Below are 144,179 nucleotides of genomic sequence, written 5' to 3'. Positions count from 1 at the left end.
CATGTTAAGTGTATATATTATTACACTTACTCTGTGTTTGTAGTCACAGACATGTTAAGTGTGTATATTATTACACTTACTCTGTGTTTGTAGTCATAGCCATGTTAAGTGTGTATATTATTACACTTACTCTGTGTTTGTAGTCACAGCCATGTTAAGTGTATATATTATTACACTTACTCTGTGTTTGTAGTCACAGCCATGTTAAGTGTGTATATTATTACACTTACTCTGTGTTTGTAGTCATAGCCATGTTAAGTGTGTATATTATAACACTTACTCTGTGTTTCTAGTCACAGCCATGTTAAGTGTGTATATTATTAAACTAACTCTCTGTTTATAGCGTTAATCATGTTAAGTGTGTATATTATTATACTTAAGCTGTGTTTGTATCGACAGTTGCGTTAAGTGTGTATATTATTGTACTTACTCTGGGTTTGTAGTGACAGTTACGCTAAAAGTGTACATTATTAAACTTAAGCTTTGTTTGTACTGACATTTACGTTAAGTGCGTATATTATTATACTTACTCTGTGTTTGTAGTGACAGTCACGTTAAGTGTGTATATTATTAAACTTACCCGGAATATTTAGTGACAATCACATTAAGTGTGTGTATTATTATGCCTAATCTGTGTTTGCAGTGACAGTCACGTTAAATGTGTATATTATGAAACTTACTCTGTGTTTGTATTAACAGTCACATTACGTATGTCTATTATTAACTTTACTCTGTATTTATAGTGACTCTCACATTAAGTGTGTGTATCATTAAACTTGCTCTGGGTTTGTAGTGAAAATCACGCTAAACGTGTATATTATTAAACTTACTTTGGGTTTGTAGTTAAAATCATGCTAAACGTGTGTATTATTAAACTCACTCTGGGTTTGTTGTGACAGTCACGCTAAAAGTATATATTATTAAGCTTAATATTGGTTTGTAGTGACTGTCACGTTAAGTGTGTGTATGATTAAACTAACTCAGTGTTTGTATTGTTAGTCACGTTAAGTGTGTATATTATTATACTTACTCTGGGTTTTTAGTGACAGTCACGCTAACCGTGTATATTATTAAACTTAAGCTTTGTTTGTACTGACAGTTACGTTAAGTGCGTATATTATTATGCCTACTCTGTGTTTGTAGTGACAGTCACATTAAGTGTATATACTATGAAACTAACTCTGTGTTTGTTGTGACAGTCACATTAAGTGTATATACTATGAAACTAACTCTGTGTTTGTAGTGACAGTCACGTTAAGTGTGTATATTATTATAGTTACTCTGTGTTTGTAGTCACAGTCACGTTGTGTATATTATTATAGTTCGAGTAGTGACAGTCACGTTATGTGGGTATATTATTGTTGAGTAATAGAGCTTTTAGTCTAGTTACCTTGAGTAAGTTCATAAAAATGTTAGAAACCAAAGGTTTGACACCCTCTGTAGTAAGATATCTATTATAAACAATCTACTTCAGCCTGCTATGCTTGGACGTGGTTGTAGGAAGGCTTATAAAGTGGTATTTATTCTCTACACGAGCACCGTTCCGTTTACAAAGTGTAATGAAAACAGTTTATTGAAATTTATTTAAGTTCGTGAATTTTTGTTTTTGTCTACTTTAGCCAAGCAGTCTACCGTTTGTGCTCATTTCGGGAAAACCGGGTACCAACACTGTATGGCATTTCTTTTGAAAAACTGGACGTAAGCTCTTGTCCTTCGCTTAGGCATTCAATAGAATAAGTAATTCTCTTGGTAACAACGCCCCACCTTTCCTTTTGATAACAGATTCTGTCGTCCGTAACTGCTTGTTTAAAGATAAATCGGTTTACCTTTCTAAATATGTCATTAGGGTTATGCATATATGGTATAAAATTATACGTTACAACACTGAGCTAGAAGTATTCGCCGCGCGTGTTTATATTTGTCTATTTTTCCGCCACACTTACGTTTTTCTGTATCTATAGATACACAACACGTTCACGTGAGCCGACTTGCGTGCCCGTGGGCGGGTTCAAATGCTATTGTAGAAACTGGTTTTGATCGGCTACGTTATTCTGGCGATCATCGGGTGTATTTATTTCAATAGAAGCCAACTGATGTGATTAATATTTTAGTGGTGTTCATCAGACCCGAGGCAGAGAGAGAAGAGCGCGTGCTCACGCGCGTGCATTTGTCCGCAACACAGTATTTTAAAAGAACCAATAGATTGATAATGTAGTGGCCACATGCAATGCTGTATGAGCAGTATTATCGTCTCACGTGCTTACTTACAGTTCTAATGCACGAGACAAGAAAAGAGAGAGTGAATAAATTTCAGTCTTCCGTGTTTGCTAAGTTCAACCTGCCGGAATTGTAGGTACATTCAATACAGATATCTGTATACCCGAACCTGGATCAAATACATGATAGACAGACAGATGCACAGACAAATAAATAAACAGTGAAATAAACAAACGACCAGATAGATAAATATGGACGGACAAGCAAACGGACGAGTATGTAACAAACAGACAGACGGATAAACAGACAAGCAGATAGAAAGACAAATAAGCAGACAAACAACTAGTTAGACGGAAAGATATATATAAACCGACGAACAGATAGATTATAACACAGATGGACAAACCGTGTTGGGGGTCTGTCCCCCACAGGGTTGAAGAAGACCAGTTCTCTGAGTGATATTAATCACGACCCACATTTATAAAATGTCTGAATTAGTCTGATGATGAATATAGCTTACTTAACTCTAGTTTACGCTGTAGCTGTTGTTCTTCATCCAACATCACTGCTGTACTTGTCGTATCCCATCCGGCCTGATGAGCTGTGGTATTGTGCGAAAGGTCATGTCGGCAATGAATATTGAAGGTAATAAATAAACTTAGTGTTCCGTAGCCTAAGTTCAAGGGAAGCCCATTTCTATCTACACTTAGATCAACATGTGTTATTAGTTAAGGAAAATGTCATCAGGAACTCTAAAGACGAGTTAATTAACAAGAGATAAGCTTGACGTATATCATAGAGAAACGTATCACACGCACCGCTGGTGCGAAAGTGCTTTACAGTAAGGAAAGGACAGTGAAGAACTGACAAATGGCCAGTGACATATTTTACTTTACCTGTTCAGTGCATAGGTTTTTTTTTTATAGTGACCAGCACGATCTCACCAACTGTATGTTTGAATGTAGAAGGTATGGTGTTATTGATATATTATTGAATATTTACCATCATATAACACACTCCTTAGCTGGCCAGGTGGTTAGAGCACTCGACTCGTGATCTGAGGGTCCCGAGTTTGAATCCCTGTCATATCAAACATGCTCGTCCTTTCAGCCGTGGGGGCGTTATATGTGACGATCAGTCCCACTATTCGTTGGTAAAAGAGTAGCCCAAGAGTCGGCGGTGGGTGCGATGACTAGCTGCCTTCCCTCTAGTCTTACACTGCTAAATTAGGGACGGCTAGCGCAGACAGCCGTCGTGTAACTTTGCGCGAAATTCAAACCACTCCCTACCAAACTTATAACAACGATTACAATGTAAGTGATGAATTCTTTTAAATAGCACATCTTACCCTCTCACAGTTGACCTCAAAGTGTCTTATTCCCCTGTCCGAGGCATGTTTTCATATAAAATTTTATTCATTTCGAATGTTTGTTCGAATCTATGACATCATTATTTCAACTCACGAGTTTAAGAATTTTTTTACTTCATTTTAATTACATCCATTTTGACTAAAAATACACGAATCTAGCGCTAAGAGTCTTGGTTTTGATATCCGTGGAGGGTACAACACAAATAGCCTGTTGTGTTGCTTTGTTCTTAACAACAAATAAATATTTTTCATCTTTGATGTTAGACATTCTTTACAAAATATTATACGTCTCGAGAATAAGCCACAATCAGCTTACTAAACTTTCTGATAAGAGACACATGCGATCAGACCGAAGGGATGGCACTGGCTTACAGCACGTTTTCTTATTTTTTAGTTTTGTTTTTTTATAGTTAAGAATGCGTTATAAATCCTTGAGACTAGCTCCGAAGAACGCCGCTCCGCCCCTGCTGTTGTTTCTTCGACTGTGAATTGTGGTAGAGAGGGAGGAGATGAAGAGGGGGTTAAAAATCACCAAAGGTCAACCTAAAACATCCGACAGCTGATGTAAGTAATGTCACAGAGAACAAACAAACGAAACAAGAAATTCTGTTAGAATTTCCAGTTTTTTGAGATTCAAAACACGATGATGAACTTATAACAATATAATTTATCGTAAAAACTTACTATACTTACAACAATTATTATAATATACTTAGGTGAACTCCTTATTAGACTTATAACAATGATTACAATGTACCTAGACGAACTCTAACCAGACTTAAAACAATGTACAATGGTGAATTATTATTAGATTTTTAACATGATGAACTCTTTAAGAGCTTATAACAATCATTTCAGTGTATCTAGATTAATTCTTTTATTTGAACTATAACAATGATTACAAAGTACAGAGATAAGCCCATTATTAGAATTATAACGATAATTAAAGTGTAGAGCAACGAGCTCTAAACTACACTTATAACAATGTTTAAAGTGTACCATATTGAACTGCTATTAGACTTACAACAATGTACAGCGAAGAAATCCTATTTAGACATACAACAATGTACAGTGAAAGAAATCCTATTTAGACTTACAACAATGTACAGCGAAGAAATCCTATTTAGACTTACAACAATGTACAGCGAAGAAATCCTATTTAGACTTACAACAATGTAGTGAAAAAATCCTATTTAGACTTACAACAATGTACAGTGAAGAAATCCTATTTAGACTTACAACAATGTACAACGAATAAATCCTATTTAGACTTACAACAATGTAAGTGAAGAAATCCTATTTAGACTTACAACAATGTACAGTGAAAAAATCCTTTTTAGACTTACAACAATGTACAGCGAAGAAATCCTATTTAGACTTACAACAATGTACAGTGAAGAAATCCTATTTAGACTTATAACAATGTACAGCGAAGAAATCCTATTTAGACTTACAACAATGTAAGTGAAGAAATCCTATTTAGACTTACAACAATGTACAGTGAAAAAATCCTATTTAGACTTACAACAATGTACAGCGAAGAAATCCTATTTAGACTTACAACAATGTAAGTGAAGAAATCCTATTTAGACTTACAACAATGTACAGTGAAAAAATCCTATTTAGACTTACAACAATGTACAGCGAAGAAATCCTATTTAGACTTACAACAATGTACAGTAAAGAAATCCTATTTAGACTTACAACAATGTACAGCGAAGAAATCCTATTTAGACTTACAACAATGTACAGTGAAGAAATCCTATTTAGACTTACAACAATGTACAGCGAAGAAATCCTATTTAGACTTACAACAATGTACAGTGAAGAAATCCTATTTAAGACTTACAACAATGTACAGCGAAGAAATCCTATTTAGACTTACAACAATGTACAGTGAAGAAATCCTATTTAGACTTATAACAACGATTACAATGTATGTCGATTAACTCTTATTAAGCTTGTAACAATTATTACAACGTATCTAGATAAACTCTATTTAGACTTGTAACAATTATTACAATGCACCCATATAAACCCCTTTTTAGATTTATAACAATGATTACAACGGACAACGATGATATTATTATTAGAATTATAACAATGTTTAGAATATACCATGATGAACTGCTTATTTGATTTATAACAATCACTGCAATGTACAACGATTAACCCTTTGTAGATTTATAACAATACTTGCAATGAACCGTGATGACTTCTTTATGTATTTATAACAATGTTTAAAATGAACCATGATAAATTCATTGTTTGATGTTTGAAAACAAAACACTGTAATGAAGTCGTTACTAGATTTACAGCAACGATTACTTTATAACGTGATGGGCTCGTTTTTAGATTTGTAACAATGATTACGATGTACCTAACTGAACTCTGCATAACAATGATTCGAGCGAGTAACTTAGGTGTCGAATTGACAAATACTGCGTTAGAGGAAGCATAGTTACATAACAACTTGGGTGGTGCGTCAGACAACTGAGGAAAACAAGTAAGTAAACCTCCCGAAATCATTACTGAACAGTGAATATTTAGAAAGATAAAGAAAATGGAACGTGTTTATACACTGAAAGATTTAGAATAAGACATATTTCAAGACTCTGTTCTCTTTACTTGATATCGAATATACGGGATTCAGAGCTAAGACTGAAATGAAAAACTTTGTTCTCAAAGTTTTCTTTAGTTGTTATGATGTCAGTTTTAGAGTGAAAAAAGAGGCTTAAGGCTGTGATAATGAACGAATAATCAACTTTAATTTGAAACACGAATTTAGGATGAAGTAAAAACTGAACTTGTTGTTTTTGTAATTATTGAAAGCCTTCCTATCAGACTGTCTCTATGTGTAGCCGAATGTAATATACATGTACATGTAATAAGGTTCCAGAGGAATTTCTAAAGGAATATATTTATTTATTTATTTACAATTTCGAAAAACATCAATATCGTAAACACGTGCTAATCGGATTATGACATTTTTTTAGGTACTCAATAGTAGCACGTGTTTTATAAGCTTTGTTTGTATATATAAAATAGTGACATTTAAGTCAAGCACGCGTTTATCATGCAAGAACAAAGTATGTAGCGTCATCTGGTGGACATCAAATCAGTTTCGGAGAAGGACAAGGAAGATAAATGTTTTATATAATTTAAATAACGAAAACTAATAGACGTTATTCAAACTTATGCTGTCTGAGTCATTACGTGTTGAGTGTGTTTATAAGGTTTGGATCACCAGAAGGAATTCTCAACGTTGTGTCTAACACTCAAGGTTACATGAACGTGTGATCATGTGAAGAATCTCAAGACGTTGTCCGCATCTAGTTTCAAAAACATACAAAGAATGCTCCATTTTTCTCAAGACTGTATTGTAACAACATGTTCTAAATGTTGCCTATAACTCCATATTTCTTAAGACTGTATTTTACTAAGATATTCTAAACGTTGCTTATTACTCCATGTCTCTCAGTACTCTATTGTTCCAAGATGTTCTAAACGTTGCTTATTACTCCATGTCTCTCAATACTGTGCTGTACCAAGATGTTCTAAACGTTGCTTATTACTCCATGTCTCTCAATACTCTATTGTACCAAGATGTTCTAAAGTTCTAAACGTTGCTTATTACTCTATGTCTCTCAATACTCTATTGTACCAAGATGTTCTAAAGTTCTAAACGTTGCTTATTACTCTATGTCTCTCAATACTCTATTGTACCAAGATGTTCAAACGTTGCTTATTACTCCATGTCTCTCAATACTGTGCTGTACCAAGATGTTCAAACGTTGCTTATTACTCCATGTCTCTCAATACTGTGCTGTACCAAAATGTTCTAAACGTTGCTTATTACTCCATGTCTCTCAATACTGTGCTGTACCAAGATGTTCTAAACGTTGCTTATTACTCCATGTCTCTCAATACTCTATTGTACCAAGATGTTCTAAACGTTGCTTATTACTCCATGTCTCTCAATACTGTGCTGTACCAAGTTGTTCTAAACTTTGCTTATTACTCTATGTCTCTCAATACTCTATTGTACCAAGATGTTCTAAACGTTGCTTATTACTCCATGTCTCTCAATACTCTATTGTACCAAGATGTTCTAAACGTTGCTTATTACTCTATGTCTCTCAATACTCTATTGTACCAAGATGTTCTAAACGTTGCTTATTACTCTATGTCTCTCAATACTCTATTGTACCAAGATGTTCTAAACGTTGCTTATTACTCTATGTCTCTCAATACTCTATTGTACCAAGATGTTCTAAACGTTACTTATTACTCCATGTCTCTCAATACTCTAGTGTACCAAGATGTTCTAAACGCTGCTTATTACTCTATATCTCTCAATACTCTATTGTACCAAGATGTTCTAAACGTTACTTGTTACTCTATGTCTCTCAATACTGTGTTGTACCAAGATGTTCTAAACGTTACTTATTACTCTATGTCTCTCAATACTCTATTGTACCAAGATGTTCTAAACGTTACTTGTTACTCTATGTCTCTCAATACTGTGCTGTACCAAGATGTTTTAAACGTTGCTTATTACTCTATGTCTCTCAATACTCTATTGTACCAAGATGTTCTAAACGTTACTTATTACTCTATGTCTCTCAATACTCTATTGTACCAAGATGTTCTAAACGTTACTTATTACTCTATGTCTCTCAATACTCTATTGTACCAAGATGTTCTAAACGTTGCTTATTACTCCATGTCTCTCAATACTCTATTGTACCAAGATGTTCTAAACGTTGCTTATTACTCCATGTTTCTCAATACTCTATTGTACCAAGATGTTCTAAACGTTACTTATTACTCTATGTTTCTCAATACTCTATTGTACCAAGATGTTCTAAACGTTACTTATTACTCTATGTCTCTCAATACTCTATTGTACCAAGATGTTCTAAACGTTGCTTATTACTCTATGTCTCTCAATACTCTATTGTACCAAGATGTTCTAAACGTTGCTTATTACTCTATGTCTCTCAATACTCTATTGTACCAAGATGTTCTAAACGTTGCTTATTACTCTATGTCTCTCAATACTCTATTGTACCAAGATGTTCTAAACGCTACTCATCGCTTCATATTTTACTACCCCACACACAATCACCGTCGTTACGCGTAATATTTTGTAAAATAGTATACTAGCCGATACTTTGAATGAAAGCTTTATTTACACCTCTGGAATCGTTATTTCTCAGTAAACTAGTATACACATACACACACATATATATATTCAACTTTAAACATACCTTTTGCACTTAAACTGACCATCAAATGTCACAGATGTCGTTTTGGCATATTCGTTCCTGCTGACGATTTCAGCAATATGCTTGAATGAATTACTGAAATTGTCCATGACGTCAGACACAAATAACTATGTTATTCTAGCACAGACTATAAAATGTCAGTGACAAAGGAAAGTGTAAACATTACTTTAATATCAAAGGATATTAAGCAGAATAAACCAAGAATTAGAACACAATGAAGGCATGTTTCTGGTATCAAGCTGCTCATGAATTAAGACAACTTAAAAACATGTTTCGGTTATCAAGATGCTAATGAATTGAGGAAACATGAAGTATATGTTTCCGATACCTATATCCTCATGAATTAAACCAACATAAAAGCATATTCAAAGCATCAAGAAGCTCATGAATTAGAACAACATAAAGAACATGTTTCAGGTGCCGAGATGACTTTCTATTTTATTTTATTATTATCAATAATAACAATAAAAAGGGCATTTCTTGTTTAGGCTGCACTGATTGAGGTATACAGTTAGATATAGTTCACTACTACGTCACTTCTTCTACTGAAACCTTAAAGTACGTCTAAGAACCTAGACAAAATATTATTCTAGTTTAATTTGTGGACCTCTGCCAACAGCTACAGTCAGCTCTTTCAAAAAAACAGGTAAGTTAAGTGTACCGTATCTTTCGTTTTCTTCCACCCCATACCTCTAGCAGCTGGTCACCGTGTACGGCTTCACCTTGATCCTGGAAGCCTAGCAAAAGCACAGAAGGAACATGGCTTCTACTGTTAGTAAACATTTAGAAAGATAGGTTCTTATCTAGTAGCAGCTGAAGTATCGATACTGTCTTTAGAAACCTTTCATCTAATAAATCTGAATTACGTGGTACCAGTTACAATTCATTAAGAAATCCAAAACACCAAATAAAACTGTCCAACTCGCTATTCATAAAGGAACACAAAACTGGTTTATACAAGTCACTCAGAGAACCAAAATACCAAATAAAGCTGTCTAACTCGCTATACTTAAAGAAACACAAAACTGGTTTATACAAGTCACTCAGAGAACTAAAATACCAAATAAAGTTGTCCAACTCGCTATACTTAAAGAAACACAAAATTGGTTTATACAAGTCACTCAGAGAACCAAAATACCAAATAAAGCTGTCCAACTCGCTATACTTAAAAAAACACAAAAGTGGTTTATACAAGTCACTTGGAGAACAAAAATAGCCGATTCAAAAAGTTTGTGAAAATCCACAGTAAAGAAAATAAACTTGAAATTATTGATGTTAATTTCGACACGTTAGTGCGCCCTCTTCAGACCTACGTTTTTTGCCACCCACGGTTGGTGTTATTGAACTGTTTCGATGAAGAGAAGGTATTTATATGAACTTACGTTATGCGTTATTTATTATGTCATAAGATTTCTTGATTTATGTGTTTGTTTTCTAGAGTGTTTTACAGTTTGACAAAAGACAGTGTGACGGTGATAGCAAAGGTAAATTAGGTACGAAAAAAACAAACAACGTACAACCGAAGAAAACATGTGTCGCATAAAACAAACTCATATTTACAAAGAAAGCATTTTAGTCCAGCACGTGCGCGAGCTAACCAACGTCATCAGCTTGAAAGGACCAACTGCGTGTGGTTGTTTATGTAGGGACGATTTTCGAACATGTTCAAGTTGTTATTTCAAGACTAAAAACCCTAAACAGTTTATCTTTTTCTTTATTCGGCCTTGTAGACTTCGAGACCACCCCTCTTGAAATGTTATTGTTAAGAGTTGTTTTTTTTTGTTGTTGTTTGCTTTTTCCTTTTTCTCGTTCTGAAAGATCAATATTGGGGCACATTTTGAGGCATTACGTATCTGTGTATATTCTCAACTCTGAAGATCAATATTGGGGCACATTTTGAGGCATTACGTATCTGTGTATATTCTCAACTCTAAAAGATCAATATTAGGGCACATTTTGAGGCATTACGTATCTGTGTATATTCTCAACTCTGAAAGATCAATATTGGGGCAAATTTTGAGGCATCACGTGTCTGTATATATTCTCAACTCTGAAAGATCCTGACTTTATTTCCAGTATCCATCGACAGGTGGCGCTATTTCAAACATTAAAACGGTTAACTGTCCGCAACGTGGAAGTATTTATTGAGGTTTCAAATGCAGTCCTGGACTAAGGAAAGAACAGTGTATTTTTTGGAGTCCACTGTTTTGTGTTCGCCTCATGTGAGGTCAATGAACGCCCGAACCGAACTTGGCCAATTGACGTCACTGGAAAATGCCGACATCCTTCTGAATGTGTGCTTCTCTGTGAAGTAAACGTCATTGAAATTTGAGATATACGCTCGGACTTTTTTTTTTAAATATGTATGTAAAATAAATAGACTTAAAATGAGTCAGTTTTGAAAGGAATATAAACAGCCTGGAACATTTCTGCAGAAAGTGGAACTAGTCAGTGCAAAATTTTAATGTGGTAAATGTGTATAACAGTTACAAGTAAAAAAATCTTCTGCAAGACACTCCAACTCCAGAATTAGTTGACATGTTATTATAATCTCTTTATTTACTTTCAGTCAGAAGCTTGTAGTTTTAATTCATGTATGATATAATCTCTATGACTACAAAGTAGAACACTATATACGCAAAAACGGCTCGTTTTGGTTGAGAAAATATTTTACGTGGAAGGTCGAAACGTTGTTCGCTCTTCTATGTAAAATATTTTCTCAACAAACGAGCCATTTTACATATATATTTCTCTACAAGTGGGTTTTCTCGACATCACTAAAGTAGAACACTAGTTATTAACTACCAGTAGTAATTACTTTATGACTTTAAAATAGAACACTAGTTATTAACTACCAGAACTAAATACTTCATGACTTTAAAATAGAACACTAGTTATTAACTACCAGAACTAAATACTTCATGACTTTAAAATAGAGCACTACTTATTAACTACCGATGGTAATTAGTTCATGACTTTAAAATAGAACACCAGTTATTAAGAGCTAGTGATAATTACTTCGTGATTTTAAAACAGTACTTAAAACAACGCTGAGCATGATTCTTTAATACTTAGAACACACATTAATATGAATTATTAAGTCTAAAACACACATTAATATCAATTATTAAGACTAAAAACACAACTAAACATGAACCCTCAAGACTAATATCAGGAATTAAAAGTATATTTCACGTACATGCCTAATACTGAAAGCCAAACTGAAGGGTTTAATAAGTTATATTATGCTTTCCATATTGTATCTAATATAGGTGGACGTCAGTTTCAGCAGTCTGATAGCCCATAAATCTATAGGCGATTTCACGGGTGTATCAGTCTTTCTACATCGGCTTGAAGTACATGACTGTTGAACGGATATATCGCGAAAGAAGTTTCTTGTGTCACTTTTCAAGACTAGACCTTTCTTCAGTATGCTGCGTATATATGGTTAGGTCTCGAGAACGGCTTTTGCCTCCTGCGTTCATAGACTTTCGCCTGTCATAAAATAACATTGAACTTTGGTAACTGCATCTGAGTTGTGACTTTTTGCAAGTCTCTTTTTTGATAGTTCTGAGCACTCCAAGTTGATCCATATTCTTAATTTTTCTAATGCAATTGAGTAAGAGAAGTCGCGTATTGTGAAATCTAAATACTCTGTCTAAACGCATCTTTATGATATAAGAGTAGAATATTTTGGGTCACAAAGGGCTGTTACATAACCTTAAAAAAACCGATATGTAACATCACGCTGCCTACGTGACGCCAATATCAAATGTAATTCCAATACATTCCTCTCCAATACTATTTGATGTCGGATATGGTTGTCATTTGCCTTCTTTATTTAAATAATCAATATCGTTTTAATATAAAGTACTTATCATTACACAAATTGACACCGATTATGTCCTATGCCAGCACTGAATATGTGCGTTACCATCTGACACATCCACTCTGACTATGCACATTACCAGCTTGACACATGTATTAATACGTGCCATATTCACGTTTCTGTGATTTTTAATCCCATCTTTTTCTAACGGTTTATTCATCAACCATAAGTTCTTCCATACATGAACAAACACCTAGATCGGTTTCCTTTAGATTTGCACGTGGTCGCGCTTCTCTTGGACGATATGTGTCCATTTTCTTTCCTCGCGGCTCTCACTGATGCTCCCTACAGTTCACACGGGAGTCTCTTCAGAACTATAGAAGTTAACTCCGCCCCCCTCGTTGGGTTTGGAATTAATGGATTTAGTTAGACCACCAAGGATCACTGTAGGGTAGTAAATGGACATAATCTCTTCAGCACTCCCAGTTTAAAACGTTTTAGTGCCCTCTGGTGTGTCTGAAAGCATTACAGACATACAGTGGGATAACCACTATGCTTATACGAAGCTCTAATAAACAGTGTATTTAGTAATCTCATGTCTTGAGAAGCCTAATACAATAATAAAGTAGTTGTGACCCTACGATTTTGAAAGCTTAATAGATAAGAGAATATTTACCAATATTAAATTCTCACGAAGTATTAGGAGATAAACAAGGTCTTCGTTTAATAAAGTCTAATTGATTTCTACAAAGTATATTAGATACACGTCTATTAACTCTACTTTAGGCGTAGTAAATTTGGTAAGCGGTGTATTTACTAACCCTAATTTATGTGAAGCATATTACATATTATTTTATAAGAAGTTTATGAGATAAATGGTGTATTTATTAATCCTGTTTTATAAGAAGTATATTAGATAAATAGTGTATTTATTAGCCCTACTTTTATGTATAGTAATATTTGAAACATTGTGTATTTATTAACCCTACTTTACATGAAGAATATTAGATAAATGGCGTATCTATCAATCCCATTGATGCGAAGTCTATTATATGAATGATGAATTTAGTAACCATATTTTATGCAAAGTATATTTAATAAATGTTGTGTTTGTTAACCTTACTTTGTATGAAGTACATGACATAAACGGTGTATTTACGAACCTTAGTTTATACGAAATGTATTAAATAAATGGTGTATTTATTAACTTTGTGTAAAGAATACTAGAAAAATGACGTACTTAGTAACTTTACTGTATTTGTAGTATATTAACTTTATTAGAAATCTATTACATAAATAATCCATTTAGAAGCGTTTTTGTATGAATAAGTGATGCCACCTTTGTGCTTTTAAAAGAACAAAAGAAGAAAAACAACAAAAAAGCTAGCGCAGAGAGAATCGCTTTTGTTTTATATATATTATAAAAAAAAATTAATTATGTACTTACAAGGTTTTAGCAACTAATATTCTATTACAACGATCACAGACTTACTAAGACAGCACGAACAAGTATTCTCATAAAGTACCATTACAACCATCATAGACTTATTAAGACACCACGAACAAGTATCCTCATAAAGTATCACTACAACCATCATAGATTTACTAATACAGCATGGACAAGTATCCTAATAAAGTACTATTACAACCATTGTGACCTCACTAGTATTTTAAAGACAAATACTCTAATAAAGTACCATTAAAACCATCTTGAACTCACTGGTATTTTATGAATAAATACTCCAGTAAACCACCGTCACAGTCATCAAAGGTCCAATAGTAGATATTGAAATCAACAAAAATTAACATTGGATACTGACATACTGCACGCAAACAAAATTATGCAACTGTAATTTAAATTTATATTATTTTAAATCTTGTTTTTTTTTAATTTCGCGCAAAACTACACGAAGGCTATCTACGCTAGCCGTTCCTAATTTAGCACTGTAAGACAGCTAGTCATCACCACCCACCGCCCACTCTTGGGCTACCCTTTTACCAACAAATTAATATCAACTGTCACATTATAACGTCCCCACAGCTAAGAGGATGAGCATATTTGGTGTGACGGGGATTCGAACACACGACCCGCCGCTTACGAGTCGAGTGCCTTAGCCACCTGACCATATTGTACTCCATATTCAGCGTAAGTACTAATATAGATCGTTTCCATTTAACATTCTTATAATTCTAGAGCAAGTGTTTAAATTAATTATTTATATTTTATACCATATCAGTTCTAGATGAAAAAATTAATTTTGGATTGTTTAAAAATATTTTAGTTTAAAATAAATTTTCATATTCATCATATTATATTATTTTAATTATAAATTATTATTTTTTTCTTTGTAGAAGAGCCTGGCATGGCCAAGCGCGTAAGGCGTGCGACTCGTATTCCGACGGTCGCGGGTTCGCGCCCGCGTCGCGCTAAACATGCTCGCCCTCCCAGCCGTGGGGGTGTATAATGTGACGGCCAATCCCACTATTCGTTGGTAAAAGAGTAGCCCAAGAGTTGGCGGTGGGTGGTGATGACTAGCTGCCTTCCCTCTAGTCTTACAGTGCTAAATTAGGGACGGCTAGCACAGATAGCCCTCGAGGAGCTTTGTGCGAAATTCCAAAAACAAACAACTCTGTAGAAGGTCTTCACAAATGATATTATTTTTGTTTTAATCCAACTATAAGTATTTATGTTTACTGAGATATTTAAAATAATTAATCAAAGCAATTAAACAGAAAAATTAAAATAATACTGTTAATATTTATATAGCTTGCTCAAAAAATATAATCTATGAGGCAGTGTAATTATAGCTCTCAAATCAGTGGAATGATCACTGTATATGGATAATAAGATATATTTTAAAAGAAATATTTACGAAATATTTTGATAACAGTATATGCTTTAAAGTTCCCATACTTGAATCCAATGATTATATTTAATTAATGAAAATAGACTGGATACATATAGTCAGTTGTCATATATAAACAGATGAGTGTCTTATGTTAAAGTGATTTTTAAACCTTGCTGCAACGTTGTCATATATGTCGCTACGTTCGGTCATACTCTACGTGACAACTGTCTATCTTGACAATAGCACTATGGCGTACTTTTTGTTGTAGAAGGCCTAATCCTTAGAATGTCACGTCGAAAGCACACCACTCTTCTCTACATGTTTTTCATAATCCATTTAATATACAAGGAAAAAGGTTCCCGGGCGTGTTTCAATAGTTTGATCGCATAAACATTGTGAACGGCGACTGCACCAGTATGTATGTAAAAGCAGGAAAACTTGTTTCATTTCCAAAAGGACCCGGCATGGCCAAGCGTGTTAAGGCGTTCGACTCGTAATCCGAGGGTCGTGGGTTCAAATCCAGGTCGCACCAAACTTGCTCGCCCTTTCAGCCGTGGGGGCGTTATAATGTTACAGTCAATCCCACTATTCCTTGGTAAAAGAGTAGCCCAAGAGTTGGCGGTGGGTGGTAATGACTAGCTGCCTTCCCTCTAGTCTTACACTGCTAAATTAGGGACGGCTAGCGCAGATAGCCCTCGAGTAGCTTTACGCGAAATTCAAAAACAAACAAACAAACATTTCCAAAATGCCTGAAGTTTGGCATTGCTCAAGAGGAAGACGAAGTAATGAAACGTGTTATATGTTTAAAATACGTACTGATAGACGTTTCATTTAACTTATTTATTTGATTTGAATACCATAAATAATAGTAAGGGAGTTCCTAAAGTATCCACGTGACATCCTTTGTCCAATTAATATAGTAAGGGCTACTTAAGTGTTCAAGTGACTTTCTTGGTGTATTCAATAGTAAGTAGCTATTTAAGTGTTCAAGTAATTTCCATAGGGCACTTATTAGTAAGGAATTAGCTAAATGACCAATCGACTTTGTTCTTGTAGTTAATTGTATGAGGTTAGTTAAATGTCCAAGATATTTTCTTGGTGTACTTACCAGTAAGGGGTAACTTAATATCCAAATGAATTCCTTGATGTATTGATTAGTAAAGGGTAACTTAACTGTCCACGTGATTTGTTAGGGCTAAGTTAAGTGTAAAAGTTACTTAAGTGTCCCATTAGTCTTCTTAGTATGTTTAATAACGAGGATAGTTTAAACTTAGTAACTAGTAATGTACTAATTAAAGGTTTAAATGCCTTCTTTAGTGTAGCTCATACTAAGGGGATATGCAAGTGTCCAAGTTACTTTCTTAGTGTAGTAACTAGTAATGCACTAATTAAAGGTTTAAATGCCTTCTTTAGTGTAGCTCATACTAAGGGGTTATCCAAGTGTCCAAGTTACTTTCTTAGTGTAGTAACTAGTAATGTACTAATTAAAGGTTTAAATGCCTTCTTTAGTGTAGCTCATACTAAGGGGTTATGCAAGTGTCCAAGTTACTTTCTTAGTGTAGTAACTAGTAATGTACTAATTAAAGGTTTAAATGCCTTCTTTAGTGTAGCTCATACTAAGGGGTTATCAAGTGTCCAAGTTACTTTCTTAGTGTAGTAACTAGTAATGTACTAATTAAAGGTTTAAATGCCTTCTTTTGTGTAGCTCATACTAAGGGGTTATGCAAGTGTCCAAGTTACTTTCTTAGTGTAGTAACTAGTAATGTACTAATTAAAGGTTTAAATGGCTTCTTTAGTGTAGCTCATACTAAGGGGTTATGCAAGTGTCCAAGTTACTTTCTTAGTGTAGTAACTAGTAATGTACTAATTAAAGGTTAAAATGCCTTCTTTAGTGTAGCTCATACTAAGGGGTTATGCAAGTGTCCAAGTTACTTTCTTAGTGTAGTAACTAGTAATGTACTAATTAAAGGTTTAAATGCCTTCTTTAGTGTAGCTCATACTAAGGGGTTATGCAAGTGTCCAAGTTACTTTCTTAGTATAGTAACTAGTAATGTACTAATTAAAGGTTAAAATGCCTTCTTTAGTGTAGCTCATACTAAGGGGTTATGCAAGTGTCCAAGTTACTTTCTTAGTATAGTAACTAGTAATATACTAATTAAAGGTTTAAATGCCTTCTTTAGTGTAGCTCATACTAAGGGGTTATGCAAGTGTCCAAGTTACTTTCTTAGTGTAGTAACTAGTAATGTACTAATTAAAGGTTTAAATGGCTTCTTTAGTGTAGCTCATACTAAGGGGTTATGCAAGTGTCCAAGTTACTTTCTTAGTGTAGTAACTAGTAATGTACTAATTAAAGGTTAAAATGCCTTCTTTAGTGTAGCTCATACTAAGGGGTTATGCAAGTGTCCAAGTTACTTTCTTAGTGTAGTAACTAGTAATGTACTAATTAAAGGTTTAAATGCCTTCTTTAGTGTAGCTCATACTAAGGGGTTATGCAAGTGTCCAAGTTACTTTCTTAGTGTAGTAACTAGTAATGTACTAATTAAAGGTTTAAATGCCTTCTTTAGTGTAGCTCACACTAAGGGGTTATGCAAGTGTCCAAGTTACTTTCTTAGTGTAGTAACTAGTAATCTACTAATTAAAGGTTTAAATGCCTTCTTTAGTGCAGCTCATACTAAGGGGTTATGAAAGTGTCCAAGTTACTTTCTTAGTATAGTAACTAGTAATGTACTAATTAAAGGTTTAAATGCCTTCTTTAGTGTAGCTCATACTAAGGGGTTATGCAAGTGTCCAAGTTACTTTCTTAGTGTAGTAACTAGTAATGTACTAATTAAAGGTTTAAATGCCTTCTTTAGTGTAGCTCATACTAAGGGGTTATGCAAGTGTCCAAGTTACTTTCTTAGTATAGTAACTAGTAATGTACTAATTAAAGGTTTAAATGCCTTCTTTAGTGTAGCTCATACTAAGGGGTTATGAAAGTGTCCAAGTTACTTTCTTAGTGTAGTAACTAGTAATGTACTAATTAAAGGTTTAAATGCCTTCTTTAGTGTAGATCATACTAAGGGGTTATGCAAGTGTCCAAGTTACTTTCTTAGTGTAGTAACTAGTAATGTACTAATTAAAGGTTTAAATGGCTTCTTTAGTGTAGCTCATACTAAGGGGTTATGAAAGTGTCCAAGTTACTTTCTTAGTGTAGTAACTAGTAATGTACTAATTAAAGGTTTAAATGCCTTCTTTAGTGTAGATCATACTAAGGGGTTATGCAAGTGTCCAAGTTACTTTCTTAGTGTAGTAACTAGTAATGTACTAATTAAAGGTTTAAATGCCTTCTTTAGTGTAGCTCATACTAAGGGGTTATGCAAGTGTCCAAGTTACTTTCTTAGTGTAGTAACTAGTAATGTACTAATTAAAGGTTTAAATGCCTTCTTTAGTGTAGCTCATACTAAGGGGTTATGCAAGTGTCCAAGTTACTTTCTTAGTGTAGTAACTAGTAATGTACTAATTAAAGGTTTAAATGCCTTCTTTAGTGTAGCTCATACTAAGGGGTTATGCAAGTGTCCAAGTTACTTTCTTAGTATAGTAACTAGTAATGTACTAATTAAAGGTTTAAATGCCTTCTTTAGTGTAGCTCATACTAAGGGGTTATGAAAGTGTCCAAGTTACTTTCTTAGTGTAGTAACTAGTAATGTACTAATTAAAGGTTTAAATGCCTTCTTTAGTGTAGATCATACTAAGGGTTATGCAAGTGTCCAAGTTACTTTCTTAGTGTAGTAACTAGTAATGTACTAATTAAAGGTTTAAATGGCTTCTTTAGTGTAGCTCATACTAAGGGGTTATGAAAGTGTCCAAGTTACTTTCTTAGTGTAGTAACTAGTAATGTACTAATTAAAGGTTTAAATGCCTTCTTTAGTGTAGATCATACTAAGGGGTTATGCAAGTGTCCAAGTTACTTTCTTAGTGTAGTAACTAGTAATGTACTAATTAAAGGTTTAAATGCCTTCTTTAGTGTAGCTCATACTAAGGGGTTATGCAAGTGTCCAAGTTACTTTCTTAGTGTAGTAACTAGTAATGTACTAATTAAAGGTTTAAATGGCTTCTTTAGTGTAGTTAATTGTAAGGGACTATTTAAGTGCCCACATGACTTCCGTTACTTAGGTGTACCAGTTTCTTGTTTAATGAAGTTACTAGTAAGTAGTAAGTTAAGTGTCCACATGACTTTCTTGGAGTGTTTAACAGCAAGGAGTTACTCAGGTGTATCAGTTTCTTGTTTAATGAAGTTACTAGTAAATAGTAACGTAAGTGTCCACATGACTTCTTGGTGTTTTTAACAGCATGGGGTTAATTAGATGTACCAGTTGTTTGGTTTAATGTAGTTACTCGTAAGTAGTAACTTAAATTTCCACGTGATTCGATAGGGCTAAGTTAAGTGTAAAAGTAATTTCCTTAGTGTGTTTATTAGTGAGGGGTTATTTAAATTTTCATGTAACTTTCTTAAGGTAGTCACTAGTAAGGAGGTCACGTACTGTCGAACTGACTTCCTCAGACACGGTATCTTCCTTAAATGTCTTCTTCCCAGGTGACTTTCTTCAGTCCCTTGAGATATGTGTTTTAATGGGATACTTTCTCTCCTGACCACGTTAGTCTGTTCAGTATACTGAGTTGGATGTAGTCTTGAAAGCCTGACATCTTCGTCGGATTTTGTATTTTATTTAAAGATTTCTATGTTTTGTAGAAGTGACGATGCTCAACATATATAGATAAATGTTTTCTTTGAAGATCCACCTACGTATCACGGACACATTGGCGTCGTAGTTGTACTATATATAATGACGCTCACCGCCAATGTGAGCTAGATAGAATTGCGTCAGGTAACGTACTTGCAAACAGCAAGACTCTTTGAGAATGTTTAAATAAGCAGCAATAAACGTTTGAGAAATAAGCAAATGGAATCACTTTAAATAAACACGAAAATAATAGAAGAACTTTCTCAGTTCTCCTGCTCAGCTCACACAAGAGTATTTTGTGTATAAAATCTGAACTTCTTTCGAACCCAAACTACACTTAAGATAAATAAAAAGATGTTTTACATGCACCATATGGGCCAGTTTCTTGAAGCTCATTTCTTGTTTGTTTTTCTTTAAATTATAAATAGTCTATTGTGCCTAGTTTGAAATGTAAGACAAGGCTAAAACACACGTCAACGACTTGGTACCATACTTCCCGGTTTAAAACTGGTTCTGTTTTGGTTAAGTCATTTTTGGTTTTTATATTGTAGAGATATCGCAATAAGAAATACATATTTCTAATTATATCAATGATAATACATGATAAGGTAGGTGAAGCTATTATTTTCTCAAGTTCTTACTATTTTAGGGATAAGCGATTATTATGACGTTATGGGTTCCATCAGTGAGACTTTCTGGCTGACCTTGATATTACGAAGTAGTTACAACTTTACAATTAAACGATTATTATGACGTTATGGGTTCCATCAGTGAGACTTTCTGGCTGACTTTGACATTACGAAGTAGTTACAACTTTACAATTAAACGATTATTATGACGTTATGGGTTCCATCAGTGAGACTTTCTGGCTGACCTTGATATTACGAAGTAGTTACAACTTTAAAATTAAACGATTATTATGACGTTATGGGTTCCATCAACGAGACTTCCTAGCTGACCTTGATATTACGAAGTAGTTACAACTTTACAATTAAACGATTATTATGACGTTATGGGTTCCATCAGTGAGACTTTCTGGCTGACCTTGATATTACAGAAGTAGATATCAGTGTTGAACAGAATTATTAATAAAAAGATACAATGTTTGTCAAAGTGAGTTTTTGGCTGTTTTTGTTGGTATTCTCACCTGTTCATATCATGGACTGTGTAGAAAATTAACTTATACCCCCTTATAAAGTAGAATTTCACGGTTTTTTTCTAACAGTCCTATCTGCCTTTATTAAAAATATACTTTTTTAAGTTCTTGAACGAAGTCTCTCTTCTCGTCGACATTTGCTTACAGAAAAGAAACATCTAAAAAGAATAACAAAACATTTTTCTTAATTGTATAATTAAAACCTATAATTCACAATAAAAATGAGATGGTTTCTTATATTTGTTTGCAAAAATAAAAATAAATTTGAAACCTGGAATTTTTTATCATTTCCGATAAAAGATAACACACATTGGAAAGGGTTAAGTAAAGGGTTATCACATTTAAAAGCAATTATTCCATTTGCAAATAAACTTCCCATTAAAAAGAAAAGATAGAAACAAATACAACACTATCATTTCCTCGCTACTGAGTAAAAACATTACAAGGTTTGCTTAGCTTTTTCTGCAGTTTATCACAGAAAAAGAATGAAGAATTAATTCATGATGTACAAGTTTTAACAGATTGGATTTGGTATGATAACGACATTATTTGTTATGGTGGTAAATCACTTTTCGAAAAGTTCTTAGTCTTTAAGACCTGTAAAATTTCATAAAAAGTATAGTTTAGAGCATGACGTATCATCATATAAGGATGATATAAATACAGTTCATACCTGAATATTAGCCCAGAACAACGTATTTACTTGTCATCCCTTACGATATCTGCTATAAATTAGGATGAAATTTCACTACGATTTCACCCGAAATTACTTGAATATTAATTATACAATGTATGGAATACTTATTATACAACAATCTGCACCTTTATCGTACAATGACTTGGATATTTATTGCACCATGACCTGGACTTGCATTCAAACTGATCCACAGAAGGAGTTCAATATACTACACTTCATATATTCAACTACAGCTCCAGAATAAGCTAAACATACAACAAATCACGCATTCAACTTGAGCTGCAAAAGAAGCTTAACATGCCACACTTCATGTATTAAACTATAACTGCAGAAAAAAACTGAACCTCACGTATTCAACTGTAGCTTCTGAAGAAATAGAACATGCCACACTTCACGTATTCCACTACACCTGCAGAAGAAGCTCGAAATACTTCTATTCATGTATTGAACTATAGCTCCGAATGTAGATGTACATGGCACACTTCACATCTTCAACATTATCCACGGAAAAAGCTAAACATGCCAAGTTTTACTTATTCAACTATAACTTCAGAAGAAACTCGACATGCCACACATCTTATTTTCAACTATACCTTCAGAAGAAATTTCGCCTGCTACACTTTATGCGTTCAACTTGAGCAACAGAAGCTCAACATGCTACACTTAACGTACTCAACATGATCTACAGGAGACACTTAACGTACCACACATCACATATTCAACTATACCTCCAGAACAAACTGAACGAGCCACATTTCACGCATTTAGCTTGAGAAGCAGAAACTGAACATGCTAGACTTTTGTATTCAACTGTAGTTCCAGAAGCAGAAACTGAACGTGCTAGACTTCTTGTATTCAACTGTAGTTCCAGAGAAAAAAAACCAATTCATTCTGTTTCAATTCATCTATTAAAACTTGAGCTACAACAGAAACTGAACATACTACACCTTACGTGTTAATCTATAGTTCAGACAAATTCTCGACAGGCCACACATCACGAATTCAACTACACCCGGAGATGAAATTCAACATATTACAATTCGTGCAACTATAGTCTCGAAAGAAACTCAACATGTCAAACTTCATGTATGCATCTGCAACTCAAGAAGTTTAACATGCCACATTTAAAATATTTATTTGTAGATCAAAGATATTTTAATCATGCCACATACCAGATATATAACTGTAACTTTAGAAGAAACTCAACATACCATGTTTCATTTATTCTATATTTCCAGGTGAAACTCAAAATGCCACATCTCACGTATTCGACTACACTCAGTGGCCACTATATTAGCTACATCTACTTTTTAACGCAAATAGTCACACAGCAAATCATGTGGCTACAACTCAATATATAAAGCATGCAGACATGGTCAAGAGGTTCAGTTGTTCTTCAACCAAACATTAAAATTGGGAATATGCTTGACCTAAGTGCCTTTGACCATGGAATGATTGTTGGTGCCAGACATGGTGGTTCCAACATCTCGGAAACTGACGACCTACTGGGATTTTCACATCCTACAGTCTCTAGAGTTCAGAGAGAACGGAACTAAAAATAACAAAAACAAACACATTCCGTGAGTGGCAGTTCTGTGAACAAAAACACCACTATACCTCCAGAAAAAGTTCAACCTGCCACACTACATTTCAACAACTATACCTCAGAAGAAGATGAACATGCTGTATTTTATGTACTCAACAATAGCTCCAGAACAAGATACGCATGTTACAATAAATCTATTCAACTATAGCCCCAGAAGAAGTTGAACATGTTACATTATATCTATTCAACTACAGCTCCATAAGAAAATGAGCATGCTACACTTTATGTATTCAACTACAGCTCCATAAGAAAATGAGCATGCTACACTTTACGTATTCAGCTACAGCTCCATAAGAAGATGAGCATGTTACACATTATGTATTCAACTACAGCTCTATAAGAAGATGAACATGCTACACTTTATGTATTCATCTACAGCTCTATAAGAAGAACATGCTACACTTTATGTATTCAAGTACAGCTCCATAAGCTGATGAGCATGCTACACTTTATGTATTCAACTACAGCTCCATAAGGAGATGAACATGCTACACTTTACGTATTCAGCTACAGCTCCATAAGAAGATGAGCATGCTACACTTTACGTATTTACAGCTCCATAAGAAGATGAGCATGTTACACTTTATGTATTCAAGTACAGCTCCATAAGAAGATGAGCATGCTACACTTTACGTATTCAGCTACAGCTCCATAAGAAGATGAGCATGCTACACCTTATGTATTCAACTACAGCTCCATAAGAAGATGAACATGCTACACATTATGTATTCAACTACAGCTCTATAAGAAGATGAACATGCTACACTTTATGTATTCAAGTACAGCTCCATAAGAAGATGAGCATGCTACACTTTACGTATTCAGCTACAGCTCCATAAGAAGATGAGCATGCTACACTTTACGTATTCAGCTACAGCTCCATAAGAAGATGAGCATGCTACACCTTATGTATTCAAGTACAGCTCCATAAGAAGATGAGCATGCTACACCTTATGTATTCAAGTACAGCTCCATAAGAAGATGAACATGCTACACTTTATGTATTCAACTACAGCTCTATAAGAAGATGAGCATGTTACACATTATGTATTCAACTACAGCTCTATAAGAAGATGAACATGCTACACTTTATGTATTCAACTACAGCTCCATAAGGAGATGAACATGCTACACTTTACGTATTCAGCTACAGCTCCATAAGAAGATAAACATGCTACACTTTATGTATTCAAATACAGCTCCATAAGAAGATGAACATGCTACACTTTATGTATTCAACTACAGCTCCATAAGGAGATGAACATGCTACACTTTACGTATTCAGCTACAGCTCCATAAGAAGATAAACATGCTACACTTTATGTATTCAAATACAGCTCCATAAGGAGATGAACATGCTACACTTTACGTATTCAGCTACAGCTCCATAAGAAGATGAACATGCTACACTTTACGTATTCAGCTACAGCTCCATAAGAAGACGAGCATGCTACACTTTATGTATTCAAGTACAGCTCCATAAGAAGATGAACATGCTACACTTTACGTATTCAGCTACAGCTCTATAAGAAGATGAGCATGCTACACTTTATGTATTCAATTACAGCTTCATAAGCAAATGAGCATGCTACACTTTACGTATTTACAGCTCCATAAGAAGATGAGCATGTTACACATTATGTATTCAACTACAGCTCTATAAGAAGATGAACATGCTACACTTTATGTATTCAACTACAGCTCCATAAGAAGATGAACATGCTACACATTATGTATTCAACTACAGCTCTATAAGATGATGAACATGCTACACTTTACGTATTCAGCTACAGCTCCATAAGAAGATGAGCATGCTACACTTTATGTATTCAACTACAGCTCCATAAGGAGATGAACATGCTACACTTTACGTATTCAGCTACACCTCCATAAGAAGATAAACATGCTACACTTTACGTATTCAGCTACAGCTCCATAAGAAGATGAGCATGTAACACTTTATGTATTCAACTACAGCTTCATAAGAAGATGAACATGCTACACTTTACGTATTCAGCTACAGCTCCATATAAAGATAAACATGCTACACTTTATGTATTCAGCTACAGCTCCATATAAAGATGAACATGCTACACTTTACGTATTCAGCTACAGGTTCGAAAAAGAATTAAATCATTTTGTTTGTGTTGGGAAAGCAATTTACTTTTGATTTTCTTTCAAGAATTCATTTAAACGTTTCGCTATTTTGAATGTTTTGTTGCCTAGAAGAAAATGTGAATCCTCTTAGCATTCCCTTCTTCACCTTAATATCATGGTTCTCGTATGCATATACCCATTGGAAACTTTTGTGGGTTGAGAGAATTCGTTGATCTCTCCTTTTACCGCCGGTCTCCGTGGAACAAGCACGTGAGACGCGTGCGCTCGACCTGATTCCTTTTCGCTTCGCGAGTCGTACTCTGCACTTTGGCGCGTGCTGCTAATGAGACTAGCGGGTAGGAATTTTCAATAATGGAAAGCTGAACGCGCGAGGCGCTCGGCGAGCAGCTAATAATGGGAAGGAATGCAACAACCGTTGATTTTAGACAATATGCTTGCAGCAATATTTTGGCAGCCATGGCGTCAAATATCCTAACAATCAATAAAATCCTTCTCTAAATCGGTCCTTCCTTTCACGCTGAGGCTTTGAACCTGTCATAAAGCTCATCACGAAACAGGAATGTACACTGGATGTGTGTTAGTAATTTGGGTTCCTAGGAAAACATATAAACCTTAGAGCTCCGTCATATTACCAGCATATACATACATACACGTATCTCTGTAATATAGCTTTTGATTATATCTCACCCAACGTAAAATTTATAATAATCTTTGTGAAAAGCAGTCAAAATCTAGATTTATGATGTCAGAAAATAGGAGATGACATCCGTCATATTACATTGACATGTTGAATGTATAAACATATATGAAACCAAGCTGGGCGGTATATAGGCCGGTAGCATATCTAGCTTAAAAGTATTTGTGACGTGGTTGATATAACCTAGAAGAAAATAAATAAAATATCGAGTCATGATCCTTATAAAGGACACAGAATCAACAAATAAACAGGTCATTATACTCAGTTATGCATGGCATAGAATATACACACGTGGGCTAAAAAATAACTACACGTGATTTGGTATTTAATATTTCTAACTAGAAAGTGACCCAAGCTTAAATGGACATGTCACAGAGCCCTAGTTTATATCACTAACATTCACTGTTTGTTCCGTTACTCTTAAGACAATACTTCTATAATAAGTCAATAAGTGAAATTGTGGACCATGTTCAACGAACTCTAACCTTGGAATTTCCCAATCCTTATCTCAGTACGCTAGCCACTAACTTGTAGTTACTCTAATATAGATAAAAAAGATGAAAAATGAATATGTTACAAATAAACAAGAAACGTATCCAAGGGTATAAAATGACTGACATCTTGATAAAAGTACAAAGTTTCCGTGAAAAAGTCTAGAAGGCATCTCAAGATGTCTGGTATGGGCATTAAAACGTATATTTAAAATAAAGTAGAGAGCAACGTTTCGACCTTCTTAGGTCATCTTCAGGTTAACTCAACGATGTAAATGGAATAAAGTCTACACCGATAGCTTCACACGTCTCTTGTTACCACTCAAACTAAGCCTGTCTGCATGCTACACCTTTGGCTTCACACGCCTCTTGTTACCACTCAAACTAATCCTGTCTGCATGCTACACCTTTGGCTTCACACGCCTCTTGTTACCACTCAAACTAAGCCTGTCTGCATGCTACACCTTTGGCTTCACACGCCTCTTGTTACCACTCAAACTAAGCCTGTCTGCATGCTACACCTTTGGCTTCACACGTCTCTTGTTACCACTCAAACTAAGCCTGTCTGCATGCTGCACCTTTATTTCACACGCCTCTTGTTACCACTCAAATAATCCTGTCTGCATGCTACACCTTTGACTTCACACGCCTCTTGTTACCACGAAAATCTGCCTGTCGGCATGCTACACCTTTGGTTTCACACGCCTCTTGTTACCACTCAACTAAGCGTCGGCATGCTGCACCTTTATTTCACACTATCTTGTTGCCACTCAGATGATCCTGTCTGCATGCTGCACCTTTGGTTTCACACGCCTCTTGTTACCACTCAAATGATCCTGTCTGCGTGCTACACCTTTATTTCACACGCCTCTTGTTACCACGAAAACTAAGCCTGTCGGCATGCTACACCTTTGACTTCACACGCTTCTTGTTACCACGAAAACTAAGCCTGTCGGCATGCTACACCTTTGGCTTCACACGCCTCTTGTTACCACGAAAACTAAGCCTGTCGGCATGCTACACCTTTGGCTCCACACGCCTCTTGTTACCACTCAAACTAAGCCTGTCTGCATGCTACAACTTTGGCTTCACACGCCTCTTGTTACCACTGAAACTAAGCCTGTCGGCATGCTACACCTTTGGCTTCACACGCCTCTTGTTACCACGAAAACTAAGCTACACCTTTAGCTTCATACGTCTCTTGTTACCACGCAAAGTACAGTCATGTGAAAAGTTAGGACACTCTATGAAAGCCTATGTATTTATGTAACATTTTTGGATATATAAATATTTAATCTCAATTTTAACAAAATTGAGAGATTATAGGAATATAACTAAACAATTAAAACTGAAGAAATGACTTTTCAAGTTCTTCTGTAAATGTAATTCTACAAAAATGCATATTCTAACTGAGGAAAAAGTTAGGACACCCCCACATTTATTCCCACTTAAAATGGCTCAACTCACACACAGGTGTATCACACCAGGTGCACATGATTATAGGATCATTACTCAGCATATTGAATGAGGTTTGCCATATTTAAACCTCAGACATTTAGTTTGGTGTGCTCCTGACTGTTGAAGTGAGATTTAGCACCATGGTGAAAGCAAAAGAGCTGTCTCAGGCCTTCAGAAAGAAAATTATAGCAGCTTATGAGTCTGGTAAGGGATTTAAAAAGATCCCAAAAGAGTTTGAAATCAGCCATTCCACTGTCCAGAAAATAGTCAACAAGTGGACGGCTTTCAAAACAACTGCCAACATGCCCAGGTCTGATCGTCCAAGCAAATTCACTCCGAGAGCAGACCGCAAGATGGTAAAAGAAGTCTCCAAACACCCTAATATGTCATCACGGGACCTATAGCAGGCTCTGGTTACTGTTGTTGTGAAAATGCATGCCTCTACAATCAGAAAGAGACTGTACAAGTGTAACTTGCATGGGAGGTGTGCAAGGAAGAAACCTTTGGTCTCTAAGGGAAACATCAAGGCCAGACTGAAGTTTGTCAGAGAGAATGTAGACAAAGACCAGGACTTCTGGAATAATGTTCTTTGGACAGATGAGCCCAAAATTGAATTATTTGGACACCATAACAGGGGACATGTTTGGCGTAAACCAAATACAGCATTCCAGGAAAAGAACCTCATAGCAACTGTGAAGCATGGAGGTGGAAGTGTCATGGTTTGGGGCTGCTTTGCTGCAGTAGGACGTGGACAGCTTACAATCATAGAATCCACCATGAATTCTACTGTGTATCAGAGGATGCTTGAGGATCATGTGAGACCATCTGTACAAAAATTAAAGCTGAAGTGGAACTGGACCCTGTAACATGACAATGACCCAAAACATACCAGTAAATCCACCAAGGACTGGCTGAAAACTAAGAAATGGAGAGTCCTGGAATGGCTGAGGCAAAGCTTAGATCTTAATCCCATTGAGATGCTGTGGGGTGACTTGAAACGGGCTGTACATGCAAGAAACACCTCAAACATCTCACAGCTGACAGAATTATGCATTGAGGAGTGGATCACACTTTCTTCAGACCGATGTCAGAGACTGGTAGATGGCTACAAGAAGCGTCTCACTGCAGTTATTTCAGCCAAAGAGGGTAACACTAGCTATTAGGGGGTAGGGTGCCCTAACTTTTTTCTCAGTTAGAATATGCATTTTTGTAGAATTACATTTACAGAAAATCTTGAAAAGTCTTTTCTTCAGTTTTAATTGTTTAGTTATATTCCTATAATCTCTCAGTATTGCTGAAATTGAGATTAAATTGAGATTAAATATCTATATATCCAAAAATGTTTCAAAAATACACAGGCTTTCATAGGGTGCCCTAACTTTTTCACATGACTGTAAGCCTGTCTGTAACCTAAGTTACCACCATGTCTGCATGCTACATGTTGCCACTTAAACTAGTGATCACTCAGACCGTAATGAGTTAGTATTGTTCTCTTTTGTAGGGTTTTTAAGTTGGTGTTCCAACACTACGTCAGTAGCTACTTGTAACACAGACGATGACTCTAGGATTGAAACACATTACCCTTTCAGCATATAATGACCGATTTCTGTACTGCTGTATGGTTACAGATTCTGATGTACATTTAATCTCTTGTATAGCTTCATGCATCAGAAGAACATGAAAATCAAATCGAGACAATTGTCGTACAGATGGGAATAAATAGGAATAAAAACTGGCCAGACTGACTGATACCAGACACACATTAAAATCAGGAACTGGGCCTTTGACTGACGGATAAAACACGTAGAGCAAGACGGAGAAACAGTGATGTTCTAAGTGAATTACATGTAAGAAAGGAAAATGTAAAAGTGGTTGTCGTTTCACTAAATCTTTATCACGTGAAATAACCATGCCATCTTAACGACAGGCCAATATAAAATAACAGTATGTATAACCACAAGTGAGTACAGAATGACAGTATGTATAACCCCAAGTGAGTACAGAATATTTGTTCGTTTGTTTTTGAAATTCACACAAAGCTACTCGAGGGCTATCTGTGCCAGCCGTCCCTAATTTAGAAGTGTAAGACTAGAGGGAAGGCAGCTAGTCATCACCACCCACCGCCAACTCTTGGGCTACTCTTTTATCAACGAATAGTTGGATTGACCGCCACATTATAACGCCCCCACGGCTGGGAAAGCGAGCATGTTTGGCGCGACTCGGGCGTGAACCCGCGACCCTCAGATTACAAAGCGCACGCCTTAACGCGCTAGGCCATACCAGGCCAAGTACAGAATAACAGTATGTATAACTGACTACAAGTGAGTACAAAATAACAGTATGTATAACTGACTACAAGTGAGTACAAAATAACAGTATGTATAACTGACTACAAGTGAGTACAAAATAACAGTATGTATAACTGACTACAAGTGAGTACAAAATAACAGTATGTATAACTACAAGTGAGTACAGAATAACAGTATGAATAACCACAAGTGAGTACAGAATATAACAGTATGTATAACCACAAGTGAGTACAGAATGACAGTATAACTGACTACAAGTGAGTACAGAATAACAGTATGAATAACCACAAGTGAGTACAGAATATAACAGTACGTATAACCACAAGTGAGTACAGAATAACAGTATAACTGACTACAAGTGAGTACGGAATAACAGTATGAATAACCACAAGTGAGTACAGAATATAACAGTATGTATAACCACAAGTGAGTACAGAATGACAGTATAACTGACTACAAGTGAGTACAGAATAACAGTATGAATAACCACAAGTGAGTACAGAATATAACAGTATGTATAACCACAAGTGAGTACAGAATGACAGTATAACTGACTACAAGTGAGTACAGAATAACAGTATGAATAACCACAAGTGAGTACAGAGTAACACTATGTATAACCAGAAGTGAGTACAGAATAACACTATGTATAACCAGAAGTGAGTACAGAGTAACACTATGTATAACCAGAAGTGAGTACAGAATAACACTATGTATAACCAGAAGTGAGTACAGAGTAACAGTCTATATAACTAGAGACGAGTATAGAACCAAAGTATTTATAAACAAAGGTGAGTTCAGAACAACAAGTTGTTTAACTACATGAGAGTATAGAATAAGACTTTCTATAACCACAGGGATTATAGAATAACAGCATGTATAACCAGATGCGAGTACATCATAGAATTCACGTGGTATACATTTACCAAAATTTCCGTTCAATGATATCTATAGCTATTATGCAATGTAGAATTAATGTGTCACCAATGTTTCTGTTTAGTGATTTCTTATTATAAAATATAATGCATCACGGAAAGATAGAAAACGATGTTACTTCACAAAAAGCTAAAAACTGGTAATGGAAATAAAACTTAAAAGATCTGTAACATTCAGAGTCATTCACCATCTAGGTTTCTTGCTACAAAGGAAGCTAATTCCGCTTAAGAGCATAATTGCCAGTACGTGAACTTATTAAGAAACCGCCAGGGGGCCAATTGAAAAATTAATATGAAGTTTAAAACTAATGATACGTAATTAAAAGTTGAAACTTATACCATACAACAACATAATATATATATCCACTTATATTTCAACAAGACTGGTAAACTAGTTATTTCATGTTTATGTGGTGTTTGAAGCGACATCTAGTGGTGTTTTGTTAGTTTACATGTGATGGTAATATTGTAGAAAACAACTAACATGTGAATAAAAATAGCTGAATAATCAACAATGTGGTAAATACGTCAAAAACGTATTTTATTAACCAGTAAAACAGTCTGGTGTGACAGATATAACATCAGTACTCTGATATGGTAGATATCACATCAGCAATCAGATGTGATAGATATAAAACCAGTAGTCTGGTGTATTAGATACCACACCAACTCTCTGATGTGGTAAATATTACAAAAGTAACCCGATAAGGTACATATTACACTAGTATTATAATGTGATAGATATCACACCAGCAGCCTGATGTGGTAGATATCACACTAGTAGTTTTAGGTGGTAGATATCACACTAGTAGTCTGATGTGGTAGATATCACACTAGTAGTTTGAGGTGGTAGATATCACACCAGTAGCCTGACGTGGTAGATATCACACTAGTAGTTTTAGGTGGTAGATATCACACTAGTAGTTTTAGGTGGTAGATATCACACCAGTAGCCTGACGTGGTAGATATCACACTAGTAGTTTGAGGTGGTAGATATCACACTAGTAGTTTTAGGTGGTAGATATCACACTAGTAGTCTGATGTGGTAGATATCACACTAGTAGTTTGAGGTGGTAGATATCACACCAGTAGTCTGATGTGGTAGATATCACACTAGTAGTTTGAGGTGGTAGATATCACACCAGTAGCCTGACGTGGTAGATATCACACTAGTAGTTTTAGGTGGTAGATATCACACTAGTAGTTTTAGGTGGTAGATATCACACTAGTAGTTTTAGGTGGTAGATATCACACCAGTAGCCTGACGTGGTAGATATCACACTAGTAGTTTGAGGTGGTAGATATCACACTAGTAGTTTTAGGTGGTAGATATCACACTAGTAGTCTGATGTGGTAGATATCACACTAGTAGTTTGAGGTGGTAGATATCACACCAGTAGTCTGATGTGGTAGATATCACACTAGTAGTTTGAGGTGGTAGATATCACACCAGTAGCCTGACGTGGTAGATATCACACTAGTAGTTTTAGGTGGTAGATATCACACTAGTAGTTTGAGGTGGTAGATATCACACTAGTAGTCTGATGTGGTAGATATCACACTAGTAATCTGATGTGGTAGATATCACACCAGTAGTCTGGTATGGTAGATGTCACACTAGTAGTCTGATATGTTAGATATCACACTAGTAGTTTAAGGTGGTAGATATCACACCAGTAGTCTGTTGTGGTAGATATCACACCAGCATTCTGATGAGGTGTACATCACATTAGTTGTCTGATATGGTAGATATCTCACCAACAGTCTGATGTGGCAAATTTCACAACAGTAGTTTGAGGTGGTAGATATCACACCAGTAGTCTGTTGTGGTAGATATCACACCAGCATTCTGATGAGGTGTACATCACATTAGTTGTCTGATATGGTAGATATCCCACCAACAGTCTGATGTGGCAAATTTCACAACAGTAGTCTGATGTGATAGATATCACACCAGTAGTCTGGTATGGTAGATGTCACACTAGTAGTCTGATATGTTAGATATCACACCAGTAGTCTTTTGTGGTAGATATCACACCAGCAGTCTGATATGGTAGATATCACACCAGCAGTCTAATATGGTAGATATCACACTAGTAGTCTGATGTGGTAGATATCACACCAGCAGTCTAATATGGTAGATATCACACTAGTAGTCTGTTGTGGTAGATATCACACCAGCAGTCTGATATGGTAGATATCACACCAGCAGTCTAATATGGTAGATATCACACTAGTAGTCTGATGTGGTAGATATCACACCAGTAGTCTGTTGTGGTAGATATCACACCAGTAGTCTGTTGTGGTAGATATCACACCAGCAGTCTGATATGGTAGATATCACACCAGCAGTCTAATATGGTAGATATCACACTAGTAGTCTGATGTGGTAGATATCACACCAGTAGTCTGTTGTGGTAGATATCACACCAGCAGTCTAATATGGTAGATATCACACTAGTAGTCTGATGTGGTAGATATCACACCAGCAGTCTAATATGGTAGATATCACACTAGTAGTCTGATGTGGTAGATATCACACCAGCAGTCTAATATGGTAGATATCACACTAGTAGTCTGATGTGGTAGATATCACACCAGCAGTCTGATATGGTAGATATCACACTAGTAGTCTGATGTGGTAGATATCACACCAGTAGTCTGTTGTGGTAGATATCACACCAGCAGTCTGTTGTGGTAGATATCACACCAGTAGTCTGTTGTGGTAGATATCACACCAGCAGTCTAATATGGTAGATATCACACTAGTAGTCTGTTGTGGTAGATATCACACCAGCAGTCTGATATGGTAGATATCACACCAGCAGTCTGATATGGTAGATATCACACCAGCAGTCTAATATGGTAGATATCACACTAGTAGTCTGATGTGGTAGATATCACACCAGTAGTCTGTTGTGGTAGATATCACACCAGTAGTCTGTTGTGGTAGATATCACACCAGCAGTCTGATATGGTAGATATCACACCAGCAGTCTAATATGGTAGATATCACACTAGTAGTCTGATGTGGTAGATATCACACCAGTAGTCTGTTGTGGTAGATATCACACCAGCAGTCTAATATGGTAGATATCACACTAGTAGTCTGATGTGGTAGATATCACACCAGCAGTCTAATATGGTAGATATCACACTAGTAGTCTGATGTGGTAGATATCACACCAGCAGTCTGATATGGTAGATATCACACCAGCAGTCTAATATGGTAGATATCACACTAGTAGTCTGATGTGGTAGATATCACACCAGCAGTCTGATATGGTAGATATCACACTAGTAGTCTGATGTGGTAGATATCACACCAGTAGTCTGTTGTGGTAGATATCACACCAGCAGTCTGTTGTGGTAGATATCACACCAGTAGTCTGTTGTGGTAGATATCACACCAGCAGTCTAATATGGTAGATATCACACTAGTAGTCTGTTGTGGTAGATATCACACCAGCAGTCTAATATGGTAGATATCACACTAGTAGTCTGTTGTGGTAGATATCACACCAGCAGTCTAATATGGTAGATATCACACTAGTAGTCTGATGTGGTAGATATCACACCAGCAGTCTGATATGGTAGATATCACACCAGCAGTCTAATATGGTAGATATCACACTAGTAGTCTGATGTGGTAGATATCACACCAGCAGTCTAATATGGTAGATATCACACTAGTAGTCTGATGTGGTAGATATCACACCAGCAGTCTGATATGGTAGATATCACACCAGCAGTCTAATATGGTAGATATCACACTAGTAGTCTGATGTGGTAGATATCACACCAGCAGTCTGATATGGTAGATATCACACTAGTAGTCTGATGTGGTAGATATCACACCAGTAGTCTGTTGTGGTAGATATCACACCAGCAGTCTGTTGTGGTAGATATCACACCAGTAGTCTGTTGTGGTAGATATCACACCAGCAGTCTAATATGGTAGATATCACACTAGTAGTCTGTTGTGGTAGATATCACACCAGCAGTCTGATATGGTAGATATCACACCAGCAGTCTGATATGGTAGATATCACACCAGCAGTCTAATATGGTAGATATCACACTAGTAGTCTGATGTGGTAGATATCACACCAGTAGTCTGTTGTGGTAGATATCACACCAGTAGTCTGTTGTGGTAGATATCACACCAGCAGTCTGATATGGTAGATATCACACCAGCAGTCTAATATGGTAGATATCACACTAGTAGTCTGATGTGGTAGATATCACACCAGTAGTCTGTTGTGGTAGATATCACACCAGCAGTCTAATATGGTAGATATCACACTAGTAGTCTGATGTGGTAGATATCACACCAGCAGTCTAATATGGTAGATATCACACTAGTAGTCTGATGTGGTAGATATCACACCAGCAGTCTGATATGGTAGATATCACACCAGCAGTCTAATATGGTAGATATCACACTAGTAGTCTGATGTGGTAGATATCACACCAGCAGTCTGATATGGTAGATATCACACTAGTAGTCTGATGTGGTAGATATCACACCAGTAGTCTGTTGTGGTAGATATCACACCAGCAGTCTGTTGTGGTAGATATCACACCAGTAGTCTGTTGTGGTAGATATCACACCAGCAGTCTAATATGGTAGATATCACACTAGTAGTCTGTTGTGGTAGATATCACACCAGCAGTCTAATATGGTAGATATCACACTAGTAGTCTGTTGTGGTAGATATCACACCAGCAGTCTAATATGGTAGATATCACACTAGTAGTCTGATGTGGTAGATATCACACCAGCAGTCTGATATGGTAGATATCACACCAGCAGTCTAATATGGTAGATATCACACTAGTAGTCTGATGTGGTAGATATCACACCAGCAGTCTGATATGGTAGATATCACACCAGCAGTCTAATATGGTAGATATCACACCAGCAGTCTGATATGGTAGATATCACACCAGCAGTCTGATGTGGTAGATATCACACTAGTAGTCTGATGTGGTAGATATCACACCAGCAGTCTGATATGGTAGATATCACACCAGCAGTCTGATATGTTAGATATCACACTAGTAGTCTGATGTGGTAGATATCACACCAGCAGTCTGATATGGTAGATATCACACCAGCAGTCTAATATGGTAGATATCACACTAGTAGTCTGATGTGGTAGATATCACACCAGCAGTCTGATATGGTAGATATCACATTAGTAGTCTAATGTGGTTCATATCACACTAGCAGTCTTATGTGGTCGATGTAATACCAGCAGTCTGATGTGGTTATGTAACACGAGCAGTCTGATGTAGTTCATATTATACTAGCAGTCTGATGTGGTTCATATCACACTAGCAGTCTTATGTGGTCGATGTAATACCAGCAGTCTGATGTGGTTATGTAACACGAGCAGTCTGATGTAGTTCATATTATACTAGCAGTCTGATGTGGTTCATATCACACTAGCAGGCAAATGTGGAGATTCATGTACACTGCAGCTATTATTGATAACAGGAAGACGCATAACAGTCGAAATGTTCCCGATAATTCTAGATTTAAAAATAAGAGTAAGGTAAACCTTTTAAAACGTTAAACATTCTACAACTCTGCGGTAAAAACACTCACAGTACGTTTTAATCAGTTACATATCTTTCTCCCGCCTTCAAGTCAACAGACCACTCCAATAAGAGAAAAAGTGCCCGGGCTTCCAATTTCTATCGCTTTAGTGTCAGTAAAACGAAGAAAACAAAAAGTGAGACTGGTTTGGTGGTGGTGGTGTGTGTGTGTGTGTGGGGTGTTACATACATATAGTGATTACTAGTGAGAACACTAGTCCTAAACCGTGTTCTCACACGCTTGAAAGAGCCACTTATTAAATGTCGCATACCGATGAACAGTCTTTCCCTCCTGTCTTGCCATGGCTGGCTTACAAACATCCAACATGTACTTCTGATGCTCAACGAACCAAGAAACCCACTGGGCGAGAACTAATGCTATTTACCGCTACAAGATAATGCAGTTTCGGGTTCTGTCAGGGCCTTAGGAGACACAAAACGCAATGACAGCGCACCTTTTAAAGCATCGTTTAGGCTAATCAGCAGTCTTTCGATACTGTGGGGAATAATGAAATCAACAGTGATTACAAGCCCTCAGAGCATGCCTACAAAATTACGCATTGTCAGCGATTAAGAAGTATCCAGCGCTCCGCTGTCGACATCTCTATCCACACATGGAAACAGAGTAACCATGTCATACAGTCATTTTACAGGAAGTATTAGGGACACTAGTATCCCTGTCGGTGACGTCACCGACGTGTAACAAAGAACTCTTGAGTTCGGAAAACCCACTCGTGTTTTCTGGGCAGTTTCCTGATTGTGAAGAGGTTGGCGTGGCATGAAGTGTTTGATAAATACAGACACTGAATCACATATCATCTTTTATCCGGGGAACAATGGCTCTGTAACATCTTTCTAGTTTAGTACAAGAATATGCCTCTATAACTAACATAGTGTAAAGAAAAGACGGTGGAACGTCTTACTGGAAAACTAACGGACGCGCCTGCTGCACGTGTGCCCGTTCTGGGTCGACCACTTCTCTACAATATTGAATTTACCTTTCAAATACTCAGCCGTTTCTTCCCATAGCGCAACCAGTACTTATAATTTTGCTTCAATAATAGTTAGCGACCTACGCTGCTCGATATTTCTATGCTTCAAATTTCAAACTGTTTTCTAAACGTCTAAAGTAACATCCGAAACTGTGAATATATTTTAGTGAGTTTATTCAAAATAAAGGCAAATTTCCACTTTATAATTAACGTTCTCACGAAGTAGAAAAGCTTCTGATCATACTGAATATTGCCACGAAGTATATAACACAGTTTTATAATTACCCATATTTTTTTAATATTAACTATTCAATACAGTCTCCATTCAGAATTTGGCCAGGTAGTTGGGGCGCTGGGCTCGTAATCTGAGGGTCGCGGGTTCGAATCCCTGTCTCTCCAAACATGCTTGCCCTTTTAGCCGTTAGGACATTATAATGTTCCATCAATCCCACTGTTCGTTGATAAAAGAGTAGTCCAAGGGTTAGCGATGGGTGGTGATAACCAGTTGCCTTCCCTCTAGTCTTACAGACAGTCCTCGTGTAGCTTTGCACGAAATTCATTAACAAACGAAACACTTAAAATCATTGTTTTTACACTTTTCTTTTTACAATTATTGTTTAAGTATAATATACAACACATTTTTCTTTATAATTCTATTTACATGACGTATTCAACACAATTTGTGTTTGGAATCAATGTCTACGTAACATAAAGAACCTAACTTACATTTAGGATAAACATTTATGAGACGTGTAGAACACAGTTTTCATTTAGGATTAGCGTTTGCATGATGTAACAACATTGATTTTATTTAGAATTAACGTTTACATGTTCTATGTAATACAGGTTTTGTTTATAATTATGTTTGCGTGACATATACAACACAATTTACATTTAGATTAGCGTTTACACGATGTATTTAACACTGATTGTACTGAAAATTAGCGCTTACATAAAGTATACAGGAAATATACAGCACGACTCTTATTTAAAATTAGCGTTTATATGAGGTAGACTATACAACTTTTATATAGAGTTACGGTTTAAATCTTGTATGGAACACAATTTTTATTCAGGATAAGCGTTTAAATAAAGTAAGCATCGTAGTTTTTATTTAATATTACTGTTTGTAACACAGATTTTTACAGAATTATTGTTTACATAAAATATACCAATTACTATCTCACAGTCAGATTTACAATTCTATTAATCAATATCATGTGACACTCGAATTTTATCTGTCAAAACTGTGAGCAGACAGTTTCGAATTTTAATTAATCATATTCAAATAATAGTGAATTTTCAAAATTTATTAATAAATAGCATAAGAGATTGTTATATATATATATAATTTTACTCTTACAACCGTGTCATAGCTATAGTTATAAAACTTACTTAACCACATACCGTGTTTCTCCGAAAATAAGACAGGGCTTATATTAATTTTCACTCCAAAATATGACACTAGGGCTTATTTTCGGGGGATGTCTTATTTTGATATATTAAAAAAAATGAAGTTACAAAGTAAAACTATTAAACTAACCATTTAAAATAAACTATTATTAAACTATTAAACTAACTGATTAATACTTAAACAAACTAATTAACTAACTATTAAACTAATTAATAAATTATTATTTTTTATTTCTTTCCTCTTCCTGCCACTCTTAACTAGGGCTTATTTTATGGGTAGGGCTTATATCAAAACTATCCCCAAAAATCACACTAGGTCTTATTTTATGGGTAGGTCTTATTATCGGAGAAACACGGTAGTAACACATTAGTTACGCTATACTATACACGTTGGGGGCAAACTCTTTATACCATACAAGCAAGTTATCTATCTATCTTGCAACTTGTTGAAATTCAACTTCTAATCTAGTGGTTTACTAAATAATACAACCCGTACACGTGATGTATTTGCACATAGAACGAGCCACTGACTGTGGTTACAATGTTTAATTACAAAAAACCTAGCGATGCAGAATACTAGCTAAGTCTCTCCAATCTGTAAGTAGATTTTGCACGTGACGTATCCTTGAGGCACCCTGCCGGGATCAAACTCTCCACCGCTGCGCCATCTGGACCAACCAAACGACATTAAACCGCCATGTTTAGACGCGTATTGATAGGCTAATATCACGGATCAGTAGTCGATGATACTCCTTTGGGATTCATTAGCGTTAAACCATCATCCTCTCAAAATATTTGCTGCAATTCCCGTGCTTTTCCTTTGTGCTCTCTGTTGCCTATTTTGAAAGGCCGAGAAGAACGCGAAGTGCGTGTACAGAACTTTGATATAACAAACTCCCAGAGCTCTAAAGAGCGTAAGTAACGAGCCTACAAAACAGCTATCGTTCTGAGAGGTTCCAGCTCTTCAATCCGGTCCCTAGGGCTAATTCACCTTTTCATGGCGTGATCTGTTTGCAAACAAACGACTACACGATCACAATGGATCTGGTCCTGAAGAGACCACGAGTCCGAACCACTCAGGTGGGACGGCGTTACTGGGCTATACATGTTTATAAGTAATTCCCAATAATAAAAAAAAAACGATCCGGGTTGAGCTCCGTTTCTCCTATACAAGATACAAAACCAAAACCTCTCGCCAAGAAAATGATTCGAAGAAAACATCTAAGTGGAAACAGATTTCGTGTCACTCAAAGTCTAAATGTTGGGAAGATAGAAACGACAATACTTCTGTCCTGCTTCTTTCCTGGGTTTCAGGATATGTAAAACTCTAACATAGTGACTGCTTGTCTTGCCCTTGTGTACGAGATTATACTAGCAGTAAAATATTTCATGTCTGTTTCTCGTCTCTTCGACAGAGCTGAGATACAGAGAAAGAAGAAACCTCCTACAAAGATCTGACAATGTGCTTTTGTCATCAGATCGATATCCTGTGAATATTAGGATCGTTTTTAAGGCCTTTTTCGTTGAGATATTCTTGTACACACTGTTATTTTGCTATGAAATAATTTATCCGAAAACGGTCCGAAGGCCACCAGTATGGTCAGATCTATTAACCACTTGCACTGAAATACAGTAGAGTGTTACCTGTCAGTTATTCACTAGATGGTCAGGTGGTTAGGGCGCGCGACTCGTAATTTGAGGGTAAAGGGTTTGAATCCCCGGCACATCAAAAATCTATTAGTGTGTCAAATTTGAAAAGTCTATAAAGTTAAGTTTTCCATCTAATAAAGTTCGTGCTTTCCGTGCAAAAGGCATGGTCAGGTAATTAGATGGATCCCCGTCACACCAAACATGCTCACCCTTTCAGCCGTGTGAGCGATATAATGTGACGATCAATCCTACTATTCGTTGTTAAAAGAATAGCCCAAGAGATGGCGGTGGGTGGTAATGACTAGCTACTTCCCCTCTAGTGTTACACCACTAAATTACGGACGGCTAGCGCAGATAGCTCTTGTGTAGCTCTGAGTTAAATCCAAAACAAACAAATATTCAACAGAAGCCAAAATGACGTCTCATAAGGAACACCTAACATTGCAATTTTTACTGCCGTGACTATTGTGAAACGTGTGCATGCCATGAATACGAGTAGAATTATGTATTCTGTAGATTATAACAAAGCATGACATATGAACTTGAATAATAATTTGGGTTTTATCTACCCTTGACAAAGAACACATTCGTGGACTACATGGAAGTAAATGTAGTTTAATATTTTTATTTGCCCTCATTTTATTTCCGGTCGTGAATGCAAAGAAAGAAGTTAATAAACCGATCTTCCGCTAGGTGAAGTGCTCTTTCATACTTTGCTTTCCATTTGTAAATTCAAAGATAAAGGAAATAATTTCCATTTCTTTATACAGGATACAAGTATATTCAAACCAGTTGGTTACTAGAGTATCGTGTGATTTCTATAATTACTGGATACGTGTCGTTGATTAAAACAAGAAACTGTTACATTATTTTCTCACTTTTGTTGCTACAGGATACGTGTCTTTGTTAAAAACAGTAAGCAAGGTTACGAAACTTAAAAATATTCAAACTAAATTATTACGTAGATGTAATGCCATCTAGTGACAGATTTAATAAATTATGTGTGTTTATGTACATTTTACCAACAAATTATTTTCCTACGATCCTCTCTACACAAATCGGTCTGTTTTTTTTAACTAAAAAGATGTTTATGAAGTTTTGTAGGCTGTTAATGTTCTTTTAACAGGAAAAACCATTACTGATGCTGCCATCCTGCCTAAGGTTGGTTGAAGATGTCATCTATGGATTTCAACTTTATTTTGTTTTTCCACCTGACGATGGTTCCTGGAATCTAATGATGGCCCTTGATGTTATTTGTTGGTTGAAACTGTATTTTACTTTTCCCTTGTTGGTGGTTCCTGATTGCACATGTCGATTTTATGGGTGTTTTATTTCACTTACCTGATGATGGTTCCATATGGTACATGTCGATTTTATCTGTTTTTCCCCACCTGGTGGTAACTCTCTGAGTTTCATTTTCTTTAGTGTATTATGTTTATATGTCACATGTTATAAGATTAACACTAGGTATCAGCACAATTTTTGGCTGTTCAGGAGTTTGGGAACTTAGGTATAAGTAGATCCTTCTACTAACATTCTGTTCAAAAAGCGAATTATATTATATATTAGATAAATAATTACGTGTTTTCAGGATACAACATCAGATTTAATTTTTTTTCTTACGATTAGGAAAATATAAAAACAACTTAACCAAAAAATAAAATAAAAGTGTATTGGTACTAAAACAATACGAAATGTAAAAATATTCATAATGTATCCACATGTTACGCAATGCTGTCTCCTTTTATCGTTACAGGAAGTGCACAACACAAACCTTGGAATAAAAACATAAGACTTTTAAATACTGTTCTCTGTTTTCTAGAGTAAAACAAAAAAAGATGGGATTTGGTATTGAACCTATATTTTAAGTGTTACAAAGCTTTCCCTTTGAAACAGGAGTTTATAAGTTCCCTTGGTCATTACTGCCTGAAACACGTATATATGAAAGATGTGTTTCTATCTTTTGACGTCGTATAAGTACCCAAACAATGGGTTTCTGGTGCATCCAGTTTTTCGTCTTTGATGTTTTTCTAATTTCCTCGCAGGGGTGAAAGTTTTTACAAATCCATTCTGAGATATTACTTTCATCAATGTAGAAAGTTCGTCCAGCTTATCAACTTGACCATCTGCTTCAGACATATGATAATACGCACCTAACCCAAACCTTGTCGGCCATAGACAGATGGTACTAAATACCTTATACAAACCTTTCCTCCTACAGAAAAATGGTACTAAACACCTTATGTAAACCTTCTCTGCTACAGACAGATGATACTAGAAACTTGCGCAAACTACGTCTGTTGCAGATAGATGATATTAAATACCTTATCTAAACCTTGTTTACTCCAAACAATTCACACCGAATACCTTGCAAAAATCTTGTCTGCTACAGTATGTCTCACCCAAACTTCGTCTCATACAAACAAATGGTATTAAGTACCTTACTTGAAACCTATGTTTCTAAATACAACTCATACTACTGATACTAGACAACTTATGCTTTACCCAAACCTTGTCTACTACAAACAGATAGAATTTAATACCTTACCGAAACCTTGTCTGTTGTTGACAGACAATAGTAGCCAATTTATCTAAACTATGTTTGCTAAAAACAGGGAATACTTGACACCTGACTCAACTGGTATTGAAAAGCTTATTCAAACTTTGCTGCGGAAAGGTGTTTAATACCATCTGTCTGTAGTAGTCATTGTTTTGGTAAAGTATTTAGTACCATCTGTCTGTAGCAAAGTTTAAATAAGCTTTTTTAGGTGATGGTACTAAATACCTTACCGAAACAATGACTGCTACAGACAGATTGCACTAAATACCTTACCGAAACAATGTTTGTTTGTTTGTCTTTTGAATTTCGCACAAAGCTACTCGAGGACTATCTGTGCTAGCCGTCCCTAATTTAGCAGTGTAAGACTAGAGGGAAGGCAGCTAGTCATCACCACCCACCGCCACCTCTTGGACTACTCTTTTACCAACGAATAGTGGGATTGATCGTACATTATAACGCCCCCACGGGTGAAAGGGCGAGCATGTTTGGCGCGACGGGGATGCGAACCCGCGACCCTCATATTACGAGTCGCACTCCTTAACATGCTTGGCCATGCCGGGCTTCGAAACATTGACTGCTACAGATAGTTGGTACTAAATACCTTACAGAAACGTTGACTGCTTGAGAGAGATTGTATTAAATACCTCACCGAAACGTTGACTGCTACAAAGAGATTGTATTAAATACTTTGCTGAAACATTAACTGCTACAGACAGATTGTATTAAATACCTCACCGAAACATTGACTGCTACAGACAGATGGCACTATATATCTTACCCAACCTTGTCTACTACACAGCGATGTTACTGTAGGTTTTACCCAAACCTTGTTTGATACAAGCAGATGGTATTAAATATCTTACTCAAAACGTGTTTACTAAAGACAGGTGACACGAGACATTTCACCCAAACCTTATCTACTACGGGCAGTTGGTACGAAAACCAAACCCAAGCTTTGTTTTCTACAAGCAGATGGTACTAGATACCATGTCTATATTTTTTTTTGTGATAGAGACAGATGATATTAATTTCCTTATCCATATCTTGTCTACTGTAGACAGGTGGTATTAATCGCCTTTATCGATTCTTGTGTGCTACACATTTTGATAAGAGTTAAGAAAATAGATCTTTGCATTCCAGATAAATATAAAATAACGTGTTTTTTATTTAAATATCTGTCTGTGCACTACAGACAGTATACTGAACATCGATAAAAGAATTGAACAAGAAAACTTTAGTGTCTTTTTGTTAGTTTAATGTAAAATGTTGATTAGGCTAAGGAGTTTGATTGTTTTTGAATTTCGCGCAAAGCTACATGAGGACTATCTGCGTTAACCGTCCCTAATTTAGCAGCGAGAAACCAGAGGGAAGGCAGCTAGCCATCACCAATCACTGCCAACTCTTGTGCTGCTCTTTTACCAACGAACAGTTGGATTGAACGTACCACTATAACGCTTCCGCGGCTGAAAGGGCGAACACATCCGGTGTAAGGAAGATTCGAATCCGTGACGAGTGGAATGCCTTAACAACCGAATTATGCCAGACCATGCTCAGAAGCTGATTATTTCAAGTAAAGAAATATCGCAGTTTTAAAAAAAAAAATTAAAGGTTTTCCACAAACTTTATCACAATATATAGTAATCAGTGGAACTCTGAAAACGCTTCAATAAGCAAACAGAATTAGGGTGTCTGATGATTTCACGCCTCAACTGATAAATAAAGGTAATAGAACGTGTACTAACTGGCTTTAATTTTTTTTTTAAATATAATTCTATTCTGTTAGTATTTAGTTGCTTTTGGTGATGGTAACAATTTTTAAAGACGGTGAAAATTTTCAAACTGGTTATTGTATTTTATTAAGAATATTAATAATACAGAAGAAATACTCAAGAGGAAATAAACCTCACGAAACTCGCGGACTTTTATAGAAACTACTTTAATAAACAGCTGTTTAATAAAGTGGCAGGGGATAATATTTAAATGACTTGTGGGAGATTTATTCATCTTTCATGACTACATGACTTTATATGAGACGACGATGTTTGTATAACTTGCGTAAGCTTTCCGCGCGATTCACGAACGTATACGATACGACTATGTTTGTATACATGACGTAAGTTTTCTGTACCGTTCATGGCTTAATGTGATTTGGCTAACGGGTCGTCGAAATAGGCCCTCGCATCTTACAACTAACAACCTACATACAATTCTTATAGCTTCTCGCTAGTCTACTCGTTATGTCGTAGCTGCGTCTAGCAGTCGCGATTGATTTATGCCTTTAGTGTTAACGTTAAATATATCCGCTATGTGGCGCTTGAAACCAGTGTAATATGAGGCGTCAGACCTTTAACGATTCGCCGACGACTTGATTAGTGAAATAGCCGGATGCTAGCAGTAGATTTTTTATTTTACACCAGCTGCTGTAAGAACATCATTGAATCAAGTTTATGTCTATATTCTCTATATCAGCAGTTCTGTTCGTTCCTGTACCGACATTTTGCCGTAGTTATTACGACGATTAAAACCTTGTCAAGGCACGTGATTCTCTCGTGTATTATTAGAGTATAGGTTGTTGTGTACCTCGCAGTTTCAACGTTCCTTAACTGACGTGGGTTATTCTTCAGAATACAGCCTTCATGGACGAAGGGTAAGAGAAAAGCCGTACTTGATTGAAATATTTAATTTTTTTATATACTTGAAGTTTCTCTCTACGTATATCTTTAATGGATCTTCCTCTGCGAACTTCATCAAAAATTAAAAATATACGTATTAATCCCAACAAATACCTATAGGTGGCGATATGGGGATGCAATAATTGAAATAGGTAGCAAACAATTTCAGAGTTCCAAATTACGCATATAAAAGGTGGCATCGTAAGTTATAACTTTTGTTCATGAAAGTCGTAAATATTGTGTGAAACCTTAGAGTGTTATCGGCGGTCAAAGAACATGTTATGACGCGTCGTGGTTAATCAAATAAGATAAATGATATCGTACGGACATCTAAATGATCTAAGTGAATGATTTCAATCATTTTTGAGAAAAACAAGACATGTTCGCACCTATTGTATAATTCAAGTGACACATTTGATTCAAATCATGGAGGTATAAATAACATCTTCAATTAATTTTATAAAACGAAACAAACCATAAAAAACAAAGTTTTCGTTCTTTTTTTCTACATTACACTTACGCGAACTTTCTTTTACAGAAGTGTAGACGAAACTAATATGAACTATGCATGTTCAGCACAGAAAATTACGGGCAAAAATTAACATAAACTGTGGAGATTTACCACAGAAAAGTGCAGACGAAATTAACTATTTCTGTAGTAACAACTACCTACACGCATATAATACTACTTCACTAAAGGTTTAGATAGAGATATTTACATTTAGTTTGATTTCTGTATTATTATTGGTTTTATATATTAAAGTGAGTACCACTTTACTGAAGGTTTAGATAGAGATATTTACAGTTTGATTTCTGTATTATTAATGGTTTTATATATTAAAGTGAGTACCACTTTACTGAAGGTTTAGATAGAGATATTTACAGTTTGATTTCTGTATTATTAATGGTTTTATACATTAAAGTAAGTACCACTTTACTGAAGGTACAGATAGAGATATTTACAGTTTGATTTCTGTATTATTAATGGTTTTATACATTAAAGTAAGTACCACTTTACTGAAGGTATAGATAGAGATATTCACATTTAGTTTGATTTCTGTATTATTAATGGTTTTATATATTAAAGTAAGTACCACTTTACTGAAGGTACAGATAGAGATATTCACATTTAGTTTGATTTCTGTATTATTATTGGTTTTATATATTAAAGTAAGTACCACTTCACTGAAGGTACAGATAGAGATATTAACATTTAGTTTGATTTCTGTATTGTTAATGGTTTTATATATTAAAGTAAGTACCACTTTACTGAAGGTACAGATAGAGATATTCACATTTAGTTTGATTTCTGTATTGTTAATGGTTTTATATATTTAAGTAAGTACCACTTTACTGAAGGTACAGATAGAGATATTCACATTTAGTTTGATTTCTGTATTATTATTGGTTTTATATATTAAAGTAAGTACCACTTCACTGAAGGTACAGATAGAGATATTCACATTTAGTTTGATTTCTGTATTATTAATGGTTTTACATATTAAAGTAAGTACCACTTTACTGAAGGTACAGATAGAGATATTTACAGTTTGATTTCTGTATTGTTAATGGTTTTATATATTAAAGTAAGTACCGCTTTACTGAAGGTACAAATAGAGATATTCACATTTAGTTTGATTTCTGTATTGTTAATGGTTTTATATATTAAAGTAAGTACCACTTTACTGAAGGTACAGATAGAGATATTAACAGTTTGATTTCTGTATTGTTAATGGTTTTATATATTAAAGTAAGTACCACTTTACTGAAGGTACAAATAGAGATATTCACATTTAGTTTGATTTCTGTATTGTTAATGGTTTTATATATTAAAGTAAGTACCACTTTACTGAAGGTACAGATAGAGATATTTACAGTTTGATTTCTGTATTGTTAATGGTTTTATATATTAAAGTAAGTACCACTTTACTGAAGGTACAAATAGAGATATTCACATTTAGTTTGATTTCTGTATTATTAATGGTTTTATATATTAAAGTAAGTACCACTTCACAGAAGGTTCAGATAGAGATATTCACATTTAGTTTGATTTCTGTATTATTAATGGTTTTACATATTAAAGTAAGTACCACTTTACTGAAGGTACAGATAGAGATATTTACAGTTTGATTTCTGTATTGTTAATGGTTTTATATATTAAAGTAAGTACCACTTCACTGAAGGTACAGATAGAGATATTCACATTTAGTTTGATTTCTGTATTATTAATGGTTTTACATATTAAAGTAAGTACCACTTTACTGAAGGTACAGATAGAGATATTTACAGTTTGATTTCTGTATTGTTAATGGTTTTATATATTAAAGTAAGTACCACTTTACTGAAGGTACAAATAGAGATATTCACATTTAGTTTGATTTCTGTATTGTTAATGGTTTTATATATTAAAGTAAGTACCACTTTACTGAAGGTACAGATAGAGATATTCACATTTAGTTTGATTTCTGTATTGTTAATGGTTTTATATATTAAAGTAAATACCACTTTACTGAAGGTACAGATAGAGATATTCACATTTAGTTTGATTTCTGTATTGTTAATGGTTTTATATATTAAAGTAAGTACCACTTTACTGAAGGTACAAATAGAGATATTCACATTTAGTTTGATTTCTGTATTGTTAATGGTTTTATATATTAAAGTAAGTACCACTTCACTGAAGGTACAGATAGAGATATTAACATTTAGTTTGATTTCTGTATTGTTAATGGTTTTATATATTAAAGTAAGTACCACTTCACAGAAGGTTCAGATAGAGATATTCACATTTATTTGATTTCTGTATTGTTAATGGTTTTACATATTAAAGTAAGTACCACTTCACAGAAGGTACAGACAGAGATATTTACATTTAGTTTGATTTCTGTAGTATTAATGGTTTTACATATTAAAGTAAGTAACACGTCACTGTAGGTACATATTTCGCTGTTCTCAGAGGTTTGGAATATTTCCTTGGAGATTATTTCACGTTGTGGTCCACTTATCTGTCCCAAATTATTCTGTATTACATCACATCTTTAGGTTTTCCCTAGTGTGAAGTCATGATTTGGCATTCATGGCGTGCCTGTTACGGTTATTTTTAGAGCTTTTCCTGTGAGGGGGGTTCGGCGCCATTCTGTGAAATGCTTTCCTGCTGCACTGTTACGGTGTTTCTTCATCAAGCAGTTCTTTTCATTTCAGGGAACTTTCCTATTAACATCGTCTGGTAGAAACACGGGTTTTGACTGAATCAGCTTGTTTGATTGGTTAGTAGATCAAGTGCGTGGGTGGAACTCTCGTCAGACCCGCTGATCCATCAAGTATATGTGGAATCCTAATCTACTCCACTAATCCAGAAGCGTGGAGCCAGCTAAGAGTAACAGCAAAGGCGCTAAACCCAAAATGGGGAAGACCAATAAAAATAAGAAGAAACCGAAACGGTCCTTCCTACGGAAAGACCTTAATGGGACCACAGACTCAGTGAACTCTCTCGGAAAGTTACAGTTGTCTTTATTAAACAGTGGACTTCTTCCAGCTTCGGATGAAGAAAAGGCTGTTTCACTCATTCCGAAAAAGCCTATTGAACTCTCCAAGTTTCCTAAGCATCTCGAGTTATTGAGAAAGTATGAAGTACTCCTTCGCGCCGAGTATCACGTAAGTTTCTTATGCTTGTTATGACATGGATAAAATAATGCAATGTTTTGTTTATTTTTGAATTTCGCGCAAAACTATCCGAGGATTATCTGCGCTAGCCGTCCCTTATTTAGCAGTGTAAGACTAGGGGGAAGACAGCTAGTCATTACCACCCACCACCAACTCTTGGGCTATTTTTTTACCAACGAATAGTGGGATTGATCGTAACGTTATAACACCCCCACGGCTGAAAGGTCGAACATGTTTGGTGTGACAGGAGGAAAGTTTCGTTCGTTTAAATAGCTTCAACGCCCCTTTTGAGACAAAACTCTGCGCACCAAATCTCCTTACAAATGTTATTTACTGCATTTAATAGCGCCCTCTTAGGAGTCGTCTCCTAGGTTACTCCTAACTTATTATCTGCTACTTTGAGTAGCGCGTTACAAGGGGCTGTCTTCTAGTTTACCCTAGATGGCGTAGCAGATATGGCATTTAACCTATCAAGAGCCATGAAACAGCCAAAGTTTTTGATAAAGTTAGTTTAACTTTGCTTCGTTTTTTAATCTAACTACTTCACTAAGTTACACTGTCTAAATAATGATTCAAGAATTACCAAACCTTCAACATTCCAGAGACCAAGAAGTTGTTTTCTAAACCGACGTTTCGCTGAACCATGTCACACATCATTTAACTGACAAGAAATCTTAACGTAACGAATCACACGAAATTAATCACATTAAAGTTGATCGAAAAGATAGATGTATAAAAGAGCAAACTTCTTAACGAAAGTAATTCTTGGTGACGAGAAACCCACTTGAAATATAAATGTACGTCAGAACGGTTGGTGTGGGTATTAACGCTTTTATTGATAAGCAGAAGAGAACAACGTTGCGACGTTCCTAGGTCATCTTCATGTTAACCTGAAGGTCGAAACGTTGTTCGTTGCTTATCAATAAAAGTGTTAATAGCCATACCAGCCATTCTGAGGTACATTATCAACGAAAGGTTTAATTAAGGAACTATTTCTCTCTAAGTACCGAATTTAAATCTTGAAGATACTACAGAACGTTTCGTTTCAATCAGTCTGTTGTTTTTTTCCCAAAGAAAATCGTGATTGCGGGTAATCTTATATTATTCCCATAGAAGTCTTTATTTAAATTGTCCAGAATTGTCTTGGTTTAGAATAATTCTATTTCTTCTTTCAACGATAGTGACTCCATTTGGATATCATACCATTCAACCACGATCTTTTACTGATCCGATAATCACTGCCGAATCATGGAAACAACACAATATTCAAAACACTTTATAAATTATTTAGTTCAAGTATAGTGTTGTGGCAGACTTAAGTCGAGTTCAAAGACTAGAGAAGCACTCTCGTGACTATGGACGTATACTCAAACGAACTTTGGACATATTTGAAACACTGTTACTGTTACTGAACGAGTCAATTAAACAAACTGTTCCATCACAATAAAAAGTAGCATCTTCACGTCTGTTTTACCTTAAGAGAAATAATAAGTTAAAAATGTTCAAATTGTCGGGCGTCACTTTTTTGGCCTGGCATGGCCTAGCGCGTAAGGCGTGCGACTCGTAATCCGAGGGTCGCGGGTTCGCATCCCCGTCGCGCCAAACATGCTCGCCCTCCCAGCCGTGGGGGCGTTATAATGTGACGGTTAATCCCACTATTCGTTGGTAAAAGAGTAGCCCAAGAGTTGGCGGTGGGTAGTGATGACTAGCTGCCTTCCCTCTAGTCTTACACTGCTAAATTAGGGACGACTAGCACAGATAGCCCTCGAGTAGCTTTGTGAGAAATTCAAAAACAAACAAACATATAGCAAGTCAAAAATTGACAGGAATCAAAGTTCAACTGATAAATAGTAATCGATCGTTAATAGCTATGTTATACGTATTGACGTTTTAAATAATGTTAAAGGGGAATAGCTGCTGTTCACAACCACGAGGTTAAAATGAAAACTTAAGATGTTAGGGACAGGCAGAAAATTCGAGACTAGATGATAATGTAGTGAGCTAAAGCGTTGTATTTGTGTTGGTAATTTTACCTCACATCTGGGGTTCGAATCTTACTTTTGGAATAATCCTATATTTAATCCTAAAATAACAATAAAAGAAACATTTAAAATTACAAAAATGGCCAACTTGGAATACATCGATCCTTCATATGAGGACGTGATAACAAAGCAAAGGCAAGTTGTGAAAACCAACGGATCTAGGGGTTTGGGGTGACAAACCCCGTAAGATGCAATATAAAATTGTTAAGTCAAACAAGGAAAACCAAGGTACGATTTTTCTGAATTGACTGTTTTTCAACACATTGTAACCAGACTAAGTAATTAACAGGTCGGTCCTTCACTTAATATCAAACTGAGAACTGTATGTTACCTTACACTAAATGTCAAACTCTGTTTTAACTTGCACTAAATATCAAACTGAGAACTGTAATTTATCTTACACTAAATATTAAACTCAGAACTGTATGTTAATTTACACTAAATGTCAAACTGAGAACTATATTTTAATTTACACTAAATATCACACTCACAACCGTATGTTAACTTACACTAAATATCACTCACAACTGTGTTCTAACTTACACTAAATATCACACTCACAACCATATGTTAACTTACACTAAATATCAAAATGAAAACTGTGTTTTAACTTTACACAAAATGACAAACTGAGAACTGTTTTTTAACTTACACCAAGAATTAAAAATGAGAACTGTGTTGTAACTTACACTAAATATCACATTTGGAACTGTGTTTTAACTTACAATAAATATTAAACTGAAAACTGTATTTTTACTTACACTAAATATCAAACTGAGAACTGTGTTTTAAACTGAATATCAAAGTGAGAACTGTGTTTTAAACTGAATATCAAACTGAGAACTGTGTTTTAGCTTTCACTAAATATCAGATTGAGAATTATATGTTCCCTTACACTAAACGTCAAACTGAGAACTGTTTTAATTTATACTAAATATCAAACAGACAACTGTATGTTATCTTACATTAAATGTGAAACTGAGAACTGTATGTTAACTTGCACTAAATGTTAATTTGAGAACTGTAATTATACTTTCATTAAGTGTCAAACTGAGAACTGTGTTTTAACTTACACTAAATATCATACTGAGAACTGTATATTAACTTACAATAAATATTATACAGAATTGTAATTTAACTTTCACTAAATGTAAAAGTGAAAACTGTGTTTTCACGTACACTAAATATCAAACTGAGAATTGTTTTTAACTTGTACTAAATATTAAACACAGAAGTGTATTTTAACTTTTACTAAATATCAAATTAAGAACTATATGTTACCTTACATTACAGTAAATATCAAACTGAGAATTGTTTTTAACTTGTACTAAATATTAAACACAGAAGTGTATTTTAACTTTTACTAAATATCAAATTAAGAACTATATGTTACCTTACATTACAGTAAATATCAAACTGAGAACTGTGTTCTAACTTACACAAAGTGTTAAACTGAGAACTATAATTAAACTTTCACTAAATGTCAAAGTGAGAACTGTGTTTTAACTTACACTAAATATCAAATAGGGAATTGTATGTCAACTTATGCTAAATATGTAACTGAAAACTGCATGTTAACTTACTCTAAATATCAATCTTGGAACAGTGTTTTAACTTACACTAATTATCAAACTGAGAACTGTGTTTTAAACTGAATATCAAAGTGAGAACTGTAAGTTAATTTACACTAAATATCAAACTCAGAACTGTGTTTTAACTTACACTAAATAGCAAACTGAGAAATATGTTTTAATTTACACTAAATATCAAACTGACAACTGTATTTTAACTTGCACTAAATGTTAATTTGAGAACTGCATCTTAACTTATACTAAATATTAAACTGAAAACTGTTTTAACTTGCAGTAAATATTAAGCTGAGAACTGTAATTTATCTTACACTAAATATCACACTGAGGACTGTTGTTTAATTTACTATTTAGATCATTTAGTAGGTACCATTTGGACTGTCAGATTACAAGATACACATGTCTTACTGACTACCCCCGTCACAGCAAACATGCTTTTCCTTTTAGCTGTGGGGGAGTTACTATTGTGCAGTGAATTCCACTATTCATTGGTAAAAGAGTAGCCCAAGGGTTTGCTGATGGTGGTGATGACTAGCTGCCTTCCTTCTAGCCCTACACTGCTAAATTATTGACGGGTAGCACAGAACTGTGTAACTTTGTGCGAAATTCAAACCAAACCTTACTGACTACTGGACTATGTTACTCTATAGCAGATTCTACTGACCATTTGAATATTGTACTTTACAACATAAACATGTCATACTGTCCATTTGACTAGGATACTTGACAACATACATGGATCGAACTAATATCGTACTTAAGGACATACACAGGTCCTACTGACCATTTTACTGTGAGACTTGTCAGCATGCGATGGTCATACTGAGTATTCAAATATAGTAATTGATAACATACATGGGTCCTACTGACTAAGTGACTGCTGTACTTTATGATTTACATGGGTCTTACTGATTACTTGACTCTGGCACTTGACAACATGTTCAGATCCTACTGACAATTTGATTGTGTTACTTTACAAAATACACGTATCCTATTGATCACAAAGTGCAGATAGCCCCCGTGTAGCTTTATGCGAAATTAATAAAACAACAACACAAAAACCTATTGATCACGTCCTTATATGACATAGCACTGCCGCTCTTCTTCAAAAGACATTTTCTGCCACGTGCCTTATTTTATTAGTCGATAACTATTGGATACGGATTTCAAAGTTGCAATCTAACATTTTTAAATAACCCATTCAGGTATCCTGTAAGGTGAAAATTTGGGTTTTGGGTGGTTCGTTCAAATTAAAACCAGAATCATTGGCACTTAGTGACAAGATGTTGGAATAGCGCATTATATCGCTGATCAAACTTTCGTCATGGTCTCTGAGGTAAGTTGATCTAACATCAGCCCTCAGTGACTGAAAGATGGTAACCCACATTCCTAAAATGGCACGATATACACTGTCGAATCGACAAATTCATGAATGAATTGTTTCCTTTCTGCCATCACACGACTGCAGAATAACGAAATGCAGTGATCAATCGTCAAACAGAAATGATTTCGAACATTTGAAAGGATCTACGATTTCCGCCCGTCCCTTATGGAGATCATGTCACGTACAATATGATTACAATGTGTACAACAAAATAATTTGTAAACACTTGGCAAAGCTTACTATTTTGTACTACAAGAGACTCACGAAACATTTGTAGTCAAATCTGTATCTTTATTGGACTAGTACTTCTTTAACTACAGGATTTATAGAATAATATAAAAGAACTCTAGTTGCACACATTGAAATATGTCTGTAAGTACGCTTGTCTTACCTCTGACATTAGTTAAGCCTATAATCGATAGTTAAATTAACGCTGCAACTTGCGTACGTTTTTTGCTTAAATATAGTTACAGCTAAACTTTACCATTCATAATAGTCTTAATAAATAAACGTATATTGTTATTCTTCAGTCTAACGTTAGATCTTTTTAAAACATTTAATATTTTGTTATACAAAATGTACACTGAAGTATAGCTTACATTCATTCACCTTTTGTTGAACTAATATACACTCGAATGTGCATCTAGATAATAAGGTACGCGAGCATTTTCTTTTTATGACAAACAAAAACTGAATGTTATTGTAGTATGTACTTTTGACAGTTCCATCAAATGCCAAACGAAACCCCTATATCTTGTATTAGGCCGGAATAATTTTTAGATGTACGTGTCGAACAAGATTATTTCCGGTTTCAGTTTCTTGCATTTCTAACAATTCCGCTTTTAGGCATCTTGCAAACAGTTCGCTTTACTAAACGACTTGACTTTAAGTTTTTATTTAGTCATTTTTGGGTAGACCAACTTTAAGAGGTGGCGCTATACTTGCTGTGCTTTATTCTCAATATTACGTAAAACTAGAGAGTTTCGTTATGTAAAAGAGAAGTTTCATCACTAACGACCTGAGCACGAGGTGCTAGTGTTTTTGTTTGTTTGTTGTTTTTTTTTCATTTGGTTAGGCTGTACACAACATTCACCATTACTCTTGGTTTATTTTAAGAAGCTATTTCTAACTGCTTGAAAGCAAAATAAAACGAAAAACATTGATATTTTTGGCACGCTGTATACACTAAAGACATTTATGGCATTATGAACATGTCTCCAAGCATTCAGCATCACTCTCACAATTGTTTTCTCAAAGAAAGCACAGTCACTTGGCATTATTTTGTTTTCACTGTTAAAACGTTCTAATGAATCACAGCTTTTATTCTAAAACAACAACTTTCACTCTTTCCTTGTTTATAGTTTCTTCATTTTTTTTAAAATTCCAAACAATTCCTTTGTGAATGTTACTTAGATAATTCTTGCAGTTCCTTTTTGATAATAAAGAAAAGTCTTCCCACAGTGGCGCTCAGTCTCTTTGGTTTGTTTAAACACAAAATTGTACAGTTAGTATCAGCGCTTTGTTCGTTGCAGGGATGGAACCTCGAATCTACTGTTATAAGCCCTGAAGTTTACCAGTGAGCCCCGAGGGATACAAGTTAAGAAGAAGAAAACAAGGTTTTGTAGCTTTCGGCGAGACATGATCCAGCCTTGGCTTTATAACTTACAGCGTAGATATATATCAAATATAGGCCTGGCATAGCCAGGTGGTTAGGGCACTTGACTCGCAGTTTGTGGGTCTCGGGTTAGAATTCACATCCCATTAACCATTTTAGCAATGAGGACGTTATAATATGACGATCAATCCTACTATTCGTTTGTAAAAGAGTAACCCAAGAGTTGGCGGTGGTGGTGATAACTAGCTTCCTTACCTCTAGTGTTACACTGCTAAATTAGGAACAGTTAACTCAGACAGCCCTCAGGTAGCTAGCTTTTCGCGAAATTGAAAACAAACCACAAGATGTCGAATAAAGTTTATACATACTTTAGCTTCGAGTTATATTCACGGTTTGTTTGAAGTTCATATTTGCAAGTAGTTTCACGTTTATAATTACGTTAGCTTTAAGTGTATTATTACAGTGAGTTTCGAGTGTATATTTTATATTTACGGTTTTTGGATTTATATATTTATTGGTTAGTTGCAGGTTTATATTTGGTTGTTAATTTCCAGTTTTTATTTAATGGTTAGTTTCAGGTTTATATTTTACTTATTAGCTTGAAGTTTGGATTTACAGGTTAATTTCAGGTTTGTATTTTACTAATTAGTTTGAAATTTACATCATTTACTGGCTAGTTTCAAGTTTGTATTTATTGGTTCAGATTTATATTTTATTGGTTGGTTTTAAGTTTGTATTTTACTAGTTAAAAGTTTGAAATGTACATTTACTGGTTAGTTTCAGGTTTATGTTTTACTGATGAATTTGAAGTTTTCATTTACTAGCTAATTTCGGGTTCGTATATACTGATTAGTTTTAAGTTGGCCTAGTTTCAATCTATCAAATCTCTAGCTTGTTAATAATTAACTAAACATAAGACGAACTATCTATTTAAATCAAGCTGTTTGTTTTAATAGTTGTAATTAAATAATCAAGTTCCTGAAATACAGAATTAAAGCATGCATTCTCTAAGTTATGAGAAAAGGGTGTGTGTGTGTGTGTGTTTTCTTATAGCATAGCCACATCAGGCTATCTGCTGAGTCCACCGAGTGGAATCAAACCCCTGATTTTAGCGTTGTAAGTCTGGAGACTTACCGCTGTACCAGCGGGGAACTCTGAGAAAAGGCTAAATTAAATCAACTCGTAAAGACCATCTCGAGCTGACACGTTTAACAAACACGAGCCACTTGTTCGTTTGTTTTATCTTATTCTTCACTTGTCTGTTTACACAATTTATTGTCTAACAAGCAGGAATAGAAGAAAACCCTGCTTTGTTTGCGAAAGTCAAACAAAATGTATAGCAGTTCAACAAACGATTTGTTCCTGGTTGTGTAACTGCGATAACAGCTCAGTTTTTATTTTCTCGAAATTGTTCCAGTTCGTCCCTCTAGTTTAGTTATTTCAAAATATTGAGACAAAATATATTTTATCATTTCGTCAAAAAAATAAGAACTGCAAAAACCATTTAAATACATTACAAATCTAGCATATTTATTTTGATTATTGAGATGTGATAAGAAACGTACATAAAAGTTGAATCATCAAAGCAAGGTAGTAACACTAGGCTGAAGTAGGCTTCGATGAATAAGAATCCAACTTTAGCCTCGTGATAAACTGTACACAACACAACTGACTCATTACACTTGTGAAACATTCAAACAGAATTTGAGTTCAACTAAATTTACAATCTGTCGAAACGTAATTTTAACCGTGGAAAATGTCTTTAAAAGAATAATCATTTGGAAAATACTTCTCTAGTCGTCAGCGAAATGAAGATGTTAATTTTAGGGACTTATGTTTTAGCGGCGTCACCAGCTGTGTTTAGGCTTTTCGTACAGCTTTACAACAATACCTTCAGTCTTGCCTCTGATTGGTTCTGACTATTAATAAATACGCGAGTTTCAGAGGGATCTTCTTTCTTGCGTATTTTAAGAGTGGGGGGTATCTTTATGATACCTGAGTTTTAAGTGTTTTGTTTTTGTTTGTTTTTTGCAAGTTTCTTGAAACATTCTTATAGGCTACAAGCTTTTGTTGTGTAGTTTTGTAGTTTACGTTTGTTATGTACAGGGTGGCTCGTAAGTCCCTATCCATCCATATGTTGTGTCTAAACAACGTGATAATACTAATAATGAGTTGAAGGCAGCTGTTACCGCGGCATTTGGAACAATAATCCCTGTTATGTTGAGGAAAATGTCTCACAGAACATGGCGTCGCATAATATTATGCAGCGAGAATGAGGTACAGCACACAGATACACTGGATGCATAAGATATATGGATGGGTAGGGACTTACGGGCCACCCTGTAGACGGTATACTGAGCAGGCAGCTTTTCGTTTTTGAGTTCAAAGTATGTATAATCAAGGTAAACCGTTGTCTTATTTCTTTTTATTATTTTTCTTCTTGTTAAATAAAGGGTTTCAGCTAAATATTTGCTTGATTCGGGTAATTACTTCGTTCGTAGGTATTAGATGTTTGATTTTTTGGTAAGTTGCTAATTAAGCGTAAAAAGTAAACGTTTAAATATGAACTTGAATTTAAGTTTATTGGAGTGGTAACTACGCTGCCGGTTTATTGTCAAAAGTCACGGTCGTGAAATAGAACATGATCGGACGTGGTGACGTGGATTGTAACAACAACAGTGGAGCTTGATAATAGTCCTGCAGCGTAGTTACGATCCCAGAAAACTTCGTTGTAAGGACGTCATACCCAAAGCATATTTCTATTCCCTGCTAATACTCCCTGCTAATTTCTACAGGACCGCTGATGTGGGGGGGGGGGATAACGGACGGATTACCCCAGGCCTAGCCTCATAACGGTACTCGTACAAAAGCTCGCCAAATTGACTTTTCAAGAGTGCGTTAAAAACTTTGTCACGAAAAAGGCTAGTAAAGTTGTTTTGTAGTTAATTGATATTATGAGGGAAAATATGTACATATATCCCAGGACAGCTTGTATGGGTATTAACACTTTTACTAACAAAGCAGGGAACAACGTTTCGACTTTCTTGGGTCATCTTAACCTGAAGATGGCCTAAGAAGGTGGAAACGTTGTTTTCTGCTTTATCAGTAAAAGTGTTAATACCCATGCCAGCCGTTCTGAGATACATATTTAATTCAAGTGGGTTTCTCGTCATCACGCAATATGTACATGATTAACTCCAGATCTGAAATAATTCCCACTGGCCCTGACTTTCCACAACACCTTCAGTGAACTAGGACAACGGTTTCACAGCACCTATTTCAACAATTTGATCGCTTAGAAATCCACTAGTGACCTGAAATATATCCCATCTTATGGAATTGAATGAATATTGTTTTAATACTGCAGCTGGCTGAGGCACGTTGCGATTTAAATAATGTGCTGTGAAAACAACTTGTGTACACGTGGCTCACGCAGCTCCATTTTAATTTTGTTGGGACGTGTGGACAACTTTTGCCTCAAACAGTTTCATTCGTGGATCCTCACATGTGGCAAGAAACACTAATCGTGGTTTGTTTTGTTCTTTAATTTCGCGCAAAGCCACACGAGGGCTATCTGCACTAGCCGTCCCTAATTTGCCAGTGTAAGACTAGAGGGAAGGCAGCTAGTCATCACCACCCACCGCCACCTCTTGGGCTACTCTTTTACCAACGAATAATGGGATTGACTGCAAATTATAACGCCTCCACGGCTGAAAGGGTGAGCATGTTTGGTACGACGGGGATTCGAACCCGCAACCCTCAGATTACGAGTAGAACGCCTTAACCCACCTGGCCATGCCAAAGCCCTAATCATGGTTGGGTTGCGACTTCTTACAAGTCTCTTTTTGGATGAGTTTTGTTCCAAGTTGATCCATATTACTTCGACACTTTACGTCGTCTTTCGGTGTGAAGGAACTTACTGAGTTTATATTCAAAATTCTATTAATATACTCTTTAACTACACTGAAGGAATAACAACCAAATATCGCTATTTTAAAATAGCTAACTGAAGAACTAATAACCAAACGCCCCACAGTGGCTCAGCAGTATGTCTGCGGACTTACAATGCTAAAAACCGGGTTTCGATACCCGTGGTGGGCAGAGCACAGATAGCCCATTGTGTAGCTTTGTACTTAATTCAAAAAACAACTAACAACCAAATATCACTATTTTAGAGTAATTACCTGAATAACTAACAACCAAACATTGCTGTTTTAGAGTAATTACACTGAATAATTAACACCTTAAATTTCTCACCAGAGTAAAAGAACATTAAGTCTTAAGAATGCTGAATAATTGAAGTTTATCAGAACACGCCCCTGGTGAGTGTGACGTAGTCGTCTATTTACATTATTTTAAGATTTTAACAATACCCTGATACCGTTCTCGTTAACAAGCAGAGGTTGAATATTAACCAGGCCACTTGGATATAAATTGTTACTCGTGTTACAGATAAACATCCACTGCACGTGCATCATCTTATCGACCGTTTACAACGGTGAAGAAGTCAACCGAACTGTCTCGGTTTCTTTAATAACAGAGGAAATCGGTCGTAGTTTTCTGTCAGTAACACCGTCCATATTACAACCTCGGGTTCCTCTTTATTTTCTTTTTATATACCTAATTGAAAGAAGACAGGAAACAAGTGGCTTTTAAAGTTCTGTTAGCAACTAAACACTGACATGTATTAATCAGATAAACTAGAGTCAGAATTTTATTAGCAGATAAATATTTAGTATAAAACACATTAACAACTTTCCTAAATAATAATATTTATAATATTCTAAAAGAATATATCTTTATATATTACTCTAAACTTCTAGAAGAAATAAAAAAGAATATACGTTTGAGTTTGGTGACAACGCTATAGAAATATTTTCCGTGTCTCTGGTCTCCCCAGCATCAGATAATATTGAGAATCATTTGTGAAGTTTTTAAATCTGAAATTATAACTTTAATTTAATGACCAAAGTATTGCGGAATAGATATATCTTTGTAAGTCTTTACACGGAAACATATGATGACACAAACATCTACCCAGACATGCCCACTTGATCAAGGGATTCTTAGTTTTATCAGAAATTGTTGGCCTGGCATGGCCGAGCGCGTAAGGCGTGCGACTCGTAATCCGAGGGTCGCGGGTTCGCGCCCGCGTCGCGCTAAACATGCTCGCCCTCCCAGCCGTGGGGGTGTATAATGTGACGGTCAATCCCACTATTCGTTGGTAAAAGAGTAGTCCAAGAGTTGGCGGTGGGTGGTGATGACTAGCTGCCTTCCCTCTAGTCTTACACTGCTAAATTAGGGACGGCTAGCACAGATAGCCCTCGAGTAGCTTTGTGCGAAATTCCAAAACAAACAAACAGAAATTGTTCTCGTCACTCGATAATAGGTTGTGTAAAAACAATAGTTTGTTCTCGTCACTTGACACTAGGTTGTGTAAAAACAGTAGTCTGTTGTCATTACTAGAGAATAGGTTGTGTGAAAACAATAGTTTATTCTCGCCACTATGAAATTTACTGAGGACAAGTACTGATGATGTTAGTTGTTCATCTTTCATATAACTGAAATATCTGATCGGTAACATATCTGCATCTTTCAGTTGAAACTAACATTCAGTTATAATAGTTTAGTTCTGTTTATTTCAACTGAGGCTACCGTCGAGAAATAATAGTTCTGCCTCTTTCAGTTAAACTTTGATTTCTGGAAAACGAAGAAATTAATATTTCGTACCTATAGTACACATATATCAACATTGGTGGTAATAAACTCATTCACTGTAGCGTTACTGACGTCATGCTTTATTCTTTTAAGAAAATAACTATTTACATAGGCCTCCTTTAAAATACATTTGTTCTTATTTATCGCTGTAGTTTCCCATAAGAGCTTTACGAAAAACAATTAAACAGTTTAATTCTTTCGTAACGTTAATGTTTCGTTTTTGAAGCTTCTTATGTAACATTAAACTTTAATCGAAAGTGTTCTTTCCTCCGTGCCACGTGACAGCGTACATGTGTGCTTCTATTGATCAATATTGTTGGGACTACAAGATGGCTCTGGACATGTGACTTAACTGCACGTGGTTAGCCTGCATTATCTGTAATTATGAACGTATTTCGTGGTCTCTAGAATCCTTTTCACTTTTCCTCTTAAATCTTATAGACCTGGTGATTGTTTCTCTTGACGTCATCTTTACGTCACGAGCACAGATATATTGCACACAAACCGATTTTCCTCTTCTGAATTAACTATTACAGCCTTAGAAGAAACGAAAACCGATTTTATTCTTCTCAGTGAACTGTCACAGCCTTGGAAGGCTCGAAAACTAATTTTTTTTTCGCCTGAGTTAATTATTAGAGCCTTAGAAGGAATGCAGATATATCTCATTCGTAAAGTGTTAACTTTCACAGTTTCAGAAGGAATACGAACCGATCCTTTTTTGAGACTGACTTGCCCCATCCTTCATCACGACATCGAGTGAACAGAAATTATTCCTCAAAATGTATATATTTTCTTGCTATATTTTTGCAATGTAATTTACCGAAGTAAGGACAGTCTTACTTACAGTTTTCTCGTCTAAGAGTTATAAGTATACAGTAGCGAGTTATACATACGCTTGTTCTGCTGTCTTTCTCTCTCTCTTTTCCATGAGTAACGACTTCATATAAAACGCGTTCGTTTGTCACATTGCTATCAAAACGTTCAGTGTAAACCATTGTCTGGTTGTTGTTCTTTTTTATTTGGCCCGATTCTCCAGTTCGAACTATAGGAGACTGGATTGCAAGTGTGTCATTAGAACGAGAATATTCGTAGGGGTTTCAAGCAGGTGGTTCACACACTATCCACGAATAGTTACACTCTTGAGTACACAAAATATCATAGATTTCCGATCTTGTCAAACATCGGCTACAAAATAACTGAAAACAACCATTATACTTTACTGATTGAATGCAAGAGGTCGCCTTGTGCTAGTTCTTAGGCTGATAATGATTAGTATATATATGTATATATATATTTTTTTTGCAATTGTCATGTTGATAACAGATCTCAGGTCAGAAGTAACAGTATTCCTTCAATTGTATGTAATTTGTAAAGTTTTAACCACCATCACCCAGTTTGTTTTTTTATTTGAAACAACTATGTTTGAAAACGGTTCGTCTATATTTTAGTGTTAGCTACACGAGCTTTTCAACGTACTATTTGCTTAAGTTTTTACAAAGGTTCTATCACAATGACGTCACCAATTTAAAAGTCTGTAGTTGGGTTTTAGGTCTCCAGTGATATTTTTCAGAGAAACTGACATATATATTTAAGTCTCTTGTAGGACATAGTTATGTGTCGTGCCCGAAAGAGATTCATCAGCTAGATAGTAGAATCCATTTTTAAAGTCAATTTATTTATGTGCTCAGCTATTGGTGAGTTTTGCGTGACAATAACATCGTGTATTTTCACAGATTAATAGTTATACCTGGTTATTCAAATATTTAGATCTTACCACGACCATGGACTATTTGTGAAGAAGGGGATAACATTTTTATTTCGTGGCAAATGTATATTATAATCCATGGACCACTACTGACCTTCAGTTCTTGTACACAAGATAGTTCTTGTGGACAAGATATGGACCAATACTAGGTTCCTGTCGTTCTTGTAGGCAAGTTATGAACCACTAAGTGGTCCCTGTCATTCTTGTAGACAAAATGTGGACCACTACTGGTCTCCTGCTATTCTTGTATACAAGTCACGAACGTTGTTGTTTTTTCAGTTCTTGTCTATTAATTCAGGAACTACCTCTGTATCAACGACTACAGTTTTTTGAAGTCTGTTCTCAACTACAACCGCCATAGCAGGACGAAATACTGTGTTAATTCTAAATACACATATTTGGCTAACAATTCAAAATAACGTCTATAAGTTATAACAACGAATAGAATTTAAAACAATAAAAGTATTCATATGAAACATTTTAACCAATACTATTATTGAAAGCAACGTTAAAAATGATTGCGTATATCTTATTTACAGAACACACAAACATTAGATGTTGGCTTCAAATACCGTGGTAGGTATTTGTTCCTTGAATGCAGTGACATCAGTATAACCACGCACAAGCAAAACTTTGTACAACCCACCCTAAAAACCTTTTGTGACCAATTGAAACTCATATAATTAGCACCGACAATGTAATTTTAGACGAATCTAAGAACTGAAATAAATTACCAAAGAATAAACAATAAATCAGATAATACCTGAATGGTACAGTAAATAGCTAGAATATCAGTTATGTAACGGAAATGTAACAGTATTAAAGGTAATATAAAGAACATAATACGTGAAACATACAAGAGGTGTGTCAAACACAGCTATTACCATTTTGACTAATCTCTGTCAATTAAAGAAACATACGAAGAAGGCAACAGGAAGTGATAAATAAAGTTACTAAAGTATAGATATCGTAAACCTCGTGGAAGTTCAATTATGATAAGGATATTACGAGAACAATAATAACAAGAAGTGTTTCTTCAATAATAACATGATGTTTTGGAGATGAGCTAATGAAATTTCCTCACCCACGTGCAAAGAAAACAAAAAACCAACGTGAAAGTAATAGAGTTTTATTTAAGCGATGCTCCTGGTAACAGAAGAGAGTGACATTTATTAGAGAAGACTGATACTGCGAAACGCTAGAATGAAAAACTAAATAGTTTATCTTACCAGTTTCATTCACTTTGTTAACCATAAAACTGAAATGCTAGAAACGTTAACAGAACGCTCGACTGCCTATCAGTGGTGTAATGCAAGGTAAAGAATTCTACAGTTTGTTAGATCGTAAACCTGTTTATCTTTAGGTATTACTCGGCTTTTTTTTTTCTTTTTTTTTCACGGAGTTTGAAAGTGAAAGGACTCTGTTCTTTACCTTCTAAATAATTTTGTTCTTGAACTTTTAAAAGATTCTTTTGAAGACCTATTAAGCCTAATTACTGGACTTACTGGAGGATATTTACTCTCTAATTAAGAAACTTGTAACAAGAAAGCAGTTTGTTAATAGTCAAAACGAATAATGGAACGAGTAACAACCATCATCCATATTAAGTTGACTGTACAAGTTGTCTTACACTGCACATTATATACACTGTAAATCAAGGCACGCGGCTGTGTCTGTGGCAGAAACAACCTCCATGATACATTGTATGTTATTAACGGGAGTGCTAAGTTAGCGAGTTCCACATTGTGTATCTCGTTCTATGGTAATCCAAACTACTATACATATTATAAATTTATGTTTTCTACCAGACATTTAGTTCACGTATCCAATTTCGTGATAAGTCATTAAGAAATACAGGTGATATAAAATCTCCAAATTTAATTTCTTTTGCTTTTCCTTTTGCACGGAATGGTTTGTTTGTATTTGAGTTTCGCGCAAAGCTACACAAGGGCTATCTGGGCTAGCCGTCCCTAATTTAGCAGTGTAAGATTAAATGGAAGGCCGCTAGTCATCACCATCCACCGCCAACTCTTGAGCTACCATTTTATCAACGAATAGTGGGAGTGACCATCACATTATAACGCCTCTACGGTTGAAAGGGCGAACATGTCTGGTGAGATGGAGATTAGAACCCGCAATCCGACTACGCCTAGTGTAGCATATTACCACGACCATTGTAAGGCAGCGAACATGTAGTAACATTTTATTTATTACCTTGAGTAATATATCATAAGAAATGTAATTATTTACGTACCCTGGCTGATTACATTCCTTTTTTTTTTTTACATTTGTGTTGTAATAAAAAGTTCTTTTTAGTGGGCTTTATATTTATGAGAAAAATGACCAAAGTATGTGCCACTACAAATTGTGATATGAAGCTAATATATTTCGTAATGAAAAGTGTGAAAGTTTTTATTTATTCCTAATTGCACAGAAAGCATGGAAACTTTATTAGGTAGAAAAACATACATAAATTCATGGACCTTTCAAATTTGGTGTATTATTAAATCTATATAGTCTACAATTACGTTTCATGTTTAGTATAACTATAAACCACGTGTCCAAATTAATTAAACAAAAATATCTCAAATTTGACTAAAATTGTTTCGTACGTCTACGCAAAAATGCACGTGAGCTGTCGGTCTAACATTTTTTTACAGCTTCATTGAAGAATAAAAGTGGACCTTTTTTTTTCTTTCTTTTTTTTCTTTTGTCTTTACGATTAAAGACGGAAGCTTTAGAGTAGCCAACTTATAGGATGAAAGCAAGTACAGTTACGTCAGTATTGGTTAGACCAAGCAAACTAGATTAGCAGTTTGTAGCTTAAGTTTTCAAAACAATGGTATGGGTGGAAGGCTATTATTTATTATTCATTGCCAACGTTTAGGCACAGATATTTACTAAATTTTATAAAAGTTTCCAAATTAAAAAGCGTTCAGCGTCACGTAATATTAGCTTAAGCAATTAGCGCAAATAATGATGCTTGATATAACTGTACTGAGTGCTCGCGGGTAATGACAAGATATTGCTAATCTAAATTCCACGGCGCGATTATAAAACAAAAAGTTATTAACTGTTTTAGAGGGGAAAACTACAACCGTATATTCTAAAGAATTTTGCCCGGTCTTGTAAAGTATAAGTCAGTTCCAAATAAACTATTGTAATCCTGAAGCTAATGTTGGTTAGCATTGAGTGTAACTTTCTTCCTTATTGTGGTTTGTTGGTGTGTATTGACAAAATGTCAGGATATCCAATCAGAAACACTTTGGGTGTGAAAAAAAGAAGTGGCTAAAGAGGACTGAGCATGTGACTTAAAGGAATGAAATCAAAATTGCAGCCAAATTGTTTTATATCTGCACTTACAGCATTTATAATAATTTTACAGCAAATGTTCATTCATTAGTTAGCTAGGCCTTATATTTTGTTTTACTATCAAGTTGAACAGATAACATTAGATTGCATACACTGCACAACTTGTTTCTTATTGCACATTACATATGCTGTACAACTTATTTAGTACTGTGTATTACATATACTGTATAACTTGTTTCTTATTGTAAATTATCTACACTGTAAACCTTTGTTTAATATTGCACATTACATATACTGTACCACTTGTTTCACAGTTTATATGCTTTACAGGTTGTTTGATATTGCACTTTACACCTGCTGTACTACTTGTTTCACATCACACATTACATACATTGTACAACTTGTTTCACATTACGTACTGTACACACTGCACAATGTGTTTCATGCTTTATATTGCACAGTACATACACTGGATTACTTATTTCACATTGCATATTATGTATATGATGCATAACTTGTTTCATATTTCACATACTGTACTATTTGTTTCACATTGCACATTATATACACTGTGCAACTTGTTTCATTTTGCAGAGTACATATACATTGTACTTTTTTCATATTGCACGTTACATACACTGCACAACTTGTTTTAAATTTCACATACTGTATTACTTGTTTCATCTTGCACATTACATAAACTGTACTGCTTGTTTCACATTCTGTATTACAATTACTGCACAACTTGATTTAAGTTTCATATAAACATTAAATAAAAAATATTACATATTAAATAAACTGCTCACTAACGTTTAATTTGATTTATGCTGTTTTAATTAGACAATCTTTTAACTGTAAAATAAACTTAAATTCCATATTTTACATATTTTAATATATTACCTACATAATAAAGGCTAGTATGTCTTAAACTTTGTACCGTATAAGTTTAATCATTTCTTATTGGATGGCTCAATAGACTTTGTTTGGAGTATTTGACATATCATAACTATACAGTTCATATATCTAGGCTGCCACCAAAGGAGAATCTCATAGCACAAGACATGGATCAAAACCAGCAAACGAAGAGAAAAATGGTTATAAAAAACTAGTTCCTTGTAAGTATACAGTAATCTCTTATTTTGACACTGTTTGCTCTTTGAGACACTATTTTTAATTTTAGTGTTGTTACAGGTTTCAAACCTACTGCAATGTTTCAACTTGATTTATAGTTGTAGGTATTAATGTGCTAAACGTATTTCAGTGTTTCTACATTTACATATGTAGCTAACAGTATACTAAACCTGTTTCAGTATTTCAGTTGTGACATTTGTAGGTAACAACGTGATAAACCTACTCCACTGTCCTGTGGTTACATTTATAGTTAACAACATGATAAATCTATCTCAGTGTTTTTGTGGTTTCATTTGTAGGTAACAGTATGCTAAACTTACTTCACTGTTCTATGGTTACATTTGTAGGTAACAATGTGCTTATGTTACATTGGTGCTACTATGAGTGCTATGTTACTATGCTACTTTAATTCTTTGCAACATTGTTCTATTAATATGATCAGCTTTATACTTGGCTGTTGTTATAATAACATCATCATAATGTGGGCTTCTTGAAGAGACATTATTCTTCAAGGTAAGTTATCCTGTTACAGAGAAGCCATATTAATGCTATGTAACAGTCTTGCATTCTTTTTAGGCCCTAAACACATACATGTTTCTCTGTCCTTAACATCTTATATATTATGTACCTTAAAAGGTTTGATTACAAGTATATACATAATGTGCAATGAGAAATTCAGTGCACACTTCTAGTCTTTTTTTTTTCAACATTGTAGGTTTCCATGATTATATTTCTAGATAATAACGTATCAAATAATCTTTACTGTTTCTGCAATTATATTTGTAGGTAACAATATGCTAAATCTTATCCAATGTTTGTTTTAAACAAAGATAACAAATATATACTCATCTTTATTCTATAGATGACTACAATCGTGTTGTGTTGGAGCCACTTCCTGGGATCCCAGATAGTGATTATATTAATGCATCTTATATTGATGTAAGTTCTCACACTTTAGCCTCTTGTATTGTAGTTACAGTGATGTGTAAGTTCTCACACTTTAGCCTTTTGTATTGTAGTTACAATTATGTAACACTTACATTTCAACCTTGTGCCTACACTAGCATAACTTCTTAACTTTTGTTTTATCAGTGATTACCTTCTCATTATTTTTTGATTTATTTGATCATTTGTTTCAACATTAACTTACTAACTGAGATTATACATATAAGTGTTTGTATGTGTGTCTACATATATAGTTTAAGGACAAAAATGTGTCTGCTGATTCATTTACGCAGTCTCAACTACTGTGCTTATCTCTGAAAAAAAACACACACACACACAAAGCCAAAATACATTCCAAGATGGCTGGTATAGGTATTAAAACTTTTATTAAAATAAAGTGCATAATGACATTTCAACCTAAGAAGGTCAAAACGTTGTCCTGTACTTTATTTTAATTAAAGTTTTAATACCTATACCAACTATCTTTAGAATATGTTTTGACTTCAAGTGGGTTTCTCGTCATCCTGGACACATGAGGCCAGTTATTATCACAAAAACAAGATGATGCATCAACACTTTCAATCCCCTAAAAATTCTTAAACACCTTAGTCAGATTCCCCATAATTCTTCCTGTTTCAATAAGAAATCATTTCAGAAATCTTAACCTCCTTGTATAATAACCTTTTCATCCAAGGCATCATCCTAACAGCCCTCATATGAGCCCTTTCCAAACAACTCAGTGTCCTCTAACTTTAGGACTGTTTTGCTTTAGTGCTTATGTTGTTGTGAAATTATCATTTGTTCTGTTATTAGGAGAATTTGTAAAACATTAACTTGCAAACATGTGATGGTCTTATCCATGCATATAAACCCTCACTGATAAAAGGAGTCTTAAAAAAAACCTTTTAAAATTTATAAAAGAAACAGAAGATTTGATCATTATGATAATAGAAACCCTGATAGCATATGTACATTTAACGTACTGTTTGTATCAAAATCATATTTTGATATATACATATAAGGTGGTTATTTGTAACACTTATTAGTTTTAACTAAGATTCACTAACATTTTAACCAATGAATTTCTATTTTTGGTTTTTAACATACAGACTAAAATGTTTACAATGTAGATTACAAAGCTCTAAATTAAAAATATACATTTTTATTTATTTTCAGAGTATACTAAAACCAAATGCCTATATAGCTGCTCAAGGTAGGATATTTCATATAAGTTCTATGACTTGAAAGCCCATGTTATTTTATGTCTGTTTTATTGGTTCGTTGGTTATATTACATACCTTGTACTGGGTCTCTAGTTCATGAAAGCTGAAGTTATATTAAATATATTTTACTAGTTCTTCAAAGCTGAAGCTATATATTATAATTCATGTACTGTTTTTCTGATTCTTCAAAACTGAAGTTAGTTATGTTACATTCCTTTGTACTAGTTCTCTGATCATTGAAAGCTGAGTTACAGTTACATCCTTTGTAATGGTTTTCAAAAGCTCAGATTACATTATGTCACTTGTACTTGCTCTCTGGCTGTTCAAAGCTGAGTTATGGTTACATCCTTTGTTTTGATTCTCTGGTTCTTGAAAATAAAGCTACACTATACCATTTATAATTGTTCTCTGGTTTTTGAAAGTTAAAATTATATTGTGTTGCTTGTATTAGTTTCTTAGGTCCTTGAAAGTTAGCAAGCTACAGTATGCCTGTTGTTTTGGTTCTTTGATTAATGAAAGCTGAAGCTATAACGTATCCCTTATACTGTTTCTCTGGTTCTTGAAAAATGAAGTGATGTGTACTGTTAGTCGTTTCTAACTCTGATCTTTCACTATATAAATTACTTTTAGGCTTATTCTAGTGTTACTACTTGTATTTCAGTTTTACATTTATCTTTCTTTATCCTAGTGTTTCTTCATATAATTGAGTTTTATGTTTATCTTTGTTTATTCTATTGTTTCTTCATATAATTAAATTTTATGTTTATCTTTCTTTATTCCTGTTACTCTTTATATTTGAGTTTTATGCTAATTTTTTTGTTGTGTTTCTGTATATAATTCAGTTTTATATTCATATTTATGTGTTTCAGTTTTTCTCTGTATAACTCAGTTTTATGTTTATGTTAGTATTTCTGTATAATTCAGTTTTATGTTAATTTTAGTATTTCTGTATAATTAAGTTTTATGTTAATTTTAGTATTTCTGTATAATTAAGTTTTATGTTTATTTTAGTATTTCTGTATAATTAAGTTTTATGTTCATTTTAGTATTTCTGTATAATTAAGTTTTACCTTTATTTTAGCATGTCTGTATAATTCAATTTTATGTTTATTCTATTTTTTCTGTATAATTCAGTTTTATGTTTATTCTGTTTTTTCTGTGTAATTCAGTTTTATGTTTATCTTTTACTATCAACATAATATTTTTGTACAATATGAGACCTTCTGGCCCATCTTGGCTGTTCCATCTTCTAAATTAAATTAAAGTTATTAATTAGTAAATTAGAAAATAGAAAATCTTTAAATCCAATCCTTATCATTCATATACTTAACAAGATTTCTTTTAAACTGACTTAAATTTACTGCATCCACAACATCCAAAGACAACCCAATCCAAAGGCCTGTTTTTATTCCCTAGTCCTACTGTTCTCACTGTCAAGTATAAAAAAGATGGTGCATCAGTACAATCAATTCCCTTTACAATATTAAACACCTCAATCAGATACTTCCAAACTTTTCTTTTTTCAAGAGAAAGTAATTTCAGAGATTTCAACATTTCTTTGTACGACAACCCCTTCATCCCAGGCACCATTCTAGTAACCCTTCTTTGAACTGTTTCCAACAGTTCAATGTCTGTCCTAAGGTAAGGATCCCAAGACTGAACACAATATTTCAAATGGTAACCCATATGCATTATTTTGCATTTATTATAACTTAAACCCATTTGCCATTTATTTGCTAAACTCAAAAAATGATCTGGTTCCATTTGTAAAGCAACAGCATCATCTTCACATCTAGCAACACCCAAAACTTTGGCATCATGAATAAATTTAAGTAATTTATCAACTGTTCCTTCATCTGTTTTATCAATATAAGTCAAAAAGAGCAAAGGTCTTAAGATTCAGTCCTGAGGTACCCCAGTTGTAACATTAATCCCAGTTGACTGAACTCCATTCATAACTGCCAACTACTTTCTTCCAGCTGTTCTTGTATCCAGTTTGCTAATTTAAATCTCACACCTATAGGGTTATTTTTTTTACAAACCTTTCATTTGACACTTTGCCAAATGATTTCTAAAAATCCAACAGCACCAAATCCACACCCTTATCCTCATCTACATAAACAGTAACCTGTTCAGAGAATTTTGAAAGATTTGCAAGGAAAGATTTTCTGTTAGTGAAACCATGTTGACTATTCAATAAAATTCTAAACTTTGTTAAATGACTTTGGAAAACATCTTTTATCAAACTTTCCAGAACTTTTCCCACAACTGATGTAAGAAATATGAGTCTATAAATACTGGGCCAAATTTTGTCACTTTCCTTGAAAAGAGAAGTTACATTAGCTAGCTTCCAATCTTTTAGTAACATCCCATTATTCAAGGACTTACAAAAAAAATAGTAACAAATGGCTCATATACCCAGTCTTTAATCTCCTTCAAAATCATTAGGTATTATCTGGACTGAGAGCCTTATAATTTTTTATAATTTATAATTTTATATATTTTTACACTTTCCAATTTTTTTCTTACCCAACTCAGAATTAATCTTATCATGTTCAATCTCATTTCCATCAATTGTTTGAAGTTAAGCACAAAGCTATCGGAGGGACTATCTGTGCTCTGCCAAACATGGGTATGAAACGGGTGTTGTAAGTCTGCATACATGCAACTGTGGGGTTCCATCTATCAACCAATCATGTTGTGGAATACTTCTTAAATCTTTGTTAGTAAAAACTGAAGAAAAAGCAAAATGTAATAACCCAGCCATCTCATAAATTGTCTTTAATCATCTGTTGAGGGTCCTACCACCATCCTAACATTATTTTATTCTTAATCTATCTAAAAAAATTCTTACTATTTTACATTTTCAGCCAACCTTTTCTCATACATTGTTTATGATGTCTTAATGTTCTGTTTCACCAACCTTTTAGACATTGTATAATCTACTAAATCTACTGTCATACCAATCAGTTGAAAGTTTTTAAATCTGTAATTCTCTTATTTCATTTTATCTCTTACACTTTTTGTGAGCCAACCTGGTATTTTTACTAACACCTACCATTTTCTTTCTATAAGGAATATGTTTACCTTGAATATTTAAAAATTTATCTTTAAAGATTTTTCCAAATCTTCAGATAACTCAGCTGTTCAATTCACCACAAATAATTCTTGTTGTATCCCCTCAAAATTTACTTTATTGAAATCTGTAACCAAAATATCATTATTTCTTATCTCAATATGCAGTAAAACATTAAACCTAATAGAGCAGTGATCAAACACATGTTTCTGAACTTCCACTTTCTTGATCATTTCTCTGTATGAAGCTAACAATAAATCTAATAAAATATCATTGTTTTGATAGGTGTCTTGACTAATTGGTAAAGAAACACTTTTCAAAAACCTTTCTTCTTTGTGGTTTGACTCTAGTATTTCCCAATCTGTATATCTGAAGTTAAAGTCACACACATTTATGATTTATTAACAGCTGAAATCACTGTAATGTTTCTCATTAACTTCATCAGTTTCATCTGCTGGTCTGTAACAAGTTCTCACTAAAAGTCTTTCCCTTTATAATCACTAATAGACACCCAAATAGATTCAATCTAGTGTTTCCTATAAAATCCAGTTTTATGCTTTTTTTTTTATCCTGTAGTTTATTAATATAATGCAGTTTTATGTTACACTTTGTTTATTGTAGTGTTTCTGTACAGAATTGTTTTTTTTTATTTTTAACTTTGTTTATTCTAATGTGTCTGTATATAACTGAATTTTATGTTTATCTTTTTATTAAAGTGTGTCTCTGTAGAATTCAGGTTTATGTTTAAATTTTTATATTCTAGTGTTTTTCTTTGTCAATTAATTTTATATTTCTATTTGGTTATTATAGCATTTTGTTATATAGTCCAGTCTTATGTTTATATTTGTTTTTTCTAGTGTTTCTCTGCATAATACAATTTTATCTTTGTACTTACCTTAGGTCCAAATGAGTCCACAATCCCAGACTTTTGGAGAATGGTGTGGGAACAGAATACTCATGTTATTGTTATGCTGACAAAAGTGTTTGACTTTATAAGGGTACGTTTGGTATATGAAAGTCTTAAGAAATTAAGAACCACACTGGCATCTGTCATTGTCTACAATACATTAACAATATAGGTCATTTGAAAAGCATAAAGAACATTCGCTTTCTGATAAATGTGTATATATATATATATATATGGTGTTGGAACTAACAAACATACAACATACAATAAGAAGAAATAAAAATTTAATAAACATCAGTCAAACCAAAATCATACTTGTTTGGGTAAAATTAGACAAAAATACTCAAGATGAAACATATACTACAAAGTAAGGTCTCTGTAGAAAGAAAAAAATATTCTTTTACTGCAAATGCTACAGTTTAATTTATATATATTTGTTTTTTTGTTTACCATTGTGTTTAGTGAGAGTGTGTAACATTTTGTGGAAAATATTCAGACAAAAAGATCTACATTAATTTAATGCCATATGCTTTTTCTAATTGAAGAGTTACTGACAATCGTTTCCATAACTTCTGTAGGTTATGTGTGTTCAGTACTGGCCTTCTGAAATTGGTCATCCTGAAATCTATGGAGATCTGGAATTAACACTCTTATATGAAGAAAGTCTTGCCAATTTCATGATCCGTACTGTACGGGTTAAAAGGGTGAGTAAACACACTATTTAGTGTGTCCATTTTTATATGAAGAGAGTCTTGTCAATTACACAATCTGTACTTTATAGGTCAAAAAGGTCAATAAAACATACTGGTTAGCTTTAGATGTAAGTAATACTTTCAGAATTATTGAACTTTCTATTTGCAGGTAAGTTAAGACATTAGGCTGGACTGGACATGGGCAAGTTTTAATATTTAGTTGGACTGAATGAATATGGGTAAGATGGACTTAAGTGGTTATGTGTAAGTTTTAATATTTAGCCAGACTGAATGAATATGGATGGACTGGATATGAGTAAGCTTTAACATTAAATTGGACTAGATATTGGTAACTTTTAACATTAAACTCAACTAGATATGGGTAAGTTTTAACATTAAACCAGGTTTGATATTGGTAAGTTTTAACATTAAACCAGGTTTGATATGGGTAAGTTTTAACATTAAGTTGCATTGAACGTGGGTATATTTTAAAACTATTTGACACTTTTAATTTAAAATTATGTTTTCCAGACAACAGATAAGGATTTTTCCATCTTGTACCTTAAACAATGTTTTGTAAAAGTAAAAAATGATATTTTTAATTGTTTTGCAACAATAAGGTTTATGTACTTTCTAAACTAATAGTTTACCTGTCATTCCCTGGTAATCAAAGCACTAGATTCACAGTATGTTGAGTATGTGGTTTGTGGGTTCAAATCCCCATCACAGAACATGCTCACTCGTTCAGTAGTGGGGACATTATAAGGTGATGATCAGTCCCACTATTTATTGGTAAAATGGAAGCCCAAGAGTTGATTGAAGGTGGTATTAATTAGCTGTCTATCATTGCTAGATGAGAAACAACTAGCAGATAGACCTTGGGGAGCTTTGCACAAATTTCAAAACAAACCTCAACTATTAGTCTTGAAAGATAGAATACTCTAATAATGTGTTTTGTTTTTAAATTGTTCTTATATTTTATTTGTTTAGTTTTTCAACACACTAATACAGAACATAAAATAAAGACAATGATTTTCTCTAACAGAAAAAAAAAAGTTTCATCCAAGTCAGTTGTAATTACCTTTATTATAGTGTGTATCTATTCCAAAGTATTCTTGTTGTGTTTAAATTCGCTTATAATTTATTACAGAATGAGGAAGAAAGGGAAGTGTCCCAACTCCACTTCACCAACTGGCCATCACATACTGTTCCCTTCTCTAGTGCTCTCTTAGAGTTTCGGCGTCGGGTTCGGGTTTACATGGATCAGTTTCCCAATGTTGGGCCCCCTATTGTTCACTGCAGGTACTTTTAATAAAGTTTTTTACTATGTATAACATAATTAAAGTATACTCTCATGTGATATCATAAAGTTGTATACATTTAGTTTAAACACAAAATTAAACACAATTATGATATTGCAAATTAGTCATTTTTCTCCAAACTTTTTTAAGACTTTCTGAAATAATTGCAGTTGTAATGATAAACACCATAATTGCATGAGTTCATTATATGTTGTATATAATAAGAATAGACAATGAACAACATTAATGTAGAGTGATTAATAGTGTTCAATAAAACTATACAAAACTATTTAATGCATACTTGTCATTCAGAGCCTTAGTTTTTGTTGTCTGTGGTATGTTAGTAGTAGTTTGTTCCAAATCAATTATTTTGTGACAGACACTTGAAAATAGAATAATTTTCATTATACTGCTGTAAACTGTATTTTTAATTTTGTAATTTAAATGTTCTCTAAAGGGAGCTGCAGATTTTTAAGAATAGCATTCAGGTCAAAATGTTTAATAAGATAGTCCTAAAAATGCCCATAAAACTAAGAACATGACATAGTGTTCCAACACATCAGAAGCTAGGTTGTAAATACAAGGTTGTTGTGGAGTCTTTTTTTTTTAATTTTTAAAAATAGAGGGTTCAAGTAACCAATTAATTTTTGTGAAATATTTGGATTTTTGCTTATTACATTTATCAAGTTACATTGTAAAAGTATGAGTAATTTTGTTTTATATTAGGTAATGCATTTGCAACATAGAAGATAAATGTTGTAGATGATAGTTGAAGAAGGGCATTACAAGAAATGTTGTATTGACAATAGTATATATATATATTAAAAAAACATATCTTTGTAGTCAACTTCTTGATGGTTTGACCTAAAACAACATTTTTCTTTTATCTCTTTCAACAATCACTACAAGTAATTTCCTACACAGTATTTGTAACACATAGCTACAATAACTTACAACATCATACATTAATGAAGACAATAAGCTATTTTTGTATAGTTTAAGTCAGCTAGAAAGAACAGTGATACTACAATATGTTATCTAGTCTAAAAAACAAAAAGCTTTATGTTTGTACATTTAGCTTTTAATGTAATCTTCTGAATATTTTTACAATTTTTCATTTCTAAAACTTTAGTGATGGCTGTGGTCGAACAGGAACATATTTGGTGATTGATGCAAATTTGGAACTTGCTAAAGAAGATGGGGTTTTTGACGTTTTCAACTACACAAAACAAATAAGATGTGCAAGGAAAGGAATGGTAGAAACATTGGTGAGTTTCATGTAGTGAAGAAAAGTAATGGTTGAAACATTAGTGAGTTTTGTGTAGTGAAGAAAAGTAATGGTAGAAACATTGGTAAGTTTATTGTAGTGAAGAAAAGTAATGGTTGAAACATTGGTGAGTTTTGTGTAGTGAAGAAAAGTAATGGTTGAAACATTAGTGAGTTTCGTGTAGTGAAGAAAAGTAATGGTAGAAACATTGGTAAGTTTATTGTAGTGAAGAAAAGTAATGGTAGAAACACTGGTGAGTTTCGTGTAGTGAAGAAAAGGAATGGTTGAAACATTGGTAAGTTTATTGTAGTGAAGAAAAGTAATGGTAGAAACACTGGTGAGTTTTGTGTAGTGAAGAAAAGTAATGGTAGAAACATTGGTGAGTTTCATGTAGTGAAGAAAAGGAATGGTAGAAACATTGGTGAGTTTAGTGTAGTGAAGAAAAGTAATGGTAGAAACATTGGTAAGTTTATTGTAGTGAAGAAAAGGAATGGTTGAAACACTGGTGAGTTCGTGTAGTGAAAGAAAAGCGAACGGTTGAAACATTGGTGAGCTCCGTGTAGTGAAGAAAAGGAACGGTAGAAACACTGGTAAGTTTATTGTAGTGAAGAAAAAAAAACGAACGGTTGAAACATGGTGAGTTTGCAGTGTAACGAACGGTGAAACATGGTGAGTTTAGTGTAGTGAGAAAAGCGCAATGGTTGAAACATTGGTGAATGTAGTGAAGAAAAGCCGAAACGGCAGAAACACTGGTGAGCCTTTGTGTAGTGAAGAAAAGCAACGGCAGAAACATTGGTAAGTTTATTATAGTGAAAAAGCAACGGTTGAAACATTGGTGAGTTTTGTGCAGTGAAGAAAAGCAATGGCAGAAACACTGGTGAGTTTGTGTCGTGAAGAAAAGGAACGGTAGAAACATTGGTGAGTTTCATGTAGTGAAGAAAAGGAATGGTAGAAACATTGGTGAGTTTAGTGTAGTGAAGAAAAGGAATGGTAGAAACACTGGTGAGTTTTGTGTCGTGAAGAAAAGGAATGGTAGAAACATTGGTGAGTTTCATGTAGTGAAGAAAAGTAATGGTAGAAACATTGGTGAGTTTATTGTAGTGAAGAAAAATGGTTGAAACATCATGAGTTTTGTGTAGTGAAAAAGCAATGGCAGAAACACTGGTGAGTTTTGTCGTGAAAAAAAGGAACGGCAGAAACATTGGTGAGTTTATTGTAGTGAAGAAAAGGAAAGGTAGAAACATGGGTGAGTTTTTGTAATGAAGAAAAGCAATGGTAGAAACATTGGTGAGTTTTGTGTCGTGAAGAAAAGGAATGGTAGAAACATTGGTGAGTTCATGTAGTGAAGAAAAGGAATGGTAGAAACATTGGTGAGTTTAGTGTAGTGAAGAAAAGGAATGGTAGAAACATGGGTGAGTTTTGTGTAATGAAGAAAAGTAATGGTAGAAACACTGGTGAGTTTTGTGTCGTGAAGAAAAGGAATGGTAGAAACATTGGTGAGTTTCATGTAGTGAAGAAAAGGAATGGTAGAAACATTGGTGAGTTTAGTGTAGTGAAGAAAAGTAATGGTAGAAACATTGATGAGTTTACTGTAGTGAAAAAAGGGAATGAAAGCCACAAATATAAATTTTGGTAGGGTAGGAGTTATCTTTATTTAACATAGTTTCATTTTTCAAACAGGATGGCTAGCCTTTGGAAGAGTTGTCTTTGAATGTTATGGAAAGAGTAAATTTAAGTGAGTTAAGGAGAAAGCTTGATGACAGTGTGAATAATAAGGTCTCTGGCTTTGAGGTTTTATTTTATTAATAGTTTCAGTTTGATTTAGAAGATGAGGCAGCCTAGATAGGCCAGTAAGTCCCTTGTCCCTAAGCATCATATTATGTTAATCATTGTAGAATCAAACAAATACAGAACAAAACACTGCCATTTTATCTACAACTACAGTAAAAAGCTTGCAATTGTAAATTGTTTCCTTGGTTTTAAACATACTGAAATAAAGGGAAAAGCTAAAAGTAAGTGATAGAGATAGCAAAGACATGCTCGTAAGTCATTAAATTCACTGTTAAAGTGACTGTAGATAAATAAAGGGCTACTGGAATGACAAGACAGCAAGCAGGTGGAATAATTTTACAACTTGTTTTAACATTATTATGTTTGATTGAAATTCATGAAATGTAAACATAATATGTGTGTAACAGTTTTTCCAATATAATATCTTACCTCCACCCACAACATAGCTCAATTTATACTGCTCTCTACTGGTGAAAATTTTCAATGCTTACCACTAGCCTTCCACCTCCTGCTTCTGTATATTCACCCATAAATAATTGTAGCAGCTCTCACTAGTAGGAGTGTGACAAAATGCTTAACATTACCATGACACTCTCCACATTTGTACTTGTCAATCACTTCTTGATTGGTAGTAGTGCCTTATAGACATGGTTGTTTTGGTTCACAGATTTGTTAACATTTCCCTTTATACTAAAAATGTAGTTCTGTTTACTGTGTTTCTGTTCGTTCTTTATTTACAGAGGTCATTTTGTAGTGTTTTGTGTATCTCGTTCTATAGCAAATGGTTCCTGACCAGCCAGACTTCTTTCAAAAATTTGCACTGTCTATCCTGTAACAATGCTCAATGTCAAGTGTGTTGTACAATTCCAGATACCAGTAGGTGTTGGTTGTGTGTCTCTGTTCAAATGACTTGTTCCAAAACAATTATGTTAGAGGATTAGTTTATGCATATCATGGCGATGGAGTATTCCATTAGACCACTAGAAGTTCTCTGTAGTGGTTGTTTGTTTCATATTTGTGTTTATCCTAAATCTTACACTCATGGACAGACATGAGTGAAGTATACAGGGATTGCTGCCCATCTCTGATACTCCATGGCATTGTGATTCTTCCCACTGCAAACCTAATGTATAATTTTAGATTCCATCAAGTGTAGTTGATTGACTCTGTTGACATGGTATTTTGTTCACTCATCATATTGTCTCTGGTGTTGTAGTCCTCCAAACTCTCCAGCATGTTTTTCCTTCCTCTTTTTCTATTGGAGCATGGGAGTCATTGATACATACCTGTTCCTAGCCATTGGGATAGTGGACTATGGAGGCCTGCCTATCCTCCTGAGTGATGCATCATACCACTCAGTTGAGAGTAGAACAGTGGCATTCTGCTGGTGTTGATGGTGTATGGCACTTCTTACCATGGACCTGACTTACAATTCCTGATACCAACAGGATTTGGTTGAAACACTCTGCCATGACAAGAATATATATATATTTCTGTTTCTGAATGCATGTGTATTTTGCATTTTGCACCTCTTGACATGTTCCTTCTACCTACTATTGTCTTGATGTGGTTCCTGCGGGGGTCAAATGTTAGTTTGGGATGGTTCTGTTAAGTAAGTCCTCATTTGTGTTCTGACAGGTATTCCTCCTTCTATTATGGACTGGATGAAAAATGCCTTGTGCCACTAGGTTTTTAGCTGGAGATTTTTTGAGGTCCCTCTTCCTACCTATTGCATGTTGTTTCCTGGCAGTTCTGGTGTTGGTTGTAGCTGGTTGCAGCTCATGTATTCTCATGTGTGCACAGCTGGGTATCCTTCTACTGCAGATTGCAAGAACCACACGCAATGCTGTCTGATTTTGAAATAGAGATGTCATCCTCTTAGGGCTTTCCTCTTTCCTACCATCCACTGGATGAGATGTTGGTTGAGTTGCAAATAAGCGTAAGTAGAGATGGATTTTGATATGGAAATGTTGTGCAATCTAAGTACCACAACATGTTGTATGAAGTTGAACCAACACTATGGTCTGTCGTGCCCTGACCCTTGATGCCAAGGAGATCCTATTCGTTATTCATATGTATCATGGGATTTTTTTCTGCCTTTTGTGTGCACAACATAGCCAAAAGAGAGTATACCTGAATCAGACGTGGTGTAGTTCTGAGTAATGTGTGATATTTTCTTTTTTTGGTTCCATGCCTCTCGGTCTCTCTTTGGGTACCTCCTAAAGAGGAATCATTTGTTCACTGGCCCTCCATCAGTTCTATGTAAAGTTCTAGCTATATTGTGAGAGGAGGTAAGATATTGTATTGCAAGCTAACATTTTCCTAAACTAAGAATGTAACTCCAATAGAGTTTAACATCCTCTCACATTTCCCACACAGCCTTCCCACTGCCAGTGAAATATAGTGTGTTTTTTCTGACCAATCTCAAAATGATTAACGATTGTAAAAATGGAAAGGGCACTGGTTACAGTAGGGGTTGTGTCACATTCCTGTTGGTGAAGAGCTGTTGCATAATAATTTATATATGGATATGCAGAAGCAGGAGATGGAAGACTAGTTGTGAGAACTGAAGGCTGATAGAAGGCTGCACTAATGGAGTAAAATTATTTTGTGAAAAAGGCAAGTACCTATCAGAAATACAATTTCAATTTATAAAAATGTTAACCTTTTGCCAAGTTTTCTTAGATCAAAGTTGAGTACATAGTTTCAGGTTTATTATATCCCTTTAAATTTACTTCATCATCTTGTTTTGTTAGGAACATTACAAATTTATTTATGAAACTTTGGAAGATGCTTACGTGTGTGGCAGTACCTGGTTTCCTATTAGTGAACTATCTCAAAAGCTTAAGTACAAATCACAGAAGAACAGTACAACAAGACTGAACGAATATCAGCGAGAATACCAGGTGAGTAAGTTATCCTGTGTTCATGATTTTTGTTAACTATAAATGTTACACAGTTTCTATAGACTATTTTTATCATAACGTTTTGGTAAATAATTCTGTGTTAGTCAGTTTTTTTTTTATACTCTTAAGTTTTTGGGATAGAACTTACTTCATTAAAAGCAAATTCTCTTTAACATAGGGTGAGGTGAATAGAATAACTAGTTTTAAAGCAGAAGATTGAAACACTTGAGTGTGTTTGCTTTAATATTCTTTATTTAAATACTTTTGTATTATTAGGCTTAGCAGTGCAAATCACACACACACATGCATATATATATATATATATATATATATATATATAAATTATTAATAATTAACAATTTTCATTTATTGAGCTGCTTATTTTCATCTTTTCTATTGCATATTAATCTGTGCATTATTAACATACTATACCTTAGCTTTTCACCACATAATGCATCATTCTCTGACTTAAAAAAGGATAAAACTTGCCGTTGAAGTCGCATGCTGAACAACGTATAAAACACGTCTCAGTTTTCCTTTGCCTCCTACTTGCTATGAAAAATATAAAACTTTTATAACTTGTTACACGTGATAACGTAATTGTTCTATGATATATTTTCAATATTTTATTGTTTTATTTGCTGGGAGAAGTTTGAACATGATGTAGCAATCAGCGGCATAGTTAAGAGATGCAGGGGTGCAACACTTAGCTGTGCTAGTAAGACTAAGACTCGTTAAAATGTTTTTGTTACGACTTACATCAAATATTATTATCAGAAATATAAAGTGTGGAAAAGTCCCTTGGTTTTCAGTGTTAGATTGATTAAATTACACTGACATCTCATAGTTTGGTGGCCCATATAATTCCATCTAAGATTCATTTATCTTATGATAATACAAATCGGGAGAGTTGTGGTGCATTTTTACATTAATTTAGAGTATAACATGCAACATACTGTTATACAAACCAGAGATCTTAATTAGCTAGTGATTCAAATTTGTAAAGAATAAACCATAACTTCCATACTTTTAGCAGCCTTGCAAGGAGCAAATGAATCAGTTATAGGTTAGAAATTGTGGGTGTAGAGGGCAGGTGGGTGGAGTTGGGATTCTTTTTGATGGAGAGGATACTAGACATTCTCGTCACAACAGCCCAAATGAGTTGCAGTTAATTAATTAGTTTTGTGCCACTTAAAACATTTTAGTGAATTAGACAATCAGAGTTAGTGTCCGTTAATTGAGTTAGTTGATTGAGTTAGTTAATTAGATAGTATACTTGTTGTTGATTGATTAATGTAGAGAATTTTGCAAGAAAGTGAAGAATGCATTAGAAATTTCTGCTTTGTTTGTGATGTTAAGCTTGTATAAAACATTATTAAAGAAATAATTTATTATCCTAAAGGGAACTGTATTTATACAGATTTTTGCTAAATAATCCAGAAGAACCTATCCAATAACAGATTCTGTTATAACAATATAACTAAATTGAATTTTTCACTCTGAAGCTAAAATTAAAACAAGACTTCTGAAAAAGATTATATTGAACTGTTGTCCTGATTGAAGTGTTGATTGATTTCTCTCTTCTATGACTAATGCAGAACATATCTTTAATCAGGTATCTTTAGATAATTTTTACTAAATTTACACACAGTTTCTGCACACTGAATGAGATCTGTGTTGAACACATGTTGCAAGGTCACTAACAGGTACTAGGGTATAATATTTTTTGTTTGTCCATTGAATTTTGTGCAAAGTTACTTGAGGGCCATTTGTGCTAGCTGTCACTAATTCTGAAGTACTAGTCTAAAGGGAGGGCATCTAGTTAACAAACTATCACTAACTCTTGGATGGCTCTTTACCAATGAATAGTGTGATTGGCTATAATATTTTAATGCCCTCACATCTTAAAAAGCAAGCATGTTCAGCAACAAGACTTGATCTCATGACCTGCATATTGTAAGGCATTTTAACCATAAGGTATAGTTTAGCTACTACAATTTAAGTTTTAAAATTTACTGTGTATTTATTTCTCTATAGACTTCAAAAAGTATGCCAATTCAAACAGAAATTACAGAGACTTGTACATACTGACTTGAGGTGGTTAGAATTGTATGTAGACTAGTAGATGAAAGATATAACCTAATCTAATATAAGAAGTAAGAGGATAACATGTGGATAACACATTGATTTATCCATGCAATGGTTATTGTCATCTTCCTTTACTCTTGTCTTAGGACTTTTGTAAAGTTTCTTTCTCTAGCTACTGAACATTGTTTGTGAATAAAGATTTGCTTTATCTGCTTGCTTGTGTACTTTTATCTGCATACTGTGTGTGTAGTTTTAATGTAAATTGTCAGTGAAAGAGTTCCTTATTGCCTTCATAACCTAGTGAAGTGACTCACTCAGCTATAGAATCAGGTACCCTTTTTTTGTAAAAGGACATGACTGTATGCAAATAAACAACAATCTCTTCTGCCAGCAAGTCAGACAGAGCCTCAAGGATATAAAATTTTCTTTTGAAGTGAGAGCAATCATTCATTATGTGGATAGAGCCTGCTTCTAGAGAAAATTGAATTTTGTGATTTTGAGTATAAAATGTTATGTTTTTTTAGTCTGAAACATGATTTTAGAGATAGATATGATTATATCTCTTAGATATCATTAAATCTAAGATTTCCAATAAAGTTGTCAAAGGATACACTGTATTTTGACTTTGATTGTTTGAGATAAAAATTGTTCTATTGTGTATTTAATTGTATCTCGTCTTTTTTTTTTTTTAACTCAATTGAGATATGTGAATTTGGACTTGGTCACTTGGTCTCACATTTTCTGATGATTCTTCTGTTTCTTTAAAGTTCTTACCTGATTTTTCCAAGGGAAGCCAATAAACTTGAGAATACTACACCTGACCATTACATTTAATTGATGAGAGAGCTCTGTTTTGCTTGTGTTTTTTCTCTTTTAGCCTTATCTTATTTTATGCCTAAATATGGTGACCAAGATTCCATAAATCTACTGTGTTTCACTTGCTGCATGTGATCAGCTATTCCTCAACTATTTCATGAGGATAAGAAAGGGATGTTATAAGAAAAAGTTATTAAAACTAAAGCATGCAGTATTTTGATTCTATGTTAGTATATTAATGTGAAACAGCAATACCATATAGTTTAAATGAACTGTATTGTTTGTTGCATTTTAATAAGGGCTTGTGCTTTATTGAGATCTATCTTAATCTACAGTATAAAGATCAGTCAGAACATACAGTTAAGGCAATGAAGGACCTAGAAAAGAATATAGTTTCAATTTTTGTAAATTTGTAAGAGAGACCTTTATTTTCTAGATAATATGCAAGATGTCTTCTAAGTTGTCTATAGGTGATTGTGCTGGTGGCCATAGGCCAGAAAACAGAGAAAAAAACAGGGATGTTGCTATTGTTCCTCGTAAGTTTTTTTGTGTTTCTGAAAATCACATTTTATTTTCTTTCATTATGATTCTATTATATATATATACAGTACTGTGCAAAAGTGTTAGTGGAAGAGAATATTCTGTCATTCATTCCACTTTATCGGTGTAATTCTTATATACCATTACAGAATGTAAATTTCAACACTATGGTAATGCTTCACTGATCCTTGTTGACAACTGAATGAGTCAGGGTGAGAATACTTATCATTCTTTATAATTCAAAAATACTTGTACCAAGGGCATTTCATAAAGGTTTTGCTTAAAGGAACATACTGATCAAATGACTGTTGTGGTACCCAGTGCAGTGCCTTAACTCCATAGAGAGAAGCTGACATATAGTACCAGTATATGCAAAAGGAAATCAGTTTAATACCACTACAAATAAACCTTTATATAGTGTTTAACACTATATATTAAGCTCTTTTGTCATGCTATGGTTCAAAAAGTGTTGAGAGTTGTTAGCAGAGCAGAGGGTTTGCTTTAACCTTTATGTGATGCTATTTGGACTCTCAAACAAATTGTAGACTTGAAATGCTATCCAAATACTACCGAGTGCATCCTAGATCATGAAACCAAGAAACTTTAAAATAGAAAAGGAAGAGATAGAACGCCTAAACTCAATTAATCTGATGTTAAGTATCTTTGTTTATGTAGCCTTAGGGACAGAAGAGAGATTGTCACTGATCTCAAGCATGAGATAAACAACCATGTACCAAATGACAGAAAAGCATCTAGATCTACAGTATCAAAAAGATCAAAGTATTTGGAATATTTGGTTGTGTAGCAGTTAAAAACCTTTACTTTGATCTCCAAATATTGTCAAGAGACTGAAATTTACTATAAAGACAAAACAAAAAAACCAGACTGTTGATGATTGGAAAGGGTGTTATGGATGGATGAGTCCAAGTTTGAAATATTTGGTACAAAGGATAGGTTGTATGTCCAGCAGAAGAAAGGTAAAAGATACTTACTTTAATGCATAGCCTCTGCCATGAAGTATGGAGCAATTAGTGTGATGTTTGGACGTGTTTTTCTGCTGAGGCAACAGGAGATATTTGCAAAAATGATGGAATAATGAACCAGCACAAATATCAACAGATAATGATCTGTCATTATCTGTGGTTTCCATATTATTGGTGAAAGATTATACTACCAAGAAGATAATGACTCCAAACAGTCCTCTAACCTAAGCAGAAATTACTGAGCTGAGAAAGAAGCTGCTGGGGTAATTCAATTGATGCAATAGCCTCCACATAGCCCTGGTCTCAATTAATCAGATCTGGAATTCAATAGATCAAAAACTTGAGAAATCAAGAAATACTTCAGAAGAAACTTCATGTAAATGCATTAGAGACATTTGAAGTAAAATCCCAAAGGACACTTTGATTAAATATGTTACAACAATGCCTTAATGTCTGCAGTTATTAAAGCAAAAAGGGAGACACATAGAATATTAACTGTTTACTGAACTCAACACTTCCACTGAGTTTCTGTTGTACTAAATATGAAAATTAATAAAATGTTAATGTTTCATTTGCGATTTACCTTCTCTTGTTCTTCGAAGGTAGCCTAAAATCTAATCTTTAGGCTTATCCTAACATGTTGCACATTACTATACATGGAACCAAGCTCACTCTCAGTAATGATGAGCCACTTTTGTAAATTAAACTTTTAACTTAAGTCTAATTATTGTTGTTAGTAATGGTTACAATTTGCAAAAGAAAAAGAACAATATTTTTTGATAAGCAAGTCTACAGTTGTTTATAACTGTGCACAATATTTATTTGTAATGGAATGGCCTTTTAAATTTATTACTTACATAACACTAACCCAGAAAATGTTGTATTGTGGAGAAATAGAAACATATTTAATATTGTAAGTAAAATAACAGTTTTATTGAGCCAAACTGCCTATATTTAGGCTTCACTGAGGCTAGAAGTAAGCAATGTGTCTATTGTATTGGTAAATATTGTATTGATTACTTATTCCTCTTAAACATGGCCATAAGCTGGTTAACTGGAAATAGCAAAAGACTGGAATAACGAAACTGTTTTTTATTTGAAGTTATAAGTCTTATTTTTATATTACTTGTATATCAATCTTCACTACGACTTTAACTAAGTAAATGATTCGTTTGTTTCAGCTGACAACTTTAGACCATATCTGACATCATTCCAGAGCAATGATAGTACTGATTATATCAATGCAGTTTTTGTTGATGTATGTATACAGTATTACTATTTGAATATAAAGTGTTCTGGCACTGTTTTTTGTTTGTTTATTTGTTTTTGTAGTTTTTCATCTGTAATGGAACATCTAATACTTCTATACACAAAAGACAGGATTGTAATTAGTATAGCAGTTGTTGAAGTATGTTAAAAAAATGAATTATTTTGAAGAATTTGAAGTCGAGCTATAAGATCTTGTGTCATACATGACCAAACATCTAATCTTATGAGGATTCTTGCATTAGTTAAAAACATTTTTGGGTCATTGTCTAAATTAGAAAGAAAGATATGATAAAAATAATTTGTCATATTTTAAAGTATGCTTGTACTATTATTAGGGAGACTATTCCTTCTTAAATGTTATGGTTAGTAAAGAAATACTTTTTTTATTTATATCCAAAATATATCATTGTAGTTTAGCCTAATGAGCCTTCTTTAGTGAAAGGTGCCTTCAGAATGTACTGAACCCATTTGGAACACCACAGCATATAACAGCTATAGACCATACTTTGGACATTTTGAAGAGGTTATTTTTTTGTATCACCAAACCTGTAAAGATCGTAAACTAACTCTAGTATTAAAGCTATGAGGGTTAAAAATGTAAAAAATAATTGTAAGAAAAACTTTAATAGTTATTACATACATTCCCAAAATAACAACAAATGAAAGTTAAGTTTTTAATGCTTCAGGTTAATAATTTTTTTTTGTAAATATATTATATGAATGTTTAATTTTTATCTGTATTTGATACATAGGGTTACACAAGATCAAAGGAATACATCATTACAGAGTGGCCATTACAAAAGACAGTCCCTGATTTATGGTCACTAGTGTATGACCACGATTGTAACTCTGTAGTTGTTCTCTGTAATCCACCACCATCAAATGTAAGTATTTCAGATTTTTGTATGATAGCAGGAATAATATAGTTGTTCACAAATATAACCCAACACCATCTAATTTAACTATATTAGATTGTTGTAGAGTAAAAACAGGAATAATATAGTTGTTCACAAATATAACCCAACACCATCTAATTTAACTATATTAGATTGTTGTAGAGTAAAAACAGGAATGCTAGGGTTGTTTACAGATGTAACTCAATGCCATCTAATGTAATTATATTAGATTGTTGTAGAGTGAAAACAGGAATGCTAGGGTTGTTTACAGATGTAACTCAATGTCATCTAATGTAATTATATTAGATTGTTGTAGAGTAAAACCAGAATTATAAATATTCACAGCATTATATAATGCTTCTTCACCCCCACCCCTGTAGTGGCTCATCAGTAAGTCTTAGGACTTATATTGCAAGTATTGGATTTTGATGCTGACGATGGGCACAACACAGATAGTCCATTATGTAGCTTTGTGTTTACTACAGAGAAATCAAACATTTTGTTTGAAATATATAGAATGGAGTGTCATTAAATGTATCAGTCATATAATGTAGAAGATATTCTATCATCAGTGTAGTAGATATAATAAAAACAAATCTGTGTTGTACCCTAGCATCAGCCACATAACAGATATAAAATATGTACTTTAGCATCACCCACATAACATATGTAAAACAAGATATATACTCTAACATCAGTCACATAGCAGATATTAAACAAGATATGTACTGTAGCATATGTCACATAACAGATATAATACAAGATATGTACTCTAGAATCTGTCATATAGCAGATATACAATCTGTGTTACAGGCACAAAGTGTAAATACTATAGTCGTGAATCTCTGTGCAACAACACTTTGATACTCACTTTATTGTTATGTTACATCAGCTTTTCCATACAGTGTAATTTACAAACATTTTTTGTATGTGTTTGAATTCTCAAAAATAGATTAAAGTTGACATTGAATAAAAGGTTAAACATCTTGAAACACTGATGTAGTAGGGAGGATTCCAGTTTCTAAAGTTTTTCTCCTTTGTTTAGTCCTACCCTCCATTTTGGCCAACAGAAAGAGAGAAGCGTCGTAAGTATGGTCCTGTATTCACTGTTGAGATGGTTTCCCACAATCACTATCCTAACATCAAGACGTATATTTTCCGAGTTACAAAGAAGGTACGTATTAAACTTATTCTGAATATTTAAAACATGTAGCAAGGTGTTATATGATCAAAAGTCTTACACAAAATAACCAAATTAATGTTATGAATTGCATGACACGTTCAAAAATACTTTATGCCACATATCTAAATCATATGTTACCTATTAAGCTGGTTAGAGCAGTGATAGGTTTAGTTATCTGTATATTTTTAAATGTTTGTCTGCACATAGAATGATAACTTATAAGACTAGAAAAAATATCTATATAATTGTCTATGTAGTTCTTATGCACCCACTATTTGTGAAAGATTTGAACACTATAATATTATCATACAGGGTTTTGAATCTACATATTTTTCTGGCAATATTACTCTATTTAGACATAATGAGTGGTTGCCAATTGTACTTTGTCATATGGCATTGTAGCCTTGAAGAACTGAATGTTAGGAAAATTTGACTCGATTGACAATGTTGAACAATGTTTCTTATATAACATTGTCTTTAAACATTCAGATGTGTTAAAATGTACATAAAAGTGGACTATTTTAAGCTTCCAAGTTGGAGCCTATACAAATATTGTCATTAAAACATCATAATCACAACATTTAATACAGGTTAATGTTGGTTGCAGTAAGTGTGAATGATATGACATTTCTCTGTATAGTAGGTTCGTTAGACATTTGTAACATGGGTTCAGTATAATGTGATATTTCTCTGTATAGTAGGTTCATCAGACATTTGTAACATGGGTTCAGTATAATGTGACATTTCTCTGTATAGTAGGTTCATAAGACATTTGTAATGTGGGTTGTAATAAGTGTAAATGTTGTCACACCTCTCTGGTTAGTATTTTCATTGTACCAAGAAACTCGAAGCCTAAATTACCTGAAACACATTTTTTCTTTAATAACACCATTATGTCTTGCTTCTAAATCAAGTGTTAACTACACAAACTATCGTTCTGTTTTGATGAAAATTGAGAAGTTTAGGTTGGACTTATGCATCTTGTGATAATAAGTAGGCTTAGGAAGAGTTTGGTTTCTATGTGTCAACTACCATGGTGTGCATGATGCTGTTTTTGCAAGCTCCAGAACTCATATTTGGACCTTTTTTTTTTAAAAAAAAAAAGAGATTGAGAAAGTGTGCATGTACTAATGAGAAATACAAGTTCAGTAGTAAAGTAGAGCTTGCATTAGCTTAAGTGCAACATTTGTTTTGTGCACTAATAGTAAGTATATACATGGGTGCCTAACTATTAAAAAGTGGTGGTAAAGAAGTATTGAAAAGCAAGGAATAAACAATTTTTCATGAAAAATATTTAAATTGGAGAGGCTGCTGCACCATCTTTCTTTTTGTTAAGCACCTATGAGTATAGAGCTCAAAATATGTATTTGTTTTTAGTTAACAAGCTTTGTTAGGCTTAGCTAGATGAGCATTGTGTTGTATGCTAAACATAAATCATTGTGCATTGTAATTGTATAGTTAGATGTGTTGTAACTTAACTAACCATTGTAGTTGATCAGTGTTTTTGGTGTGAAACAACTATATAGTGTTAGTCAACAGATGCTCTTAGTTCCCAACCTTTCTAGCTAACTGTAGTGTTTAGCTTTGTTTTTAGTATTAGGCTTAGTCATTGTTTGTGATGTGTTTGTAACCATATTTATTGACCTTCTTCTTTGCTGCATGGTCATCTGTATATGTGTGCGCATGCGCAGAAACCACTGGTCCACTATTCCATCGATGGGTCCTGTGAAACGAAGATGCACCGATTGTCACGACCACTTCAGAAACAAGGCTCACAGGTTCACTCATTTTGCACTCTTCTTTTTTCTATCTTTCTATTTGTTCTGAAGAAACATTATCTTTTCTACACTTTTGAAGTGAAGTCTTATTCCAGTTGATTTTTCTACTTTCTTGGTTATTATGAGCCAAGTTTTAACAGTATAGTCTGAAAGCAGATATTCCATCTTATTACCACCGATCTTTACTTTGGATCTCTACAGATAAGTGAACATACAGGTAAGAATTTAAATACACAGAACCATGAAAGAAGAGGATAATATTGTCAAAAAAATAATTTAACAATGGTGTAAAGGTAGAGTCATATACAGTAAGAATTTAAATAAAGATTGTGTCACTACAATGAAAAATTAATAAAGATACTGTCATTCACTATAAGAATGTAGTAAAGGTAATGTCATACACAGTAAGGATTTAATAAAGGAACTTTCATACATAGTAAGGATTAAATAAAGATACTTTCATACAAACTAAGGATTTAATACAGGTAATGTCATACACAGCAAGGATTTAATAAAGGTAGTGTCATACACAGTAAAAATTAAATAAAGGTAGTGTCATACAAACTAAGGATTAAATAAAGGTAATGTCATACACATTAAGGATTTGATAAAGGTAATGTCATACAAACTAAGGATTAAATAAAGGTAGTGTCATACAAACTAAGGATTAAATAAAGGTAGTGTCATACAAACTAAGTATTTAATAAAGGTAGTGTCATACAAACTAAGTATTTAATAAAGGTACTGTCATACAAACCAAGGATTTAATAAAGATAATATCATACACAGTAAGGATTAAATAAAGGTACTGTCATACAAACTAAGGATTTAATAAAGGTAGTGTTATACAAACTAAGAATTAAATAAAGGTAATGTCATACACATTAAGGATTTAATAAAGGTAATGTCATACAAACTAAGGATTTAATAAAGGTAGTGTCATACAAACTAAGGATTTAATAAAGATGCTGTCATACACAGTAAGGATTTAAAAAAGTAGTGTCATCACAATAAGGAGTTAACCCACTGACTATTGATTTTTCACATAGTGTATGGTCTACCTCTAGCAGTTGAATGTGAGTGTGCTGTATATGGAATACAACTTGCAAAAATTCTGCATGTGTTTAGAGTAGCCATAGTACCTTGACAATAAAGATTTAATAATGATATTGTTGTTCATAATAAAAATTAGTGTCATAACAGTAATAATGTAGTAAAGATAGTGCCTTCAAAATAATAGAGTAAAAGTAGTGTCATCCAAATAGGAATGTAATAGAGGTAGTGCTTTAAACAATAAGAATGTAGTAACAGTAGTGTCTTACACAATAAAAAATGTGGTAAATGTAGTGCCATCACGATAAGAATATAGTAAATGTAGTGTTTTACACAATAAGAATGTAGTAAAGGAAGTGCTTTATACAATAAGAATGTAGTAAAGGTAGTGCTTCAAACAATAATAATGTAGTAAATGTAGTGTTTTAAACAATAAGAATGTAGTAAAGGAAAAGCTTTATACTATAAGAATGTAGTAAAGGTAGTGCTTTATATTATAAGAACGTAGCATAGTAACAGTAGTCTTTATACTGTAAGAATGGAGTAACAGTAGTGTCTTACACAATAAAAATGTGGTAAATGTAGTTTCATCACAATAAGAATGTAGTAACGGTAGTGCTTTAAACAATAAGAATGTATTAAAGGTACTGTCATCACAATAAGAATGTAGCAAAATGTAAACAACAACAATGGCAAAGCCCCAGCATGTTTACCCATTGCTTCAAACTTTCTTTCATCAAATTAAAATTTGCTCTTTCTTTGAAAAACAAACTATATTTGACTAGAAGTTTAATTTCAGTAATTCACAAATAAAACAATATTGGTCTGTTATATCATGATATAAATGTGCTTCTGTCATTTTAGATTATAACAGTTTTTATAATTGGAATAAATGGGCATAAGTTGTGTCTTTCTGCAACACCCAAATTATGTATATTCTGGTTATTTATTCTATATAGGCTCCAGTTGTTTATTCGGTATAGGTTCTGGTTATTTTGCACAGACTTTAGTTATTTATTCTGAGTTTATGTATCTTATATAAACTGGTTATGTATTATGAATCTTATGTATTCTATATATCTGTTTATTATTTATTCTATAATTTTTGTATTCTCCATTTATTTTGATTATTTCTTCTGTAAAATCTGTGGTTATATATTATGTATTGGCTCTCATTCTATATTCTTCAACTTATCCAGGATCTAATTGCATATTCTGTACCTTGTGTATTCTATATAGGTTCTGATTATTTATTCTACAATTTATGTGTTATTTTTAGGTCCTGGTTATGTATATTGGAATAAGTTCTGTCTGTCTATTCTGGAACTTGTATGTTCTATGTAGTTTCTATCTATTTTCCAACTTGTGTATTTTGTTTAGGTTCTGTTTGTATATTTTGCAACTTATGGGTTCTGTGCAGGTTCTGTCTGTGTATTCTGTAAACTTGTGGGTAGTGCATAGGTTCTGTCTGTCTGTTTTTTGTGCAGCTTACACCTTGAGTATCTGTAAAGACTCATTAAGTATTCTGTAAATGATTCCCAATCCCAAGTTGATCATGTAAAAAATAAACTTTATTTGATAAATTCTTATTTAAATACTCAATAATCAATTAAAACAGACATTATTTTGTGTCCTTACATGATTCTCCTTGGTGTGGATTACTGTACGTGGTGAGGGGACCTCCCAGGGGAGGTTCTGTTCTTTCAGTTTATCTTCTCTGGGATCCAAACATCCACCCATATGTTTGCTGTAGGTGGCAACTCGTGAAGGGGAGGAGAGGATCCTGGTGGTTGAGGGGTCCAACCCTAACACACCACTTTGGCCTTGAATTCCTGTAAACTGGCAGTCTCTGGGTGGCCCCACTTGGGGCAGTTGGCTGGTCCACTTGGGCTAGGGTCAACCAACTATCAGTGTTGGATGTTTTCAACAGGTATTGTGGACATTGCATCTGATGCTGGTGTTTGGGTATAGTGCTCACAAAACCCTGGCATTGCTGCAGTATTTTTGCTTGACATTGTAGTGCATCCCCTCATAGGGCTTCATGGTAGGTGGGGTCAGTGGGCACCGAAATTTCCTTTTTTATTATGGATCCCCCAAATAAAAACTTAAATAAAATAGTGAAAAAACAATCCATAGGTAAACATCCACATCCAGAAGATTCTGAGCAGCAGTCGTCAACATCTGTAACACCTGTTGTACCTCATTTTCTTATCCTACATTCTCTTTCATACAAACCTTTAGGGCAAATGTCTCCCTTTTTCATTCAGAAGTGACTAGCGAGACTTGCTGGCTTTCCAAAGTCAGTAGAGAAGCTTTGATCTGGTGACATTTTGGTGGAAACATCCACATCTCAACACAGTGAACTCCTCATGCATTCAAAGGCAATTGGGGATATACCTATTGAGGTTACACCTCATGCTACTTTGAATTCATCATGAGGAGTTATTGTAGAGAGGGATTTGAAGAACATTCCCAAGTCAGAGATTCTTGCTGGTTTCTCCACTCATGGTGTTTCTGCAGTGAGGTGTATCTCAACTCGCAAAGATGGAATTTTGATGCTGACCAATGTCCTCATTCTGACATTAAAATCAACATGTCCACCTGCCACCATCAAGGCAGGTTATCTTAATTGCGAGGTATGGCCATATATTCCAAACCCTGTCTGATGTTTCCAGTGTCAGCAGTTAAGTCACTCAAAGACGTCATGTCGTGGTTCCTTGACATGTGTTTGTTGAGGTGGCAAGGACCAAGATGCTTGTGAGTGGGAAACAGACCCTCATTACATCAATTGCAATGACTCTCCTCCGTCCTACTCTCATTCTTGCTTTAAATGATTGGAAGAAAAAGAGGTGCAGTGTTTGAAAATGATTCATAACATTACTTACTCTGAGGCTCGAAAGTTGCTGTCCACCACTTCATCTCAGGCATATGCTGCTGCACTTTGTTCCACTACTACAGTGGGAGTGCAGATGGATCTCTCTGTGCCTCCAAAAGAATCGTTCTCAAAATAAATCAAAAGTCTTTTGACCTCCATGGTTAAAAAGGGTGATGAATCAACTTCAACACCCATCTCTGTCCCTTACATACATTCCAACAAATCCCAAGTTCCTCTTCCTTCAGTTCCAACTACAGGCATTTCCTTGGATATATCTTATTCTCCCACCCCAAGATGCAAAATGATCATTCATTCATGTCCTCAGTCACTAGAATCCTCTTCCAACAGCAAAGATCTGCCCAATCAACCAAGGGCAGGATCCATGGAGGTCAACAGACCTCCCCTGAATAAAGACAGTAAAGAAAAAAGACGTGGTCATAAACAGAAGGGTTCTCCATCCAATTTGCCTACACATAAATAAAAATGGTCACCTTGATACAATGGAACTGTCGAGGTTTATGTTCTAATCTGGATGACATCAAAACACTTATTGCTTCCTACCATCTTGTGTGTCTTTCCTTACAGGAGTCATTTCTGAAACCTGCCGATACATTCATATTTTGGCTGTTTTCTTTGTATAGAAATTACAGGCTGTGTGATGGATGAATGCATGGAGGGGTGGCACTGTTGGTTGATCAGCATGTGCTCACCCTGTCTTTGCCACTTGACATACCCTTGGAGGCCATAGCCATTCGTGTTTCCTTTGGTTGTACCATCACTGTTTGTTCTCTTTACCTGTTGCCTGGAGAGACATATGATCAATCAGATCTTGATGTTCTCATTGAACAGTTGCTGTCTCCCTTTGTAATCCTGGGGGACTTTAATGAAAATAATTCCTTCTGGGGTGGTGCTGGTATTGATGGAAGAGGTCATTCTGTAGAGTGTATGCTCTCTGATCACAGCTTTTCTCTTTTCAATACTGGTTTTTATACTTATTTTCATGCACCTAGTCAGTCTTTTACTGCTGTTGATCTCTCAATTTGCTCCCCTTCACTATTTTCCCATTTTTCATGGAGAGTTGACAATAATCCATGAGGCAGTGATCATTTTTCTGTGATGAAAGACTGGCCGTGGTCAATGCCACCCAACCTTCATGACACAGTGGAAGCTGGATTATGCAAACTGGCCCTCTTTCACTGCTCTCACAGAACTTGATCCTGCCATTTTCAGTAAGCCATCAATAGATGACTGTGTGGCAACAGTAACTTACTGTATTATACAAGCAGCTGCTCAACGTATTCCTAAAACCTCAACACGTTTCCCACGATATCTTCGTCTGTGGTGGAATCCTGCCTGCCACATAGCACATAAGGCTCAGAAACGGGCCTGGGATACTTTTCATAGGTATCCCACACTCTCGAACTGCATCACTTTCCAGCAGGCCCGCACAAATGCTCGGTGGGTAAGACATCGAAGCAAGAAGGAATCTTAGATTAAGTTCACAACCAGCATATCTTCTACCACCAGTTCCAAAGTCATATGGGACAAGATTTGAAAGGTCAGTGGGCAATATAATTCTGTCCCCCTCTCGATCTTGCTTTCTGATGGTCAGGAAGTAGCTGATACCCAGAGCATCGCCAATACTCTAAATGAAAGCTTTTGCCGTGTCTCTAGCTCTTCTGCTTCTTCCTCCACCTTCTTAGCCATCAAAACTCAGGCAGGGCAATCACCCCTTTCCTTTCAAGCTGACTGCCTCTGTGACTATGGCTCTTCATCGGTCTGGCAGTACATCGGTTGGACTTGATGATGTACACTATGACAAGCTGCACCATCTATCTCCTGCTTCTCTTGATATTCTTCTTATTGCTTTTAACTGGATCTGGCAGGAGGATGTTTTTCCTGATGCCTGGCACCAGGCTATTATATTACCTTTCTCTAAGCCTGGGAAAGATCCCAAGATTCCTTCAAACTACCATCCAATTGCTTTGACAAGGTGTCTCTGTAAGACCTTAGAGAGGATGGTTAATGCTCGTCTTGTTTGGTTCATTGAATCAAACAACCTCCTCTCACCCACCAAGTGTGGGTTCTGATGACAGGGCTCCACTGTGGACCATCTGATTCAACTTGAAATGTCAATCAGAGAAGCCTTTCTCAAACGACAACATCTTGTGCCAATATTCTTTGATATTGAGAAGGCTTATGATACAACATGAAGGAAAGGCATTTTGTGAGACTTCCATATATATGGGTTAAGTGGCCATTTGCCCATTTTTATTAAAAGAATTTTTATTGGACAGGAGATTCCAAATTCATGTGGGTTAGACACTTTCCCATTCTTTTCTACAGGAACTTGGAGTCCCTCAGGGTTGTATTTCGAGTGTCACCCTTCTCAGTATAAAGATTAATGCCATCATTGAACAACTTCCTCTCACTGTTGCAAATGGGCTCTATGTTGACGACTTTCACATTTCATGTCAGTCATCAAACATGAGGTATATTGAGCAGCAGCTACAGACTGCCCTCAACCATTTACTGAAGTGGACCACAGCAAACAGTTTTAACTTCTCTCTGAAACCGTTGGCATGCCCTTTTGCCGCCAATGGGGTATTCATCCTGATCCTGAACTCCGTATCGGTGAAGTTGTGCTGCCTGTGGTCTCTGAGACAAAGTTCTTGGGACTTATCTTTGAACGTAAGCTGACCTTTATACCACACATCAAGCAGTTACGGGTCAAATGTACAAGAGCACTGAACATCCTCAGTGTCCTCTCTTCCACCACTTGGGGAGCAGATCGATGTTCTATGCTAAAGATATATTGTGCTCTTATTTGATCAAAACTTGACTATGAATCACTGGTCTGTGGCTCTGCCAGAACCTCAGCCTTAAAGATGCTGGACCCCATTCATCATCAAGGACTACACTGATGCTTTCTGCACTTCCCCAGTTCAGAGCTTATACATAAAGTCTCATGAACCTCCTTTGCACCTCCACAATTTGCAACTGTCTTTACTATATGCTTTAAAACTTACCAAAGCATCCCACTTGGGGTTGTGTTTTCTTCCATGGTGGGCCATACTTTTTCAAAACAGACGATCTGCCATTGCTCCTTTTGGCCTTCGCGTCCAGGCGCAATTAGATGAATTGGGTCTGTTCTTGGATAACATTGCAGAATCTACTTATCAGTCCATCCCACCATGGCTTCTTACAGTCCCTAAATGTTACCTATCTTTAAGTCATTCGAGAAAAGCAGACACTCCCGATTGGAAATACTGTTTGTTATCTGCTGAACATCTTTCAAATCATCCTTCCATTCCTATTTATACAGGATGGTTCAAAATCAGGTGACTGTGTAGGCTTTGCCATGGTTTTTTGTGGTTCGGTGGTTGTGTGCAGAATCCTCTCTACAGCTTCTGTGTTCACTGCTGAACTGTGCACCATTTCTCTTGCCCTGGATCACATAGAAGCTAAACAGTACTCAAACTGAACTTGCTTAGTTCTCTACTGGCCTTGGAATCTCTTCACATTAGTTCACATCCTGTTATCACCAATATTCAAAACCAACTGGCTCATTTCTCTTTAACATCTACTTCTATCCAATTTTACTGGATACTGGGCCACATTGGTATTCGCAGGAACGAGCTCGCCAACATAACGGCTAAATCTATGTGCTCTGGCACTATCACTGCTGTGCCTGTTCCATATGTGGCAGTTGACTTGGAGTGAGCAACACGGAAACAAGCTTTTCCAAATAAAACCCTATATTGAACTTTGGCCGTCTTGCTTCCATAAGGATGAGAAAGAGGAAGTTGTTCTAACTAGACTACGCATTGGTCACAGTTTTTTAACTCATCATTTTCTTTTATCTGGAACTGATGCACCAATGTATAGTCTGTGTAACACTCGGGTCACAATAAGCCACATATTACTTTCTTTCCATCGCTATGACTCTCAATGACAGCACCATTTGAAACATGTTCTGTCCCAAGGTTTGTCCATAACATTAGACAGTGTTAATAGTGATGGTGACACTGTCCATCTCGGAAATTCTTTTCAGTTTTTTAAAGGCCATTCATCTTTTTAATGCCATTTAATTTTTTAATTTATACATTAGACGTTATTTTAATGTGATTCCCTTTTATGAATCACATTCTATCTTGTTTAATTTGAAATTAGAAAATGGCCGTAACATCAAATAACTCAGAACCAGGACTGGAAAGGCCAACTGGCAAGCTATGATAACTACAGTTATGCTACAGAAAGTCCTTTATACCTTGTATTACTTTAGTTTTTCTCTTAACGTTGTAGACTAGATGTAAACATTGGTTTTATGCTATTTATGTTTTTTTTTAAACTTTGTTTTGTTTTACCTTAATTTCCTTTTATGAATTTTACCAACTTTACTTTTAACTTTTTACCGGATGTTTGGTGCAGATAGCCTAGCTGCTTTGTGCCATAAAACACCAAGTCAACCAGCCTTACATGATTTATTTTATCATTTGAACATCAGTAGTACAAGTTGATTATACAGGTGCACACTGCCCTCTGGGTTAGAGAAATTGCATATCTTTTAGCTCTACTGTTTCTTTTGTGATGTTTTAGTATGTTTTGATGTGAGTATACATTTAAAGATGTCCAGATGACAAACAAATACTTACACGTGGGCTTCACTTTCAAAGTCTCTTAGTTATCATTCAGACCCAAACTATGAGATGTACAAACACCTAGCATCCCTGATTTTAATAATGTGACTAGCATATAAGCATCACTGTTTTCTTTCGATAATAATGATTTGGCTTCTTCTCTCCTCTGTACATGATATATTTATAGCTACATGTTAAAAGTCTTTTACCCCAAGTTTGTTATTCTTACTTTTACTAGGAGAGGGAAAAACATAAATTAACAAAAATGTACCATTATGGTATCTGTCTCTCAGAAATGAAAGAATGATCTTCCTTGAACAACTGATTCAGTGTCATCATTTTATTAGAAATCTTTTTTGTTGTCATACTTTGTAACAAACAGGTTTCTGTAACAGCATCCAGAACAGCTCTTTATCATTATATACCTGTAATGAACAAGTTTCTATAACAATGTACCAAAACAGCTTTGTACTTTGTGATGAACAGTTTTCTCTAACAGTGTACCAAAACATCCTTGTTTTTAAAAGTTTTAACGAAAAATGGAAATTCAAAGTTGGATTTAATAATATTGATAATCTTTGTTGTTCCAATTCAAGTAAAAGTTAATAATTAGAAGTCATTTTGAAACAGTAAGAAAGCAGAGTTGAATTCTAGTACTAACTCCTAAGAATATTTACACCTTTAATTTAACTTAAACTATTGTGGTAGTAATTTGGTTAAAAACTTTATGTACACAATGTGGTACATTTTGTTTTCTCAACTTCTTTAGTCTTAGCTGTTTCTAATATTTTATATGTTTTTATTCTTAAATATATATCTTATTTTGTGGCAGAATTATTTATATATAATTCTTTTTTAATATATCTCCACTCACCAGTTTTTTTTATCATATTTAATATTTTATTAATTGCTTGTTTTGAATTTTGTGCAAAGCTACTCCAGGGCTATCTGTGCTAGCCATCTCTAATTTAGCAGTCTAAAACTAGAGGGAAGGCAGTTAGTCATCACCACCCACCGCCAACTCTTGGACTACTCTTTTACCAATGAATAGTGGGATTCACTGTCTCTTTATAATGCCCCAACGGCTGAAAGGGCGAGCATGTTTGGTGCAACAGAGATTTGAACCCACGACCTTAGGATTATAAGTCGAACACCTTAACACGCTTGGCCATGTTGGGCCTATTTTATTAATTAAAAAAGTAATTATGACCCTATACCCTATTACTTAATAAAATTAAAATTAAGTATGCTGTTTACTCATGTTATTCATCTTATTGTTGTTCTCTTTTGTTGTTTATTTTCTTGAGCTTATTATTTTTGGGTTGGTCTTCTGTTTGCTTGTTCTCTTTAACATAACAGTACTTAAGGTTAAGGGACCTGTTGGTTATCTTGGCTGTCCCATCTTCTAAATGAAACTATTATCCATTTGAAAAACTCTTAAAGGCAGCCCTTAATATTCATATGTTTATCAAGCTTTCTCTTAAACACTTAAATCTACTGTTTCCACAACATCTAAAGGCAATCCATTCCAAAGGTCAACCACCCTGGAAAAATAAAATTATCTTAGTTGAAAATGACTCTTAGCTTGCCAAAATTTATACTTGTGGCCCCTGGTTTTACTGTTCTTACCAGTAAGTATTAAAGAAGGTAATACATGAACACTATCAGTTGACCTTGTTCCTTTTGTTTTATTAGTTACCGTAGTTCTTACTATATTTTAGGATTGAATTTTATCATATTAAATTATGAGGCTAAGTTTGTTTTTCTACTGTGTAAGTTTATTGATTAATTTATACTATGCCCTGTTGAATTATTTTCCATATTTTATGAGATATTATATATTCTGAAAACATTTAAACAAGAATTTGTTCACAAATAAGTTTGCAACTTTGTATACAAACTAAAATATGAATCAGTGTGTCTCTGTGTGTTTTTCTTATAACAAAACCACATCAGGCTATCTGCTATGTTCACTAAGGGGAATCAAACCCCTCATTTTAGCATTGTAAATTCGTAAAGTTACCACTATCCCAGCGAGGGACAAGATAAATCAGGAACTAGACTTAAAAGAAGGCTTACTTTGTATTGGCTAATTCATATGTCATTGCCTTTTTTGTTAAGGTTGTTTCCCTTACTGAACTCATGGCTGGTGTGAAAGCAGAACCCAAAACAACTCAGCTTTTTCAGATCACCTGTTGGCCAAGTGGACACAAAGTACCAACCTCAACAAATGCTCTTGTAGAACTTATGAACATGGTTGAAAGATGGCGTCAGAGGAGTGCTTATGGACCTGTAGTTGTAATTTCAGCGTAAGTCCCAGGTCTTTTGTTACACGTAAATTTAATACTAAATTTTCAAATAATTTATTTTAAAGCTTGTGTGCTGTATTGAATGGGTATATATACAACTTTAACATACAGAACTGAAATAATGATATACAGTATCAACATGCAAAATTGTGACAATGATATACAGCTTTTGCGACTGATCATTGTTTTTTGTGAGTTCTCACCTATTACAAGACACTGTTATTTGCTTACCACGCCATAGATATGACTTATTGCAAGTTTCCATCTGGATGGTCCTGGTGTTTGAAGTTTACACGTATTTCTTTGAGTTCCAGTGCCATTAAGTAGATTCTAAAACCTTGTTTTGAACACCTCTTTATGATTTGAGAGTAACAAATATATTGCATTAGAAGGGGCTATTATATATCTTTTCTAAAAGCAATTATAGTTTTATGGTGTATTATTACCTATGTAACACTAGACACTGTCAAAATGTAATTCTGGTACTTGTTGTTCTATCTTTATTGTATTTGTTATGGTTTACATAGGATGTTGCTGCTTTGCTATTCTAGATAATTTTAACATAATTTATCAAACCTTTTGTATTTCCTTAAATGGTATTTGTCATATAATACTGTTATGCTCAAGAACGTTAAACTGACGTGTTTGTTTCTTTGTTTTTGAATTTCACGCAAACCTACACAAGGGTTATCTGCACTAACCATCCCTAATTTAGCAGTGTAAGGCAAGAGAGAAAGCAGCTAGTCATCACTACCCACTGCCAACTCTTGGGCCTCTCTTTTCCCAACAAATATTGGGATTGACTGTCACATTTATAACACCCCCACGGGTGAAAGGGCGAGCATGTTTGATGTGATGGGGATTTGAACCCACAACTCTCAGATTAGAAGTCGAGTGCCTTAATCTACGTGGCCATGTGAAGCTAAATTGATGCGTGAATTCTATATATGCTTTTTTTTAATATATTATTTGATAACTGTTATTTTATTTGAAGAAATCATGACTGAATCATGTTTTATAACACACATTCTTGTGTAACACATTTCATCAGAAATGGACGTGGACGTGGTGGAGTGTATTGTGCTGCTAATGCAGCCATAGAACAGGTAGTGCAGCATGGCGAAGTTGATGTTTTCCAGGCTGTTAAAACTGTTAGAAGACATCGTCCTCAACTGTTCGAAAATATGGTAAGCTTAACAGTTGCCACTATCTTATCTGTCTCATTAAGATTTCTTTTACCAAAGACTATTAAAATATACCAAACAACTAAAGAAACATCTTTAATGGTAATTCAAAACCTTTCAAAGTTTAATGTAACGAATGTTGTGTCCCTAAGTTACATTTTTATAGATTAAATAAAGTCTTTTTTCATTTTTCAGTCAGTGCAGCATATTGATAAATATATTACAGAGTACAAATCATCATATTAAATTGTTTAGGTTAATACATTATTATAACTATTGACTAGTATAGAAGAATAGCAGTATATCACCAGTAGAAAACATAAGCTTAGATAATCAAAACTACTAACTGGTGTATCATTGTATTATATAACCATAAAAACTGATTTGTTAGTTCAATCCTTTTAAACGTCATTCATTCTTGTAAGTTTTTCACAACAACTCACCCACTTGAGTTATAAAAAAATACAAAATTAAAGTCCACATTTTTTTTATTATGATTTAAATATTCATTAAACTCCAACAAAAATTAATAACTAATGACGTTTTGGATCTCAAATTTGTTGTATAATTGTTAATACTCATTTGCCCTGCTGTTCACCCACATAAGAATTACTTTATTAGTTCTCTGTAGTAAATAACTACATACTAGTGTATCATAGTGTACAGATTATTATAATAGTGATTAGGTTATTACATGATTATAACTACATATATGTTATATAATCAGTACTAGTTAGTGTTATGTAGTAAGATTTTAACACTTATCATTTTTGTAACTTTATAATGAATACGTATTTGTTGTAAGAGTAGAAAACGTTAGCATCTTCACTTTGTAACCAGTATTTGTTTCGTATGTATTGCAGTTCTAGTTCTGTTCTTCTCGATACCAATTATCACTTTCCCTTTTATCAGACTGAATACAAGTACTGCTATGACCTACTCCTGCACTATGTTCTACACTATCTCCATAAGGAATGAGTGAAGTGCAAATTATTCTTTTGTGGTTTTTCTGCTCTTCTGAAATGGTCAGGAACTTAGGAGCTAGGCCCCTGTCCTCGCTGGTAGAGGTTCAAGTTATTCCTGGTCCAAGTATAGATGTGAAGGGAGAGAACCTCTTTTATGCCAAAGACTACTTGACTTATTGACATATAAGTTGGTTAATGTTTGATGTGAAATTTCTATTTCTTGGTTTTTCAAAGTCTTAGCAATTGAAAAAAAATATCTCTGAAAGTACAGATTTACTTCGCATATACCAATACATAGGCTTTGTTATTTAGTTTTTCAATATTGCTATCAAAGTAAAAAAAAATAATTATTGTTGTGAAATAAATTTTTGTTCATAAATTTATGAAGAAAAAAAAACCTAGTTTTATAGTAAATCTTAAAAATTAACAAAAGTTTGCATTGGAGTAAAACAAGAACTTTCAGGAAGTCCCGTGTTTATGGGACTCCACTTCTGATCGTAACTTTATATGATAGATATTCATATTTGTGTAGACTTATTTGGCTGAACTTACAAATCAAAGAAATAAACCATTTAGTGTAGAACAAAGCAGTATATCAAATGGATAGTAAATGAAATATTTTCTAACAGTGATATTTGTTTTCAGATCAAGATATCTTATTGTTCATGTGGAGCTTTGTATGTCTATAAATTGTTTATTGAAGATGTATTTTCAAAGATTTATGAAATATTTGTATATTTTCACAACTCAAAGGATGGTGATGCTTACAGTAAAAGCAATGAAAAACCATTCCAGGAACTGTTTGACTGTAAGAAGTGAGAGATTGTATTTAATTTTTGGTTGGTTATGTACACACATAATAGCTTTTCTACGTGTATGACAAAACTAGTCTGTCACTGTGGTTTTATTTAGTAGCTCTATATGTAACAAAACATTGTACTGAAATGTTTTAAAGAGCTATTGCTATTCACAGTGTTATTTTGTCACAACACTTGTATCTCCTTAGGTTAGTGAATAACTTACAATGTTCCTTATGTGTCACATAACACTTGTATTAAAATAAGTTACTAAGCCAATTTCTGTTGTACGACATGTTGAAATGTGTTAGTCGCTCTCACAATGTCACTTGTATCAAAATGTTAAGAGCTACTTTTACTTTCACTTTTTATATAGCTATCTCTATAACATTTGTACACATTATGGCTTGCTTTATCAGTAAATAGAAAGCCAATATAATTTTTAAATAATCACACAGATTATTAGCAGAAAGAGACCACGTGAAACAATCTTTGATGGTAAAGGTAGACACTGGTCATTGTATTTCCAAGCTGGGCTTCACTTGTCAACAAATGTGCAAGCATGCGTTCTGGAATTGTATCGATCTTTGCATTTTTGACATGAGGAGTTGACTTGGTCAGGCCTTTAATACTTCTCTTAGAATACATATATGGTTCTTGAACTATCCATCCTTTCATTCTACAATGTACAACAAGGTTGTTCAAGTATGAAGCTTCAGTTGACTTATCCAATGCTTCTCTTACACTACATACATTTCTTGGACTGCCCATCCTTTTGTTATATGATGTACAACAGGCTTGTTAGAAATTACTACACATATCAATCCCATGCACCACAAAAAATCTCCATACTTTTTATGAACAATCCTCATCCTATTATTTGATTACAATCGGGTAGAGTTTGTAGATCCACATTTATACCTCAATACTTCACTCTCTTTTATGGTGTTAAAACTAGTTGCTGACAATATCCTATACACAACTTTGTAGTCTCACTATGAAAAACGAATCTAAAACACCTGTAATGCATTTTAAACTTATGTTTATACGACTATTTTTCCACGGTGTATAAACCAATTGTTAATATATGTAAATACTGTGTAGTGTAACTGGAAATATACCAACAGCATTTCCCTGTGGAATTTGTGTTTATATCTTAAGAATATGCATAAATTTAGACCATTTTAAAAAATGTAAGGTTATTAAAAATTACCTATCTATATTTAGCAGTAAAAACACCATGTTTTATTTAACTATATGCTGAGAAACAGAAGAAAATACAAGATAACTTTGGTTCATACTTCCTTCTTTAAATCTAGTCTTGAACTCTATATAAAACTGGATAATTCAGCTAGTTTTTAAAACACCAAATTGTTTTACATCTGGAAATGAAAAGTTGAGGGATAATTGCCACAATCTTAACATTATATCATTCCTTTTAGAATAACTTCAATCCTTGGACTCAAACTGTTTTAGATTTTTCTTACTATTCTTATTTGTTACATAGTAGTTAAACACAAAACGATTATTGGTGTTACAGCAGAAGGAAATCAGTATCATGAATTATTACCAATTCAGCATAGTAAAAATGTCAAATACCAAATTTTATGGACAGCTCACATTAAAAACAATATTGATGAAAAGTGTATTTGTTATTTTGTAAAATGGTAAGGAATTGACCAGTTTTATAGAAATTGTACTGTGAAAAATAAAAGTCCAATTTTGCTCTTCTATGTACTTAATAGATACTACTTGTAGAATTGTGACATCAATACTTCTGCAAGTGGTTGAAATAAAAGCTTATTAAACAAAAATCAAATGTCATGTTTAAAAAGAGGTGTGTTTTATCAAACACACACCAAAATGTGTGCATGAACAAAAGACTACTTACAAACCATGAAGGAAATCCACCATGCACATAATTATATTTCTTGTTAAAATAATCACTGAAGGTAGTTCTATTGGTTTCATGCAAATATATCAGTTTGCATTTACGTTAAGATGAAATTCTGTTCGCTTCATCCTTACCTTCACAAACTTTAAAAAAAAAAAAATGCAATTACTCTTTCAAGTTTAAACAAAAATATGTCACTAATATTAGTTAAGGGCAGGAACAGTACTTATTTCAATACTACAGTGGTAAATCTTTGTCACAATGATGACACAGATGGCTTTTTTTCCACCATCACTATTGTGGTCCATCCATATTTTTCTTCCTACATATTCCTTTCACATCAATCTTATGCCATGCTTTCTTGCTTGTACTTTGTAGTAACCTAGGTTTCAGACATATATCTTGCACAATGCACTACCAAGAGTTCATAATTAAATAAAACTACATGAAGCAAAAGGGTCCACTTTAAGCATAACAGGATATTTCGATCCAGTTCAATTTTATATTTAACCTAATTTGAACTAAAGAAATACTTTAATTTTAATGCACTTACATTCCAGAAAATACAAGATTTATAAATATTGATTAAAGTTATACAGTTCTTGTTCTTTTCATCCACTTGAAGTGATTATTTCATGTACACATGTATCACGTACATGTGATGGTGTGTGTATTTTAGTGGTTTTCTGAACTAAATAATGACATCAATTTCCTAAACTAAAGTAAAGAGCTCATATGATTTTTCTATTTTTGTTGTTAGCCTCAGTTCTTGTATTCATCCTGGTCAAACTTGTTAATAAAATAAACAGAAGTTTTGCAATGTACAACCAACAAAAAAAACTTGTGTGAACCTCAAAAACGTTCTTTCAAATATTTAATTAATGAAGTGAGGAAAGCTTTTTGTTGACAACAGTTTCAACTTCACAGCAAAATTTAATGGAAACCACTATAACTATACATAAACGGCAGAGAAACTATGGAACTTGCTTACAGAAAAGGCCACAGACATACTTGAAAAAACAAACCTCCATCATACTCTTTTAAAGTGGAAGTTTGTTTATATTCAAAAAAGAATAGATGTTCGATCCACACTTTCTACTGTACTTTACTCACTGTTCATGGATATTTACAGTTTTTAACTATCTTTTATGTAATACTTGAGTAAGGTATCAATACTTATTATATTCCAGTCTACACAAACAATACTGTGACTCGATATATCAGAAGACAGCTGAAAACACCACAAGGCATAGAAACTCCAATGTGTACACAGTTTATAGGAATGTTGTCACTATAAAATCATTTCACTTTTGCAGTTAACTATAAAAGCACCTCTGGTTAGAGTACAGTCGACAACACATACTGGCTGTGAAACACTGTATGGTGTTATAAGCCAACAGGATATAAAGAAAGCTCAACACATCCATGTAATATTTACCATCCTGTATGATAATTATCTATACTTTTCATATTCTTCAAATGATTACTAGTAGGACTAGTGAAAAACATGTCCCACTATTTGCAATGAAGCACAGAAGTGCAAACATGGATATAGCAAAATGACCACTAAGCACGAATAGAAATATTTTACACATTTTCTTGCATACAATTGCTTCTTCAACTGCCAATTTCTCACAACTAGAAAAAAATGTTAACTTAGGGATTATGCTTACGAAACAAAACACTTGAATGATTAAAGAAGCATTTCATTATTAGATAGAATTATACATACACATAATGTAGAAGACATTGAAGTCTGCAAGTATTCAGTTTAGTTTTAAAACACTTTCTTCAGTGATAAGTATACTTACACCAACATCTGAACTGTTTGCTCTTTTCTAGCGTGATGGACCTATTTCATTTTACACGTTTCCAATTAGTTTTCAAAATTTTATTATCCCAAGTGACTACCAAATGTAACGAACCTTAAATAAAACTTAAAATCACACAATGAACTGAGCAACTTCTAAAGTAATTTAACTTTCCACTACCTCAACGAAAATAATGACAGTAAGTAGTTTTACACAGTGTCTGTAATAGTTAGAAACACATACATTTCAATTATTCAACTTGGCTAACATCTTATGGATGAATAAGTTGATTTCTTCTAAAAACCAGGCAAACAGAACAATTTTCACCAATACGTAGCAAATCTGTTAGATTTCTGGATCACTAGACACTGGCTAAAAAGAAGGAAAATTTCAAACTCTACATCTCATAGAAAAACCTATTATCTAAATTCCAAGTTCTGCACACAACAAGACACTTATCAAAAAGTACAATGCACTCAAGTTTAAAGACACATGTGGACTAGCCATGTTACTTCCCAGTGCTGTTCAAATTAAAATGCCAGTCTTAATGTATATCCACAGTTTCTTTTTATTTAATGACGTACGGACAAATTTAACTTGTACAGCAAGGTGGCCATGTTCTTTCAGAGCTCAAGACCCATTCCCTAATATTTCAATTCTTCCTCTACTTAATGAACACCCCTTTAATTTGTAATACAGTTGTAAAGATTAAGAGTTACGGGTATATATAATAGCTTTACAGGAGACAAAACATATTTAAAGATTCATCATCACTGAACAAAATAAAGTCAGAATATACCACTCATTAGAAATGCCAAGTAATGCAGTTTCTGTTCATACAGAATTCAAACACAAAAGGATATGATCAGCACCCCACCCCATCCTCAAATTGAAAAAGAAATATACCATCATGGATCTATCTACATTTCAATTAGAAACCCAAGCACGTTTGTGAAACCGGATAAATTTTGAAGCAACACTCAACCCGTCTGCTGGTCTTGGATACAGTTTAGAGAATGACTTCACTCCTTGGCTAAGGTTTTCACATATTCCATGAAAGTAGCCTTAGCTAAATTACTAAAAATGGCATGACGTTTTCCTTCCTTAACGTACACACATCAACAACCCTCTGACAGCTGCATCTTTAACAAAACATTGATGTCAATAAATTATTCTTGGGCATTACAAGAGATTCAGTGACCAACTTATCACAACATCAAGAACTTTGGCCCTTTATGTTCCTGTGGTTCCAGTATCATCAGTAGAAAAACCCAAGATTTCAAAAGGCAGATAAAAAGATGATTTTCCTTCTTAATAACTACACTTGTTTCCATGCAAAGCTTGAATTCATGGAGAAAAGCCACTTCTGGTTTCTGTAACATACTGGTGTAGTAAGCTTTCCTTTATTTCATTTTTTCACAGTTGATGTCCATTCACACAGGAGCCTAAAATGTTGTTCACCCATGATGAAAACTCATACTGTCACATACATGCACACACGTGAAAACTACAAACATGATGTAAACCACTGGTTCCACAACAAGGAAGGCAGATGGTGCACGAGTTCTTAGAGGAAGCTAAACTAACATTTACACAAATTCATTAGTTCCAGGTGATGTTAGGGGTTCCATGCTCTGTAAAAATATAAAATAACTTAAGTTCTTTAAAATGGTTTTATATTTAATTTTACATAGGTCTCTGAAAACATAAAATGCTAAACTTCATTAACATTAAACAGGGAAATATATGATTGTCATCATGGTTAACACAAATTGTTACATAAAACATACAGAAGTTAAAATATTCTTGAATATCATTTCAATAGATCATTAAAAGTTCACGTTAAGAACAGATATGACTGACCCATTAAAAGACAAAAGTTTCTGAAGCGAAAGATTTTTTTGTATCATACAAATATTCACCATAAGAGACTGGTGTTAAATCTTAAACCAACAGTTGCACATATTACATTAACACAGGTAGTGAATAAGGTTACAGTTAGTGAATTACACATATTCTTGAAACCAGTTTATCCAACTTACTGGAGGATATGATCTTGCTGGCTGATACTGATTTTTATCTAAACTGAACTGATCTTCTGTTGTCTTCCTATACACTGGGTTATCGAAATTCATGCCTGCCACATTTCTTCGAATACACTGTTTGTACACGAAAAATACAACCTACAAGAAATACACAATGAATTATTTTAAACACAGAATCACAATTAAAAATAGTGATTCTTCTAAAACAGGTTTTTTTTCTCATTTTATTACAACCACATGGTTAAAACACTGCATTTAAACATTTTTTGCTCACCAATGTGATCAGAATGACCAGTCCTCCAAGAATACCAATTATAATCCCTGCTACTCTCCCAGTGTCAGGTTTTGCAGATACTCTGTCATCTTCCTGTCCATACAAAATGGCAATAGTATCATTTCCAAAAACATCCGAGGTGGAATTTGTCGTAACGTTTAGCTCTTCAGTTATTGGTGCTTTGGTAGTTGTTATGGGAACAGCTACAATAAACAAGTTTTTCTTACTGGTTAAAAATCTACATTTATGAATATTATTATTAGCAGTAGTAGTACAGAAAACTGAACACGAACACCTGTAACGAGACTACCATGTTCAGAAACTAAAATCTGAATAACTATAACAAAATTACTGGTTAACAAAGAAACCCAAACGAAATTGTAGAGTACACTATAAAAGAATTTTAATCTAACATTTGAGTTTTTAGAATCATTTAAGCAGGATATCATCATTGGCATAAAAATCATAGAAACTGTGTAACCATTTTCACTGTTTTCATGAATATGGTGTTTTGATTTGCATCTTACAGTTAAAAAAAAAATGCATGGTCAAATCAGATTTGACTTTTAGATATACAAAATGTCACTTTCCTTCAAATTATAACCACTTAAGCTCCAATTTTTCTGGCTACACATTAATACTGTCAATAATGTTAGTTTGTACATATTTTTCAACATAAAAGAGACCTAGACACCTGACAATCACACCATTATTTATGGTGTGTGTGGTTATAATTACCTGGAGTAGATGCTGGTTGAGAAGCAGGGGTTGTGCTAGTAGTGCTAACAGTTGTCAGGGCTGTAAAGAAAGGCAGTGCTGTTTGAGATTATTGATAAACTAAGCTTTTTAAACAATGTCAACAAATAATCCACAATATTAGATGAAAGCAACAGAGGTTATTATATTCACTTTGCTCACCTTTTTATTTATTTATTTTTATTATCATTATGGTGGCATTAAAACAGTGGTAGTTGTACTTTTTAGAACAATTCTCTATTACATTTTCTTGGTTTCATTAACTCTACAACTTTGCTCTGAAACATACTCTTACTTCAAAATAACTGCACTTTTTAGCACTGAAGTTGTGTAAAGAAGACTGTTTGTGGTTTAAATTCCCTTTTTAAATCACCAATTAATAGTCTCAACTAATTTAGGTATGTGAAGAATCATATGGTCATGTACCTTGTTTATTATTCATCATCATAAATATCAGCTGTTTATTCATATAACACTTTGTTTCATAAAAGGCAAAACTGAAAATATAATATGCAATATGATGAAGAGTGTGCAATATTGCACATAAATATTTATACGAATCATGCACTTTCTCGAATAACTTTAAATATTTCATAGAAAATTCAACATTAAGAATAAATGTCTTAAAATTTTAAAACAAAAAACATGTACAATGCTTAAACAAACTTTACCCTCACATTCATTTCCTACAGTGTAATGAACAAATATGATATGCATCTGTGAAAATGTTTCAAAGCCCTCAAATTACTGCCACAGAGCCTGTTTACTTCAAATAATAAGATTGTTTGTATTACCTAAAGTTTTAAAAAGCAGACTCAAAATGTCATGTCGCATGACACTTCCAAAAGAGTAATAAAACCTACTTTAACAAGCAAGTGAAATAAATCACCTGAAGTAACACATGTTCTCATGTCTTCTTGGAGTTCCATGCCATCCGGACAAGCACATCGAAACTTGGCAGAAGCCATGGTAATGTTTGGTGAAGGTAAACATAGGTGAGAGCAGTAACCATTCTGAGCACTACAGTGGTTCTCCCCTGGAATTGAGATGAATGCATTACTAGTAAGTCTGAAGCCTGTAAACATATAATTTACCACACTAAAGCTTCAACAAATTAACTTAAAGTGAACTTTACTCACCAGCGGGTTGTTTGTACTTGTGGTATACGTGGATATCCATAGGAGAGTACACGCCAGAAGCTACATTCTCCAGCTCTTCACCAGTAAACTTGTTTACCTTATGGATTGCTTCCGACTCCCAATCAGACCAATATATCCAGTCCTACAAGTCAAGATCAAAGAAAAATGTATCAGTTTAGAATGGACAAGGTCAAAGGAAGTTAAACAGCTCAACATGAGACTTAATATAAAACAAAATAACCAACTTACTTCAAAGACATCAATAGAGAAAGGATGTTTCAGGATATGTGAAGAGGACAGCACTACACGTTGATTATTGCCGTTGTAGTCTGCACTGCTGAGCAAATGAAGCTTGGCATCAACCCAGAATATCTTTTTCGATACCAAATCTGTCAAATGAATGCACATAATAAATACACCTTGATGCCAGATCTACCAACTGAATTAACAACTTTCTTGATTACCTCATAACAGTAAAAACATTGTGCTTGCAAGTAGCCTAAAAGTTAAGTCAACTAAGTACCTATTGCCAGTCCATTGGGCCATTTGATATCTGAAGTGATGATAGCTTCTCTGTGTGACCCATCAAGTCCAGCACGTTCTATCTTGGCTGGTTTCCCCCAATCAGTCCAGAACATCCAACTAAAACAGAGTAAAGAATGAATATTTAAACTTGGTTATTTCCTCTATTATCTAGACTTAACTAAGTACCAAATATTTGGTGGGTGATTTTATAAATTTCTTACTGAATCAGTGGTTCTAAATAAAATTAATTGAAAGTCTAAGACAACAAACTACTTCGCTGAACTACTATGTAATGGTTTTGAAACCAATACCAAATCTTCCACAGAAAGCTATCTATACCTCACTTTTGCTATTAACATAATTAATAACCAGAATCAGATTTTCATACAACTATCTATACTTTGTCATTATTACCCATGTAAGGAGGGTGTGCACATTTCCCTACCTTGCTTATAATTTATAAGCTTACAACTCTTAGAAATAAAAACAACTCTTCTCTTTAATTAAAAAAAAACAAAAATTTCTCCCCTCAAATTCAGCCAAGACTAATTTTCACACACAGCCTCTACATTAAACATTTACTCCAATACAAAAATTAAATACTAAACTTCTACAATTATGACTTGTGTATAAACGTAGTACCTGTAAAGTCACATACACTGGCAGAACAAAATGCAACTTGAAAACCAGAATCTATAAATGCTTAAGAATATCAAACAGAACCAGATATCCATTAGTTAAATCAGCTGCTCATCTATTTGATCACATGGTAAAATCACAGGTCACAAAATTTCATTTAAGGATTTCTTTATCATTACCACAGAATCTTCACACCTTGAACTCTAAATTAAAATTTACTCGTAGCTAAAGACCACTATTCTCAATGACTTAGACCTTTTTAAACCTAAAATGATTCTAAATTTATGGTTAAAACTTGACTTGTGTAATACAATCTACAATCTGTTTATTACTATTTTATAACCACTTTACTAAGTAAAGTAGTTATTAATTATACTATAACATTAGGTAGTAAATATAATGTTTTCTCTATCTTCACCTTTATTATTACACTTTGTTTTTCCCATCATGAATTCCAGCCTAAGCCTACCTGAGGTTGTGTTTACTCAACAAAATCAATCTTATGTATGTCACATTCTCAGTATTCACCCATGACAGCTATGCTACTCTACCACCCATTCTGTATAAAACTCACCCTTCCAAGGGATTCACTACAATAGCCCGAGGTTCATCGAGCCCAGTAACAATGAGAGTTTTCTTCATGTTGCCCTGTAGATCTGCCACTTCAATACTATTCTTTCCTGTATCTGTCCAGTAGATGTGGTTATAGATCCAGTCGATTGCAATCCCATCTGCAGTTTTAATGCCCTCCTTCACAAGAGTTGTTATTGGAGCACCTGTGTCAATAGGTGCACTGGGAAAAAAAACAGGCCAGTAAATATTAAGGGTCAAACAGTATAAAGAACCTTTTGATCAGTTTCAAAGCCTTAATTCTTTTGTGCTGGTACATGCTAAATAACACTCTTCAAAGCTAAAAATAAGAGATTAACAATACAAAAACTATCAAAAAATTAAATAAATACAGATGTGTTGTTTTGACCATTTAACGTTTTACTGTTATGTTTAAAAAATTCATATTTTTCTATTCAAAAATATAAAATTTGTCAGATGGGTGATAATTATAAAAAATGCTTCTGAAACTTTAACACCTGATAAAAATAAGTGATTAATCATAAAATCATACATTAAAAAAAATTCCAATTTTTAAACAGTGGCTAAGTTCAAAGTTCATCAATAATCTTCATAAATATCTCAAAATCTTCAATTTCTATTTGATGGGCAACCTCTGAAGCTGGAAATCTATACAATGTATAGAGAACAAGTTATGGAGTGAACATTTCTGCTTAAAATTAGCCACTGTATAGGGACAACAGATAAATCAATGGAGAAGAAAGATACATCTGTGTGTGTATAAAACATAAACTGTAAATTAAGAGATAGTAACTTTGTACCATGACTATAGCTAAAAGAATCAGAAAGTCAAAATAAAAAATAAAAGTGTCATATAGTAGCATTACTAACCTCTTAATGCATTCTACTGACACATCAGACCACACAACGGTGTTAGTTCGAAATACATAATCCAAGGCGATAGCACTGTGTAGGTTACTAACAACAGATGTGTACTCCGAGCTTTCCAGATCAAGCTTCCGCACATCCCGCCTATTACTAAACAGCAAAGCAACACGTCCTTCTACAAGAAAAGACATAACAGAGATAAATCATCCATAGTTAATGGTTCACTGACAATCTGAGCAATTAACACCTACTTATATGCTTGGAAATATCAAAGCTGGACAAATCTTGGTAAAAAACTCAGTAAATTCTATGTAGTGGAGACTAAAATGAAGTAATTTAATTATTTTCCTTAAGGTACTGTTCACACTCTTTTGATACTTTACTTTTGCTAACTTCAGTAGTCACCTATCGGCTACTAATAATAAACACAATGGAACTGACTTGCATTTATAAATGACCTAAGACTTGACCTGACACTATTTGTCAGGGCAAGTAAGTAAACGTTTTTGTTAAAAATATCCACAGTCGAGATAAATTAATATCTAATTACCAAGGATGAGAGACAATATTCTGCAGTTTTCTAATGCCAATCTTTTAGAATGTTGTGACTTTATAAATGAAGTTTTACACATCAACATCAAGAGCACAATTACTTTTAATTTATTTTTATTTGTTTTTAAATTGAGAAAAACCAAATTTTAATAAATTAACTTTTGTTATTGTGACTGTTTAACAACCTCACTTTATCAAACTACCATATTTCCAGTGTTATTACAGAATTATTAAATAAAATTATCTGAGGAAAGTTGATTTTCTTACCAGATGCTCGACAGCGATGGTGGTTTTTTGGCTCCATTGAATAACCTTCAATACATTCACATTTGTAAGAGCCTTTCATGTTGATACATATTTGAGAGCAAGAGCCCATGATTTCACACTCATTCACATCTGGAAAATAAAAAAATCTTTTGACATGCTTTACAATTAAAATAAAGTCATAATAAATATTAAACCAATTTCATGATATAAAAACACATAGGTTCAACAAGTCTTGATAGCAATAAATAAAAAGCCTATAATCAAAGTGCTTTTAAAAGGTGGACCTATCTTCATCAGGGGCCAATTGTCCTGAAGAAGATAGGTTCCCCTTATGAAAGCATCGGGTCATAGTGTTTTTATTCATTTCTATTAAACCACATTTAAATTTACACTAACATCAAGAACCATAGCCTTACCTTCACACGTTCTATTATCTACAAGTTGGTAACCTGGGAAGCACGAGCAGTAGAACCCAACAACAGTGTCAACACATTTCTGAGAGCATCCTCCATTGTTATCTGCACATTCATCACGATCTGAAATTTCAAAACACATTAGTTAAACACAGATTATCGACCAGAATCAGGAATTTCTCTCAGACTATGTTTTGATTTTTTTCCTTTTAATTTTGCAAGAAAATTACAGGATTTTTTTTTATGAAATGTAAAATTTGTAATTCAAATAACCACATTTCATGCTAGCAATTACAAGTTAAATCCATGGAAATATAGCATCCTTTATCTAAAATTACCATGTCTACAAACAAATTCAAAATTATTTTCCCTGAACTATATATAAGAGCAATATATCCTATAATTGTCTCCCCCCCAACTTGTTTTCTAGTAGTATAAAAACCATCAAATTTTCAATGTTTCTATGAAAGTAAATTAATTATATATTAAATGTTAACAGCACCAAGACTAAACACATCAAGTTATGTACACCAGAGTCAAGAGTATTTATTCAGATTTTTAACTGCAAGTGTATAAGCTACACATTTAGCTGCAAACAAGAACTGAGCTTTACTGAACTATAGTTCTAACTTCATTTAACTAATAAAATATTATTTTGTACTACTCACCAAAGAACAAAGAAACAATCAAAGTGTAATACTCACTACACATACTAGTTGGTTCATCTTCCCACTGCCCACAGTCATTCTTCCCATTACAAACCAAAGACAGTGGAATACAGTGATTCTCGCCACAATCAAACTGTGTTTCTGGGTCACATGGCATGTGGGAGCCTGTAAGATAAAAACATTTCACTTTCCAAATGCTCGTTACTTAACAATACATCTCGAGATTCTAATTTACAGAATATTATATCTTAGGTTCAAATTTCATGTGATAATGATTACTAATGGAACTAACTTGGACAATTTTCTTCATCTGATCCATCAGGACATTCCTTTTCGCCGTTACACTGTAGATGGCCTGGAATACAGTGGTGATTCTTGCACTGGAACTGATCAGGTCGACAGGTGATAGTACCTTTGGGTGAAAGAAGTAGTACAGAAATTTACATCAGATTTAGATTCTGCCAAAAATACATCTGGAATCTTTCAATTTTCCAGTTATAATAAAATGTGCTTTACAAACCCAACTTTTAAAGGACAACACCACAAGTGATACACAAGTTTTAAATATTTTCAAAAAATGTCTTCTAAAAATTATATTATTTTAGAACCATAATACCAACACAAGGTATAATTATAAGACGATACAACTACATTACACACAATTAAGATAAAATCTCCTAAAATTTAACTTCATACAGTAAACAGTTAAACAAAGCTAACACTGTTCTTCATTGTCAGACATTGCAATAATGGTACAATTCTTGGAAATTAACTGTTAGATGTTAAGCCCAGAAAATGATTCATCTATGTACATCTTAATACCTTATACAATTGCTCTGTCATGACCTAAATGCTAAATAATTCCAATTTTTTGGGGGGTTACTGAGGGTTGAGAACCACAGATCAACCAATGGTTGTATCCTCAACTTACAATTAGCTTCGTCAGACTCGTCAGGACAGTCAGTATCTCCATCACACTGCCAGGAGATGTGGATACAGTCCCTTCGATTTGCACACATAAACTCTCGTGGTTTACAAGGAGAAGGAAGTCCTTCTGTTGGACAATTTTTCTCATCTGAACTATTGGCACAGTCAACATCACCATCACAGTGCCAACGATCTGGGATACATTTTCCATTATCACACATAAATTCCGTGGAGGAACAAGTCACGTTTGCTGTACAATTGAAACATTAAAAATCCTGAATTACAATAACACAACAACAGAAACACACAAAAAAACACAATACAACTTGTTCAGAATATACTGTGCTTCAACACAAAATGATTGAATATTATTAACAATAACTTAGAAACAACCTTTCACATATAAATCAGATGAAACTTACGACAATTTATTTCATCACTTCCATCACCACAGTCGTCGTCCTGGTCGCACATCCACCTCTGAGTGATGCACTTATTGTTGTTACATGTAAATTCTTCTTCTGTGCATGTTATTTGATCTATGGAAATAAATCATACCCAAAAATAGTTAATAAAAGAATTCAAAATTGTTCCTAACAGACAGCATCTTTTGAAGTAGTTTAGGATTTAGGGGTTAGTGCACTGTTTCTAAAGATGTTTTCAGAAGAATCTATATTTCTGTGTGATAACTTACGACAATCTTCACTTTCATCAGAACCATCTTGGCAGTCTGTTTGGCCATCACACCTCCAGGTAATTGGTATACAAACACCTTCTGGGGTCCCACACGAAAACTGATCAGGTCCACAGGTCTTGTTATCTGAAGAGGCAACAAATAGCTTGTTAGTAAGCTACAAAAAAAAAAAGTGGTACCAGAAAGTTATATCAAAGAATTTGGAACAACAAAACGTAAGGATAATAAAGTTGAAAATAACTTATCCACACAACTATCATGTATTTTAGAGCACAGTACTTAATTATCACCAAAACTGTGCAAGATGAAAAAAACAACCTTCCAAGAGAAATCATGAAACTAGCCTTTCATAACACTCATAATTAAGGCTAAAGTTCACTTACTGCTAGATATTTGAAAAATATCAGATACAGTAAACTGACTGCTCCAACTTGTAACTCTAGCCTTGAGCTCTCAGAGTTCAAGGTTAATATTTGCAATCAGCTTTTTTTTTTTTTTTTAACCACAAAATTTCAGATATTTCTTATTACAGTCTGAAAGTTTCATACCATGCAAGTATATACGATTTCTGTAATCTCTTAACTTGATCCAACAACCTTTAGTCTTATTACAAAAACAGACATGCTTAACAAACACAATTACATAATTCCTTCTGAGAGTGTATTGGTCCTGAATTTACTTACTACAAATGGCAGGATCTTCATCAGACTTATCTCCACAATCATCTTCATTGTCACACTGCCACCTGGTGGGTACACATTTTTGATTGTCACACTTGAATTCTGTTGACGAGCAGGTTCTTATTTCTAGAAAAGTAACAAACATCACCTTTAAATAAATGATGCACACTGTAACCAAAAGTTTAAGGTATAAAAGTAATATTTACTGGCAGGTAGTTAAGGCACTCTACTCGTAATCTGAGGGTCGCGGATTCGAATCCCTGTCACACCAAATATGCTCGCTCTTTCTGCCGTGGGGGTGTTATAATATGACGGTCACTCCCACTATTCGTTGGTAAAAGAGTATCCCAAGATTTGGCTATGGGTAGTGATAACTAGCTGCCTTCCCTCTAGTCTTACACTGCTAAATTAGAGATGGCTAATGCAGATAGCCCTCTTGTAGGCTTACGCGAAAATTCAAAACAAACCAATACTGGCACTTGTTCTGTACGTCACTAAAGTTTGGTTAAATTATAAGAACAGTTTCATATCTTCTGGCACGTCTATAATTTACACTAGAGGATTTCTGTAGAAAGAACTCTTTCACAAAGATAAAAGGTCGTGGAAAAACATATTTGTTTTCTCGAATAGAAATGAAAGTAACAAAAGTTAAACATTGGATACATACAGTAAAGTACGTAAATTGCTTATATAGTATAATTACTTTATAGATTCCAAACATACAGTGATTAATCGTTTTTTAGCCTACAGTGGAAAGAATCTTCACACAATAAATTTGTTTCATCAGAGGCTGTTTTTGTCGATACTGTTCAAACTAAACCGTTTCATGGAAGTTCCACTCTACAAAATCTAAGTTGAAAGAGAAAAGCGAATCTTGCTCGACTTGTGACGGAAAATTCACAAGGTTCATTTGTTACATGTTTAGTAAAGTACCATACTAAATTTGTTAGAACAGAAAAACACTAGTTATAAAACAAAACTCATGATTAAACACTAGTATCCTATGACACACCTAATTACTTTTATATTAACGATAACACAAAATACAAATATCTTAACAAAAATTGTTTACTAAATACATGCAATTCAACCACGTGCAACAACTCCTCAAAACAGTGTATCAACATATCCTCCCACAAAAGACAATAACGTATCAATATAAAACAATTGTGTATTCGACACAATCTCGTTGAAGATAAAGTTATTTACAACATTTGAGTGTGAATTTTATCTAAAATCAACAATGATGTTTCATGAATTAGGCCAGAAAGGGTTAAGTTATTGGTAAACAGTGCGTAATCGTTTTTTGGGCAACCTCTTATTTTTCATTTATTTGCATAACGTGAAAAACACGCATGTCTATAAAAAGCGGATCTGCCGGTACAGGCAACTTGTCAAATCCGCTGCTGTGCACACGTGAACAGATGACGCCACAATAGATGGCGTGGGAGATTACATCGAATCATCCGTTCTATTTCGACCAATCAAATTCGCGAAGGTGTGTCTGGTGATATCGCGTAAAACCCTTTGCAGGTCGATATATAATTTTTGCTGGAAGTCAATGCTCGTGGTGAAAAAAAAAACAAGACTTTAAATCACGAGTTTGGTAATTTTTATACCGAATAAAAACAATTATAATTAATTTATAACAGACTTATACTTTCACTTGGCGTTAATTCATATATATAAATGAACTCTAACATCCATTAATTCCAAATTGGGCAATAGCTATTAATAAGTACGTGAAATTGCATCACAAAACTACCAATCAAGACTGATTTTACGAACCCTAGGGAAGATAGTGGTCTAAAAACTACACCGTTTTTCTATAACAAAAACGAAGAGTAATAGAGTATATTTGATTATAATTTTCACATAAGCGTAGTAAACTACTGCAACTATTTTTCAATGCGGCATTTCCCTATTACACTTTGCAGCGTCACTGGTCGCTTCCTTTGAAATACTATCTGGTAGGGGCGTAGATCCTGGGGGGGATGGGAGGTATACATCCCCCTTCATTTTAGGTGAGGGGTATGGTACATACAATCATCCCCCCCTTACAGTTTAGACTGTTGAATTGTTTTCTTGCATCACAGGCCTACAAATTGCGTGTTTGTTCTTGTGATTCTCGTGTTCTTACCAATCGAATTACATAATTAGGCCTAGATGTAGGCTTTTTCAGTAGCCGAAATGTACATCTTTAATATAGGCGTGCTTTTAAGCTTTTTGATCTAAGCGATAGTTCGTAAGTATCAGTCAGTAGACCTAAGTATACATGCAAGTATCGTGGCAACAATATTACTCTGTGACTGCATGTTTACAGCTTTCAGGTTTACGTAATTAGAGATTACCAATTTGCAAATTGAACAGTCCACATAAATGTTTGCAAAAATCATCCCCCCCATCGGATGTAAAAAATCTACGCCCCTGCAAACTGACATACTTTAGCTGGTCTAGATTATGTCCAAACCAATTTTTACACATTACACAATGTGTGTTGCTATAAATGCACGAGCTACTTGGCTGGCATGACACTACCTGCTTCTATTTTCGTCACAAACTATCTCTGTAGTAGCTGGGAAGTATCTTTGGGGATAACCTTATTGAAAACCAGACTCGTGCCGTTTGAGGAAGCAACACTGCATAGTTTCAAATTACATCACACGTAAACATCAGTTTTCTCGTCGGTAAAGCCTTCATCAAATCAATCCAGACCTCTGTCTTCTTAAAATGGTTGTTGGGAAAGATTTACCTGCTCCGAATTAAGTAAAAGTGAACTTCACGATATGAACAAAAAAGATGGAGCGTACATGAAACTGGTTTAATGAATACTTTGTCACGTATAAGAGAAACAACATTGGATTAACATATGATGTCTTACAAAGTAAGAATGTTAAACTTTGCCCTAAACAAATACGATTTTAATGTACACTGGACCTATAAATGGATATCTTTCACTACACCGAGAGAAACAATTTTGAGTCTACACATTTGTGATTATTTCACACCTAAGCTGTTTATAAAACTTCATTAGATACGAACCGAACCAACATACCCTAAATAAAACTTTTAGTTTCTTAATACATTAGTCTTTACTCTATCCTAAAGAATTGTTATTGTTCTATTGATAATTAATTACTGTTACTGGGGTATAGGAGTTACAACATAATACGGCAGAGCGTGGGAAAAGGTCAAAGGGTAAGCGAAGTCACAAAACCAATTCCACTCACTATCTTACGGTTATCACTGACGTGTGAAATCGTATCCACAAATCTAAATATATTAAAGCATAGCCACAACTTGTATCTAACCGCTAATTCGCACATTCTTCTACAAGTGTCCGAAGTTCAATTAGTGACGGGTAGCAACTTCATGAGCCACGAGTTTTCTAAAAAGAGCCCGTGTTCACACATATTCGCGAGAAAGCCGTCCAATACACAACGCGCGACACGGGTCAAGGACATTCCAAATAAGGTATCGTCCAAAGATTAAAAAAAAACATCGAATTACACACGTGCATATCCACATTGACCCATCTAATTTTAGAGCCTGTATTTGTCAAACATGAACATGTAAAAGGAAATTATATCCCAGACGTGGCCTATGGCTGTTACACAGGCAAAACTAATTAACACGACTGACAAATAAACCAGTTAATGAAAAGGCCTAGAACATTTTTTTTGCCAAATTTTGTTTTCAAACCTTATTCTCAGAAAAATTAATATATGTAAAAAAACAAACACACTTAAGTTACTTATTTAATTACAATACAGTAGGTTTTTAAATGCATGCTTTTGAATGCAATTGTTTTTCGTTGTCTTTTACAAAAGTGTAAATTAAAGACGTTTACTAAACGTCAATTCTGTATAATTGTGTTCAGTGTATATAATAGACAAAAACTGCGAACGTTAGCTGCGAACCTTAAGAATTTCAATCTAAAAGTTTAAATACACCATTAATTCGATTCAATTAGAAATATTTTCCTCGAATAAAATACATTTCGTCAGAACAAGCAGACAAATTCCTTAAAAAAACATTTATTACTAAATACTTTAAAACTGAAGCTAAACATTAAACAACTTCGTTTACGCATACACAGATTTATGTAATCATTCTTTTAATTTTTAAGCAGTAATTAGCTGATACACCAACAACTTGGATCTCTTTGAAAAAAAGTAATACAAAAATGTCTTCGTCAACGAGAATGTTCAGATAGCCCGGCTGACCCCGAACACTAGCTCGCGTCATGTGACGCAATACGTGCTCCACATAATTCAAACCAGGGCTAGGCCTACAAGAGACAACCTTGGGTACGGTTATTTGCCATGCCCATAGGCAATTACTTTTGAAATCCCAATTAGTTATAGGAAAAGGGGAAATATGTTCCATTTAATTATGAACTTCAAAGAAAAAAAAGTTCTTTATATTTCGAAGAGTTTTTAAACATCTTTTTCAAGCTTACAATTGGTCAAATTTCTTAACCATTCTAAAACAAATAAACTAGATCAATGGTTTTTCGATATATTCTACTGCTTCTTTCCATCCCGAATGTTTTAACTTTATTATCTCATGTACGTTAGGTCTGTTTCGTTGAATAAATACGAAATGCAGCTTTTTTTCCCAATATCAATAGTACATTGTGCGACACATGGATTCATATTTTCTGACAATAAATTATAAAAAAACAAACAGTTAACAATATCACCTATAATTACTTTTGTGATCCGAACAGCAGGATACAAAATGTTTATAACGCATCTGCAAGCTGAATGTGCAGGTTCGAACCTTGGTCTTTCCCAACCGCAGTCTCGCATGTTAACCGCTAAGAGCATGCTCGATTCTTTACGATGACAGCTCCTGCTTTATAACGTAATCCTACACAGGAAGATAAACCTATAACTTCAAGCTCGAGTTTCTGGAACCTTTCATCTTGAATCAAATGTTCACACACAGTACTCCAGATGTGAAGCATTTCGATTGACTAATATTACAGATGAAACGTAGCAGTATCTTCGAATGAAAAAAAAAAACTTTGAAAATGCACTCTCAATTTCCTCTTTACTATAAAACTGCAAATTCAGACAGTTACGGAAAACACTGAAGTTTTTTTTTTTAATGTTCACGTATCCCGAATGCAGAATATTTGTGTTATGCGTGTTTTCTTGTTTATATTGTGAGCTTTCAATTCCATATAAAACGCAGAACTCGCATTCACTTTCATAACGGAAACTTAAACATGTTTTTACTGTTTATATTAAAAATATATATTTCACAACTTGTTTCCCTCATTCCACCCAATCGTTTTAAACTAAGTTCACAATAATAATAACAAATACGCCATGCTCCTAGCTTACTCAAGGATTTTCCAAGAAACTAAACTGTTGGCTCCTTGAATATTATGAATACATTGTAAACTTGTTACAACAATTAATATAACGTGTGTGTGACGTCATGAAACTGTGGGGGTTACACAGCATGACGCAATAATTTTATCAATTTCCGTCATGAGTTAAAGAATTTTGGTATGGTTTTGAATTCCGCGCAAAGCTACACAAGGGCTATCTGCGCTAGCCGTCCCGAATTTGGCAGTGTAAGACTAAAGGGAAGGCAACTAGTCATCACTACCCACCGCCAACTCTTGGGATACTCTTTTACCAACGAATAGTGGGATTGACCGTCATATTATAACACCTCCACGGCAGAAAGAGCGAGCATATTTGGTGTGACAGGGATTCGAACCCGCGACCCTCTTTTTTTATGAGTCGAGTGCTTTAACCACATGGCCATGACTACAAACACTCTGTAATATTTACGTATTTACAGAGAATCAACAAAAACAATTATGATATTACTATATTAAACGTTTTCAAAACAATTCCTATACATTTTTTTATGTTTTGTTTGGTTTGACGTAGCCTGCGAGATTTAGTACGTTTAAGTTCCTTCAGTAATTTAAAATAACCCCAGTGTGTTACTTTATCCAACGTAAAGAATTGCATCATGTACTCGACAGAGGGCGGCAGACACACGACTACAAAAATATCGGTCAAGAACCCCATCATTAACTTTTAAAACACGGGCCAAACCTCATTTATGAATTTTTTTTTCTCTACAGCAATTTTCCTACTTCGGGACTTTCTTCATACGATCATTTCAAAGTTAAACTGAAAGCTATACTTTCAGTAAGGTTTTATTTTTAATAGTTAATATGATCATCACGAGTACCTATCTTAAATAGTAAGAAATGTTAAAAATACGTCAATTTAACATAACTGTTAACAACGTTTATGCGTTGGTATCTTTGACGACTATATTTAAAACTCAACGAAACCTAACAACCGACCTTGTACTAATTTTCAGAGAAAGCTGACACTATAATGTGTAAGTGTAAAACTAAAAACAACCCAAGCGAGTACATTATAATTCAATATCTTCATACTTTAATTCCATTAGGACTTTTAACTTACGATAAATAACAAAAGAAAACAGGAAGTACAGATGGTCCAAGGAGAAGAAATCACGAACTTCTGTGTTAAAATAAAGCTTAAGGTACAATATATCAAATCACATTACACCTGCTTTATCCTTTGCCAAACAGGCCTTTCGTGCAATTCCAGGGCTCTCCAACCTGAAGAAGTTCAGACCAGCTCGGATACGCAGGGCACACTAGAGGTTGAAACACTGTTTATATCACCAATAATAGGAACCTCAACTGCTTAGTGTGAAGATGAAACAACTTACGTGGAATTTCTAGATACTTCATCAATCTAATATTTGAGGTTCCCGTCCAAAACTCTCAAAATAATAACGCAATGTTGAATACTTCGCAAACTTTAAGACAGAGTTATGTCAAAACATTTTTCACTATAGAAAGAGAAATAAATTCGACAAAGCTAGGACCATATTTACCAAAACTTGAACGATCTCAGATTGTAGGTAACAGTAACCCAAAATGGAGTTCCTCATGTAATCACACTGCTTGAAGTAATAGTAACAACAAAGTTTAATGTTATTCTTACAGGTTTTGGATGAATGTGTAAATGGGCTAATGGATTACATAATGAAGGATTCATAAACAGAAATTTTCCAACATTAATACTGTGGAAGCAATCGCGCTGACAATTTTATTTAGATCAAACAAAAAAACTGTTTGCATTTAAAAACTCTCGTATTTTACTCACAAAAATTTTAGTAAATTATCTTCAATACTTAATCATACGTGGCTAATGAAACTGTATATCTGAAACATACATAGAAGTAGGGAATTTTAACGAAGTAAAAACAGACAAATGCATTTTAAATGACAAAAGCTGGCAACAAACAGTTATGTCTAAAACAGTTACAAATTACGCAATTTCTTATCCTGCAGCTTACATGTACCAGTTTCTAGCGCGTCGGCACTTAAACCATAATTCTAAACTTTGATACTGTATATATAAATACCGTCTCAGAGAAACAGAGAGCTCTAGTACTCAAGACGGTCCATTTGGACAGTGAACTGTTGGAGATGAAGATAAATCTTAACCGCTATTTTTAACAATGCTCATTTTCAAATTGGAAATGAAAGTTATTAAAAACTTTGGAGAACAATATTATAACGTACCACATCCAATTTCATCAGATTCGTCTCCACAATCATTATCTTCATCACAGTGCCACGTGAGGGGAATACATCTGTCGTTTGCACAGGTAAACTGGTGTGATGAACACTGGCCTAAACATGAAACACAGAAAATATAAAAGATGCGGTCACGATAATTTTTAACGTTACACGTTTTAACAACGTACGTAATATTTAATATTGCAAAATATTAAATTGCAAAAGTCCATATTATAACTAGTAGTGATACACATAAACATCACAGAGGGACTGAAGGTGAAATGTTAAAAACATGTGTATTTCGTAAAGTTTAACTAAATTGTTAATTACACGAACGATTACTTTTAATATAATTATCTTAATACTAATTATTACTCGACATGTTATTGTAGTTTTTATCATTTTTACCTAACGATGTTAGTAAATATTTTAGAGTCTACTATTACATGTTTAAAACTTACGTTTAAGTATAATGCCGATTTTCTACTTACCAAAACATGTCCTTTGAATAGCTAAACAAATCCCCAGAAGAAAGACGTACTTGGCTGAAGACGACTTGAATAATAAAAAATTTGTCATCATTATATTAAAAATCATATATAGTAACACTATTTTCCCTCTCTTGAATGAAAGCTTCAATTTCTTAACAAACTATCTTTCCTTCTCTCATGCTTACTGAACACTACATAAAATAAACGTTGGGAAATTATCATATGATGTTCTGCTCGCAGTCTGCTAGTGTAATTTCCCTCCACATTTGGCTCTTCCGGTTTATTAACTCATCCCTAAACATTCCCTAACTTTAATTTGTTTAAGAATTAAAACGTAATATATGATATAATTAAGACATTTAATATTTATATTTAAATATTTTTATATCGGAAAAATTTAGTATTTGCTCAACAAAATAACGTTTTAAAGCAAAAAGTGTTTTTTGACTAAACTATGTGGGAGAAGAAGCATCACTAAATGTAAGAGCGTTTCAGAATCACGCCACTCGAGAACTACTTTCATTCGTGGCACTAAAACATTTGGCTGTTGACCATGTGGTTTATCGTAAAAATATTTTAAGTAGGGTTTTTGTACATGATTTAGATATTTTATAATAAAGATTAAGTTTGGAAACATTCAGGTCTTAGAACTTTACTTATTATTAATAAACTGAAATGAAAATTTAATATCAATTCTAGAACTCTATCTTTCTAGTAATAGTAGTATGTATTCATACGAAGCCGGTCAGTGAATGTGCGCGTTAGAATACTACGAACGCATTCTTTTAGTACGTAGGCAAATAGTGTAATCTCGAAAGTTCATTGGGAAAGGTTCGGGCGTGGTCTCTTCTAAAGAAGGATAAGATATGAATAAGGTTTAATGGGAAAATATTATTGAGACATACATATCAAGCTGAGAAATATCGAGTTATATTAAATATTAGATGTAGTATAGTAGAAATTATTAAGAACAACTGATGATTCAGTATTATCTATTACGTATTTTAAATGTCTTTTACTCACCACAATTAACCTGTATTTATATAACATTTGAAAAAATACGGTTCGTTTGTTTTGAATTTCGCACAAAGCTACTCGAGGGCTATCTGTGCTAGCCGTCCCTAATTTAGCAGTGTAAGACTAGAGGGAAGGCAGCTAGTCATCACCACCCACCGCCAACTCTTGGGCTACTCTTTTACCAACGAATAGTGGGATGATAAAATACGGAGCAGTAATATTAAATATTCTGAATTATTCAACAGATAAACTAATATTAAAAACAAAGATGAATCTCCTTCGGTCATTGAAGTAACCACTAGTGCTTCGGTAAGATAGCAGTAAGTTTATGTACTTGCCCCACTAAAATTCAGGGTTTTATCCCCTATGGTGGACAGATCACAGATAGCTCGTAGTATGCTTTTTTTGCTAAATGAGACTTGTAACTTGGTTATATCTATTTCTAGGAATTTTCCCCCTCACCAGTCTATATTAATGGAATTGTGTTCCTAAGATCCGAGGCTCGAATTCTCCCAATAAACACAGTAGATAAGCCTAATGTGGCTTGGCGGTAAAAAGAAAAATAGCAAACAAAATGAAACGAAAGTTATATTCTACGGATACCTCTTCGAGAAAGGAATTTTCAGAGAAACTTTTTATTGGCCATGAGTTGTAAAATTTCCAAGCAGGTTTTGTTCATGTTCAAATTAAAAGTCTTTTTCTTTCAGACCTGGCATGGTCAGGTGGGTTAAGGCGTTCGACTCGTAATCTTAGGGTTCCAGCTTCGAGTCTCCGTCGCATCAAACATGCTCGCCCTTTCAGCCGTGGGGTGTTATAATGAGAGGGTCAATCCCACTACTCGTTTGTAAAAGAGTAGCCCAAGAGTTGACGGTAAGTGGTGATGACTAGCTGCCTTCCTTCTGGGCTTACACTGCTAAAATAGGGACGGCTAGCGCAGATAGTCCTCGTGTAGCTTTGCGCGAAATTCCAACAAACAAACCTTTTATTTTATTTTTTAAATAAGCGCACAACTTGAAAACTGCAGTGTGTTTAGACTAGACTGCAGGTAACACAAAAAACAGAAGGTTTCAACACATACCGTATTAAGGTTAGATTTGTTTTAAATTTCGCGCAAAGCTACTCAAGGGCTATCTGCACAAGCTGTCCCTAATTTATCAGTATAAGAATAGAGGGAAGGCAGCTAGTCATCACCACCCACCGCCAACTCTTGGGCTACTTTTTTACCAACGAATAGTGTGATCGACCGTTACATTATAACGCCTCCACGGCTGAAAGGACGAGCATGTTTGATGTGACGGGGATTCAATCCTTCGACCCTCAGATTACGAGTCGAGTGCTTATGTTTTCTTAATGAGAACAAAGACTGGGCACTTAATGTAAACAATGAACATTTTTATTACACAAAACAAAGCCAAGATTAAACACATGGATAAGTGCTTATAATTGGCTGGGAATAGAGATGAGAGAGCTTTACTGGTGCTTTCTCACCAATGTTCCTATAGCTCTATTGTGTCTAGAAGTTAAGCTTTGTTACACATATTCTATGGGTATGACAACTTTCTATCTCAAACAAACAAGCAAAGTCTCTAAGAGTATTTACAAAAACCCTACGAAAGCTATCTAAGTTTGGCTAAGCTCTATCTCGAGCAAAAGTTACATCATATTGTATACAAAACTCTCTCTCCTAAGGTGAACGTGTTATTCACGTGACTGAAGGACACTCTCGTGTCAACAAGGAACAAAAAATACCCTGGACGATCCCATAGATAGCGTTTGAAACAAACCACTGCTTCTATTATGTTGTTGTTGTTTTTTCTAAACGAAGCTTACGTGAAAACGTACTCACTGCCGAATATTTAAGTGTTAAAACTGAGCTATTCTCTCTTCTACATCAACGAAAATAATTGGCTCGTTCTATTTTTTAAAGAATAATTCATAGGCCAAAACCACAGTTAACCACATATTTTGAGATCTTAATCAAATACTTTTATTCACTCAAGTGTTATCTATAAGTTGTGTTTTAGTGACTTATTTACTTGTGTTATACAACACCCATGGACAAAAATACACAATGTTCGATACACATGTGCAACACCTAACTCATTAATACATACACCGCTGCACGTATTTTTCCCTAGGCTCGTCAACGTCACATTCACATATACTATTAGCCACGAACAGACTACCTCTGTGGTTATGTACCATTACTATGATGACCGACTCAAATCACTCTGAATCCAACAGAATTTAACCAAAAAAAAATGTTTACATAGGATTTTCCAAGCCAGAATTAATATTTGCACTGTTGTTACTTCGTATATATGCATATAATTCACATTGCCAAACCAACGTATACTAAATGTTATATTGCTTTACTTGTTACATTTAGTACCACATAAAAATTAATTCAGGCAAACCTAATTACACAATACGTTACTCCATTAAGATTTACTAAAACCTGATTTATACTCTGTGCTGACCCAGAGCACTGCTGTCACTTGCTATACATGTTGGTGTTATAAACTTTCAAACGTACTAAGGGGCTTTCGTGGGAATATCAGGCATGATTGTGGTTAATGTTCACCACTCGACTAGATCATGAGTGTTCCTCACGATGCATTTGATGAGTGTTTCACTTGAGAAGAATACTCAATAGCTCAAGAAGTAACGGACGTTAACCAATACCATGAGCAACCTTATAATGTTCTAGGCATCTACCAATAGAAACTCCTAATCGTGCAGTAATCAAGTAGCTGTCAGCTGATATTATATGTCATCACTTGCTGAGAATAAAGTTGTAACGCAGACTGTAGTCCACGCATTTGGCAACAAGACAATAGTACTTTCCAGTAAGCTGGAAAACTCAAAAACACTTTCTTTTAGTCGTTGGTGTCTCAACCAAACGACTATTCCAGACGCAATAATCAAAAATTGCATACCATACAGTGAAGTGCATACTCTATAAACTGAATATCACTTTATAGGCTGGACAACAAAGATTGAAACCTCCTTTCAGTTGGCGACTATCTTAACTCCCAACTGCTATAAAACTGAGTGCTAGTCACAAAATGTGTCCATACGTTTTGTCAGACAATAACACCCAATAGTTAGAAAAACAAGGACTTCTGATGAACAAACTTTTTAACGTCAGATGCAGTATGTTTGGGGTGATTTGCACATCAAGATACAGCCCGCTCTAACATTTACATGCGGGGTTAGGCTGTACATCAGTGATTTTATAATCAACGACTGTCTTAAGTGCTAATTTTAAGTTAACCCCATCTATAGCAAGTAGGATGACGTTATTGGCGTTTAAGTTGACCACTGAAGTTATCAGGCACTTTCCTTTTCTCATTAAACGTTGACAACCAGATAATTATCTTCCACTCGTTTCTCATCATCAGTTGATCTAAAATGATGTTACACAATTCTTTAATCATCATCTGGTTCATTAGTTTTAGCTTCCAATTCTTCATCAAAGTATTCCATGAGAGGCATTTCCATAATCTGCGGTTGGAGTTCCTCAGCATGTTTCATAAACGTACACCTGTCACACAACCACTGTCTTTCATATAACAATGGATCCATTAATCAGAGAAATAGATATGAATCCAACCATTCAGATCAAAGTGACTTTCATGCTACCAAAAGCCAAATCCAGTTTTCTTGTTGGAATCAATATTCTTCAATTGTTTTGTAATAACATCTCTTCTGCTGGCGGTCTTTCCTAAATCCTGATGAATAAACTCTTGAATATCAGTTGATGCAGCTTGATGCACATATTCCTATGGAAGAGTAAAACCAACATACTTGGTGGTGGACTGTACATCCCAACAACAGTGACAAATATTTCCATTCAAAACTCGAGTATGTTTGGTAAATACCAATCAAACCTTCATGACATACAGTAAGAGTTCGTTCAGTTGATGTGACCAGGATTAACGGACTTCGCAATTATCTATTTCTAGTTTGTATCATCCATTCCACCAAACCATCGGACTAGAATGATAAGTTGAAATGTTTACCTTCAACATGCCTGACAACTTGTAAAACTCAGAGAACAACTGAGTGTTAAAACAAGTTGCCTGGTTCATGTGGTTTCTTCTTATGTGTCAAATATGGCAACTTATTTTTCTGCATTAGCTATGGACAGTGTAGCCAATGGATTTATGGACTGTGCAGTTATTGAATAAGCTTTGGTCCTTTTGGTGAAGTACTCGGTAACGACAGCACATATTATTTCGTAGACGTCCAGCATGGTCCAGGGAAGAATATTTAAACATTTTGTTGGAATCTAATATGTCTAATCTGGTCTTTCCTCCAAGTGGTGCAATTCCTGACAATATTTCAACTGTTATTGTACATTAGCAGAAGTACGAATTACATCTTGGTCATCTCCACTCCATATTTTATGCAAAACCTGGAAAAACTCTGCTTCAGTGCCCTTGATACCATTATTTAAAGCCCAGGTTGGGAACAACATTTTGCTGATAGGTAACTATAGTAAACTACGCGTCCACACCATTTTAACTGCTTATACAAGTGCAACAAGCTGTAGTTGTCCATGTTATATTTTTCAAGTTGTACTGGTGGTGTTTCCTCTTTCCGAATAGAAAAGATTAGCCAACTTAGTATTGCCTCAAACTGTTTGACAAAACTTCAAAATTCACTTTAAGTGGTTCTCCCTACTCAGTTTGTTTGTTTGTCTATATTTTGCGCAAAGTTATACGAGGGCTATCTGCGCTAGCCGTCCCTAATTTAGCATTGTAAAACTAGAGGAAAGGCAGTTAGTCATCACCACCCACTGCCAACTCTTGGGCTACTCTTTTAAAAACCAACGAATAGTGGGACTGACCGTCACATAATAACGCCCACACGTCTAAAATGGCGAGCGTGTTTCGTGTGACAGAGATTCGAACCCGCGATCCTCAGATTACGAGTCGAGTGCCTTAACCACTTGGCCATGCCGGGCCGTCTCTTTACTTAGAGAGGTTCAAAACTGTCCCATAAATCACCATATTCACCATGTTGTACCTGATGTAACCTGCCAATGAATTAACTCCTTCAGGTGAACTTTGTCCACCAGTGGAATCTGTAGTTTATCCTGATTGAGTGGTAGCATTGTTGAAAATGAGAATGGCTTTAATTTGGCTTTCAAACTCTTGGACGTCATATAGATACCACCACGATTACCCTAAGTTGACAAAGTCTCCTCTGGACTACGATAAAACTTTCAGGGAACATCTCCCTTGGGTGCTTTATGTTCTACAGATAATAACACTGGACTTTGGTCACAGGAAGATATTCATCAAAGACATTTGCAGCATCAGCAAAAATCTGATGTCCAATAGACGACTTGTCATTGACCCATTGATTCTCCATGACTATCACCTACCTTCGTGAATGTCTCTTCTATCAGATCATAACCAGACAGATCATTTTAATCAAACACAGGAATCTCTCCAGTAACACACAGTAATAAAATCATTCTAATCAAACACAGGAATCTCTCCAATAACACTAACACACAGTAATAAAATCATTCTAATCAAACACAGGAATCTCTCCAGTAACACTAAAATACAGTAATAAAATCATTCTAATCAAACACAGAAATCTCTCCAGTAACACTAAAACACAGTAATAAAATCATTTTAATCAAACACAGGAATCTCTCCAGTAACACTAACACACAGTAATAAAATCATTCTAATCAAACACAGGAATCTCTCCAGTAACACTAAAACACAGTAATGAAATCATTCTAATCAAACACAGGAATCTCTCTAGTAACACTAAAACACAGTAACACTAAAACACAGTACATAAAATCATTCTAATCAAACACAGGAATTCTCCAGAAATCATTCTAATCAAACACAGGAATCTCTCCAGTAACACTCACTCAGCAACAGAAAACGTTCTGATCAAACTTGGTGATTTATTAAGTAACATTCACTCTAATAGGAAATGTTCTACTCAAACCGAAGAAGACTTTAGAATGAGAACAAGTTTCAGTATTATGGGTAGTTTTTGCTCTCCAGATCATTAAAACTAAGTCGCTATGTTTCGAATATGTAACATTACCAATTATTTTGTAATTTTTCTTTTTAAGGATATGAGTTTGTACGGTTTTGTGTGAACCTTGTCCAGTCAATCATTGTATCTATCGGGTTATACCTGAAAATCGCTTGAAAGGTTTTAGATATAAAATATGTTTGAACCTGTAGGCATTGTTCTCAAAGAGTATCAGGTTCGTGTTATCAGTTAAGTTCTTAACATACACGATAACTTGTTGAAGAGTGTTTACCAATCGTTGTTTATTATTCAGAATCCACGTGCGTCGACGTCCTAACCTGTCGTCATGAATTATCCCCTGAAGATAAATTAAAATAGTTCATTCATAGGAACGTTCCCGCTCGTATCGAGGGCCTTCTGATGCAATTCTAGTACGTATCGCGTCAGTTCCAGAACTCACATGAATGCTCTTCAGTTTTCTCCGAAATTCTTTGTCTATATGCTGACCTTAATCAGCTCTTCTGTAACTAGGTAATATCCTACTACTGTAGTGTGATAACTTCATTTTTAGAACATGAAACTAACTAGCCCTTTCAACAATAAAGTTTCCTCTTTATAATTGAATAATTGTTCAATCAACAGAGAATGTCATACGATCGTACGATAGGACAGGATAAAGATCGCTATTTCCGCCTTTGTCTGTCTTACAAACGCCCTAAAGTTTATAAGACTAACTCGAAAGTAAACACGAATAAAGCGTATTGACACAGTTATGATAATATGTCACCTCTGACCAATACTGGTAGACTTTACACTGGACACCAACAAATAAAATAATATTGGTAGATTTTATATTAAACACTAACATTAGTAGACTTTATGTGAAACTAAGCTCTGTTCGATCATTTAGATTGTGTTGAGCTACAGCGCTAAACACGGGCGACTTGGAACCAAACCGTGGTAACGCTACATTCAGATGTTACTGTTATCAACAGACATACGAACCTGTAATATTCATTACTTTCCATTGAGTAATGGCACTATCCATCACATATAGTTCCATTTTATCTGTGATACATCTAGGCTTCTGTAGTTGTGATGGAATTTCGATAATTTTGGCGTTTACCAGAATCATAGAATTATGATGTAGAAAACCAGAGATATAATACCGAAAGTCCAGTGGCAAATATCATGTGTTTCAAAACACACGAAATTAAAAAATGTTCAAACCTCGTGGAAACACGCGAGAGTAATCCACTTCCTTCGCACCTTCCCTCATTTTAAAACATAAAACCTTCAGAAGTTTGTACATTAGAAGCTATGAGGAGCACGTGTTATTCATCCATTTCCCTACCATAGTCCCATATTCATATAAAACCTTCAGAGGTTTGTACATTAGAAGCTATGAGGAGCACGTGTTATTCATCCATTTCCCTACCATAGTCCCATATTTATATAAAACCTTCAGAAGTTTGTACATTAGAAGCTATAAGGAGCACGTGTTATTCATCCATTTCCCTACCATAGTCCCATATTTATATGAAACTTTTAGAATTTTGTACTTTAGAACCTGTCAGAAGAACGTGTTATTTATACATTTCCCTACCATAGTCCCATATTTATATAAAATCATCAGAATTTTGTACTTTAGAACCTATCAGGAGAACGTGTTATTTATCAATTTCCCTACCATAGTCCCATATTTATATAAAATCATCAGAATTTTGTACTTAAGAATCTGTCAGGAGAACGTGTTATTTATCAATTTCTCTACCATAGTCCCATATTTATATAAAATCATCAGAATTTTGTACTTTAGAACCTATCAGGAGAACGTGTTATTTATCAATTTCCCTACCATAGTCCCATATTTATATAAAATCATCAGAATTTTGTACTTTAGAACCTGTCAGGAGAACGTGTTATTTATCATTTCCCTACCATAGTCCCATATTTATATAAAATCATCAGAATTTTGTACTTTAGAACCTATCAGGAGAACGTGTTATTTATCAATTTCCCTACCATAGTCCCATATTTATATGAAACTTTCAGTATTTTGTCCTTCAGAACCTATCAGGAGCATGTGTTATTCATCCATTTTCCTACCATAGCCCCATATTTATATAAAATCATCAAAATTTTTTTTAAAAACCTTTAAGGAGAACGTGTTATTTATGAATTTCCCTACCATAGTCCCATATTTATATAAAATCATCAGAATTTTGTACTTTAGAACCTATCAGGAGAACGTGTTATTTATCAATTTCCCATCCATAGTCCCATATTTATATAAAATCATCAGTATTTTGTGCTTTAGAACCTATCAGGAGAACGTGTTATTTATCAATTTCCCTACCATAGTCCCATATTTATATAAAATCATCAGAATTTTGTACTTAAGAACCTGTCAGGAGAACGTGTTATTTATCAATTTCCTACCATAGTCCCATATTTATATAAAATCATCAGTATTTTGTACTTTAGAACCTATCAGGAGAACGTGTTATTTATCAATTTCCCTACCATAGTCCCATATTTATATAAAATCATCAGAATTTTGTACTTTAGAACCTATCAGGAGAACGTGTTATTTATCAATTTCCCTACCATAGTTTCATATTTATATAAAATCATCAGAATATTGTACTTTGGAACCTATCAGGAGAACGTGTTATTTATCAATTTCCCTACCATAGTCCCATATTTATATAAAATCATCAGAATTTTGTACTTTAGAACCTATCAGGAGAACGTGTTATTTATCAATTTCCCTACCATAGTCCCATATTTATATAAAATCATCAGAATTTTGTACTTTAGAACCTATCAGGAGAACGTGTTATTTATCAATTTCCCTACCATAGTCCCATATTTATATAAAATCATCAGAATTTTGTACTTTAGAACCTATCAAAAGAACGTGCTATTTATCAATTTCCCTACCATAGTCCCATATTTATATAAAATCATCAAAATTTTGTACTTTAGAACCTATCAGGAGAACGTGTTATTTATCTAATTCCCTACCATAGTCCCATATTTATATAAAATCATCAGTATTTTGTACTTTAGAACCTATCAGGAGAACGTGTTATTTATCAATTTTTCTACCATAGTCCCATATTTATATAAAATCATCAGAATTTTGTACTTTAGAACCTGTCAGGAGAACGTGTTATTTATCAATTTCCCTACCATAGTCCCATATTTATATAAAATCAATTTTGTACTTTAGAACCTATCAGGAGAACGTGTTATTTATCAATTTCCCTACCATAGTCCCATATTTATATAAAATCATCAGAATTTTTTACTTTAGAACCTATCAGGAGAACGTGTTATTTATCAATTTCCCTACCATAGTCCCATATTTATATAAAATCATCAGTATTTTGTACTTTAGGACCTATCAGGAGAACGTGTAATTTATCATTTTCACTACTATAGTCCCATATTTATATAAAATCATCAGAATTTTGTATTTAGAACCTATCAGGAGAACGTGTTATTTATCAATTTCCCTACCATAGTCCCATATTTATATAAAATCATCAGAATTTTTACTTTAGAACCTGTCAGGAGAACGTGTTATTTATCAAATTTTCCTACCATAGTCCCATATTTATATAAAATCATCAGTATTTTGTACTTTAGAACCTGTCAGGAGAACGTGTTATTTATAAATTTCGCTACCATAGTCCCATATTTATATAAAATCATCAGTATTTTGTACTTTAGAACCTATCAGGAGAACGTGTTATTTATCAATTTCCTACCATAGTCCCATATTTATATAAAATCATCAGAATTTTGTACTTTAGAACCTATCAGGAGAACGTGTTATTTATCAATTTTCCTACCATAGTCCCATATTTATATAAAATCATCAGAATTTTGTACTTTAGAACCTATCAGGAGAACGTGTTATTTATCAATTTCCCTACCATAGTCCCATATTTATATAAAATCATCAGAATTTTGTACTTTAGAACCTGTCAGGAGAACGTGTTATTTATCAATTTCCCTACCATAGTCCCATATTTATATAAAATCATCAGAATTTTGTACTTTAGAACCTATCAGGAGAACGTGTTATTTATCAATTTCCCTACCATAGTCCCATATTTATATAAAATCATCAGAATTTTGTACTTTAGAACCTATCAGGAGAACGTGTTATTTATTAATTTCCCTACCATAGTCCTATATTTATATAAAATAATCAGAATTTTGTACTTAGAACCTATCAGGAGAACGTGTTATTTATCAATTTCCCTACCATAGTCCCATATTCATATAAAATCATCAGAATTTTGTACTTTAGAACCTATCAGGAGAACGTGTTATTTATCAATTTCCCTACCATAGTCCCATATTTATATAAAATCATCAGAATTTGGTACTTTAGAACCTATCAGGAGAACGTGTTATTTATCCATTTCCCTACCATAGTCCCATATTTATATAAAATCATCAGAATTTTGTACTTTAGAACCTATCAGGAGAACGTGCTATTTATCTAATTCCCTACCATAGTCCCATATTTATATCAAATTTTCAGTATTTTGTCCTTCAGGACCTATCAGGGGCATGTGTTATTCATCCATTTCCCTACCATAGTCCTATATTTATATAAAATCATCAAAATTTTGTACTTTAGAACCTGTCAGGAGAACGTGTTATTTATCAATTTCCTACCATAGTCCCATATTTATATAAAATCATCAGAATTTTGTACTTTAGAACCTATCAGGAGAACGTGTTATTTATCAATTTCCCTACCATAGTCCCATATTTATATAAAATCATCAGAATTTTGTACTTTAGAACCTATCAGGAGAACGTGTTATTTATCTAATTTCCTACCATAGTCCCATATTCATATAAAATCATCAGAATTTTGTACTTTAGAACCTATCAGGAGAACGTGTTATTTATCAATTTCCCTACCATAGTCCCATATTTATATAAAATCATCAGAATTTTGTACTTTAGAACCTATCAGGAGAACGTGTTATTTATCAATTTCCCTACCATAGTCCCATATTTATATAAAATCATCAGAATTTTGTACTTTAGAACCTATCAGGAGAACGTGTTATTTATCAATTTCCCTACCATAGTCCCATATTTATATAAAATCATCAGAATTTTGTACTTTAGAACCTATCAGGAGAACGTGTTATTTATCAATTTCCCTACCATAGTCCTATATTTATATGAAACTTTCAGTATTTTGTCCTTCAGGACCTATCAGGAGCATGTGTTATTCATCCATTTCCCTACCATAGTCCCATATTTATATAAAATCATCAGAATTTTGTACTTTAGAACCTATCAGAAGAACGTGTTATTTATCAATTTCCTTACCATAGTCCCATATTTATATGAAACTTTCAGTATTTTGTACTTTAGAACCTATCAGGAGCATGTGTCATTCATCCATTTTCCTATCATAGTCCATATTTATATAAAATCATCAGAATTTTTTACTTTAGAACCTATCAGGAGAACGTGTTATTTATCAATTTCCCTACCATAGTCCCATATTTATATAAAATCATCAGAATTTTGTACTTTAGAACCTATCAGGAGAACGTGTTATTTATCAATTTCCCTACCATAGTCCCATATTTATATAAAATCATCAGAATTTTGTACTTTAGAACCTATCAGGAGAACGTGTTATTTATCAATTTCCCTACCATAGTCCCATATTTATATAAAATCATCAGAATTTTGTACTTAAGAACCTATCAGGAGAACGTGTTATTTATCAATTTCCCTACCATAGTCCCATATTTATATAAAATCATCAGAATTTTGTACTTTAGAACCTATCAGGAGAACGTGTTATTTATCAATTTCCCTACCATAGTCCCATATTTATATGAAATCATCAGAATTTTGTACTTTGGAACCTGTCAGAAGAACGTGTTATTTATCCATTTCCCTACCATAGTCCCATATTTATATGAAACTTTCAGTATTTTGTACTTTAGAACCTATCAGGAGCATGTGTCATTCATCCATTTTCCTATCATAACCGCATATTTATATAAAATCATCAGTATTTTGTACTTTAGAACCTATCAAAAGAACGTGTTATTTATCAATTTCCCTACCATAGTCCCATATTTATATAAAATCATCAGAATTTTGTACTTTAGAACCTATCAGGAGAACGTGTTATTTATCAATTTCCCTACCATAGTCCCATATTTATATAAAATCATCATTATTTTGTACTTTAGAACCTATCAGGAGAACGTGTTATTTATCAATTTCCCTACCATAGTCCCATATTCATATAAAATCATCAGAATTTTAAACTTTAGAACCTATCAGGAGCACGTATTATTCGTACATTTCCCTACCATAGTCCCATATTTATATAAAATGATCAGTATTTTGTACTTTAGGACCTGTCAGGAGAACGTGTTATTTATCATTTTCCCTACCATAGTCCTATATTTATATAAAATAATCAGAATTTTGTATTTAGAACCTATCAGGAGAACGTGTTATTTATCAATTTCCCTACCATAGTCCCATATTCATATAAAATCATCAGAATTTTTACTTTAGAACCTGACAGGAGAACGTGTTATTATTAAATTTCCTACCATAGTCCCATATTTATATAAAATCATCAGTATTTTGTACTTTAGAACCTGTCAGGAGAACGTGTTATTATTAAATTTCCCTACCATAGTCCCATATTTATATAAAATCATCAGTATTTTGTACTTTAGAACCTATCAAAAGAACGTGCTCTTTATCAATTTCCCTACTATAGTCCCATATTTATATAAAATCATCAGAATTTTGTACTTAAGAACCTGTGAGGAGAACGTTTTATTTATCAATTTCTCTACAATAGTCCCATATTTATATAAAATCATCAGAATTTTGTACTTAAAAACCTGTCAGGAGCATGTGTTATTTATCAATTTCCCTACCATAGTCCTATATTTATATAAAATAATCAGAATTTTATATTTTAAAACCTATCAGGAGAACGTGTTATTTATCAATTTTCCTATCATATTCCTACATTTATATAAAATAATCAGAATTTTGTACTTTAGAACCTATCAGAAGAACGTGTTATTTATCAATTTCCCTTCCATAGTCCCATATTTATATAAAATCATCAGAATTTTGTACTTTAGAACCTATCAGGAGAACGTGGTATTTATCAGATTTTCTACCATAGTTCCATATTTATATAAAATCATCAGAATTTTGTACTTTAGAACCTATCAGGAGAACGTGTTATTTATCAATTTCCCTACCATAGTCCCATATTTATATAAACCTTCAGAATTTTGTACATTAGAACCTATCAGGAGAACGTGTTATTTATCAATTTCCCTACCATAGTCCCATATTCATATAAAATCATCACAATTTTGTACATTAGAACCTATGAGGAGAACGTGTTATTCATCCATTTCCCTACCATAGTCCCATATTTATATAAAATCATCAGAATTTTGTACTAAAGAACCTGTCAGGAGAACGTGTTATTCATCCATTTCCCTACCATAGTCCCATATTTATATAAAACCTTCAGAAGATTGTACATTAGAAGCTATGAGGAGCACGTGTTATTCATCCATTTCCCTACCATAGTCCCATATTTATATAAAATCATCAGAATTTTGTACTTTAGAACCTATCAGGAGAACGTGTTATTCATCAATTTCCCTACCATAGTCCCATATTTATATAAAATCATCAGAATTTTGTACTTTAGAACCTATCAGGAGAACGTGTTATTTATCAATTTCCTACCATAGTCCCATATTTATATAAAATCATCAGAATTTTGTACTTTAGAACCTGTCAGAAGAATGTGTTATTGATCAATTTCCCTACCATAGTCCCATATTTATATAAAATCATCAGAATTTTGTACTTTAGAACCTATCAGGAGAACGTGTTATTTATCAATTTCCCTACCAT

The 144,179-nt window shown here is 34.2% G+C and overlaps 2 protein-coding genes across 4 annotated transcripts; one reads left to right on the top strand and one right to left on the bottom strand.

Moving 5' to 3' along the window:
* Positions 1 to 46,292: 46,292 nt before the first annotated feature.
* On the top strand, positions 46,293 to 108,151 carry LOC143248761 (receptor-type tyrosine-protein phosphatase kappa-like). 3 transcript variants are annotated; one of them, XM_076497450.1, is made up of 18 exons: positions 46,293 to 46,609; positions 49,836 to 50,288; positions 68,750 to 68,837; positions 69,716 to 69,792; positions 70,975 to 71,011; positions 74,998 to 75,095; positions 75,583 to 75,708; positions 76,847 to 76,998; positions 78,130 to 78,265; positions 82,812 to 82,961; positions 86,302 to 86,401; positions 88,570 to 88,646; positions 89,410 to 89,541; positions 90,599 to 90,727; positions 92,428 to 92,514; positions 103,204 to 103,391; positions 104,443 to 104,578; positions 105,488 to 108,151. In XM_076497450.1, the coding sequence occupies exons 2-18, from the start codon at positions 50,037 to 50,039 to the stop codon at positions 105,551 to 105,553; spliced, it is 2,031 nt and encodes a 676-aa protein (XP_076353565.1). In that variant the 5' UTR covers positions 46,293 to 46,609; positions 49,836 to 50,036; the 3' UTR covers positions 105,554 to 108,151. The 3 variants fall into 3 exon arrangements, with proteins under 3 accessions (XP_076353565.1, XP_076353567.1, XP_076353566.1); XM_076497452.1 differs by lacking the exon at positions 92,428 to 92,514; XM_076497451.1 differs by lacking the exon at positions 46,293 to 46,609 and having other exon boundaries at positions 49,787 to 50,288.
* Positions 108,152 to 109,144: 993 nt separating this feature from the next.
* LpR1 (Lipophorin receptor 1) lies at positions 109,145 to 129,460 on the bottom strand. The gene is made up of 20 exons (XM_076497449.1): positions 129,171 to 129,460; positions 128,683 to 128,793; positions 121,083 to 121,205; positions 120,400 to 120,525; positions 120,128 to 120,244; positions 119,710 to 119,955; positions 119,071 to 119,190; positions 118,815 to 118,943; positions 118,114 to 118,233; positions 117,698 to 117,826; positions 116,882 to 117,053; positions 115,995 to 116,213; positions 114,780 to 114,898; positions 114,506 to 114,645; positions 114,257 to 114,398; positions 114,007 to 114,153; positions 113,100 to 113,159; positions 112,362 to 112,564; positions 112,085 to 112,225; positions 109,145 to 111,676 (listed from the first exon to the last, which is right to left on the bottom strand). The coding sequence occupies exons 1-20, from the start codon at positions 129,274 to 129,276 to the stop codon at positions 111,632 to 111,634; spliced, it is 2,715 nt and encodes a 904-aa protein (XP_076353564.1). The 5' UTR covers positions 129,277 to 129,460; the 3' UTR covers positions 109,145 to 111,631.
* Between the last annotated feature and the right edge of the window lie 14,719 nt (positions 129,461 to 144,179).

This window comes from Tachypleus tridentatus, chromosome 4 (genome assembly GCF_004210375.1).
Source record: "Tachypleus tridentatus isolate NWPU-2018 chromosome 4, ASM421037v1, whole genome shotgun sequence".
NCBI classification, from domain to species: domain Eukaryota; kingdom Metazoa; phylum Arthropoda; class Merostomata; order Xiphosura; family Limulidae; genus Tachypleus; species Tachypleus tridentatus.
Note: the sequence above shows the minus strand (reverse complement) of the source record. Positions and strands in the feature narration are given on the sequence as shown.

Coding starts and splice junctions, on each gene's coding strand:
- LOC143248761 (XM_076497450.1), top strand. CDS start 50,037: ATGGGGAAGACCAATAAAAATAAGAAGAAACCGAAACGGTCCTTCCTA. Junction 82,962..86,301: donor AATATCAGCGAGAATACCAG/GTGAGTAAGTTA, acceptor TTTATTTTCTAG/ATAATATGCAAGATGTCTTC. Junction 86,402..88,569: donor GGATGTTGCTATTGTTCCTC/GTAAGTTTTTTT, acceptor CGTTTGTTTCAG/CTGACAACTTTAGACCATAT.
- LpR1 (XM_076497449.1), bottom strand. CDS start 129,276: ATGATTTTTAATATAATGATGACAAATTTTTTATTATTCAAGTCGTCT. Junction 114,646..114,779: donor GCCCAATGGACTGGCAATAG/GTACTTAGTTGA, acceptor TTCATTTGACAG/ATTTGGTATCGAAAAAGATA. Junction 112,226..112,361: donor TGGTCATTCTGATCACATTG/GTGAGCAAAAAA, acceptor TATTTCTTGTAG/GTTGTATTTTTCGTGTACAA.